The sequence below is a fragment of the Candoia aspera genome, chromosome 1, assembly GCF_035149785.1.
Source record: "Candoia aspera isolate rCanAsp1 chromosome 1, rCanAsp1.hap2, whole genome shotgun sequence".
NCBI lineage: Eukaryota > Metazoa > Chordata > Lepidosauria > Squamata > Boidae > Candoia > Candoia aspera.
Window position 1 is genome coordinate 141,532,914 of NC_086153.1, and position 144,179 is coordinate 141,677,092.

A 144,179-nucleotide genomic window follows, 5' to 3' on the forward strand; every position below is an offset into this window, starting at 1 on the left:
GGGCCCCTGAAGGCCACTAGAAACTCTCTGATGATAACTGCCACCCCTCCTCCACTGCCTTGGCATCTCAGCTGTTGCCACAACCGAAACCTGACTGGGCACATCTCCGACAAAGCCACTCCTCCTTCCAGGCCCAGCCAGGTTTCTGTAATACACACCAGGTCTGCCCCCTCCTCTGTGATCAAATCACATATGAGGGGGGCCTTGTTGTTAACTGACCTGGCATTAAGCAGCAGCAGCAGCCAGAGGCCAGGGCCCACTTGAGTCTGCTGTCCAGGGCCTGGGTTTAAGCCCGGAGGGTTGGAACACACTACAGGTAATAAACACCTGCAGCGTCTTCCTCTATGTTGACTCACCCTCTGGCTTCCATCATAACATCCCCTGCCCATCACCACTTCGATGCAATGTCCCGCCCTATGTCCCCCAGGCTCCACCAGTCCAGCTGCCTCCAGTTCTGGACCTCCAGAATTCCTGGCTTGAAGTAAGGATCCCTCCATCCTCTCATACAATCATACACACTTCCCACAACCACGAGGGGATGGTGGGCCCCCCAGTGCACCAGCTCTTGCTCTTGGCGCTGATAGGCCCAACCATCACCCGGGCACTCACTATACTCACTATGCCCCCCCCAGCCTCTCTCACTAGGCAACAGGGGGCATCACATCCACTCCCCGCCACCCCCTGTCTCTCACTCACCCCCCTCACTCAGGGGGTGAGAGCTCTACATACCACATTCACACTCCAGCTCCCCCCTTGTCTCTCACCCGCAGGGAAGGCGCTCCCCATTTACATTGGATTATCAATCCCCTACTGCACCTAATTATTGGGAGGATAAGGGAATTGGGAAGGGATAGCCAAACTCTAATTCAGGCCTCACATCATACAATGTCCAACCACTCTGGAGATTTACAATCCAGAGATCAAAGGGGATTTTATAGTCCAGAAGTCAGTGGCTCCAGGTAGTCCCCCCAACGTTGTCACTGATGTAACCACCAGAGGCCTCCAAAGGTCTCAGCAAAATCCCAGCTAATGCCAGGATCAAAGCCGGACCTCTTGCTTCCAAGGCCCCAATATGCCGCCTTGTCCTCCACCACACCCAGGAAAATTGCCTTCCCAGAGCTCGCCTGGCCGCCGGGGCCGGTCTGCCGCTTCATCTCCACCAGGGCCAGCCTGCTGCTCCACCACTCGTGCGGCTTGTTGCCCCGCCAGGGCCAGCTCCTCCACATACTTCACCACTGGGATTGATCTTCCATCCCAGAGTTCCCGGGGGCGGGGAGACAACTCACTCCTGAGCCACACAGCTACTCGGGAGTAGTTCCAGCAGAACCGGCCTGCTGCTCCACCATTCATCATGCTGCCAGGACCAGGCTCCAGCTTGGAAGGGAGGAGAGAGCTCCAGCAAAGGTCTAACATTCAGATGCCATTAAATCTATGAAAACAGGAGAAGATCCCAATCTGGATGGTAATCCTATTAGTATAAGCCATATATTCAGTTCTTTACCCCCATACTATTGGAGGTCTGTAATTACGCATTTTTATAAAGATATTCCTATCTACTTCCTCAGTGAGATTTATTTACCTGTGAACTTGAAGATTGGTAAAGATTGTGCTGACTATTCAAGCTCTCATCCAATTTGTTTGTTAAACACTGATGCAGAAATATTGACAGTAATCTCAGCACACAGTTTACAAATGATATTACCTTTAATTATCCATCTTGTACAACCCGGTTTTATAAAACTTTGCCAGAAGTCTGCTAAATAGATTACTAATTGAAATTCTGCATATTCAATAGGAAATATGGAGGTCAGTGGCAGTGGTTTCATCAGATGCCAAAACAGCCTTTGAAAAATTTGAAACAAGTTTTGTTTTGATACGTATGTCTTCCTTTTTTAAAAATTGGATCCATATGTAGTACTCTACTCCCCTTGCTACAGGTACAGTATCTCTTCATCTATCAAGCTGTCTCAGGGAACTAATAAAGGATGTCTTTTATCTGTGCTTATTTTTAATTTAATATTGGAACAACTGGCTTGCTTTATTAAAGGGTGGGTATTTCAAGTGTAAAAAATAGCTGGAATTGAACACATGTTATTATATGCTGATGATACATTGTATCTTCTTGATTATTATCAAATATATTGACATTGTACAAAATTATGGTAATTTATAAAATTATTTCAATTCATTGAAGTAACTCCTATACTTCCTATAGGCTGTAATGTTTTTATGAAAAATTATGAGTTTTTCTGTTGTTATTTGCATTATTTAAATATTTGGGAGTAATTACTCTAAGGATACTTTCTTCATCCATAGATAGATAGATCCTATTTATGTATATTTTTATCATATATATATATATATAGTGGATTCAGAAAGTATTCAGACCCCCTTCACTTTTTTCAATTTTGTTATCTTGCAGCCTGATACTACAGTCGTTCAAATTCATTTTTTTCTCATTAATCTACACTCAGTACCCCATAATGACAAAGTGAAAACAGAATTTTAGAAATGTCTGTAAATTTATTAAAAAGGAAAAACTGAAATATCACATGTACATAAGTATTCAGACCCTTTACTCAGTACTTTGTTGAAGCACCTTTAGCAGCAATTACAGCCTCAAGTCTTTTTCAGTATGACGTGACAGGCTTTGCACACCTGGATTGGGGGATTTTCTGCCATTCTTCTTTGCAAATCCTCTCAAGCTCAATCAGGTTGGATGGGGACCATCGGTGGACAGCCATTTTCAGGTGTCTCCAGAGATGTTCAATAGGGTTCAAGTCAGGGCTCTGGCTGGGCCACTCTAGGACATTCACAGAGTTGTCCCTAAGCCATTCCTGTGTTGTCTTGGCTGTGTGCTTAGGATCGTTGTCATGTTGGAAGGTGAACCTTTGGCCCAGTCTGAGGTCCTGAGCGCTGTGGAACAGGTTTTCATTGAGGATAGCTCTGTACTTTGCTCCATTCAGCTTTCCCTCAACCCTGACCAGTCTCCCAGTCCCTCCTGCTGAAAAACACCCCCACAGCATGATGCTGCCACCACTATGCTTCACTGTTGGGATGGTATTGGGCAGGCAATGAGCGATGCCTGGTGTCCTCCAGACATAATGTTTAGAATTGAGGCCAAACAGTTCAATCTTGGTTTCATCAGACCAGAGAACCTTGTTCCTCACAGTCTGAGAGTCCCTCAGGTGCTTTTTTGCAAACTCTAAGTGGGGCTTTCATGTGTTTTGCACTGAGGAGAGGCTTCCATCTAGCCACTCTGCCATAAAGCCCAGATCAGTGGAGAGCTGCAGTGATGGTTGTCCTTCTGGAACTTTGTCCCATCTCCACACAGGATCTCTGGAGCTCAGTCAGAGTGACCATCGGGTTCTTGGTCACCTCTCTAATAAGGCTCTTCTTCCCCGATTGCTCAGTTTGGCCGGGCGACCAGCTCTTGGAAGAGTCCTGGTTGTGCCAAACTTCTTCCATTTGAGAATTATGGAGGCCACTGTGCTCTTGGGAACCTTCAGTGCAGTAGAAAAATTTTTGTAGCCTCCCCAGAACTGTGCCTTGCAATAATCCTGTCTCTCAGCTCTGCAGGCAGTTCCTCTGACCTCACAGCTTTTGCTCTGATACAGTATGCATTGTCAGCTGTGAGGCCTTCTATAGAGGGATGTGTGCCTTTCCAAATCATGTCCAATCAATTTAATTTACCACAGGTGGACTCCAATCAAGGTGTAGAAACAGCTCAGCAGCGATCAAGAGAAATGGGAGGCACCAGAGCTAAATTTCAAGTGTTGTTGCAAAGGGTCTGAATACTTAAGTAGATGTGATATTTCAGTTTTTCCTTTCTAATAAATTTACAGACATTTCTATAATTCTGTTTTCACTTTGTCATTATGGGGTACTGAGTGTAGATTAATGAGAAGAAAAATTAATTTCAACTATTGTAGTATCAGGCTGCAACATAACAAAATTGAAAAAAGTGAAGGGGGTCTGAATACTTTCTGAATGCACTGTATATCAGGTAAAAAATATACATAAATAGGTTCCCCACATTGAGTTTGTGGGGAAAGATAATGGAGTAAAAATTAATGTCACTTCACTATTGAGGTCTTTACTTATAATTAATGCTATGCTAATGTAAATTTATTTTAAGCAGGTTGATAAGATACTAAGATGTTAAGATAAGGACAAACTCCTAATTTTTTTTAAATTTAAATCACAGTTATATGTCAATGGGGAGTTAACTTTCCTTACTTTCAGCTTTTTCATTTGGCATACATTTTGATTTCAATGCCTATATGGAATGCAAGATTTTTAAAAAATCCAGTATGGACATAATTACCTATTATGTGATCCCTTGACATAGCACAGTCTTGGATCAATCTTCATCCATAGTTCTATTGTATTTCCTTCAATGAAGGTTACAAGTCATGTTTGAAACATGCTGGGAGGGAAGTATAATTTTTACCCTTATTCCCATGATAAATTTATGCTGCAGGATAATCTCAGTTTGAAAATTGCAGGTAATTCTTTGTTTCTTTTCTTTTTTAAAATCATGGGTGAGTAGGAATATTTGTACTTTATAGGGTGCGCTGCAAGTATGGATGAGAATTTCCTACTGATATTTGGAAACTGTCAGGTAATGATTAAGCCATTAACTCAACTGATAGTTAGGTTGAGTTCAACTATTCAACAGATCATGCAGTGCTGCACCATCAACATTACTAGAAGTGGGACTCCAAGGCCTTAAGGAAGGCTGGCTTTGGCAGCACCCCTTGATGAACAGGGCAAAATCAGACAGAGGTGATCTGTTAGCACTCCATTGCAACCGATGAGCATGACGTGATTCTAATAACACATTCATGCTTAAAGAGATGAGAAGTATCCTACCCAATATATTCAACTGGTCCAGCACTTTCTTTAGAGGAATGATAGCCAGTAGCATATAGTAGGGAATGAACTGGTCCAGGATAAGTGGAACACTGGCATTTGGCTCTTTCCATCATTTCCACCTGTTTGCATCACATTCCTCACAGGAATACGACTATCACATGTACACCATTTTCCCTTTCTAAGAAAATGAATTCAGCCCACTGAGTCTCATTAAGATTTAATGCGTATAGTAATTTCTCAGGCTGAATAAAGAAGAGATTTATGACTGGCATTTTATTGCCCATCTCTGAACTTTCATGTTCCTCCTTTTATGATCCCTTTGTCTTCCCAAATATTTGTTGCATTTATGCAGTGCTTTTTAGATTTGCATTTTGCAAATTTTCATGTCAGACATGAAGCTCCTGTGTCTATGCCTCTTATGCAGTAGAATGATTTTCCCTTGGGGTTGGGAGGTCATAAAGCTTCTATATGTAACGTAGCCATCAAGTGAGAGAAAGAGAGACTATATTCTTTTTGTTTTGTTTTGTTACTATATCAAAATGTATAAAATCATCAACCTCCCTGGGTTTTAAAAAAAATGAAGTTATTTGCATGTGGATGAGTTTTTGTGCACCGAAAGAGAATGTTCATGCATCAGTGATTGTTATTATGCTGAAAATATTCCTTGTCTTTGCTGCAGATAATCTTTTGTCGAGTTGAGGTGGGAAGAACCTTAGTGTAAGTATGCTGAAGAATTTATGAATCTAATTTTTCTCTTCTAAACAGTAGGAAAAGTGTATCACCAGTATTTTTTAAAGCTCGCAGTTTATTTCTGTTAGCTTTCTTCCTACTTTCTTTAAACTACACAATAATTAGGTTTGACAGGTTGCTTTATGGGTTTATTTGTGTAATAACAAGAATAGCAATAATCCTAATTATTATTAATAGTAATAATAATAATGGCAGTAATAGCAGCTGTCACATTTCTAGGACATTTTCAGAAACTAGTTGCTGTTCATGAAAAAAGCCTTACCTGAGGTTTATAAGCAACAGCAGGAGAGAATAGAGAACATTACTGCAATGTTTTTCAGGGATTAGCTAGAAATGGAATCTCAATAGGGATATAGCCCAGTACATACTGCCTGACTCAAACTCTTCTCAGCCCTAACCTGCAAGGCCAGGGACTTGTACTCAAACAATACATGATGAGTAACAGGATCCAGAGGAAGCAAATAAAATCCTAAGGTTTGCACTTAAAATGGCAGGGAGAGAGTTGGGAGCAGACACAAGTCAGTTCTGTTACCTGATATTCCCTTCTGCCACATACTGTACAGTCAGTTTCTTCTGGATGATTCCTAGATTTTCAAGTGAAATAATCTGCGAGCAGAATGAAGAAATAGGCTAAAGAGGCAAAAAGGGGGTGGGTACCCTTTCAGCCTTCTGGAGTGGTAAAAGAAGTAATTTTTAAAATCCTTGCTATAGTAACTGAATATATGCATCAAATTGGTGTCAACTCTTAGCGACCACATAGACAGATTTTATCAGGGTGATGTATCCCCAACCTGCTCTTTCAGCTCCTCCAACGGTGCACCCATTGGCTCTGTAATTCAGTTCATCCACTTTGCTGCTGGGCTCCACTTCTTCTGTTTCCTTCCACCTTTCCAACATTACAAACATCTCAAGGGATGTGGGTCTTCACGTAATGTGTCCAAAATACGATAATTTGAGCCTCATTATTTGTGTTTTGAGTGCGAGCACTGGGTTAATTTGTGGTGACTCTTTAGATATAAAACTATCAGAGATTTAAGTTGTCCTCAAGAATAATTATGGGTGATCTAAAATGGAAGAGAGGAGTGAGAATGACAATCTGACTTTCCTTAAATGGCATACTTGAGTATAATACTAACCAAAATGTGCCAGAAGAAAGATCTGTCTATATGGAATGTTTCTTTCAAAGGTTTGTTTTTTCTTTTGTTCTGACTTTATAAAAGCTGCCCCCCCCAACTTTGGCTTCCCATCCAGATGGAATGAAAATGCTTTCACTTTCATGGTCTTTCTGATATTATTTCCTATGTCTTTCTAATGCTATTTCCGTAACACGCCTACACTTCCAGTTTCCACCCCATTGTTAGAAAATGTCTTGCTTTCTTAAATAGCATGTCATTGATGTATTTGTCATTTACATACAGAACCTATGTGGTATAAGGGCTTTTTCATTTTAAAAGTCTCTCCATAAATCTGGCTTTTGGCATAACATCTCCAAATGAAACTTGACTGTGTATGAAGTTCCAATGCCTTGCATAGCTTTTGTCTTTCCTCTTTCTGCCACTCCTCTGGCTTTCCTACTGTGCTAAAAAGTCAGGCAGACTGTTTGCAAATCAAAAATGATTTATATTATATTTATTTATTTCATTTATTTAAGATTGTTATAGCTGCCCAACTCTGATGGACTCTGGGCAGCATACAAAACCAAAAGAATCCATAAAAACAGATAAAACATAAAACCACACAGACAGCCTGAACTAAAACAATCTTAAAAGTGACTCAGGTCAAACAAAACAGAACAGGAATGGGACTAAAGTCAGGTTTTAAAAGCTTTCCTGAATCCTAGGAGAGAGAGAGAGCGCTGTCCTTATCTCTGGGGCTGCAATACGGAAGCCATGCTTCCTTGGTCCTGCAAGATGACTACTATTTGAAACAGTTCTGTGTATATTCCATTTTGGGGTTAACAATGTCAACTCTTCTAAGTCAAATAATGAATATTAACAAATACTGATATCAGTGGAATTGAACTTGTCTGGAATAAGAGAAAAATGTATTATGAAAAGAAGTTGCCTTCCTCCCTCCCCTCCCCTCCCCTCCCCTTTCCTTTCCTTTCCTTTCCTTTCCTTTCCTTTCCTTTCCTTTCCTTCCTTTCTTCTGAAAATAAAAATTATGGTACAGAAAGCCCTAAAACAAACATGTCACAGAATGACAGTGAGGGTAGGGGAAGGAGTGATAAGGGAAAATGAGAATAGTTTAATAATATTTCATATGATAACAAAGATTAGAGGAATTGATTTAATTCTCACAGAACAGATATACTAGCAAGATGATTGAACAATGATGAGGTTTAGGAAACAGAATTAAAAATTACAGGTTTGTAGTTTGCTTTGAGAATTTTAACTGCACCAATGTTGCATGCAGAACAAGTGGAACACCCAAAGTTTTTTCATTTGGTTCTCTGAATCTTTTCTTAGGTCTGCTAAATCTGGGCTGCAAACATCCAGACAGCCATTACATGGGAATAAGGGTTTCTTTTATTTGTATCTCTTTTCTCACCAATTGTATGAAAGCTGAGAGCAAATGAACTTGATAGTACCAATCAAAGAGAATATTTGTAGCTCAGGATTGAACTATGGAGTCCTTGGTGCTCTTTGAGCCTTGTTTTTTTCTTGCAGATGTTTCATTGCCGGACTAGGCAATGTGCACTTCAGTGCACTGAAGCTGTTGCCTAGTCTGGCAGTGAAACGTCTGCAAGCAAAAAACAACAAGACTCAGAGAGCAACAAGGACTCCACAGAACTTGATAGTGGTAGGATGTATTGCCACTAAAGGTATACACAATGTTTTTTTTTTCAAACATTCATATTGTAAATATGATTTATTTAGTTTTTGGCTTATTGCTGTGTATTGCCAGGTATTCTGATTTCTGAACCATGGCTTACTGTCTTGTGTGAACCTGGCCATTGTGGCTTATGGAACAAATCATGGTTAATGCCAATATAACATGATACATGAGCCCAGCAATTGAGCTGAAGCCAGACATGGTCATACTTAAGTAAATCTACATGAAGCAACGGGACTTGAACTAATTTCAACTGAATCTTCTTCTAAACCTGTACAGTATGTTTCTGTTTTCCAATTTATTTATTTTTTCCTGCATTGTATCATCAATTTCATGGAGAACGCAGGAATATTTTACAGAGCAAACAAAGGCAGAATCACCATTTTTATGTTGCCCGTATTAGTTATTCAATGAAATTAGTAGCAACAAGACACAAACTGCATCTAACCATTTACTGTATGTTGAGGTCAGATAGAAAACAAGTATAGCATCTGCAATGATTCAGTTTAAATATCTAATCCAAAGGAATGGAAGCTAAATGCAAATTGAAAAATAAGTGACTGAAATGCAGCATAGCAGAACAAGATTTGGAGAACATGCACTTCATCCATTTTGTAACTAACCTGAAACTAATTTTTTCTCCACTAGAGCATTTTCTGAGGCATCATTTTGCCTGCCTCCTCTAAATCATCTAAAAAAATCCTTTATTCCATTATTTATTACTATGGCATGGAAATATCTGCAGCATAACTATAAATTTGAAAAGAAGCATAAGGCTGAGTCAAAATTACTCTGTGCTAAGTATAAAAACGAAACAGCCATCAAAATACTTTGAAGAAAAGTCAGAAGAGTTTTCACAACACTATGGATTAAAAAAAAACTCCTTAGTGTTTTTTTTAACTAGCATTTAGATAACCAAGTTACCAAACAAAATACCTTAACATGTATTTTTTATCTTGCAAATAAAAATGGATTCTAGTTTAAGAACTGCATCAACTTTTTCTGCAGTACTTTTTGTATCTGTAAAGTGTGTGTGTGTGTGTATGTGTGACAGAGAGGGGAGGGAGGAAAACAACTTAGCTAGAATAAGTAAAGAGTAAAATGATTTTCAATGAATTTTGGAAACTGTTCACTGTGACAGAAGGGAGATAGGAGTGCGAGTGTGAAAGGTTATAACAAATGTCATATACAATGTATGCAGGAGGATATCTTTTAAAAAACACTAAAAACACTAAATTAGTAATACATTATTAAAGGTCTTGTTCAAATGGCTGTGAAATCATCAGAACAGAAGAGTTTATTGCTTGTCATTGAGAAACTGCAGTACGGTGAGAACCAGTCTTGGCATGCTGTTCTCGGACTGCAAATCCTAAAGTCCTGGCCTATCTACACCTCACAAAGGGGCATTTCATTTTCATCCTCTCCTATGTAAAACACTTCCAGGCTGTAGTAAAGAAACCCATTGTGGAGGGGGCTAGGTTAAATGTTTCTCCCTGATAAATTGGTTTATTCCATGTAGGGAGTGTATTACTTGATGATCACATAATGTGAGCCCTAGAACTGAGTCAATATTTCTAATAAAATTGCTGCTATAATGGCTGAGCTTACCATCCCCTGTTGTTATTACATTATTGCATTATAAGATAGACTCGCACTAGAGGTGGTCTGTCATCAAATGCGTCAGAAAGATTTTCTTAATACTGATAGATATCAGAAAAACTACCTGGATCTAGGAAATAAATTATTGCTATTGCTTATTGTTATGCTTGTGGCTTGTATGTACTGTATGTGTGTATATATATAAGTTTGCCACTTTGAAGTTCCTAGATATGTTGGACAGCACATCCCATAATCCTTGTGCTGTCTGGGAGCTATGGACCTTACAGTCCATCCATTACATCTGGAATGCATGAGGTTGTGGAAAGCAGCACTAGCATTTCTTTTGATATCATGCTTATGAGGACATAGTCCTTTATTTCTTCTGAGCCTCTGCTAGAAGCAATCTATTCAGTATCTCTGGAAATTCTGGGTAGGGATTGAAAGAAGTTTCCATAAAAAGGCAGGTGCAAAGGACTTTGTTGTACTTCTTGCTATCTGATTGCCTGGAGCAATTCTCCCTCCAGATATTTCAGATAAAAGATAGGGAAGAAAATCACATGTGTTCAAACAACTACTCATTGGGGTAAAATAAATCCCCCCTTCCAATTTCAAATCCTATCAGAATATAATGAAGACTGTTACATTTCTAAAGCCCTGCCAGGTTGTGTAGTAGCAGACTACTTGAGAAAGTTTTGAAGAGAAATGGAGGGCTGTTCCTATAAGCTAATTGTCACTGTCAGAGAAAACATTTGAGAGGATTGGCTGAGGAACTGTATTCAGCAAATAAATCTCTCGCCTTCCATTCCTTCAACTTTCTGAGATCTGTTTGTACATCCCATATCCAAGGAGATTTTTTTGTACACTGGTGGTTTTCACTACATTTTGGCTTACATTCAGTACTCTTTATAAGGGTCCCATATTCTGACTCCCTTGGACAGCCAAGTGGAGGGTAGGGGGTTCCACCACCAAATGGCTGTATAGCACTGATCAGATTTTGCCTCATGCTCATTTGTAGGACCTAAAGTGTAGGCATCCCATTGGCCATGAATGTTTGCCAACCATAGGCACGCTGGGAATGGGCTGATGAACAGCAATTACTTTGGCATAACTACTTCTGGGGCAAAGACAATTCCTTTCTCTTTTTCTCAGTGGTAGCTTTCAGACTTCTCTAAGAAAGATCCCAATCTCTTTGGTATAATCTGAAGTAAGAGTGACAATGCTTAGATGGTTCTGGGACAACTTAAGATGGGCTAGGAACATGCACAAGCAATGGCCAAAGGTAGTTTGACACTGAATACCAAATTTGGAGAAAACTTACACCAATTTAGGTGCAGGATTAAAAAAAAATGATGGTTCATTAGAATTAAGGAGACTGGTGAGTTGTGACAATAGGGCAAATGCACAGTTTCATGGGAAAAAGGAATAAGTGGGTGCAAAAAATATTTTTGCCAATTTACTCTTGAGTGCTTTCCTGTTCCTCATTTCAAATGAAAGATTACACCCATTCCATGTGAATGTTTCCTTGGGATTATGTCTGCCAATATTCTTGATGTCTATCTACTGAGTGCTTTCCTGGTTTACTTGATCAACAGTATTTTCTCAGAGTTAATTAATTCCAGAATCTCTTTAAAAATGTCTCCTCTAATTCTCAGAGTATATATCATCTTCTGCAGCTTTATAACAATTCTGAATCAAAATCTATAAAGAAGCCTTAAGGATAGCAAATGCATTATTGCATAATTTTTTGTGAAGTGCCACAAAACTTTGTTTGTTTTTCTACAAAAGACAACACCTCTCAAAACATTTTGAAACAGAAATTCTGTATTAGATGAAGCAAGAGGAATTCTATATCCTGTAGAAATTCCCATTGGCTTCTCTGGACATATATTTAAATGGATTATATTTCTGAACATAGAAATGCACTGCAGCTGAGAAGCCCAAACTCTGATGGAGCTACCTTTCAATCTGTTTATTACAGTAGTTTAGAAGATGGAAATCAAGTTAGTTTGCGTTGGAATTTACAAAGAAATTTGAATCAGTTTTGTTTCAAAAGTTGAATATATATCTCTGTAAATAGATATATCATCTCTGGAACATTGGGCACAATTTGTAAGTTCTTGTCCCATCTCAAGTACTGTCCAAAAGGTGTTCCTTGGTTACAGATATGTAATACGAAGAATGAATAACATATGACTGAATACACAGGCACACGCAGGCACAGACAGAATATCTACTGTTTGACCGTCATAGTGAATAAAATCCATATTTGGAAATCACAAGATCAATGCCATCTTGTGATTATCTTTACTGATATGCAACTTGCATTGTGGGAAGCCTTACAATCCATGCTGATGCATATGTATGTGTGTGCATGCACACACGTACGGCAGCAGTGAGGCCCATCTTCTTTTGTTACTCATATTCAAACTGAACATTGAAAAGAGTCAAGTCACATCCTTGAGGGCTGTGACTGATGCTTAAAGGAATACAGCTTTGAAACATTTAATGAGTTCTGTGCCAAGGATTAAGTCTAGACAATAAAAAATAATTAGGTATTTGAAGCAAATCTTAACTGAATCAAAGCCGGGAGAAACTCTGACATTTTATACTGCAGTTTAGAGGTAAGCAGAACATTCTGATAATCTAGACTGGAAATGGTTATTTACATAACTGTGATATAGTATTAGTCACCTGTGAATTTCATAAATAAATATTTCTACAGCTGTAGTATCTCCTTTTCTAAATAATCCACTTGCCTGCAGTCTTATATGTCTTAAAGACTTTTCACTCTCTTCACTGATTTTAGTATTTACTTGTGTCTATTTCATATGTATATAATATGAAACAGACACAAACATATATAAATTATTTGATGCTGTTTTTATGATTACGTGAAACATTACATTACTGTTTATGTGAATGCATGCAGCATTGTTTTAAAGAGTTTTATTCTCATCTATTCTGTGAAACTTTGTTTAAAAGGTGGGGTATAAATATATTAATTGTTCCAAAAAAGAATGCAGGGAAGATGTTATTTTTAACAATTAAACCTTTAAATCATCCTCTGTCTGGGAATATAACTTTTTTTTTAAAATAATGCATACCTTTGTTTTTTTCCCACTGGAGAGGGCAGCTCATTTCTTTCAAACAAAAGAGGAATCATGACAGTGGATAAGGATATTGTGTGCATGTTTGCTGTAAATTACCTGAATGTGTGTATACACACACACACAAGTGTGTGTATACACAAACATACATATGCGCACACACACATGGACTCATAATCATTCCTAAAAACCAACAGCAAATTTTTAAAGCAACTTCCATTTCTATACACAGGCAATCTACAGATGTAAGAAACTATTTAACATTCCTATATCTATCATCATTCAGTTTTAGAAGCCTGTGTTTCAATAGTACAGTCGCTTTCTTGTCTATGCAGAAGTAAGATCCATCAGTGAACTAAAGCTTACTCCCATTAACATGGGTAAGGGTTTGCAATCTGAAATACCTCTGATTTGTTTTTCCTCCCAATACACGCTACGGATTTATAATGTGATTTATAATTTTCTGGATGTCATTTAAATGCTCTGTTCTTTTCCAGTACTTGCAAAGCTTGACCAGAAGCTAAATCTATGGATCTAAAGACAAGGATAATTTGTGCATCACCCACATCTCAAGACTCACAGCACCACAAGTAAGGAATGTCCCAGCTCATAAGCCAGATCTATGACTAGCCCTGGGACTAGAATAGTCTAGAATTGTATAGATGGTGTCAGAAAACTTGAGAATGAGCTGAGATTACTGAAGCATGTTAAGAACAACAAAATTGATTTCTTCAGATATGTTGAAAAAGAAAAAAAAAAAAGATCAGTATATCAGCTGCTCAATAATAGAGCAAAAAACTAAAAGATAGCAAAGAAAATACAGAGCTACTCAACTCCTCTTTTGTTTCAGTCTTCTCCAGCAAGGCTCATTTTTTCATCAGGCAACTCTAGCAAAACAGGATGAAGAGGCAGCATAGAAGCTTGAGACTGATAGTGTCATGAAAGAAAACTTGCTGATTGCCTGGCTTGATGTATTATGTATTATCATGTATTTCTGTATTTGTGTGTATTTTATATTGTATTTAAGACATCTTGGCAAAATGGTGGAATGTCAAATAACTGGAAGAAGACAAAAGGGGGAAAACATAGATCTAGGAAACCACAGACCTGTCAGTTGCTATTAATACTTGGGAAGGTTCTAAAGCAGATGGTAAAGAGATCATTACGCAAGCACCATGAAAACAATGTGGTAATCATCAGAAGTCAGCATGGATTTCCCTAGTAGGTGGTTTGTCAGCTGAACATTGTCTCATTTGTGTTAGGTATTTTGATTAGTGGATTATGAGAATGCTGTAGGTGTACTATAGCTAGATTTCAGCAAAGCATTTGACAAAGTACCCAGTGACATTCTGGTTAACAAATTAGTTAAGTTAGGCTAGGTGGCAGAATAATTAAAGGGATGCCAAGCTGTCTTGCTCATATTCAGAGAGACTGATACATGGTTCTTTGTGAACTTGAAGTGAGGTATTGAATGGGGTGCTACCAAGTTTAGTCATGGGCCCTATCCTCTTCAATATTTTTATTGTGATTTGAATAAAAACATGGAGGAAATGCTTATCAAATCTGCAAATATCACAAAATTAGGGAGGATAGCTAATACTCTAGAAGACAAGGGGAAAAAGCAATCTGGATAGGTTAGCAAAATAGGCTGAAACCAACATAAAGTAAGTTAAGAGACCAATGCAAACTTCTTCAAAGCTCAGAAGAAAAATCATATGTATAGATAAAGGATGGAGATGCCCTGTACTTGTGAAAAAGATTGTAGAACAGAAGAAATATAAACCAGCAGTGTGATACAGCTGCAAAAAGGCAAATGCAATGTTAGTACTATACCAAAAGAAGTATAGTTCCCAAATGAAGGGAAGTGATAATTCCATTTTATTCTGTATTGGTCAGATGCCTATTATGCTAGTTCAGAACACCACACTTTAAGAAGGAATTCAAAAAAGTCTCAAGGAAGGGCAAGGAGGATGAGCAGGCACTCAGAACTAAGTCCTATGAAGAGAGACTGAAGGAAATGGGGATGCTTCGTCTTGAGAAGAAAAGATTGATATGGCACGTGATAGCACTCTTGGCATGTGATAGCATGTGATATGGCATGTGATAGCACACTCTATCATTCCAGAGTAGAGGATGTAGAATAATGGATTTGTTATAGTTATTAAATGTTAAGGGGGTGGGGGGAACACTTCCTAACAGCCAGAGGAATTCAACAATGGGAGCAATGACCTAGAGATATAGGCTATCCACTTTCATTGGATGTCTTCAAGTGGAGGCTCCACAGCCATAGAAATAATTCTTCTGACTGGCATTGCTTGTTTGAATACTTTTAGCTTTTCTCAAATTCTTTTCACTCCATGTCCCTTGTTTTCAAAGAAACGGCCGCCATGTCTTCTGACAAAGGTGCAGTGAATTGTGAACTATGTTCTAAGATACACAGGCCAACAGACTCAAAGAATAATGCATTCACTACTCCCACACACTTTCACATAGCATGGAAGAAATGGTCAAGAGGTACAATTTGTATTTCAGGGTGGCTTTTCTGGCATTATAAACCTGCCTGTAGCTGAATCCATACTAAGCTTTTAAAGAACTGCCATAGGCTGTCAATAATAAAGAAGCAAGATTTTGACATCATAGAAGTGGAGGCTGAAGTTCTGTAGCAAAGAAATCAATCAGTGGCTGAAAATCCCAAAAGAGTTCCTATCTTCAACTTAACTAAGTCAGCTTTCTAACTGGAGCAAAATGTTATCTAATAGGTATAACTAGATCAGCTTCTCTAGATGTTCTGGTTGAACAGCAGTTGACACAGTGACATACAGCCAAGTTGTGTGAATTGGTTGCATTAAGCTCCCTGGAAATAATTTTTCTTTCTTGCTATATATGGGTTCCTTTATTTCATGAAGCTGTAATAGATACACAATTTCTTTAATCAATGATAATAAAACATTTCAGGTTTTGTCCTGGTTAAAATAATCCTTATAATGAATAATTGCTTACTTTTTGATGGAGTTGCCATACATTCCCTCATCTTTTTAATTTTCCCATGGCAGCTAATACTGGAGTCACTGCCATGAAACGGGTGGCCATATAAACCATGAAATAAATATAAAAATAAATATATTAAAGAAATTGGATTGTAGGGGGGAATAACTACAGAAATTGAACATTCTTAAAGCCCAATTGTTTATAATAAAATATCTCACCTCTTTTTCTCTATAAAGGAACAGTGAATGATTCTGGACTTCTACATGTTTTTGTCTTAAGAACAGTACAAGTCTTAACTGATGTGAAGGAATTATTCCCTAATTTTACATTGCTTTCTTGATCCCCAGTATTTATAGTCTCATTGGTTTTGTTTGTATCTGCAGTGGCTGCCTACACAACTATTGGAAAACCCTGGAGTTTTGTTAATTATAGCATTGATTGTAGTGTAAAGAAATGGATAGAATAATAACTGGGACCAATTTTTCTCAATATGTCCAAGCAAAGCACTTTTTCATGTTCACTGCAGGAATGTTGATGCCTGGAAATTTAGTATTTGAAATATAAACCTTTCTGAACACATGTACACAAGCCTCGCCCTGCAACTCTACTTGGTCCTTTCCAGAAGCAATGTTGCATATTAGACATATCTTCCTCATTGTTTTGCCTCCATGTTTGGTATTCCTTGTTTTCTTACTGTCCCGATAGTATTCTAGATCTTAAAAATACAGTGAAATGGAAAAGAGATGAAAAAGAGTTTTTCCCATCTACCCAGTTAATGAATTTTTTCAGTTTCAAAGTATAGTAACTATTTTCAGTTTATGGGATTCTCTCCTTGGAGTAACATGATTGGCCCCTACACATTGAGTGTCAAGTGACAGTTTATGATGTGACAACTCAGCTAGGCATTTGCTGGATAAATCAGGAGCAGATAGTCACCAAAGAAATTGTGATTTTAAATGGAATACTTTTTAGAGGAAACGTTTTACATTAAAAATTAAAAGAAATCATTTACAGATTTTAATTCTGGTTTTATGCTATGTCTTTTTTCATGCTTAAGTGGCTGCCTACATGGGAAAGAGGGGTTCAAGAAGCAAAATAAGTGCTCTAAGCTTTCCAGATGTTTAAATCATCCATTTCACCCCTTAAGACTATGGTGTAGCCCTAACAATACAGGTCCTGGCCCTTTCCACTGTTGAAGTCTGGAGCTTGATAAACTGCACAAAACCAGGTGTGACCCTTAACCGATGGAAGCTGCGTACTCCTCACATAGGCGAATATGGAGAACTTTCCACTTTTCCTAGTTCATATTCCTCCTAGGGAAAAAGATTATTGCTTCTTTCGTTGGCTATACAGTCGTCATTGTCTATAGTCAGCTATTGTCCACACTGGGAAATGATGCTGCTCCTTTGAAGATATTTCATCCACATCTTCAGTGAATCTCCTACTCGTTCAAACATGCCTGAATCAGAAGACTTTATAGAACTTGGGCAGTTACATTTGTTCTAGTCCAGAGACATTGCTTTGAAGAGTTGCACTGAGTGCCTTCCTCTCCTCTCCCCTTCCCTCCCCCTGCTTCTTTTTGTATATGGGAAATAGAGAGGAAAAAGGGAATACAAGGAGGGAGGGAGGGAGGGAGGCCAAAACTTACTGTAGTACAGATAACTAACATTGGTTTTTAAATATAACTTGGTGGTGGCTATTTCAATTGGCAGAGGAGGAATCTACCCATCTTACCAGCTTCTCCGCTGGTGCTACATCAGCAGAAGTAACCTTTCTTGTCACTCTTTCTAGTCCCTATTGAGCCATGATAGTGACTCCATTCTGCCTATCCCAAACAGAGGTTTGTGATGGGGAAAGGTGTTTCTTTTTTGGAAAGGAGCAGCTTTACGAGTTCTCATCAGAAATAAGCATATAGCTGCCAGGGCTTTCTTACAGATACAGTGATGTAATAAATATGATCCTTATTATTAGAGGGAAATGGGTGACAATTTATTCATAACATCCGTCTTACATATTTATCAGACAGCAAAGTCAGTACACCCTGGCTTAACTTAGCCACTCTGTGTACCAAATATGAAATCCAGAATACATTTTGGCAATAGGAAATTATGCCAAAGTTGCTTCTATAAAATAAAGAAAAGCCATGCACACATATGCATACTTACATACACACATATACTGTATGTACAAACTATGTAAATCAGCTCTTGAAGAAAATTATATGGCTCTATTTATATGGCATTGATAAGTATCCAAAAATGCATTTAACCTGTACAGAAACCAAAACAAAAAAGCCAAAAGAAAACATTTGCAAAGAATAATTTGCAATAAGTAATAGAATGTGTATCTTGGGTACACTTTCCATATCTGTAATTATCATCTGAAATACCCTTGGCAGAGCGGTACACAGGCACCACTAAAGCTAAATAAACCCTACAGCTTGTAAAAGTATTATTGTGTGTGTGTGTGCATGTGTTTGTGCGTGCGCATGTGTGTGTATCCTTGGACACAAGATACAAAGAAACACAAAGTCGCATTATCTTGACTAGAGTTACCCAAGGCGGCACCTAGGGTCTGTGCCACCCTGGGCAAACATGGATTCCACACCCATTTTGGTGCCCCCCCAGTGCTCATTTTGGTGCCACCCCCAGCCCGGTGCCCGGGGCACATGCCCCGCTTGCCCCCCCCCCTCCAGTTGCAGCCCTGGAGTTACCAGCAGGGAGTATCAATGTGTGCCTCTCAGTTTTGAACTAATATCAGCCATCAAGGGTTTCCATGATTTTGGAATGATCTCAAAGGATGCTACCCATGGAAATGGCTGCATTTTCGTATTTGGGAAGGAATTGGGCTATTCCTGCCTAATGGCCTTTGTGAGACAAAGTGTGGGAGACATATCATTGCGTGCTTCCCAATTCTTCAAGGAGTGAGGAGTTCCTGAGACAATGCTACCAGATTTTGTTTGCTGTGGATAGAAAGAGGAGAAGTGCTTAGAGTGACTGAGTAATACTTTATTTAGAAGTACAAAGGAGAATGTAAGTGCAGCAAATAGGGTCACACCTCTCCGTATGAAATCATCGTATTGAGAACCAATGCCACACAATGCCTAGAGTGTAGGATTCAATTCTCCACCCAGTCATTCCTCAGACAGCCTCACTGGAAGACTGTGGAGGAGCAGCCTAACCAGCCTGTCTCTCAAGAGTTGTGATGGTAAAATGGCAGAGGGGAGAATGGTGTATACAGCTGTTAGCTTCTTAGAGGATGGGCAGGAGAATAAGCATATTGTTGCTAGAAACTTTGTACTGCAAGATTGTTCAGTCACTGCAGAGTTCTTTATATTTTAGTTCCTCTTTCCCTCCAGTTCAAACTGCCCATGCCAGTTGTTCCTTCCCAGAAGCCATTTCTCCTCTCACTGTGGCAGGTGAATTACCTATCCAAGGGGATATTCACAAGTTAAAGAAATATTAACCTCTTTTTCAAGTTCCATAGAGCTGGTGACAGTTTCAGACAAAACCTTGGAGACTGAAATGAATTCATAGTCATCCGTCACCATGCTTGTAACATTATGCAGCTTTTTTCAAAGGGGCTGAGGGATTCAGGTGATTTCTCATCAGACCTTGAAAGAACACAGAAGGAGGAAGGAGATGCCATATACTGTGCAAATGCCCTGTGCCTTGAAGAAAGCACATAAAACTCTTTCAAGTGAGAGGGGAATCCTGGTACACTTAACCTGAGGCCCCATCTCAGACCATGTTACTGTTTACTTGGGGGTGGTGAAATGGCACAGGATGGGGACCAGTAGCACTGAGACGTTAGACTAGAACTTCCTGTCATTCGGACAGATGGCAGGTGGAGCCCTGTGATACCTTGAAAGTCACAGGTTCCTCACCACAGTAGTAGTTATCAATGGTTTCCTTTCCATGATGGGCATTTTCTAGCATTGCCACCTGTGAATTGGGATCCTTTGAATCTGTCTTGCTCAAGCATTGCACTGGGTATAAGATTCTGAAAGCTAGCCTTTAAATAAAACAGCATGCAGCTAAACTGGGAAAAAAATGACTGAGGAAGGAAGTGAGAGCCCACACTGAGTACACCTAGACTTCGTTTTGGCTTTAGCAAGGCTGTACCGTGTCCTTTAAAGCTATGCTGGGGATAGTCAGTGTGGTACCCATGCAAGCACCAATAAGCCTTGTCAGCGGGAAAACCTCCCAAAAGAATTCCAATCCACAAGGTTCGATGATACAGAGAAAAGAGTTTATTTGTAACGCATTTGCAAAGGCGGGTTCCCTCCATGCAGGTGCAGGAAAGAACCAAGAACAAGGTTAACACCAACTTTTTATACCCTAATCTGTCCTCCCCCTCTTGTTGAGGGCTCAGCTCACAATCTTCTTGTTTCCCAAGCATTCTTGAGTTAGTTACTAAGTTTATGTGTTTATGTGTCCGGGATGATTCTGCCATCCTTATCTCTTCCTCCTTTCAAAGGCTAATCCCACTCAAACACCTCTTTGTAGACGCCAGCTACTCTACACAATCAGCTATAAATTCCTAACCTAAACGGCTCTATCTAACACGCATATCCTCAGCCCCACAGGTTCAGGGTCCGGTCACCCACCTGTAGCTAACTCCCTTTTTCTTCTCTCATGAGTTTGAGGCACCTTCAGGGGATGCTCTTCACCCCCCCCTCACAACTCCCCCCTTTTTCTCTTACTTCCTTACTGCCTCAAACTCAAGCAACATCTAACGCTCCGTCCTCCACTTCAAGCTGTCACACAATCCCCCCCATCTGAATACATGCAGGGGCACATTGAATACAACAGCATATTAATATGCATAAGCAAACTACAGCTATAATCACAAAGCAAAGCTGTTTTATCCACCCAAACCCTGGTAACCAGTCCCATAGCCAGCTCCAATCATCATCTTCTCCCAGGTTTTCATTTCCCCATTGTTGATAATGCCGTTTAACTGAAGCTTCCATCTCTTGGATGGTGTGAGTTATAGGCACCAGCCCATAAGGCTAACAAATCCATACAAGTGGATTAACCGTAGTTCCATACTACAGGTAGGCTGGATTTCAAAACTGTACCCTAATCCCTTTTCATATGGAAATATAAATTCCCTATTGTGCTAAATTGAGTTTTCAAAGCTTCCCTTGAACCCTGTGACTCTCTTTTCCAGGTTCAGGGACCCGTATGGTCATCAAAACTACAAGGTATTAGACAAAAGTTCAGGCGCATTTTTCTTTTTCCGCACAGTCCAGTGTCCAGCAGTATTTGGCAACACCAGTGTCTTCTTTAGGGTTTCTCCCAACTCAGTTGCTGACTCCCCTCTGTCTGGTTTAACTCGATTTCCAGTCTTAAAAGGATGCGTCTGCTATTCCAACAGGAGGGCTCTGTGTTCCTGTAGATAGGGAGACAAGGACAAGACTTGCGCAGATAACTGTTTCAAATACTTGCAGACAAATTTCCTCCCCATGGCATGCATGTCTCCTACTTCTCCACTAAGAATTCCAAGATAGAGTCACCCATCTCAAATGGACTGACTCCTAGTCTTTTCTTAGGAGCAATCCAGAGACTTAGTATTGTTACCACAAAGGCCTGTGTCCATGTTCTAGACACACAATCCCCCAAAGCGTTTGTCCCATGTGACCAGATTGGTAGGTGTAGTTTTGGATATATCTAAGCACTACTTTGGATAAAACTAACTTTCTTGCCAATAACTTCCTTAAAATCAAAACTTGTAAAACAATCACAACAAAAAGAAAGCATTGACATAAGAGCCCATCTAGTGTTTGGACTGTTTCCATAACCAAAATTGTCAAAACAAAAACAAAAACAAAAATTCAGATAGATCATACCAGTCCATGGAAGCTCTACTTAAAACCATACATTGTCCAAAATTTTCCCTCTCTCTCTCTCCTGTTTTTATCATCATGTGCTATGTTGAGGAGTGATTAAAATTTAAGCCATATAAAATTTATAAAAAACACACACACTTTTCTAAAACTGGAATGCCGGGCAGAGCAGAGTGGAGCTGTGAGAGCAAAGGGGTGCCCCCCCCCCTCACTCTGAGTCATTGCTTCTCTGAAACTGCCCACATTCCCCCCCTTTTCACAAGAGGAGTAATCATTTCCTTCTACAGCAGAACGAGAAATCTCTGAAACTTAAAAGATTGTCTCTGATGTGTGTAAAGGCACTGCAAAAGGAAGGATCCTAAAAAGATGGGGGAGTAAAGGATCTTCTGTAAAAGCATTGCCCCTCCCCTCTGTCACCCTTCTGTCCCCTCATCTAGATCCTCAAGCCTGTAACAAGCAGGCAAGAGGCAGACTGAAGGGGGGAGTTTGGGTGAGACTGGGCAAATAATAAAACACACATACCCCTCAAACAATTAAAGAACAAACAAAACAAATGAGAAAGGATTGACAAAAACCTTTCAACTTTCCCATCATATGCATTCAAATTACATAAATCACAACACACACACACACAAACCCTAAGGAATAGACTCACACAATCTCTCAACTCTCCTTTCACAACTCAAAACAGTTTCTCAACCTTACATGTACGCACACATTCAGACAAACAAATGCTCTCAAAAAGAAAACCGCACACCAATGCCTCAACAGGCTGTTGCCACATGCAATCCATCACAGCCCTGCAAGAACACAGAAACTCTTCCTCCCTGCCTTTCAGCCAGGAGAAAGGAATGCTTTATTAAAAGGGCGATCGCTCCCATCAAGATGAATCTAGCCGCTCCCAGGCCTATTGAAGTCAATCCACACTCAACTGCCCTATTGTGATTCAACTCAACTCCCCTCCCCAGAGAGCCTGCGTCTCTCCAGGTCCTTTCCGCGCCTGTCTGTTTCTCGAGCCCTCTATTCTATGGAATACCTCCTCGACCCAATCTTCCGAGAACTCCCCCTGCCTCCCCCTCTTTGGGGCCGCAAACCTTGAGCTACAAACAAGGCATGTCATCTTTCTTTTTCTTTCTTTCTTTCTTTCTTTCTTCCTGGGGTTGCCCTGTAAACACCCTGTTCATTTATGGGCTCTGCCAGCACCCCCCTTTTTCTGGCAGCTCAGTATAGTCTACCTGTGCCCTTTGAAATGGCCAGGAGGCTAACGGTCGCCCCCCCCCCCCGCTTCTCTTTCTTTCTAGCTGCCTTTTTGTTGACTTTTAAGCAAATTAAGCATTTCCAACACACACTATGGGCTATGGTCCATATAGTTAAGCACCAAAACTTTCCTTTCACTGCATCTACCAAAGCATCGGTTCCCCAATGCCCTCCTTCATGCACTTATTCCAGAATTCCCCTCATAACCTCGGGAGATACCACTTCTACCCCTCCTTCCGTTTGCCATCCTTTTTCTGTTTCTCTGCAACCCTTCTCTCTTAACTTTTTCTTTCTTGCTCAGTGGGTTTCCAGACCGGGCTCTCTGGAGGGTCCGAAATTGGCACCGCCACCATTTGTAATTCCAATTGGCCAGCGGCCTCCTTCGCCCATTTATCTGCCCACCGATTTCCCACCACCTCTGGGCTATGGCCTCTCTGATGAGCTGGTATATCGCTGCGCTGACCAACTCAGAGGCAAAGCTCCCTCTCTATCACTTCCCCATTCCCTTCAACAATCGCAAAACCCGACTTCCTCTTTCCCTCTTCTACTTTGCTTGACCCATCCACAAACCATCTTTCTCCGGTGCTTAACTGTGGTGTTATTACAGGGAAAAACTTCTTTCCCTTTAGTCCCCTCTCTAACCATATTTTTCCAAAATTGTGTACCACCCCATAGGCATTCTTTCTCTCAAGTCATCTCAACATCACAAGTTCATTCTTATTTCTCCTCCACTTTATTTAATTCACTTTTACCCAATTCCCTTCCACACAAATTAAATTGGTCACCTACTCACAGCACTGAACACATGGCACAATCAAATCCCATGTCCCTCCATCCACAGCAAAGCCAAAAATTTGGAAGACCCGCAGCCTGGCCAGGGCTATGGATTTCCAAAAACCTGAAGCATTCCCCTTCTACTGTGGAGGAGTTCAGTTCCTCTAAAGGGACAGGCTCACGTTTAACTCCTTAAGGGACAAGCTCACATAGCTTTTCTCTCCCTTCCTTCCCTCTTCAGACTTTCTCTCCTCAGCTCAGGACAGATGCCCATGCCACACACACACATGAGCACACACACAGACTCTCTGCACCATTTCCCTCAACAAATATACATACCAATACACAGGCAACTACCTACAAATGGAAAACATTTTCACATACTCATACAAATTCTGACAGTCCTGAAGGACTCCCAGGATTGATTTCTACCAGTTCTCTTCTTCCCCGCCATTTCCACACCGATACTTTCCTCATCTCTGAGTGGCGGCGTCCTGCTGTGTTCCCTTTGTTCCATAACCTCCCTTATTGTTGCTACCCTGATCCTGCCCTCCTGCTTACATTTTTCTGTTTCTTTTAAGAAATCCTCTATACTCTCCTCAGCCCATCTTGGTTACTGCCTTCTCTCACCCTGATCCTTGATCAGCACTAGCCCCTCTCGGCCTTCTGATTGTTTTACACCCAAGGTAGAGTACTCCAGCCCACGCTGGATTTGCTTTCCAGCAATTTTAAGCCTCTGACTGTCGGGGGCAAAACCGGGCCGGCCTCCCAGCAAGCGCTGGCTAGTTTTAAAGTCCGACCTCAACCTATGGCATCGAGACGAGTTTAAAAAGGCATTCATCGCTGCTGTCCTCTTTAGTTACAAAAATGCCTGTGGGTGGGTCTGGCCCTTCCCAAGACACATGTTACCAGACTTCTACATGAGGCACCTGGTCCGTGAGACCATGTTCCACAATATAGTTCTTTAATTGAGTGATCCAATACCCATCGGACATCCCATTGGGATCCCAAAAATAGGGACGTTCGGGATCGACCAATGGGTATTTTGGCCACTGTTTTGTGCACAGCTTAATCATCATCACCTTCTCTAATCCTCTGGTATACCTTTTCAGCCATGGCATGCTCCACTGGTTTATAACCAGTCCTAAGGGCACATCCGGATCTGGCCCTCTGCTCGGGGCTCCAACCCCGGCCTCCAGTCTCCTAGGTAGTTTGCTCTGTGCCTTCCCCATGACTGACCGGTCTCTTCCTGATCTCGCCCCAAATAGGAGGACTCCAGCCCACGCTGGATACGAATTTTAAGCCCTCTCTTTCGCAGCGAGATCCTATCAGACTCCCAGCAGACGCTGGCTATTTTTAAAGTCTGACTTCTTCTAAACCCGTCCCCAAGGGAACACTACAGCCGACCTGAGGCACCGGACTCTCACGGCTACCTGCAGGAACTGCGACTGTTTAACCACCCACACATGGGCCCCACGGTCAGTCACGACTCCCCGAGCCTTACAACTCACCTATTCCGACCCTCGTCAGGGTCCACAACTGGTCCCACCAACTGATCTCCAAATCAGCTGGACTTCTCCACCCCCGGCTCCAACCGCTGGGTGCCTCTCCACCCGCTGCTCCAACAGTCGGGCTTCGCTTCTTTTCTCTGGATCGTCGCTCTATATAGGAACCTGGGCAGGCGGTCCCGAGGGGTCTCGAACAGGGACACTTCAACAACGGGAAGTGGTGGCCACTTACCCTCTCATAGCAACCCCTCTGGATCGGTCCTGAACCTCAGGCTCCTGGCTGGCTCGCCAAATTGTCAGCGGGAAAACCTCCCAAAAGAATTCCAATCCACAAGGTTCGATGATACAGAGAAAAGAGTTTATTTGTAACGCATTTGCAAAGGCGGGTTCCCTCCATGCAGGTGCAGGAAAGAACCAAGAACAAGGTTAACACCAACTTTTTATACCCTAATCTGTCCTCCCCCTCTTGTTGAGGGCTCAGCTCACAATCTTCTTGTTTCCCAAGCATTCTTGAGTTAGTTACTAAGTTTATGTGTTTATGTGTCCGGGATGATTCTGCCATCCTTATCTCTTCCTCCTTTCAAAGGCTAATCCCACTCAAACACCTCTTTGTAGACGCCAGCTACTCTACACAATCAGCTATAAATTCCTAACCTAAACGGCTCTATCTAACACGCATATCCTCAGCCCCACAGGTTCAGGGTCCGGTCACCCACCTGTAGCTAACTCCCTTTTTCTTCTCTCATGAGTTTGAGGCACCTTCAGGGGATGCTCTTCACCCCCCCCTCACAGCCTCAACATCTTCTTTGGTGTCCACCATGTGCCCTTTCCCATTTGAATATTTAAAAGATTCTTTTAGTCAAAAAGGGGAAGTGGCATGCTGGCCAAGCCCCACCCTTAGCATCACATGTATCTGCAGTATGACTATTGTGAGGGGGAGGTAGTTTTTCTCCTAGGACTTTGTGATGGCCCTATTTACCATGACAGCCATTTTGGGAGTGCACCCGCCACATTCTCTTCCAATTCCAAATGTGCCTTTGCCCAAAACTTGGTTGCTTAACCCTGCCTAAACATTAACCCCCAAAGTGAGCTAATCATCACTAACCAATCACTCAATTGATCACATAAAGGCATGATTTGGGAAAGCTGCCATATTCAATGCTCCACAGGGAGATTAGTACATGGTGTGATTTACCAACATTAATCTTCAACTGACACAACCTCACTTATTGCTAACTGTTCAGCAAAAGGGAGAGTACTGACAGTCATGGGTTAGAGAACCCATATAATATACTGTAATGCAGCTTCTGAAGAGCTTTGTTCCTATGGAGAGGGAAGCTCTTTGTAGTTGCCCAGTATGAATCTTGAGGAATTGGATCATTATGAATTCCCATATGAAAGAATCTGATCAGCCTTCTTATTCTGCTCTGCTAATCAGGATATAGCTATGCAGTATCTAATAAAGATATACATATATGCATCCACAGCTGTATTTTGACTGGAAATGCACATTTAATATGTACTTATATACGGATTTAAATGCAAAAACCACAAGGAATTTGCAGATGAATATTAAAATGGAATGGAATGTTGACTAAAAATACATGAAAGTGACACACACAGAGATGAAATGGAGAGATTTGTCCAGCATTGTACAGTACATAAAGCTTCACATATCATGCACCTGGCACTTGGTTTGGAATATGCCACAAATGCTTTTCATTTTTCAAAACAAATAAATACCATGCAAAATAACTGATTGAAAAATAAATCTACAGGATTGCTCTGATTATATTTTCAAGAAAAAGCATCAGTTAAGTTTTTGACCATCAGATATGTAAGTTTCATATTAACAAGAATTAAGAGTAGCCATACATATTCTGCTGGATGAGACTCAGCTTCTCTGTTTGAGTACCTGTTATTTTTTCTTCTTGCAATTAGAAAGAAAAAAAAACAGAGAAGTGCATTGGTGGTGTGACAAGGAATTCATCTGGTAGTTTTCAGCTCCATTGGATAAACGTAATGAAAAGTTGTCATAGAATTGGCCACTGATGCATTCCTGTGGGTGGTATGCCCAGCAAATCGATTTTATCTTATCAATCCAATTATTTTCAACTCTATATGGACAGCTAGTGACATCATTCAGTGCCAATATACTGCTACTCTGATTTATGACACTGATGTAAGCTTTGAACTGATTTTAACATATTTTATCTTGCTACATTATGCTGTTTAGCACTATAATATTACTAATTTTAAATTGCTAACTAGCTTGAGCTATTTTTTGAAACAGCAGGGATAGTTCTTGGCACCAAAGTTCTGCTTTATGTATCCAACCTAACATGGTCCTATTGGCTGGGTATGATGGGCATTTCAGTCAGACAGTCTCAATGTTCCAGATTAGTAGGGACAAATCTAGCTCATTTTAACTGATGGGGTTTTCCAAAACCTCTTTTCATGGTTGTCCTCAAATGAATAGTTTATATGAAGTGCACAAGTGGTGATCATGCAACTGTGGGATGCTACAATGGTCATAAATGCAAGGATTGGTCACAAAGCTGTCTTTTACATCATCATAACTTAGAACAGTCATTAACAAGGCAGTTGGTAAGCAAGGACTACCTGTATAGGAAATTTTTAAAAACCTCCTTGGTAACCATCTGAAGAGTTTCATCCATACAATTATAATTAAGCTCTGCATTGTCACTTAGTTTTTCTTACCTGAGGTATTCTGATTTTGGACTCAGCCAAGCAATCACACACACATGCGCGCACAAATGGAGCAATTTGTTGTATGTGATAAAATTTACTTGTGCCATTTTATGTGTTGCCCGATAAATTTATTTTACTCTGAATTGCAAGTTGGAGATACCCAAAATAAATGGAGCTCCTGGTACATTTTGATGAGATTATATTACTGCCACTATCATTTTTAAATGCATGTTTCATATAAATCAGGTCATTAGGAGGAGAAAGTAAGCATTCAGTACAGGATGCTGAAGAAATCCTCTAATGAGGATGACTGGGGATGTATTTTATCTGGAATGATGGACCTTTAAAATTTCTTTGTGAGGATATGCTGCTGATGTAAATGCAATGAAAATAAATAATTGAAGTTCCTTGAGGATCAAAACTGGGATACATGGATCATCAGCAACACCAGCCTGATTCTTCTGCCTTCATCAGGAGAAATGATTAATGCAAGAGGTCAGGAAGGGTTTGGATTCCTATTCTTTTGTTCTTCTTTCCATTCCCACTGTTTGGAAATCAGTGAACTATTAGAATTGGGGAGAATCAGCAGATACTGATTTATTTAATATCTACATTCCCAGTACTTACATCCATGTAAGTACATTCATGAGCAATGAGAAGATAATGTCATGTAAATGAGTCCTGTAGTGTGATTGCAAGGTTAACTGCTTAAGCCATATAAGATATAATAGACTTCTCCATTGATTTTGCTGGCTTGAGATGATAGAGACGCCATCTACAGTCACTTGGAAAAGTGAGATGGGCAGCTAATAAATTGAGTAAATAAATAAATAAAGACTGTATTTCTAACATATTTGGAAGATATCATATTGGGGAAGACTGTTCAAGACTTAACTCTAGATCAGTAAGTGTTGGAAAGGATAATACTTTTTGGTTTACTGTTTACTAACTGCAGAAATTAATAATTGAATAATCTTGGAAGTAGCCTTAAAGAGATCTGTTGGATAACACCTGCAATTTGTGATATAAATTTAAATATGTGTCGTCATACCCTGACCCATCCCTGGCCTAGCATGCTGTGATATAGACATATGTATCTACTCCATTTCTAGCTGAGTTGCATTTATCCAAAAGACTGAGCATCTTCAGAAGAAAAACTAGGGCATTTATACTTAGTAACCAATTACTAATGCAATTAATTAATTCAGCCTAAATGCAATAATTAGGGTCAGCATGCCATCCCTGGCACACATTAAGCCACCTAATCATTAGATAATATAAATCAGCTATATGTTGATTCAAAATTATGCTTCAGGAAAGGAGATCTGGAACAAGCTAAGACAGATATGTGCCTGCTCAGGAATGAACAATAATACTTCAATGTTCAGAAAACTCTTAAATCTGAAATTATCACAGAGTAGTTTAGTGAAACCTATATCATAGTATATTTAGAAGACACTAAAGCAAAACAGACTAGATTTTGTAATGATTTTATCAAGGAACTGTTATTAAGATCATTATCAAAGAACTATAAATATATAGCAAAGTCAATCAAACTTCATGATTAAGTTTCCCTTGAGAATGTAATTGCCAAACTGGAGACATACTGACCTGATTTGAACAATGCAACTGAAGAGAATTTTGTAAGCAAGATAAAAGGGAGACATGTAGTTTATAATATAAACATTAAAAGAGAATGCAGACTTTACAAAGCTAAGTTCCATAAAACAGAGAGAGATAATGAGATCAAATATCCTAAAAGAAAAGTCAGGGATTGCATGAACAATGAGGTACAGATAAAGAAGCCATGCTTATGTTAGGAAATAAATGCTTATGTGATATAGGGCATGATTTTAAATGGAAAAACAGATTTTTGCTAGATAGTGGTGCATCAAATCAATGTATGTATGTATGTAGGTATAACAAAGGTGTGTTTATAAACCTTGATGAATCTTACCAAGGAAAAGTTAACTCAGCAAATGGAATATAAATAGATACATGTGAAATGCCCAATAAACCTGTATTAGTAAGCCAAGTCTGAGTGTTCTCATTTAATTGTAATGAGAATTTAGTTCCTTCTAGTTCCCTCTAGTATCCAATTTATAAAGTGTTATTTTACTATGTTTTTTTTAAAGAATTCAAAACAAAAGCATTTTCCCATGGGAAGGGTTCTTTATAATTAATTCCAAATTATTATTTGAAATTTATCTGGATCCTTAGTCCATTTGTAACTTTCCAAAATCAAAATTACCCTTTTGCTGTTTATTTCAAGAAAAAAAATTAAGTCCTTGAACTTGCACTTTAAAATTCTTTCTCTAAGGATTGAAGGAAACTCAGTGCTGTAAAATTTGTCAATCCAAAGATTCCTCATAGCTGAAAAGCAGTTAACAAGCAATTTCTGAAAGTGATTAGAAAAGGAAGTATGCAAACCCAGTGTCCTTTAAAGGTGCTGACTGCGGTTTGAGCAAGATGGCTATTCCTTCATCTCCCAGAGCTCTAAACTTTCTGGAGACTGCTGCCTTGCAGTCTTTTTGTGAGGAGCAACTGTCTGGAGCACTTATGGGTGATCTCAAGTCCTCTCCTTGTCCGGAAAGGAATTGTACAAAGAGCCGGTCTACTCGCCGGTTCTTCATTCCACAGCAGTTGTCGCCATCTTCAGTTCACCATTTCTCCCCTGGAAGTCCAAATTCCTGACAATGAGAGCAAGGATATAATATTTCAAGACCAGTATTATATACCTGAATTGGTCTGGACTAGCAACCAAGAGACCATGAGTTCCAATTTTGCCTTAGGCACAAAGCTAACTGGGTAATTTGGGGCCAGTCACTCTTTCTCAGCCCTAGGAAGAAGGCAAGGGCAAACCACTTTCAAAAAGTGTTGCCAAGAAAACTGCATGGACTTGTCCTCATAATTCCCAGTAGTCAACACTGACATGAAGGTAGACACACACAAAAAGTTATCTTATGCAACATGGCTAAGAATGGACTATGCACTGATACAAAGGACCATAAAGTAATGTTTAAAAAAAAGCACAATGAAGCTAATTTGCTGGAATGTATGCAACCCAAAGCAAACAGAATAGCAAGATGTATGCGTAATAATAATGCTAGAAAATTGTTAGCTGTGGTTTCCGGTATGGGAGCAATGGCGTCGGGTTGAACTCTACTGAAGCTCCGCAGATAGAGTTCTCACTGCTGCTTGATACGACGAGCTGGAAGGTTTTTTCCAGATCGAAAGCAACTCCTGGCGAAAGGAGCTTAAGTGTGAAAGTGAAAGCGTTCTCCGGACAGCTGACAAGCAAGAAAAACAGCAGACGTCGCTTCTTTGTGAAGCAGAGATTCAGCTGGGAAGCACCTTCTTTTCGGTAAGCAGAAGCCGCAATTGAATGTCTTGTTAAAAGACAATACCCTTGACCACCCCACTTCCTTGGCTATTTTACAACTTAATAGAAGAAAGAAGAAGAGACTAAATGTAGCTGTAGAGACTCAGGAAAGCCTGGTGAGTCGCTTTATTTTGAAACGGGTGGATGAACTGTAGAGGGATTAAAAGGAAAAAATAAGGACCACAGGAACAGAGTGCAAATTAATTATTAATATATAGTAGTCATTTTCTTGCTACTATATTATCTGTCGCCATATAGTGGACTTGGTGGATAAAAGTTGTATAGCAAGTTTCTTCTCATAACATGGTGGATATAACCTTTAAAATACTGTGTATATTATATGAACACTATAACAATGAATACCAGGAGGCAAAACAGAAGAGAATAGGGAATAGGAGAAAATGATGGACTTCAAGCAATGTTTGAAGAGTTTTTTGGAAAGACTTCACAAACAATCTTGCAAAATGTAAATATAATGTTGGAAAAACGTTTTGAAGATTTTGAGAAACCATTGAAACAAAATTTAGATAAAATAAATGAGAAAATAGATGGGGAAATAAAAAAGGTGATTGAAAGAGTAGAAGGACTGGAAGTAGAGAAAGAAAATGAATTAGACAGAATAGCTCTTTTAGAACTAAGAGATAAGGAATTCAGTCTGAGGTTTAGGGGTATACCAGAAGGAAAGGAAGATGAGATAGAGGAAACAATAGTCCAAACATTAGCAAATTTACTAAACTGGGAAGAAGATAAGACGGAAGAGGAGATTGAGAAGATGTTTTGTATAAATTCAAAATATGCACAGACACATAAACCTAGAGACATATTGATTGAATTTTCAAGGAGAAAAACTAAAGAGATGACACTACATGCACACTTTGACAATAGAACTAGAATTAAAGGAAAGAATATTATTGTGCTCAAAGAAATACCAATAAGAATTTTGAGAAAAAGAAAGGAATATGTAGATTTAACGGAGATGTTCAAAAGAAACAACATACCATTTCGCTGGGAGAAATTAGAGGGGGTAAGGTTTACCTTTCAGGAAAGAAGGTTTAAGTTGAACTCAATGCATAAGGTTAAAGAACTTCTAGAAAGATATAAAAAGGATTTAGATCATATTAAGACAAATATCAGAGAAACAAGTAGAGAAGAGCTAGCCACAACTTCTAAAGAATACAAAGATTACTGGCGTGATGGGTATTAGTTATATAACTTGGAATATTAATGGGGCAAATAGTCCCCCAAAAAGGAAAAAAAATCTTTCACTATCTTAAAAATTTAAACAATGATGTTATTTGCCTCCAAGAAACACATATTAAAAAAAAAGGATGTAAAGTATCTAGTTAACAGAAAATTGGGAAATGAATTTGTAAAAGCAAATGATAAGAAAATAAATGGTATAGTATTATATGTTAAATCTTACTTAAAACCACGTTTACTATTTTCTGATGATCAAGGGAGATTTTTAGGAATCGAAATTGAATTTCAAGATATGAAAATAATTGTAGTGGGAGTATATGCACCCCATAAAGATACAAAGGTTTTTTATGAGAATATAATGGAAGAATTATTAAAATACCCTTATACCAGTTGGATATTAATGGGTGACTGGAATGGGGTTACGATACTGGCATTAGACAGAAAATCAGATGAACAAATTAAAGATAAGCAGGGAAAATTACCAAAAAATTCTTTTGAATTAATGGAAAATTTAGCTTTGATAGACGTATGGAGACACAGAAAAGGTTTAATGAAAGATTATACTTTTTTTTCTGATAGATTCAAATCCTTTTCAAGAATCAATATGGTTTGGGTATCTAAAAATTTAGCAAATAAAATAATAAAAGCTGAAATTTTACCAAAAACATTTTCAGACCATAACCCAGTGAGTTATACTCAAGAGGATCTCTACATGTACAAAATGGAGATTGAATGAGAGTATCTTAAAAAAAAAGGGGAGTAATAGAGGAGTGTAAAAAGAGATTAAAAGAATTTTTTGATATAAATTTGAACAATGAAGTGGACATTAGAACAATTTGGGATGCTAGTAAGGCAGTAATGAGGGGACATTTTATATCTTTGCACTATAAAATAAAGAAACAATATCAACAAAATGTTCAGTTAATAATGAATCAAATCAAAATAAAGGAAAGGAAAGAGAATTACAAGAAAATTCATCAAACGAAAATTTAATATATCAAATTAAATTGTTACAACAACAACTTGAGCTTACGACAAAGATATGGAAACAAAATTACGTTATGTAAAACAAAGAAATTTTGAATTTGCTAATAGACCAAGTAGATGGTTAGCTTACAAATTAAGAAAAGAGAGAGGAAAAAAAATGATTACTAGAATAAGAGACAGTGGGGAAGATGTGGTAGATAACAAAGGAATTAAAAAAGCATTCTTCACCTTCTTCTCAAAGTGATATCAAAAGCAGGAAATTTCAGAAGAAAAAATCGATAAGTATCTTAACAACCAAAATCTTCCCAAATTAACACAAAGCCAACAATTTAGTATTAACGGTCCAAACGAGACAGGGATGTCCATTGTCACCTTTATTATTCATTCTTGTTTTGGAAGTTCTCATTAGAGAGATAAGATTTGATAAACGAATAGAAGGGATAAAAATTAAAAAACAAGTATTTAAATTGAAAGCATTTGCAGATGACTTGGTGTTTACTTTACAAAACCCATTAGATTTGACAGACTATCTATTGAAAAAAATAACAGAATTTGGAGAGGTAAAAGGATTTAAAATCAATAACCAAAAAACTAAAATATTGAGTAAAATATGACTCAAAAACAAGAAATTTTAAAAGAAAAAAATGTTTTTACAATAGAAAAGAAAATTAGATACTTGGGTATAATATTTTCAGCTAATAACAATGCCTTATTCCACAATAACTATGAGAAAATGTGGTTTGAGATTAAATTAGATTTAGAGAAGTGGAGTATGTTACAATTATCTCTTCTAGGAACAATATCTGCAATTAAAATGAATGTATTACCAAAGATGTTATTTCTGTTTCAAACAATTCCAGTTTTGATAAATGAAAAAACCTTTAAGTTAAAAAGACATCTTGAAATGTATATGGCAGGGGAAAAAACCAAGAATTAAATTTAAACTATTACAAGATGCCAAAGAGAAAGGAGGCCTGGGTTTACCTGATCTTAAGTTATACCTTGAAGCTTGTTGTTTTCTATGGATTAAAGCTTGGTTAACATTGGAAGATCCAAAACTTTTACAGTTAGAAGGACACAAAATTAAATTTGGCTGGCATGCTTATATCTGGTACGAAAAAGTAAAATTGAATAAAGAATTTAACAATCACATTATTAGAAAAATGTTACTTAAGACCTGGGACAAATACAAAAGAAGATTACTTCCAAATACACCAAATTGGATATCGCCATTAGAAGCCTTATCAAGAAGAGAAATCTTAGGGGACTAAATTAAATGGTTAAGATACAAAGATTTATTAAAATTCGATCAAGGTGGTCTGCCTACTCTAAAATCTCAGGAAGAATTACAAAATGAAGGCCACACGTGTAATTGGTTTACTTATTTTCAACTAAACGAACAATTTAAGTTAGATAAAAAGAACTATAAATTTAAAAAAGAAGAATCAGAATTTGAAAGACAATTATATTTAAATAATGATCATATTATCACAAAAATGTATAAAATCTTATTACAAACAAATCAAGAAAATGAACAAGTTAAAACATGCATGATTAATTGGGCAAGAAATATTGGTTATGGCATTCCATTAGAAAAATGGGAAAAATGAGGACTACAGATTTAAAGTTTTCATTATGTCATAATTTAAAGGAAAATTTTTATAAGATGGTGTTTAGATGGTACTTGACACCACAAAAGTTAGCAAAAATGTACAATAATACCTCAAATACATGTCGGAAATGTCAGCAAATGGAAGGAACGTTCTATCATATGTGCTGGACCTGCAGCAAAGCTAAAAAAATTTGGGCACAGATCCATGAAATGTTTCAGAAAATTTTTAAGAAAAAGATTGGAAAAAAACCAGATTTTTTTTTTATTAGGTCTCTTTGATGGTGATCAACAAGAAAAATATAGTAATTTGATGCTTTACATGATCACAGCGGCCAGATTAGTATATGGACAGTATTGGAAAAGGGAAACTATTCCAACAATGGAAGAATGGATAATAAAACTCATTGAATTAGCACAAATGTCAAAATTAACATTTCTAATGAAAGATAATAATATTTTGAAATTTAAGGAAACGTGGCAACCAATTCTATATTACCTGTATTCAATTGTTGAAAATGAAGTAATGATATTGGGTTTCTTACTGTAAAGAATTGAATATTTAGAAATAAATAGTAAAATAAGAGTTCAAAATTATCAGGAGTTACATTAGAGGTTTTAATATATATCTTTAGATAGTTTAGTTGGAAACCTTTTACTTATAGGATTTTGTATATATTGATACACCTTTTTTCTTTTTGAGAAAGAAAGGTCAAAATCATAAGATGTATCACTAACATAGTACATTACAGCAAGATGCGTAGAAATGTATGTAGATTTTTTCGTTATTTTGTTTTGTTGAAAAATCTTTTTGTATATATGTCTCCTAGAACTTTTTTGTAGAAATTTTTAATGAATAGAATTATGTTTAAGAAGAAAAAAAAAGAAAATTGTTAGCAGTATGACATTTGTTGAGAAAATTGCTAGCAACAATTTTGAAGATTTGATCACAGAGATAAATCTGTCATTAAGAAAATAAAGGATGGGAACTTAGCAATTGGATTAAATGTTTGTCTTTGCAAAAATAAAGGGAATAAAAGTGTAAGTATTCTTTAAAAGAAAAAAGAAAAAGAACAGTTTTCCCATGCTCAGAATGAAACAAGTTGCCCAACTATTGGTATTTATTTTTTCAGATGTTTCTTTTCCCATGAACAGTGGGAAAAATACATTGTAACACTTAGACTGACACTCAAAATGTATCTGCCCAGTCTCTTAGTCAATAATAGGGAAGTGTTTGAGAAATTCAAACTGTATTGTACTTATATAGAAAAAATGTTTCACAGAAAAATAAAGATATTAAATCTGATAATGGGAGAGGATATTGCAACTGGGAATTTGGAAAAAAAATAAAGAACAATAAAGGCATAAAACCTGAAAAATAAATTAAATTATAGCCCTGAACAAAACTCGATTGCAGAAAGAATGAACGAAAGTCTGCTAAACGTGATGAGATTCCTATTTCTTGTTGCAAGGTTAGTAGACTATTTCTGGGGAGAAACACTTAACACAACTGCTTATCTGCGAAGTTGTTTACCAACAAAAGATGCAGGTAAAGCCCCATATGAGTTATGAAATGGGAGCAAATCCAATGCCTCACACCTAAAGGTATTTGGATGTAGAGTTTATGCATATATGCTTAAAGAAAAAAGAATAAATTAAACTGCAGAACACAATTAGAAATGATGTTGAGCTATCAGATAGAAATAAAGGGCTATAGGGTTTTGGACTTAAAAACAGGAAAAGTGAACATATACACTGTTGCTCATTTTAATGAAGAAGGAAGGATAACCCTAGATGAGCTGCAATAGTTACATGCCAGTGCAAACTAGCCCAGTTTTATCAATAGCACCTAAATCTACCCAGGAATCTCACAAAGGAAGCAGCAAATCATCATCGTAACTGTGAATGGTAAAAACCAGGAAGCAAATCTCCATATCTACTTGGTCATCACTAAGCTCTGATGCTATGTGCCTGGACATCCGATGACAATTTGGCTACAAGGTTCGTTTCCCTACCTAGGAAACAGGGCAAGAAACTGCAGAACTACTGGAAGGAAATTGCTGAAAACTGTGGACACTCAAGGAAAATCCAGAAATTATGAAATACTCTTATGATACAAATCAATCAACTTGTGGTCACTAGAATGAATGTATGAAAACTGGAAAATAAAATTTCCAGAATTTAGTATCACCAACCAACAACTTATGGATTACAGATCTTTCACACTCCGAAAAAAGTTCTTTACAAATGCTGAACTTAACAAATTGGACCAACAATAAAAAATATTGAAAACGAAATATTTGAAACTGAAAAAGAAATTTGTGCTACAAAAGCAGTAGAAGAACAAGTCAATGTAAACATTCACCTGGATGCAGCCAACAGAAATTCTGAACAGCCAATTCAAAATAATGGAACAGAACCACAATTGTCTGAATATCAACAAAAAGAAAACGTCGTGGAATGCATGAAAGAAACTGTAAAACCAAAATTATTTCAAACAGTGAAACCTCTAAAACTAGGGAATTTCAAAAGAGAATAATCAGTATTTGGAAGCACAACTACCCAGACTCATAAATACTCAAGGATCAATAAAAAATTATCCTTAGAACAAAAGCTTTTACAGCTACCAAACTGCAGGAATTGGAAAAACTAGCCAAGAATATGCAAATAATACTGATAACAACACAAATGAAATTGGAGATGATCAAATGAATGAAATTTTTGAAGAGCAACATCTAAGTTTAATAATGTCTGATGCTGATAACAATGATTAAAGACGTGAAAACATTGAGGAAAGGAATGTTGAACATCAGCTGTCTGGCATACAGATGGTATTGTGAGGAAAACTTATTGAAGATATTAAAAACTCAAACTATAAGGAAAGGCTTCCACCATTGAAAGAGACAAGTACAAAAGAACAATTACAAGTTCTGAAAGTTGCTAGTTTGGTAATAGAAAATATTGAAACAAATATTGATTGGCTGAAACTAATCTACTAATTAATAGCACAGCAGCAATGATAACATCAGAGTTGGGATACAAAGCTATAAAACAAAAGTAACAAAATCTATCACCAATATGGAAAATTTGATTGGAAGGATCAGTAAATTATGAGATGAATTGAATAATAACAGGATCTAGAAAAGTTTATTAAAAAGTTTTAATCTTGGCACTAAGACAATTGAAGAAGCCTCAGAAGAATTAAAACAATTCAACAGTATTTCAAAGAAAATTTAATGATATGGAGGTAGAATAAAACACTTTTTACAAAATCAGCAGTTTTGAGCAAAGCAGCATTTGTTTTATTAAGAACTACTAAGAAATTCTAAGAAATAAATGCTTGCCCTGGTAAAGATGAACAATAAAATTATAGAGTGTCATATGGGGTAACCCAAAAAAATATAATAAAGATTCGACAGATAAAAGAAATTGAGAAGAACATTGGCTCAGTCAAAATGGATGATATGGTCATGACATCAGAATGGATTAGGATCGTACAATTTGAAAATGGAAATATCATAAAATGTTTGCCCATAGAAGAAAGCTATAAATATCCAGGAATACAAGAAACTTCGTGAAATTAAAAAGAAAACCAGTTTAGAATATTGAAAACAATTGCAAAAAAATTCAAATTCAAAGATAAATGGTGGAGATATGAACAATGCCATAAATACATGGGTGGTACCAATGATCAATATACCACTGATAAAGTAAACTGGACATGGCTTGAATTAGACAGCTGGATCAAAAAACCTGAAAACTGATGACTGTGCATCATGCATTGCATCCACAAAGTGATATTGATCAGCTAAGCATATAAAATTGGAGGCTGTGGTTTCCTGCAGGTTGAAGAAGAAAAACACAGATTAAATATTTCATCGAGGCAAGCAAACAGAAAATGCTGATTGCAGTTTGCAAAGAAAACATCCTGAAAGTTGCAGAAGCAAGAATATACTGTAAAAATGAATTGTTGGAAAACTGTTTAGAAAATTGGAAAAGTTGGAAAATTGGAAAAGTAAGCCATTACATGGCTAATACATAAGAAACTGAACATAAGGTAGACAAGGCCAGGAATTGGCAATGCTTATAAATTGTCACCATCAAAGAAAATAAAACAGAATAATTATTTTTTACAGCTTAAGAACAAGCATTACAAACAAATGAGTTGAAATCAAGGATTATATAATCAGTGGATGCAACAAAATTGCTCAAACTGACAGTGGTGTTAATATGTTTCCTAGTACAGATTAAGGTTACTATGGTAACTAATCATTTTGGCCGGGTGAAGAGGTTGAATTTAATCGTCCCCTTTTCACGTGTTAATGGTTGCATTGCCTAAGGGAAGAACTTGCCTGGACTTGTTTTAGTTTCAGTTTCCCTTCTGTGTAGGCTTGCAGAGAATATGCAGCTGAGAGAAATCTCTCCTCTCAGCAAACAGCCTTTAAATATGTTTACTTTCTGTAAATAAAATTATTTTTATAGAAATACCTGGTGTGTGACTTTTCTGATCTCTCCTGGGCCAAATGCTTTCTAGCAATCTGCCAACAAGTGGTTCAAACAGTGGCTCAAACAGTGCCATGTCAGAGTAACCAGTATGATCCACTGGCATCTATGCAAAAAATTACAATTTCTGACTTTCCAAATTGTGGTATAATCATAAAATTGAAAATAAATGTTGAAAAAATTGTTTAAAATTATACTAAAATGTTATGGGGGTTTTGCAGGGCCTCACTTGCATTTGCCATCCAATGCATGGAGTGTGGCAAGGAGGTAACAGGACTTCACAAGATGGTGAAGCAAGCACTGAAGATTTTGCTTCTGTTATGAACACTGTGGGGAAACATATAAACAGCCTACTAAAATAAATTCTTTTTATAAGACAGGGGTGGGAAAGATGTGACCCTGTGGATGCATTGATTTGTAACTCTCACAATCCCTTATCAGCTATGCGGAATATGTCTGATGGGAGTTGGAGCTAAAGAACATCTGGTAGGACACATGTTTCCTGAGTTAAAAGAGAACATATTCTACTTTTTTAAGACAAACCTGTCCTGTTTTAAAGGAATGTAGAGTTGACCTTTGAAGGCAGGAACTGTTAAGGGAGGTGAAATGGAAACTCAAGATTGTTGTCAGATTTTTGATGTAGATCAAGTCAGGAAACAGACACTGCAAGGATTACTTACTGTAATTTTTGTAGGGTATTATAGCAGAACCTTGAAAGCCTTTCAGAATTTCTTGTGCATCATCTTATTTCGAACAGAATCAAGGTGGTGTTATTTCCAGTTTATTACTCATGCCTTTCCCTTTCCTAGGACTGAGTTGCCATTTCAGCTCCCTTAATGGTTCCTCCCTGGTCATCTCTGCATTCCTTTACACCAGTTTAGATTAAATTATACAATCCTACTGAAATACCTAGAAGTGAATAATGTGATATTGTGCTTCCTGGGAACAGTGAGCAGCAAACAATTTTTGCAAGGTGGCTGATGAAATTCCTGGGAGGCCTCTGTGAAAAGGTAGGCAGAAGGGCAAGGACAGAAAGTCACTCTGAGATTGCAAGCAACTCAACTCCAGTTGACCCAAACTCTTTTTCTCTACTTCTGATAAAATCAGCTTGAGTTTTGGTGGCAAATGAAGACTAACTGGGGAAAGGGTATTTCCATGTATCAAAAACTGGGATAACTCTCAGAAGATGGAATGATTAACTGCACATAGGTATGGAATGAATGCATGTGAATACTAGTGGATTTTCAACCATTTGTTTCCTCTAGAAAGAAGAGATATACCTCTCACATAGCGAGTGGGAAGGGAAATGACACTATATTTATTTATAACCAGCCTTCTTCCTCAAATAACACAGATAACCTTGTGAACTGTATATAATATGGTATTTCTGCAAATGTTCAAGGGCCTTTGAGCTTTGCCCTCTATACTTCTATTAGTTGGTAGGAACTATTTATATATGAATGTGGACTGAGCAAACCTTGGCTTTATATACTATGATTTGCTTTAGCTGCTGTTACAAAGGTTCTGTAACCCATGAGTTTGCAAAATCCATGTGGTCCCAGAAAACGCTGGCTGTGTGGCCACTAAGTTCCCAAAGTTGACACTCTATTGTGATTTTGAAAGTGGCAAAAGGGAAAAATTATTAACTACATGAGGAATAATCATAATATTAATGGTATTTAACCAATTTAATAACATTTCAACTAACATTAAATTAATTGAATATAGTTTGGTTCTAGTTCCATCTGTCTTTCTTCTGACTTTGTTTAGCAAGGTGTATCCCTCTGACACAGTAGCATTTTAGGCCTGAAAAATGTTGTGCAACTCTGGCTTTTGGCCTAGTGCCATGTGTGAACTCAACCATTTGTACCTTGATCAACAAACTATGGTTAAAACATGGCTTAGCAAAATTGGTAAACACAGCAAATAAATCCCAGAAACTTCCCTGGAGAGCTAACTTGGCTTCAGCCCCAAACTGTTTCTATCAGCAGTAATCTTCCTGCATTCTTTCTTGCAGAGATCCTGGAGAAGTCCAAGGGATCCCGGAATGGGAAAGCTCCTAATCAAAGGCCTGTCTCTCTTTGTCCTGCTTTGCTTCTATCCCATTATTTTAAGTGAGGACTTCTAAGAAAGACAGATGTTAAAGCAGCATCTAGAATGCAAAGCAGTATAGTTTGTCACAGAGCTACTCCTCATTCTACAAGTAAATGCTTTCCTATTAAAGCAACAACAGTGTTAATAAAATGCAAGGGGTTGCAGGGCACTCACTCATGTCAATTCTCAAGCTATCCAGAGAGTTGGTGGTGTTTATAGCACCATCATCTACTATAGTAAACCTCTGTCCTCCCCCTTCACAACCCTCTCTTGGCTTCCTGCCTTTAATCACCATAAACCACAGGAAGCATCCTAGGAAATGTATTAGCTATCATTGAGCATGACATTTGTAAATAAAATATATATTTAATGCAATGTGCCTAAGGGAACACATGTCAACTGTCTGTTGGTTGTGGGTTTTTTTTTTCTTCCTGCTTGCAGGAGACAGGTATTTTGTTTGTAACTGCAACACACTGGAGAGTCAGGGAAACCGAAAGGTTTGTTTGAAAGCAATCAAAGACCCTTGAACATTTCCAAAATGTCACAGGACAGTAGACTGGGTTTAACAAGTGGCAGTAGCCAACAAACCATAGCTGATCTCCCAAAACGGAAGTAGGTTTGGACATGTCTAGTCCTTGAACAGACCATGTCAAGACTAAAGCGTGCACAGGAAAGTCAAAGGCATTGAGGAAGAAGGCAGTAGCCACTCGTATCTGTACTGGTGCTAAACAAAACACCATGGACAGTCCACGTAATTATAGAAGCTGAGCTCAACTTGAAGGAGTCTTCATCTATCTATCTATCTATCTATCTATCTATCTATCTATCTATCTATCTATCATCTATCTATCATCTATCTATCTTTGATGTTTCTTTATTTAGATTTACTGCCTACCATACCCAAAGACTCTAGGCAGCATACAGAGTCAAAACAGAATATTAAAATACAATCTAAAATGACTTACACAAATAAAAGGTATGGTGGTGGTGCTGGGGGGTAGAAATATACTTAAATACCATCCATACAACCTCCACTGGTGGGGATCACAAATCACCCTGGCCTCCAGCTATCTGAAAATCCAGGTTTTGAGAGCTTTTCTGAAGGGAAGCAAAGCTCCAAGGGGTGGTATTCCAGAGGCTGGCTGGGGTGGCAACAGAAAGTGGGCCAGAATCATTTTATCTTCTCTATATTACTCTATACCTTATTAACTACAGTCAGATTTGCCCCAAGAAGAGGCAGCAAGGCAATATGCATTTACCTAGAAAGAGGGAGGGGGAAGTACTTAGATTGCTTTTTGGATAAAATTATTTAATAATGTTTAGTTTAATCATAAATGGGAAGCAAATTTTCCTACTAAAGCAAGTTGGAGAAAGCAAACTGGATAGATTCATCCATCCAGCTAGAGGACTTTGAATGCTTACTTTAGATCCCTGTGTATTAATTGCAGTCATGTCTGTGAAGTTGAATTATCACCTTCCCCCCCACCACCTGTTTTTTCCCCACTAATAGTCTTCTCACATTTAAGAATTCCATGGTGAGCAGGCAGATATAGCAGGGCTGTGTAGATCTTCAGTTGTGTGATTCAGTGTGGCAAAGCTTCAAGCAAACCATGGACCCACTTCAGTGGCTTCCTGCATAGGCAGGTGCATGTATAGAATATCTTTCTATGACAGTGATGGGAGCCAACTCAATTTTCTGTGTTGATATGCAGTCTTATTATCTGGTTGATGTGCCATCTTATGGTCTGTGATGATGGTCCAGTGATCTGGTTTGGATAACACTGATTGGAACTGGCACTGCTTGGCACAGGTTTAGGATCTCTGCAGGCTGAGAATGCTTGAGACTACTGAATTTTCACAAGGCAGATGGGTGAAGATTTCGTAAGTATGTTACATTTAAAAAACAGTGGGAAGAGATTGGGGCAAGATTCACACAATGTACTGAGCCAAAATGTATTTGGGTTTGTATTATAGAAGCAATTAACCAGGGTTAAAGCAACAGCAATTAAGCATAATATATGAACTCAACCTTTTTTTAAAAAATGCCAATGCCTGGCGGAGAATTCTCACAACTATTCAGCTGCATTAGAATTCCAGATTGGTGAAGGATGCATTGAATTACCAGGATAATACATGCTGCTGAAAAATCTGTTACATTAAAGTTTGCAGGCGGAATTGGATTCAAGTAATTATGATTTATTCAAATAAATAAATAACACTTTAAACAATATAATTGTTTGAACCACATTCTGCTAAGGAATCAGATTTCTCACTAGGCACAGCGATAAATCTCAGCTCCCCAGTCACTTCATCCCATATTCAGGACCTTGCTTACAGCAAAAGTTCACAGGAAATGCTTTACTGCAGAGGAGAATGAAGCCATGGACACAGAAAGATTTGCTTACTGTAGTGCACAAAACTCAAGAGGTGATGTGTATGTGTGCTCCTGGTTTTAAATCCCAGGCCTTTTCAAGCCAATGGACATGTGACCCTAGCCTTGATATTGGGATACATCTGTTCTTTGTTTATATAACAGTTCTTGCTGGCCTGGGAACCTCTGGTTTCTGCTTTGCCAACTTCATTTCTTACTCAAGGACTCTTTGTATGATGAGTTAGGGAAGGTTTAAAATTGCAATTAAAGGAAAAGGAAAATCTTATCTTAGTGCTACTTGGAATCTATGCCATTCAAGCCATCATGTTAAACAGGTCAACAATGTGCTTCTTCCCAGAACCCACCTAGAGTGATTTCTCAAGATCGGGGCATTCTGTGGACAAGTTAAGATAAATTTACTTCATGTTAGAATCTTTACTATGGACTTGAAAAGGCAGTTTTTATTTGCTCCAGGTTATGCAGTAGTTAGGAAAACTCATTGAGGTAAGGCTCACTTGAGAGCAGAAAGAACATTTTAATTTTTCTTTAATGGAAGACTTAATAAGAAAGTAAAACAAACAATACATAATACAGCAATTAGTAAATTTTGATACCACATTCCCATTTCTAATTTCTTCAAGAAAAGCTTATTTTCTTAAAATTTTCCATCCCCAAAACAAGTTGGCATGGGATGAGTTATTCTATGCCATAAAAGGCATGGTAAAGAAATTATTGGAGAATCTTGTGATCACCTCTTGAACTGGTCTCGGCACCACTTTTTATCTTCATTTCTTTCCTCTTTTTGTCCTCCCCTTCTTGGGCCAATTGCCCCTCTTGAAGAATTATACCATATTCATATAAAGAAGCATGTTCAAACCATACCAGCGTTCATGAAGAAATAAGAGAAAAAAACATGATTCTGTGTGATCATATAATAAGGGAAAAGGAAGGAACAGTAACAGGGGCAACAAAAACAGCTAAGGTTAAAGGAATCTTCCACAATCTCTCAACCACCAAGGGCCACCTAAATTATACTCATTAGCAAGGTACTACTAACTGTAGTACCTGCTACAATTAACCCTTCCCCTGGATATGTAGGGTTGCCTAGCCCCCCAAAATATGCAGTCTTACCTACCATGAGCAAACCTGAAAATAGAGAGAGGCTGGAGGAAGATATCACATTCTGTCTCCCCTTTTTTCCCCATCTTCTTGTCTCCCTCTTCCATTTTATGTCTCCTCCCTAAATGTGTGTGTGGCCATGCATGCACATGTTTTTACTAGGTGCTGGCTGCAAAGAACTCCTTAACAAGGTCTGCAGGCAGAAGCAGATATGAAAAACAATGTTAGGGGTTTTACCACAAACGTACTTCAGAGTGTGTTTCAAAGGTTTTTCCCATGGAACTCCTGGCTGGAAGACAGCAACCTCAGCAGGAGCCATTAGGGAGCTGACTTCCTTAACAGAACTCAGCTCCTTAGTGGCTCCTGCTGAGGTTGCTATCTTAAGAAAGATACCCTGCTTAGCTTCATGTTTGTGTTCTCCTATTGTTTGTTATTGCGGAGCTCCCCACCGCTAACAACACACAAGGACATGCCTGCTTTCTAGCATTCTCCCAGGAAAGCTAGCTTTCCAGAGGAGTCAAGTCAAGACTACTGATAGTCCTCGTTTAGTGACTGCCTCATTCCCTATGCTCACAGGATCAGTGGTGAAGGGTGATGGAAGTTTTCTCCCACAAGCCTCAGAGGGAGCTATGGCACATAGGTTCCCCATTCCTGTCATATGCATCCTAACTATAAAGCAAATGAACATATCTTTGAACACAACATACATTGTACTCAAATCCTTGGATCACCTCCACTGGTTTCTGTTTTACTGTTAGAAGCTAGCAGTTAAAAGAAGAAGAGGAAGTCAGTATGGAATTTAAAAGAAGGACAAGAGGCTGAGGTGAGCCTTTAAATAAAGTTTGACAGATGTTTAGCATTCAGCTGTGATACTGAGGGATAACACAGTTATCCTGCCACTAAAGTTAATAAAGGCAGCTAGACGGTGTCTATTAGTAGTGGAAGAGGTAATCATCCTCTTAAAGCAGGACTGTTTGTTTGTAGTGCCACTGAATCTGTCTGCCTTTTGCTTTCTGCTTTGAACTGTGAACAATGTCTCTTTTGGAACATGGCCAGCATTTCAGCTGCATGATCCTAGATGCTTTACAAGACAAAGTAACACTGGTTTGCAGCAATATTGTGGAAGAATATTAAGAGTTACAGCTGCCTTTTTCTGCTTAAAAACTCTGGGCACTGCAGAATTGATTACTCAGAAGGTGTAATAACTTAGAGCAAGTTTGCCCAATCAATATATACTGTTGTCTTTTCTGGCTGGTTTCCTGGATAAGACTGCAACATTCTGCTTCTACATGTACTTGGCCATCAAGCTTGATGGACAGGGAGGAGGGGTGAATTGGAGTTATCCTTCTGCCAGCCTCATCTATTCTGCTACCTCCAAAGTAGAGGAGATAATCTGCCCTTATTCCCTGTTGCATCTGTTATAACCACAGTGGTATCACATATAAATGGGATTAAAAGATGGAGGATTTTACTGTTAGGCGATCGTAATGGGTGGAGTGCAGCAAGGGTAAATAGTTGGTCTGGTGGGCATATTTAAATTCATGCCTGTGCCATACATGGCTGCCATGCTGCCCCAGCTAGCAGAAGGCAAACTAACAGGAATGTCTCCTCCACCCTGACTTGCCCTCCCAGGAGATATCCAGCTTGCTTTGGTACTTTGTTTGTTTTACTTTGGTACTTTTGGGGGGGGGGGGGTTGTGAGCACAGGTCTGCAACCACCCATAATGTCTGCTTTCCAATAAGGCCTATGACCAGGGTTTCTTGAAAATTAATATACTAGACCCTGGAGCTTTCTTTCTTTCTTCCTTCCTTCCTTCCTTCCATTCTAAAAGAAAAAAAATTAAAGGCATCTGAGGCAGGAAGCTTGGTAGTCACCAAGTGAGGAATTCTCAGGCCATATGCAGTATGTGACCTATCTCTGGAGTAGAGAGTGGAGCCTGGCCTTCCTTTCTAGAACCCCAAACTTATTCATGATCACCTGGTCCTGGCCAAGCTGTCGGCCAAGAAGGCCCATGACTCAGCGGGAGTTGTCACCCAATAAACCACACCAAGGTGGTAAGGTCCTTTGTTCTTTTATTTCTGTGCATGGCAACAAAAAGGTCTCCTGCCCAAGTGCAGAGAGCCCTGAACACCACATCTGACTTCCCTTTTATACATTTTCTGGCAAGGAAATAAAGGCAACAAAATTTCTTTATTGGCTGATTCTTTTAGCACTTGCACAGTAACTCTATGTGCCACATGCTATCCCATAATATTCCTTAGCATATCCTATGTTTTCTAAGACCCCTGCCTTGGGGGGGGGGTGTTTTACTATGGTAATGAGCCTTTAGGTTACAGCTAGGTCAGTTGGTGGTCTAATAACTAGGGTTTCTGAATACCTTGATACCCATGTTCCTGTTTTCTGAGTACAGCAGGCCTTCTACCCAAACACCTTGCCAAGTCTTCCTGCCGTCAGTCACCTGTTCAACCCACATCCCTTTGAAACTTAATCACATGCATCTATTATTGCCTTCTTTAGCAAGCAAGCATTCACAACAAGCATTAATTCTGCATTAAACAATTATTTTTCCTATGTGTCCACTAATGAATAATTTTCCTAAGTGTCCATTGGGCCCCCAAAGCAACCAGCATAAAACACCTCTACAATGCTTATGACACTCCCAGAAGCTCAGAGCACTCTTGGAGTGGATAGGCCAAAACTGTCATTCAGTTGTTAGTTAGCTGTTTGCCTCTTAGAAGTACCCCAACACCATGAAAATCAGGCCATTTTTTTCCTGTTTAGTCATCCCTTTTTCTTGATCAACTGCTTCTCCAAAATTAAGGCTACCTGATCTGGGCTGAAAATATTTGGACAACCACTAGATGGCAGCAAAGGAATAAACTCCCTCTGCTGCCATCTCATACTCATCTTGATTTTTGCAGCCCAGATAGAGCAGCTCTGCTGAAGGGGACCCAAACTTTAGACTGTGTCCAATCTCTCAGAGGTCAGGGCTAGCAGATCTTTCCTCTGGATTTTTCCAACCCCAAATGTAGCCCTGTGAGGGGCCAAACCATTACCCAAAAAGAGAAGAGAAGAGAAGAAGCATATCCCCTAGTTGTAAGAAAGTTTCTCATCCCCATAATAAAAAAATACATGTTTTATTTTTAAAAGAGGGCGGGGAGGCTTTGGAAAAAGTTAAACTGATGGGAAAAAAAACTGAGTAGCTTGATACCTCCCAGTACTATTCCCACTGATGGTGGCTAGACCTGGGCCTTAGGTTAAGATCAAGGACGGAGCAATGCAGAACCTTCAGGTATCAGGAACCTCAATGGTAGTCATTCCTTTACTTTACTAGGAGAGGGAATGTAAAGATCCAGAGTGAAATGTCAAGTGTGCCATCACATACCTCTAATATAAGAGGATGGATGTGGGCCAATGTAAATAAGGCTGAGGTAGAGATGCTGCACAGACATTACTTGCGTTACAGGATACTTGTAGGCTTAGTCTTGCCATTAGCATTCTATGTGGTTTCTCTGACTCCACAACATTTCTTATTAGGCATTTGGATTTTTGTATTCCAAAGAAGTGAATGGATACTTGTACATAACATGTTCTATTCTGGCCTTTGTGTTCACTGTGGGATTTCAGAGCTGGTGTAGGGAGAAGCGTCTGGCCTCAGTAACGTCAGGGCTGGAAAGAGGCTCCATTTTGCAAATTATGCATGCCTTCCATGTTCAGAATTTCTGTGTAGAGATACCTTTGGTTGGACATAGAGCTGATAAGAGAAGAAAAGGATAATCTATTAGGTCACATTGCACTCCCTATGAAGATGTGCAGAAGTAGAAGCCTTATGGAGGGATGCTTAGGTACCTTCCATGGCTTACAGTACATTTCAGATGATCCATCAGCTGATAATGTTTCTGGAATGCGTTGTGATAACATGGCTTAATGTTGGGAGGCTGGGACAGCAGGTTTAAAAAAGACATTTCTGTTGGTATTGCAGGTAGCATTGTCCACCAAGCCAGGAGCTTCTACAGGGGTTCAGAAAAGTCAAGGCAGTAGTTACACAATCATAACCCAGCTTCTTTCTGAAGTGCTCTTGATTTTTTTGGCCACCATTTTACCATCAACCCAGATGTCTTCTTAGGCAACCTCCTGGCAACTGCAGTGCCTTTCAGCTCTTCAGCTCTTGATTTCAAAGAACATCTGGAAGTAAATGGTGCAGAGAGACGTTATTCCACTATGAAGAAGCCCAATCCATTCCCTCCCTTCAGTGGGTGTAGGTAGCCTGATAGCCTGAGCAGAGTTTCTGAAGATCTTAAAGATCAGCAGGGTCATATGAAATTGCTTGGATCTAGCGATTTAAGGATTTGCAGGGTTTTTGTTTCAGGGCTTTTTTTTTTTTGGGTACCACTCATCCAGTTTCTTGTACAACTGACTTTTCAAAAACATATGCAAATTTTGTTGTTTCTTGCTTTTTAGCATAATTTGACACTGTTGTAATAATGAGTATTTGCTAATTTTTTTAGAATTGTGTGGCTACTTAACATTTCACTGTAATGTCCTTTTCAATAGCTGTCTGATTAGCTTCTGGCAGGATATAAAAATGCCAAATGCACAAATCAAACAATCAGTTAGCAGGATGATTTCCCAATTGGCAAGGGGAAAAAGCCACCACCTTTCCTTGTGAACTGCCTGGGCGTTTGGGTGGAACATGTGGCTGTGAAAACAGCACTAATCCCCTGAAGGAAGAATGGGTACAGTTGTAATAATGTTTTAAACAAAGCATTGTTGACTGTTTCTAACCCATGAATAGGCCTAAACGGTTTGGAAATTCTTCCACAAATATAATGAGTTTGGGGATCGATGATGTTGTTGTGGCGTATTAGAGAATAGGAAAAATATTAACTGCTTTGAAAATTGTTCTGTGGGCACAGAAAGCAATAGATAGCACTCCCTAAACTATTTTTCTAGAAATAAAAGGGTATTCTAAAATTAAAACTCTTTCATCCCCTTTGGTGCAATATTGATTGAATATTTAAGTAAGGAAATGGAATGAATGCACTTTAAAAGCTCCTGCGTGTATGTGCATGAACTCTTTTCCTCAAGAGCACAGTGTATAAATACAACCAGCGTTACATTTTTATACATGTATTATTGCATAAAATAGTAACTAGTAACACAGAAAGAAGTTCTAAAATCCGGAATCTGTTGGCTGAAGGGCGTTTGAATGTCTTGTGTACCTCTATCAGCAAAGAAAAGAACCAGTGGTGGAGGAAGGGGTGGGTGGGTGCGTGTCAAACAGTAGTGGAGGATCCTACTCTGCCCAAATGAACAGATACTGTAGCTCCCACTGGTGGTTCTACTGATGGCAGTCAGCAAAGTAGTCCTGAAAAGACTGTTCCATAAACAGGGAGGAGCCAGTGGGTATCAATATTCTTTTAATAAGCAAATGGCATGCATTTTGATCTAGAATGGGGATAATCAGGAATTGTAAGAATAGTGATATTCTGTAGAGATACTTCTTCATTTCTTTAACTCCTAGTGTCCAGAGTGAATGGCTGAAATATTTTTTTCTCTTGTATTCAAAATGATTTATTTATAATATTTATACTTTTTTGTTCAAAATACACCAGACACCTTCAGACTGAAAACAGCATTATCAGGGAACATTTTAAAAAAAACAACAACAATATGCCTGCCTCAATCATGAGGCCTTTGTGAGGAGGTTGAAGGTTGTCAAAAAAAGGAGAGGCCAAAGCATGACCAGGGAAAAAGGTTAGTAATTAAGAATATTTTTGATTACTTAAAAATATTTTTAACATGGTTCTTAGGATGTGCAAAATATGTTGCACTTTGATTGTTGTGAATGTTCCAAGATTGGAACAAAACACCACATACTTGCCTAACAGATTAGTCATAGGGGTATGCAAATGAGCCAAGATTCAATTGATTTTGTGATTGATTTAAAGTCAGTTCAGTTGTATGCAAATGTGCAGTTTAATTGAAGAGCTGAATAAATCTGATTTGAATTCGAGAATTGAATCAAATCTAATTGAGTTCAAGATTCAATTTGATAAAACCATGTGTGCATATGCACTAAAATCCTTTGCTTTTTTAATCCAATTAGAAGGGTTATGATTCAATTGAAATTGGCAGTTTGATTCAACGAGTCAGTTGGAAGAAGTGATTCAATCAAATTGCCTTTGAATGAAAATTTCAGATTGAAGTTTCACACAGCTATAGTAAGTTACTACTATTTTCGACTTCTTTGTTATGAATAATTTAGAGTTCATAGGCTGTAATATAACACTGTTGCTCCTATGTATTCTCACATGTTATTCCTTTTTGAGGCAAGTTGCCAAATGAAAATGTGTGCAGTGTAATGATGAATTAGAGAGAGGGTGATTATAGTGTTAAACCAAATGCAAAGCTGTGCTTCATTAATATGGTAATCTTTGCAGGCAGATTGGCAAATGTATAAATGTACAGTATGCAAGCCTGTACATGTGAAAGAAGCCTCAGGTTAATAGCCAGATAAGTTTACTGTTGTTCTTACATTTTTCATGCTTCTTTGCTGTGCCAATTTCTGGGGTTCAAACCCTGATACAAAAGTTTACTGTCTATAGGCAGACATTGTAAAAAATGTGTTGAATACTTACTGTGGGCACATGTAATAGCTTAAGACTTTACCAAGATAATTCCTAGGTTTCTGGTTAGAACTCAGATTTCCAAAGAAGATTGGTCAAAAATGTGATTCTTTTTGTTTGTTGTGTCACAGAACGCTGTAGTATTCTTTGATGAATACAAATTAAATTGCACAGTCAGAAGGGGTTACTGGAAATGAGTCCAAGGAACCTGAAATAATATCAGATTCAGTATTCAGTATCAGATTCTGATTCAGTATCAAAAATGGGAATACTTACTAGTATGGGAACTATATCCCCTCCACACACATATCATTGGTCATTTTTCTGCAGGTATAGAGGAAGAAGAGCCAGTTTGGTGTAGTGGTGAAGGCACCATGCCAGAAACCGGGAGGCCATGAGTTCTAGTCCTGCTTTAGACACAAGTCAGCTGGGTGATCCTGGACCAGTCACCTTCTCTTAGCCCTAGGAAGGAGGCAAGGGCAAACCACTTCTGAAAAACCTTGGCAAGAAAACTGCAGGGACTTGTCCAGGCTATCTCCAAGAATCGGACACAATTGAACAGATTAAAAAAAAATAGTGGAAGACAATAGGTCTGTGTGGATTGCAGTTTTTTGCCTGCATGGAGAGTTTTGCTTTGCAGAGATATCTTACTCTGCTTCAACATGGTGAGGCACCCAGAGAAATGAATTGTCCTACCTCCATGATATGTTGAGGTAGGCCTACCAGCTTCAATCATCTGCTTTGCTTAAATAGAAGTGGTTCCTGTACAAGTGCTGTACATGCATAGAAGACACTTTAATGGGGCACCATAGCATTCCAGTGAGATACTTCAAAGGAGAATTTCATTCAAGTCTTCACTGAAGTAAAGCATCTCTTCAAGTGATTACTATCTTACTCTTCCCCCTCCCTCTTTGACACTTTTAATCCCCAAATCCATATGTCATCAGTTCAGTCTTTTCTTCTTTCAGCAAAAAGTCCATATTAGGCTTCCAGTTTTTTTTAAAAAATGTCTTTATCATTTTTTCCCTGACCAAACTGGTCAGCTTTGTCATTTCCTGAAGCTCTATCAATTTTATAATCCAGTTTTATAATCTTCTACTGTGGGTCTGAATCAACTGATTCAACAATCTAATAAAATGTTCCAATCAGATCTAGTTCTAAATGCTCATGGTCATGTTTAAAAATAGACCAAACTAATCTGAAGTTATGTGATTCAATGGTTTGAATCAATCTGGAAATTTGATTTGTGAACTTAGTTCAGTTCAGAGATTTGTCTGAATCACCAAATCAGAGCTCCAGATTGAAGCTTCACACATATCAGGGAAAAGAAAGGGACCAAGGGGGTTGTTTCAAATTCCCATTGTTGGCTATGGCAAAATACTTGAAACATTTTGAGTTTTGTTCCACTGGAATATGGGACATCAGAAATATTCCACTGGATTATTCTGAGATCAGAAGTCAGCTCTACAAGGTTGACTAAGAAACCAATGTTATGTAGGCCATACTACTTTTATTCTAACAGCTATAATTACAGAATCTTGCAAGCCTGATTGTGCTTCATGTGAACTAGGACGCGGCTTGACTGAGACGTTTTCTCAAGTTACTTTCTTGGCCCCTTTTACTGTATCTGACTGTTGCCTTGGTAACAACTCTTTCTCCTGTCCTTCAAGGCCATGTCCTCTGCCCTCTACATCAGAACAAACTATCCATTAATTTTTCATTACATGTATGTATACTTCTAACACTGACTCTCCAATGAAGAGAATGACTCCTTTATATCTGAAAACTCCTAATAAGCAAGTAAGTGAGAAAATAAGAATAACACTTTTCTTAACTTTTTTAGAAATAAGAGCATGTGAGTGGGTTTATCCCCTTCAGTGAAGAAAAGTCTCTAAGTTCACAGTGAAGCGAAACCATTGTTCCTTTATCAAACATGTGCTGGAAATCATTCCAACAGAAATATATGAGTGTGTGCTTGTATCCTTGCATAATCTTTTTAAAATTATAGAGTTCTGAGCACAACAATTAACACTTTGAAACGATAGGCAAAATTTGTGTCAGATGGCCAATGTAATTGGCCAGAGAATTTTTCATTTGAGTGAGGGTTTTGCTCATATGCAGCGCATGCCTTAATTTCTTTGTTTAAAGTTTTTCTAGTAGTCTTTAAAAGACATTTTTGACAATAGTAATAATTTCTAAGTGTATTTAATTAGTAACCTAGTGACATGGTGTCATTACCGTAGTTATATAATTCAAGAATTATATTGAAAGTTCCACCAAACATTAGGTATTAATTTCTTGCAATTTGTAATTCTCTAGAATTAATGTCATGATAGCATTTTTAAAGGCTAAGCTGCTTGAAACCTTGTTTAGCTGGGCAAGTGGGAAGATCAATACAATCTAAGAACTTTAAAAACATCTTACTAAATTGTGATGGTTGCCTTATTCAAAAAAACACAGACTCACCAGCCAGGGCTAAGGATATCTGGTTTATTGAGAATAGAATGCAGACACGGAGAAAGACGGGAATGAGCACATGGCGTGCGAGGTAGCTGGTAAATACCCACGGTGCGGACCTGATCCTTCCCCACCCTCATTTGTCCCAAAGTCTTGACCGGCGGTGAACCCGGAGTCTCAATGGGCGATCAGGGGGCGATTCCGGAGTCTCGATGGGCGATCAAGGGGATTAGCGCTGATTACCTCTGTCCTCTTCCTGTGTCTGGAGCAGGTGTGTCCCCCGTGGTAATGCAGAGATGTCAGGGAGATAGGATGATGGCTTCCCGGGTCAGGGCAAAGGTATGGCTCCTTTGTCCTTTATCTGTTTTGTCTTTCAGCGCTTATGGGATTAGCACTGATTCTTTCCTCCCCGCTCCCCTTCACCGGAAAGGCATGTTCCCCATTGTGATGTATGTATACATCGCAACAGGGGACATGACATAAATGGAAGCATAAGAAGCATGCAGAGTTTCACAATACTGTACAGTTCAGGTAGTTTTATATAAGATTTCATAAAGCTTAAATTACTCAAACATTCCAGCTATGAATCTTAGGGCGATTTCCTCATTGCAGAAGTAGTATCTACAGTACTGTTTGCCTATCAGGAAAATTTAACGAATTTGGCACATCAGCCTGTTTAAATAAATGTGCTGTTCAGAGATGTATTAAATATATAGAACCCAGAAAATACGTCCATGCCAAAATTTATGAAATGTAGTTCACATCTCAAAAAATATAGCCCTAAATGTACATGGTAATTCACAAATAGCCATTTCCCCATTGAATGTTATTTCCAATAAATATGTACAGGTACATAAAAAATGCATACAAAATGCTTACAAAAATATTCAAAAATTCATGTAAAGTTTTCTTGGTGAATGTGTAACCACAGATGAATTGAAACAGTAGTTGTAGAAAGAAAGGTTTGACAAAAATGAACTTGACATAATCAGTCTTCCCATGTCAAGTGTGGGAGCACCATCAGGTAAGAATTGGTATGGATCACAGGTTTTTAGTGGCTACAATGTTATCCATCTGATAGTTTTAACAGTTCTGTTCACCTCTCTCTCTCTATATATATATATACATACACGTACATACACACACACAGACACTTAAGGATGGTACAAATACCATAAATTTCTATACATGGTGCAATCCCAGAGAGTACGCCATATGTATGTAGTCTAATCTGACCTGATGAATCCATGGTTTCATGTGCCATTTCTATCGCAATGGTATACCTGGAAGTGTGGATGAAAAATAAAACCACATCCTTAAAAAATCATAGAGGCAGACATACTAATGTATGTCATACATCATTGCTTCTATAGCCACGTGACTGCTTCAAACGGAGGATTGAATTGTTGACATAAGTTAAGGCAAATGTGGAATCTTCATATTAAACTTTGATAGATAGCCATAGCAGAGTCCTTAATGGCAGAAGGACATTTATTTGACCTCCAGGGGAATGGGAATAGTTTAGCTAGTTGCCATCAGTTAAAACAGCAGATAGATCTACCCTCTGGATGTGCTGTGAAGTCATTTTTGAGCAGCTATGATTATGTAGCCATGTGTCTGATCACACCTATACGTATCTTTTCATCATGAAATCCTCTCAGCATCTCAAGAAATCCAAACTTGGACAATGGCCCCATATTCTCCAGGACTCTGTTGGAGGGGAACATGGATCTAATAGGACTGTTGTATTCACAAATGAGATAAAAAGGGTATTTGTACCCTGCCAAGTGCTTACAGAATGCTTGAAAATTCCTCCTATTGTTTTTTTAAAGTATTTTTTTTTCCATTGTCAATACTGTAGCAATCTGATTTGAACACAGGATCAGATTAGTGACTAACCAAGACAGTTTTATGAAACTTATTATTAAGCATGCCATTCATTGTGGATCATTGTGCTACCAATACTAAAATCAGGTATTTTAATCCTATAAAAAGCAGTGCATAGCATTAAACAAACTGAACATAGAACAATTATGTGTACACTGTTAAAAATAAATTATCTGATTCAAATATAAGATTTTTGCTAAATAATGCAATTAAATACAGACATGAATACTGGCTGTCAATGCAAGATATAATAAGCTTTGTTTTCCTGGATTATAGAAATTAAAAGAAGAATTTGAACCATAATGGGTTTTTTTTTCCTTAGGCTCATTACTGAAAAAGCAAAAAAGAATGTAAGTATAAGAAAGATAGTGCTACTATTGACTTATTATCTCCTTAAGGGTATTAAAGTGTTGAAAGACATTACAGTTTTTAAATAAGAGGCAGCTGCTTGGAAAAGTAGCAGCAGCAGCAACAAAAAGTTATTTCATATTTTGTTCTGGCTAGCTACAAAGCAGTGAACAACTCTGGAAATAATTACAGGAAAATGAAAAGCAGCGCAAACCCTGAAGAGAGAATGGGTTTAAGAACACAAAGTCAGATGAATGAATCTTCCTGGTTCTAACAAGACATGACTTAAAGACATGAAAAGACAGATAAATTTTCAGCCTCTGATTCTGGAGGTAAAAATATAGCCAACCAGCCTGATGAGCAGCCATAGATATTCTTTCCTCCATGACTGTATCACAGCTGTTTGATATTAGCTGCATATAGTATTCCCTGATTTGCCTTGAATGTCCCACCATTCCATCCCTGGAATTTTGGGTTCTGGTGTTATGGGGAAGGGGTTGGGAGCCCTCATCAGTTTCTCCACAGTATAATCGTTTTACGTTCAGGTATGACATCCCTTGCTCAACTCTAATTTTGTCTGAGATTTGTGCAATAGGAACTCTCCATCCCCCTCTCCCTCTTCGTATTATTGGCAGGCCAGTAATACAACACATATCTACAAGCCCCAATGCTGTCCCTCTAGATTAGTGGCCTGCGCTCCATTCTTAAAAATTAAATACTTAAAAGTAAGATGCCTTTGGACATCCGAAATCAGCACAGTGTATATTATGATTTGCCCATTCTGGTAATGCATTTTTTAAAATAAAAAACAGAGGATCAATGCTGTTTGCGAGGCAAAGCATTCTGTATTTTCTAATTTTAATTTTTAATTTCTGATTAATGATTAATAATTAATAATCTCAGTTGGGAAGAAAATAAAAATGAAGGCAGAAAGTGTTCCAGATAGGGAAAAGCTGGTTGCGGGTACTGGTGCTAACCCAGAATGAAAGCAGATAGAATATGGAGTACTTTTTTTAAAAACAAAATGTAATGGAATCCTCTTACACACCCTCAGGGGGAAAATGTGCAGGGCTGGCACAGTGAGGGAGTTGTCTCAGGCTGGAGATTCTGAGAGGCAACCACACTGTGCTGGAGATGCAGCCTGCCTGCCTTTAAGTGCAGTAGAAGATTCTGTCCCACTGTAAGTGATGAAGAAGCATTGCATGACTAATGTAGTCAGAATATGTAATTGTATATGTATTTGAAGGGAATGCCATCCTGTTCTTCCCCCCAGGCAGAAGAAAGTTTTGGGTCTGTCCTGATGGTGTGCTTAGCCATTTCCATCGTGAGAAGCAGCTGGGTTGACATCTTGAAGGTTGGAATAACATTCCCTCTAAAGCAGGGCTTCCCAAACTGTGAGGTGTCCCTCCCTTGGGGAGGTGCAGACAGAGTCCAGGGGAGGTCTGGAAAACTTTTTAGTTTCATTGTTACAATAAGTCCATCTTTCCCAAAGTTTCATTGTATTATTTTCATTGTTCATTTTGGTGTTTGGACTTTAGGGGAGGTGCATACATTAAAATTACACTACAGGGAGACGTGATGGCAAAAAGTTCAGGGACGCCTGCTCCAAAAAGTGATTAAGTTACAGTCTGCCGATACAAAAAGAGACGTTATTTTCATCACAGGAGACTGGAATGCTAAGGTGGGCAGTCAAATGACACCTGGAATTACAGGTAAGCATGGCCTGGGAGAACAAAACGAAGCAGGACATAGGCTGATAGAATTTTGCCAAGACAACTCACTCTGCATAACAAACACTCTCTTCCAACAACCTAAGAGACGGCTTTATACGTGGACTTCACCAGATGGACAACACCGAAATCAGATTGACTACATGCTTTGCAGCCAAAGGTGGTGGACATCTATACAGTCGGTAAAAACAAGACCTGGAGCTGACTGTAGTTCAGATCACGAACTTCTTCTTGCACAATTTAGGATCAGACTCAAGAGATTAGGGAAGACCCACAGATCAGCTAGATATGAGCTCACTAATATTCCTAAGGAATATGCAGTGGAGGTGAAGAATCGATTTAAGGGACTGGACTTAGTAGATAGGGTCCCGGAAGAACTATGGACAGAAGTTCGCAACATTGTTCAGGAGGCGGCAACAAAATACATCCCAAAGAAAGAGAAAACCAAGAAGGCAAAATGGCTGTCTGCTGAGACACTAGAAGTAGCCTAAGAAAGAAGGAAAGCAAAAGGCAACAGTGATAGGGGGAGATATGCCCAGTTAAATGCAAAATTCCAGAGATTAGCCAGAAGAGATAAGAAATTACTTTTAAACAAGCAATGCACGGAAGTGGAAGAAGAAAACAGAACAGGACGGACAAGAGACCTCTTCCAGAAAATTAGAAACATCGGAGGTAAGTTCCAGGCAAAAATGGGTATGATCAAAAACAAAGATGGCAAGGACCTAACAGAAGAAGAAGAGATCAAGAAAAGGTGGCAAGAATATATGGAAGACCTGTATAGGAAGGATAATAATATTGGGGATAGCTTTGATGGTGTGGTCAGTGAGCTAGAGCCAGACATCCTGAAGAGTGACGTTAATTGGGCCTTAAGGAGCATTGCTAATAACAAGGCAGCAGGAGATGACAGTATCCCAGCTGAACTATTTAAAATCTTGCAAGATGATGCTGTCAAGGTAATGCATGCCATATGCCAGCAAATTTGGAAAACACAAGAATGGCCATCAGATTGGAAAAAATCAACTTATATCCCCATACCAAAAAAGGGAAACACTAAAGAATGTTCAAACTATCGAACAGTGGCACTCATTTCACATGCCAGTAAGGTAATGCTCAAGATCCTGCAAGGTAGACTTCAGCAGTTCATGGAGCGAGAATTGCCAGATGTACAAGCTGGGTTTAGAAAAGGCAGAGGAACTAGGGACCAAACTGCCAATATCCGCTGGATAATGGAAAAAGCCAGGGAGTTTCAGAAAAACATCTATTTCTCTTTTATTGACTATTCTAATGCCTCTGACTGTGTGGACCATAACAAATTGTGGCAAGTTCTTAGTGGTATGGGGATACCAAGTCATCTTGTCTGCCTCCTGAAGAATCTGTATAACGACCAAGTAGCAACAGTAAGAACAGACCACAGAACAACGGACTGGTTTAAGATTGGGAAAGGAGTACGGCAGGGCTGTATACTCTCACCCTACCTATTCAACTTGTATGCAGAACACATCATGCAATGTGCTGGGCTGGATGAATCCAAGGCTGGGGTTAAGATTGCTGGAAGAAACATTAACAATCCCAGATATGCAGATGACACCACTTCGATGGCTGAAAGCGAGGAGGAACTGAGGAGTCTCATGATGAAGTTGAAAGAAGAAAGTGCAAAAGCTGGCTTGCAGCTAAACCTCAAAAAAACCAAGATTATGGCAACCAGCTTGATTGATAACTGGCAAATAGAGGGAGAAAATGTAGAAGCAGTGAAAGACTTTGTATTTCTGGGTGCGAAGATTACTGCAGATGCTGACTGCAGTCAGGAAATCAGAAGACATTTAATTCTTGGGAGGAGAGCAATGACAAATCTTGATAAAATAGTTAAGAGCAGAGACATCACACTGACAACAAAGGTCCACATAGTTAAAGCAATGGTATTCCCAGTAGTAACATATGGCTGCGAGAGCTGGACCATAAGGAAGGCTGAGAGAAGGAAGATCGATGCTTTGGAACTGTGATGTTGGAGGAAAATTCTGAGAATGCCTTGGACTGCAAGAAGATCAAACCAGTCCATCCTCCAGGAAATAAAGCCAGACTGCTCACTTGAGGGAATGATATTAAAGGCAAAACTGAAATCCTTTGGCCACATAATGAGAAGACAGGATACCCTGGAGTAGATACTGATGCTAGGGAAAGTGGAAGGCAAACGGAAGAGGGGCTGACCAAGGGCAGGATGGATGGATGATATTCTAGAGGTGACGGAGTCGACCTTTGGGGAGCTGGGGGTGGTGACAACCGAAAGAAAGCTCTGGCGTGGGCTGGTCCATGAAGTTACAAAGAGTCGGAAGTGACTGAACGAATAAACAACAACAACTGCCGGTACTTGCAGAAAGATGGTATTGTGAAGACCTCATAATATGCTTAAGAGAATAATAACTTCATTAATGGAACTTAGCATTACCATAAATGAAAAACTAATGATGCAACATTATGGCATTTCAGCTGCTATCGTAATAGTTCTCCAGGGTTTGGAGTATTTGAAAGGTGGGCACAGCAGGCCTCCTTTTGAAAAGGAAACAAAAAACAAACCCCCATACTCTTAATATTTTTCAAACAAAATGGAACAAACGCATCTAGCTAAACTGTTTTTCAGCTGATTATTTTACTAAGTGACCCTTTCAAACAGCAGGTGTCATAATTTGATCAGTTAATTCTAGTCATGGATTTCTAGCTCCGTGAAAGAAGTCCACTACCCACAGCCTTGAGTAAATACTGCCCAGCAACCACTGTGTCACAAACAGCCTCACACATGGGCTCAGCAAGGTGCATTTCATTCATATGCAGACTCATCTGTCAGGCTGACTAAATTAACATCCATTTTCCAGCAGGCTTAGGAGGACTAAATGGCTTCCTGGATCCTGTGTTTGTGTATAGATTTGGCTGCTGAAAAACCTTTGAATTTTGATAAAAGTGCTTTGTTGTTTCCAGAAGCATCATCAGAAGCAGAGGCTAAAGAGGCCAAAGGAGAGATCCCAGGGAGTTTCATGGTTTTCTACATGTTTTTGAAACATTTGGAATGACTTTTATCAATTAGGTTTTTTTTTTGTCCATGAGAGTCCCCTATTTATTTAATTGTACTGTCCATGAGTAGAGCTTTGAACTACAACAATCAGCAACATGCTGATATTTGTAAGGTTGTGTGTATATGTGTGTGTCTGTGTGTGTGTGTGTGTGTGTGTGTGTGAGAGAGAGAGAGAGAGAGAGAGAGAGAGAGACAATGTTAGATAACCATTTGCAGTGTAAGAATAAATCTATATCTGGTCTGTAACAAGTCTGCAAATTCAATATATGTATTTCATGAAAGGAAACCTCCATATTGTTATGCTATTTAAAAATGTGTGTCTATTCCATAACAGACATTTTGTATGTATCTTTTCCAAATAATTTACATAAAATATGCATTTTAGCATGATGTTGTAATGCCATTTTGAACTGAGAATTCTCTAAAGGATAACGTTCCAAAGGACATAGCCTATTCTAGCATATGTTAATTATGTCAGTCTGTCAAAAATATGCAGATCAGTCTATATTCTCTAGCATCTCTCAAATCGTTGTCTAGCATAGTTATCTCATAAAAACTATGATAAGCAACTAACTTGCCAGTCATTCCTCAGTTTTGTGAGAAACCTTTGAAAGGCTGAGTTTCTTTAAACAACTTGTCTTGCTGGGAAGACCTGGAAAATATTAACCACAAAAGAGCCAGGCTTTCCCAGGGCAAGCCACAGCTGAGGGTGTGCATTAGAACTGGAAAGGCCTTTTAACAGTTAGTTGTAGTTAGTGGAACGAGAGTCATCCCAAGAGGGCACTTGAAGTGTAGTGATGTGGATTGCAATCAACTACTTTGAAGCTCTTGACTAATGATATGAAATAATCTTCTGGGACACACATTTATATTTGTATCTGTGCTGAAGAGATATAATGAAAGATCCATGTATTAGGTTTGGTCTAGTCATTAAGGCACTGGATTAGTAGTGGGTAACTGTGAGCCAGGCCCTCTCTCTCTGCTCTAGGAAGAAGGCAATGGCAAGGCACTTCTGAAAATGTTGCCAAGAAAACTTGTTCTGATACAGGTAGACCTCACTTAGCAGCTGCCTCATTCAGTGACCATTCGTAGTTATGAGGTGATGAAAAAGTAACTTTACAACCAGTCCTCGCATTTACAACCTTCGCAGGTCTATAAAGCAAAGGAAAGCTCAAATAAGATCATAAGCACCATTGCAGTTTCACTTAGCGACTGCTTTGCTTAAAGACCAAGTTGCCAGTCCCAATTATGGTCACTAAACGAGGACTACCTGTAGTAACCAGGTTTCAAGGTTGACTCAATTGATCATAACAACCCTAAGTAGACAATATGGGTTTTTACTTCACTCAAATTTTACATATATAAAATAGATGCAATAGTAGGCACTCATTTACTGGAAGATAAGGCAGTGAGGTTCCTTCTCTTCAAATGCTGGCACACTTTCAGCAAATACTTCTTTATTTTTTTAAAAAATGCCTATTTAGTAGGGGCCATAAACATTCTCCAGAATAAAGAAGGTGGTAGAGACTTGTGCTTTGGTCTGCAAGACGTCAGCTTTGGATTTTAAAGATACACGCGCACACACACTTTTAGAAAATCTGGAGCTTGATAAATGCCGAAAGAGTTGGCCTAGAGAAACTGATGACTCACTATGTCATCATGTGAACAAGGTCTGGATGACACTACATTTCCTGTCTCTGGCTTAATGAAAAGACTAAGAGGGGAAGCAATGGGAGCATATGGGGACCATTCCAGAACACCTTGGCAGGGGTTTGCACATACAAATCATTACCAAGACTGCAATCTCACCGTATTAGTAAGGCTTGGGTGGCATTTCTCCCTGATTTTTAGAGGAATCTATCTCAAAGTAACAGATTTGGGTTGTGACCTGGACTGAAGTTAATTTTGTTTCATCAGCCTTGGAAGAAAAAATAATTGGGGTGGGGATTCACATGAGTTAGTGTCATCTTCTAATCTGGCACTCCGTAGTCTTTGATGGATGTCCTCTGCACTGCACATTCTTTATATTGCAGAGCGGTGCCATTGATTGGGAACATCATCAGATGAGCAAGAGATGTAACCTGGTGTTCTGAATAGCCAAAGACCAAGATGACACTTAGCTAGCAGGTATCCAGTGATCAGTAATGCAAATCCCAAAGCAAGGAAGAACTGGGAGAACACATGAAGTCACAGTGCTACTTCTAAATTCCAATTTGTATTTCTCATAAAGTATGAGAAAGAGAGTGGACTCTGAAGACCTCAAACAAAGGCTCTCCCACAAAATATTAAATATACATTCAATAAACAGCCCTCTGTTCAGGAAGTATGCTAGTGACTCTTGGTATGGGCTTAGGCAGAGCAAAAGGACACAACTAGGGATGAGTTTGTAGTGAGCCACTCATTTTGCACTTTCCCGTTTACTGAGCTGAGATAATAAGCAAGAGGATTCAAAGCTGTTTGATATTTAATTTTGTTTTCTTCTCAATAGGTTGCAGTCAAGGCCAAGGGTCACTTGAAAACAGCAGAAACTGAGTTGTCTGATTTATTTTCTGCTGATTGAAGGTGGAACATTTGCCCAGAGCTTTGAGAGATAAACAAAAAAAAGGATTAGGTCTCTTTTCTTGTACCTCATTGGCATCATGGGGCAAACTGGGCTTCCTATTCTCACAGAGGCTGTAGCAACTTAGTTCATCTGATGCAATTTCACACTTGGTGTGCTGTTACATTATTTTAGACCCAGCTGCGCTATTCTCTCTCTCTCTCCCTCTCCCTCCCTCTCTCTCTCTCCCTCACACACACACACCTTTATGTAGGATTTTCTATTTACCACATGAAGAAAAAAGTGAACCTTTAGGTATTGTTCTATAAAAAGCAGGCTAGCTGCTGACTTGGAAACAAAACTGTGTAATCATCACATTTGTTCCCTTATATAATTATACAAGAGTTTGTGGAGATTAGCCATGTAGCATGTGAACCGCGAAAGCCTCCATTTTATCTTAATAAGTGTACTTAGGTCAACTGCAATTCTCTCAACTGTCTGCCTGAACATGGGAATAGTGATAGTGTCCTACTTAAGAGAATCACTGAGCTTCATTACTGGAGATTATTGGCAAGGCACCAAAAAGGTTTGGCATGATATCTGAGTTCACCTTGCTGTCCCAAACATGCTGAGTAAGGGGTCAAAAACTATCTGGCCCAATTAAAGACTTTTCAGAGGGATTTCAGAGGTGGCATCTGCCCTCTGGAATAGTATCTTCCCAGAGAGCCATATGAGTTCCCCCCTTCTGAACTTTGAAAACCTGGCTGTTCTCCCAGGCCCTGGGTTAGGGTGGCTGGTGAGCCCCTGTAGGTTGTTTTTTGCTGGTTTGGTTGGTTTCTGTTCTGTTCTGGATGCCCACAATCTCTTCCTTAGTTGTTACTGTCCCTGCTTTTAAAGTGTAAGCCATCCAGGATGAGAATTCTTATTATCTATTTTTATATACATCATCAGTTTTGGCATAATGGCCAAATTGATCAAATATTGGTGGATCTATTTAAACAATATGTTATGCAACTATTAGGGATTATTATTGCCTGGCGCTAAGATTATATTAATGGGTAGCATAAACCTTAATCGGTAGCATATTTTGAGGCACCTTTGCCCTCAAAATATGTTAAAAGTTTGCAGTGCACATGTAGATAATGCACATATCTGTTGGAAAAGTGTGTTCTTTTCCAAATATATCACCAATTCCATATTCTATATTCCATCTGGGGACAAAAGAAAAGAGCAAACCAAGGGGACTTAAACCCGAAAGAGAAAGTGTGTACAGTACAGTATGTAACTGAAGTTCTGTGATCCTGGGATATAATTTATGTCAGGTTTCCATGCCTATGTATGCATGTCAGAGATTTGTGCCTGGGCTGGATAACAAAGGTATGCCAGTGTTTCATACATTCATGCCCTATGGCTAAGGATCAGTCTTAACTGGCTCAGGGAAGATAATATGGTGAAGTTCTCCTTGTATTCCTCTAGCATGTGGAAATAATTACTTAGTTTGTTACAGGGAAGAACTCAAAAGGAAAAGCTTAATTGTCAGACAGAGAGAGAGAGAAGGCTGTCTACTATAGACCATTATATTTATTACATGAAGGGCCACAAGAAGGTTGATAAAAGCAGAGCTAGCATCCTTGTCCCTATTCTTCCTTTTCAAGAGTGGCATTCACCCACATCAAAAACACTCTAGCAGGACCAAACTGAAGGTAAATTAGGTCATTAGGTTAAAATTAAGTTATTCTTTCCCCTTGGCTAAGGCTGCAGCTGCTCTGAGTAGCTTCAAGATATGTTACTTGAGATGTATCCATGTATATCAAATTCAGGTTTCATCGTGGGGCTTGAATGCATGGTAAACCACACCATTTAAATTCAAACTTATGCAGCTAATTTCTGAATATATGATCAAACCCAGAGTTATTTTATTTAATAAAATAATGTATTTAATAATGTATTTTATTTTTAGTTATTTTATTTTTATTTAAATGCAAAGCGAACTCTATAAAGGTAGGTCTAACATATCTCTACTGTAAAACCCCAGATGATCACTACATGATAACCAACAAATACAAAAACCTCTAACTTATTGTTCTAATGGTGTGGTTATCTGGATTTTTGCCATTCAGATCTCGTAACCCTAGTACTGGATTATGATCTTAGAATCATATTACATACATCAGTGCAGTAGAATGTGATTCAACAAAGTTTATGCAATAATACAGTTGGATAGTCTTCAAGGTGCCAAGACTGTTAATTTTATATAAGGAAGGAAGTGGAAGATAATTTATAATACCAAAAGCAAATTTCAGTAAACCATTATCTTTTTAAAACCATAAATTCTGTTTCTATTCAAATGAATAGGAATAGACCCATGGAAATCTGAAAATATTCTTAGCTGTGTTTGTAAATTATACTAATTAAAATGAGCATCACTGATAAAGCTAAAATTGTGTTGATAAATCTGGCAGGATTGCATGCATGGGTATCTGTTTCTTTAAATCACTTTGTTGTTTATTCATTCAGTCGCTTCCGACTCTTCGTGACTTCATGGACCAGCCCACGCCAGAGCTTCCTGTCGGTCATCAACATCCCCAACTCCCCCAGGGACGGGTCCGTCACCTCTAGAATATCATCCATCCACCTTGCCCTTGGTTGGCCCCTCTTCCTTTTGCCCTCCACTCTCCCTAGCATCAGCATCTTCTCCAGGGTGTCCTGTCTTCTCATTATGTGGCCAAAGTATTTTAGTTTTGCCTTTAATATCATTCCCTCAAGTGAGCAGTCTGGCTTTATTTCCTGGAGGATGGACTGGTTTGATCTTCTTGCAGTCCAAGGCACTCTCAGAATTTTCCTCCAACACCACAGTTCCAAAGCATCGATCTTCCTTCTCTCAGCCTTCCTTATGGTCCAGCTCTCGCAGCCATACGTTACTACGGGGAACACCATTGCTTTAACTATGTGGACCTTTGTTGTCAGTGTGATGTCTCTGCTCTTAACTATTTGATCGAGATTGGTCATTGCTCTTCTCCAAAGGATTAAGTGTCTTCTGATTTCCTGGCTGCAGTCAGCATCTGCAGTAATCTTCGCACCTAGAAATACAAAGTCTTTCACTGCTTCTACACTTTCTCCCTCTATTTGCCAGTTATCAATCAAGCTGGTTGCCATAATCTTGGCTTTTTTGAGGTTTAGCTGCAAGCCAGCTTTTGCACTTTCTTCTTTCACCTTCATCATAAGGCTCCTCAGTTCCTCTTCGCTTTCAGCCATCAAAGTGGTATCATCTGCATATCTGAGATTGTTAATGTTTCCTCCAGTGATTTTAACTACAGCCTTGGATTCCTCAAGCCCAGCATGTCGCATGATGTGTTCTGCGTACAAGTTGAATAGGTAGGGTGAGAGTATACAGCCCTGCCGTACTCCTTTCCCAATCTTAAACCAGTCTGTTGTTCCGTGGTCTGTTCTTACTGTTGCTACTTGGTCATTATACAGATTCTTCAGGAGGCAGACACGATGACTTGGTATCCCCATACCACTAAGAACTTGCCACAATTTGTTATGGTCCACACAGCCAAAGGCTTTAGAATAATCAATACAACAGAAATAGATGTTTTTCTGAAACTCCCTGGCTTTTTCCATTATCCAGCAGATATTGGCAATTTGGGCCCTAGTTCCTCTGCCTTTTCTAAACCCAGCTTGTGCATCTGGCAATTCTCGCTCCATGAATTGCTGAAATCTACCTTGAAGGATCTTGAGCATTACCTTACTGGCATGTGAAATGAGTGCCACTGTTCGATAGTTTGAACATTCTTTAGTGTTTCCCTTTTTTGGTATGGGGATATAAGTTGATTTTTTCCAAAATGATGGCCATTCTTGTCTTTTCCAAATTTGCTGGCATATAGCATGCATTACCTTGACAGCATCATCTTGCAAGATTTTGAACAGTTCAGCTGGGATGCCGTCATCTCCTGCTGCCTTGTTATTAGCAATGCTTCTTAAGGCCCATTCAACCTCACTCTTTAAGATGTCCGGCTCTAGCTCACTGACTGCACCATCAAAGCTATCCCCGATATTGTTATCCTTCCTATACAGGTCTTCTGTATATTCTTGCCACCTTCTCTTGATCTCTTGTTCTTCTGTTAGGTCCTTGCCATCTTTGTGTTTGATCATACCCATTTTTGCCTGGAATTTACCTCCGATGTTTCTAATTTTCTGGAAGAGGTCTCTTGTCCTTTCTATTCTATTGTCTTCTTCCACTTCTGCGCATTGCTTGTTTAAAAATAATTCCTTATCTCTTCTGGCTAACCTCTGGAATTTTGCATTTAATTGGGCATATCTCCCCCTATTGCTGTTACCTTTTGCTTTCCTTCTTTCTTGGGCTACTTCTAGTGTCTCAGCAGACAGCCATTTTGCCTTCTTGGTTTTCTCTTTCTTTGGGATGTATTTTGTTGCCACCTCCTGAATAATGTTGCAAACGTCTGTCCAGAGTTCTTCCGGGACCCTATCTACTAAGTCCAGTCCCTTAAATCTATTCTTCACCTCCACTGCATATTCCTTAGGAATATTAGTGAGCTCATATCTAGCGGATCTGTGGGTCTTCCCTAATCTCTTTAGTCTGATCCTAAATTGTGCAAGAAGAAGTTCGTGATCTGAACTACAGTCAGCTCCAGGTCTTGTTTTTACTGACTGTATAGATGTCCACCACCTTTGGCTGCAAAGGATGTGGTCAATCTGATTTCGGTGTTGTCCATCTGGGGAAATCCATGTATAAAGCCATCTCTTAGGTTGGTGGAAGAGTGTTTGTTATGCAGAGTGAGTTGTCTTGATAAAATTCTATCAGCCTATGTCCTGCTTCGTTTTGTTCTCCCAGGCCATGCTTACCTGTAATTCCAGGTGTCATTTGACTGCCCACCTTAGCATTCCAGTCTCCTGTGATGAAAATAACATCTCTTTTAGGCGTATTGTCCAGTAGGTGCTGCAGATCCCCATAGAACTGCTCTACTTCAGCTTCTTCAGCATCTGTGGTTGGGGCGTATATTTGGATCACTGTGATGTTAGATGGCTTGCCCTGAATTCGAACTGAGATCATTCTATCATTTTTTGGATTGTATCCAAGCACTGCTTTAGCCATTTTACTATTAATTATGAAGGCTACTCCATTTCTTCTGTGGTCCTCTTGTCCACAGTAGTAGATCTGTTGGTCATTTGATTTAAATCACTAATTAGACTAATAACTTTTGCAAAAGGTAGGAGGTTTACTCAAGAAAATAATGTGGGACAGGTTAACATTTTACACTGTGCCTATTGAAATGACCTTTGAAAGGCCTTGAGAGATCTAACTATGGATCTTTGATTACATGTAGATTGTTTTTTATTAGGTTAAATCTCCATTAAAAATTATATGTGCCATCTGTGAAGTATAAATTGATTTCACTTGTTTTAAAAAGTTATTTCCAAAATTCGTATCTTCTAAAACTTTAAACAAGAAAGACCAATTCAGGCTGTCAAAAGCCTTCTCTGTATCTAGAAATATCAATGTGGCTTTTTTTGCCCCGTTATGTTGTTCCAATTATTCCAAAATATCCAACACAGTTCTAACATTATCCTTTTTAGGCAAAAACCCACATTGAGCCTCATGAAAAAATTCTTGCAAAATTATTTTCACATTACATATAGAGTAGTTTTTATTAGGCAGTATAATGCATTAAAATCCATGGGAGTTATTTCCAGGTCAGCATGAACAGCAGGTATGGCAACAGGTCTTGCAGCTTTCCTTCTGTGTTGTATATAGACACATTTGAGACAGGATTGATTAGTCTGAAGATCTGACATTGGCATGAGTTGTGAGCCAATGAGTTTCGTCTCTCAGCAATCCTGCTGAGAACATGTGGGCACTGTTGCTGTTCTGTGTGGGCATCATTGTTTGGCCAGAATTTGTTTAGATGGCTTCACTTGGAGCAAAAAACTCAGATTTTTCTGCTATTCTTTTTAAAATCTATTTTGCACTTTGTTATACAGTCTGTTCCTTGTACCTTTTCACAGTATCTTTTATTCTTCCTTATTTGGTTGTTAGATTGGTACATGTAATATGTTATGATATAATGAATCTCCTGTATTAAATCTCTGTGGCTGTTTGGATACGATCTACAAAAAATATTTTGGAGTGTGTAGGAGTACAAGCATAGCACTTGTCTTGCACACCTTAAAGCAGTCCTGCATGAACCTGGGAACAGATGCAGATGCTTTGAGGTGTATCAGATAGGTGTCAATGTATTCCTATGAACTCTGAAGCACCTTTTGCAGAATGAATCTGAAACTATGGGTAAACCTAATCTCTATTAATATCTACACAACAGCAATAACATATTTCTCAGATTTTTTAAAAAACTGCACATAATGCAACATTCCCATAAGGCCGAAGGAGTGGCATTTAGGTTTTAATAAGTATGCACTTTTTAAAATGTATTTTAGGTTGCAATAGGATACTTGCTACATCGATTCAACACAGCTCTTCCATAGGATTGGATAATCATTCCAATCATTCCTGCTATCTATGCTTTAAAAGACATACAGAGGAAATATTTTTAAAAATGTATTGCAGCTAGATTGTTAAAAGGATTGGCTGAAACCTTGCAGGGTGAGTGTCTTTGTGTAGGTTCTACCATACCTGCTATTTTCATTCCATTCTGTAAAAAAATTAAAACAAAACCCTATGTGTCCTGATGCTTTCCATCATAATCTTTTTTGGTTCAATTTTTTTATATCAAACAGAATAAAATTAAATTTTGTTGTCTTCAAATCTGGAATCAAACTTTAATTCAAATCATGAAACCTTGCAATCGCAAATTCAAATTCTATCTTAGCTGATTCACACAGCATGAATCACTGCTGAGTATATGTATGAAGGCACTCAAGTGAGTGCATGTGAAGGGGAGGTTATATGTATATATTTTAATCTGTTCATATTCTATTCTATGCTATTCAGAAATCATCACATTGATAGATGCATAAGAAATGAAACCATCCATCAGTAACACTGCAACTAACCAACAATAGTCAATGAAATCCTAAAAGGGCAGCTGCAAATGGACACATTTGCAGAACAGAATAAGTTTGCTACCCATGCAAGCTACTGTGGAAGACATGACACCACAGATGGAATTTTCTATGCAGAGCATCAAAGAAATCTTGGACAAGACAAATTCTTCCTGATCTAGCCCATTATAGACTGAACTGAAATCAAGCTAAAATCAGATCAATGGACGGAGAACTTTGATCAGGCATTGTATCAAAAGTCTGTGGTGCTGTAGCATCCACAGTAGTGTATTGGTTGTGAAATTCATCCAGTTGTGCACTAGGAAGATCAAGTTCAAGAAATCTACTTGTGTGTGTATGGGATGGTCTATATAAGAATAAATTAATGCTACAGTTCTTGCCAATAGACTGTAGGTGAACAGAGGCTCCACTCCTTATACAGTGTGATACGTCCAGAACATTCTGTTGGCATAAGCTCTTGTAGGAAGGATCAGGGGTTATTTTTAGAGAGCAGAGGAAGTTCATGGAAATTGGGGTTCCTCACACAGGTAGGTGCAACATGCCAGAAATTTCTGTAGCAACTGAATTTGCTTCATAAAGACAGCTCAGAATATATTTCAGTTCATATTTTGATAAGGAGTTTCTGAAAGTTCACCAAGTTCTTTATAATCAGGATGCAAAGAACTTGAGTTTTGTTTTTTAGAAAATAATGTGGGGAATAAGAAGTTTGGCAGATTCAGCTACTGTACTACACCTTCACCCCAGTCTCACATTGTCTTGAATTCTCTGGAGCATTTACTCTCACCCCTTAAATCTCTGAAGAATCAAACCAAAGGATATTGCAAGTTACTGTTGACACTGTTATCAGGCAGTGTAAAGCTAGATCATGTATGTCCAAGTCAACAGTGTTTAGTAATTTACTACCAAGAAAGCACTACTGATCAGACAAGACAAAGGAGAAAAAATGTCTGTAGGGAGGAAAGTATCAGCTAAGAATAAAACAAAATTTGCTTTGTTTCTTGAAGATAAGGAATTAAGCAAATAACAGTGAGGCTTGCAAATGAAACAAGGTCTCATAGGATGTTTATTTGGAAGATGCCAGAGGGACAGTACAAAGTATGAAAAAGTTAAGACTCTCAGGAGCTGTTTAGTAGAACAGTACTTGAGGACACCATCCCAATCCCAAGAAAAAAGAAGAATGCAGGAGAAGACCAAAACTATGTTCAACGATTTTGACTCTTCACTGAAACTACACTGCAGTTGCTAGACAATTCTAGTAACCAAGAAAGTGAAGTACTGAAGAACAGTGAAAATATTTTTATTTAACTCATCTCACTCCTGCTGGTTTCTTACTCAAATTCCATCAAATATTTATTTGTGGTTTTGAGAGGGCTAGAATACTTTACAATACTTTCTCCTAATGTTGCACTACTTTTATTGTTTCAATATGTTGTTCCTGCAAATCTTCCCAAGGATTCCATTACTAAGCAGCATATAAATAAAAATAACAAACACTGTAATTCAAAGATGGAGGAGACACAAACAGGTTATCTGAAATTCAGATAATTCGAAATGAACAGAAAGCTTTGCTTGATCTCTTTATAGTTTCAGTGAATCAATGTAATAAAGAAAAAAGACCAATACCACCACAGATCAAACTTGATGTTACAAGGGTATTATTAATGTCCCACATCTCTTTACTGATACCAGTGTTACTGTGATGCTTCTAAGGGCTTTGGAAAGAATTCAAAAGGAGCATGTAATGGAGGAGGACCAATGTAGGTTAAGAAATTCTTGGAATTAAGGAAATTAAGGAAAGAGCAAAGAAGTCAAAGAAAAAGTAGGATAGCTGAAGATACAGATTAGGAAAAGTTGCTGAGCAGCAGAACAGGAAAGCTGTTAATCTGTTTTCTGGTTCATTTCATACACCAAGCAATTGGCTTGCCAGAGTTGAATTCTAAAACCTTCAAATGTTGCTCTCTCTCATAAACTGATTATTTACTTTATTTTACCTTTCAGAACTCTAACATATATATAATAATAAAAGCACATTATAGAACTGGAAAATGCGCTATGTATTGAAAAGGTAACAATAAATATGTTCTTTCATAAAAGTAAAAACCTATATAAATTGTTTTGAAGCTAGATATAAATTTAATACAACAATCGTGTCTATGCATCAAAGGACTGAAAAAATAAAATTTTATGGCTGATATCTGTTCAGAGCAGCTTCCTGCACCACATCATCTTTTTTTTTTTAATTCCTTGGCATTAAACCTGTTTTTAAAGCTGTGAGATAAACATACATACTTTGTCCACATCAGAAGATCTGTGAAAAAGTTATGTTAAACCAGAAAGTCAGCAGATATGTAGAGAATTAATATATATCTCTCCTCTCTTCCCTCCCTCCCTCTCTGTATGTGTGTCTGTCTTGAAAATAAGGCCAAGATAAACTTACTTCCAAAACCACAGGCCAGTTTATGCTCTCAGAAGATTCACATCTTAGCCTCAGGAACACCTGAGATCAGATGGACCATGACCCTGCTGGCCTTTTAGAAACTGCTAAAGACCTGTTTGCCCAGGTAGGGGGGTCAGGAAGTTAGTGAAGTTCATAGGGTTTTATGCTGTTTTTTTTTAATTCTCAGTTGCTGATTCTTTTTTGCATTGTATGTTATATGTTTTAATGGTTACTTATATTGTGAGCTTTTGTTTGTAAACTTTGTTCACTACCCAGAATCCCCATGGCAAGAGGGGAAGCCATATACGGAAGGAAGGAAGGAAGGAAGGAAGGAAGGAAGGAAGGAAGGAAGGAAGGAAGGAAGTTTATAGTGAAACTGTAATTATATTAACTGAATACAGTTACGGTCTCCTGCCATTGGCTTCATGAATGAAGATGATTATAATGAGCCCTCTGCATCATCCCCATTAACTCAGAAATTACATCTAGATTCACGAGTACTGTCACCCAGTTTATGTGAACAAAACTACTGGCAAGTTGAATATTAGAAGGAAGACAGAAAGCAAATAATGCTTGTTTACAAAGAGAAGGAATTTAAAAACCCCACACAATCTGGAAGTATACCTAAGAACTAGGGTTACTAGATCCAGGCTGCAAAACCCCAGATGACCACTAGATGGAAGCAAAGAGAAGACTGTATGTATCGCTTTCCTTCCCTATTATACTCATTTGCATCTGTGCAGCCAGATTTGGTAATCCTAATAAAAGCAATTGTAAACGATGGGGAAATACAGTGATTTAACCATCCATATTTAGTATTTCCATCTACAAAACATTAGTATAGCTGAAAGTAACCTATCAAGAATTATTTGCTAAAATGACTAAATCATGGGGAGCATATTTGAATAAAACAGTCCTTAATTAAGAGTCTCTTCTTGTTATTGTATTAATTTTGTCCACTCTTTTAAATGCCATTGATTCAAGAAAGATATATTTTGGTTCTCTAATATTTTGCAATAGTATCTATGGCAAGAGGGACGCGGTGGCGCTGCGGGTTAAACCGCTGAGCTGTCGATCGGAAGGTCGGCGGTTCGAAACCGCGCGGCGGGGTGAGCTCCCGTTGTTAATCCCAGCTCCTGCACACCAAGCAGTTCGAAAACATGCAAATGTGAGTAGATTAATTGGTACCGCTTCGGCGGGAAGGTAACAGCGTTCCGTGAGTCATGCTGGCCACATGACCCGGAGTGTCCTATGGACGCCGGCTCCAAGGCTTAGAAACGGAGATGAGCACCGCCCCCTAGAGTCAGACACGACTGGACTTTACGTCAAGGGAAACCTTTACCTTTACCTTATCTATGGCAAATAAGAAAACGTATTCCTTGTGCTGCTATAATTTATAAGTGTTAGAAAATACAGAAAATAACATCTACTGTTGAAATTAATTGCTACATTTCCTTAAAAACCTTTGTCCAGAATGAATAACTAAATGATCATTAACACCAGAGACCATAATAGGGAAAAGTCTCATCCTGAGGTATATTTTCTGTGGTTCCTGTGGTCTCAGACAATCAAATAAATTGAATGATAAGGTGATATCTTCTGTTTTACCACCTCTGCATTGAAAGTTAGGGCAGATGCCAGTGACAGAGAAGGATGAAAATTCAATTTAGCTTCTTTTTTAGAACTTCAGGAAATTCAGATTTGTTTTCCCCAAGCCAGGGGGAAAGAACTTGAAATAACAATTAAAACAACAGTAAAAGGTTAAATGTGAAAGCATCACTCAGCTGGCTCTGTAGTTTGAACATATCTTGGAGGAAGAATAGAATTTCACTAAATCTATCATTAGAACTATGCTTTAAGAAACAATCCAAAACATGTTATGCATGTTTCTTATTATCATGCTTATTTAGGTATATTCAAAATAATGCACAATGCTAAACTTTTGAATGTGGCTTCCAACAATACAAAAGGCAATGGGATAATTCTTTGCGTCAGTACGTAGCATCCTCTTAGCCTCACTCTATTTTTAATTGCTGTTACTTGACAATCAAACATCAAGGAAGAAACCAATTAACTCTTCTTCCATCCGTCTGTGTTTTTTGTGTCCCTGCTCGAAGCATATATTTTTCTTTGTACCAACACAAGTGAACAAATACTTCATCATATATCATTCCTTCTGATTTTTCCATCTGAAAGCTGCAATGATTGAAAGAAACTGCAGTTGGTACAACTTTCCCTTGAACACAGAGAACGCACCTGGCAGCCCAAGAGTAAATTATGCCTTGTCCAATCCTTATTTTTGGTTTAAATGGCTTGGCAATAGTAATATAGAAACTAGGAAAAAAAAACCCTGAAATGTGACTGTGATGTTTTGTATGCTAGGAGTGGTTTTGTTCTGACTCATGCCATTCTGAAATGCATTTTTAGATCATGGAAAAATGCAGTCTTGGTTATCATGGTGGCTTTGAGTGACGTCAAACAAAAAACTGAGCTTCTACCTCTTAATTTCTGCTTTTTCTTGATTATCCCTACTCTTTGTCCCACTTCTGCTTTCAGTATCTTGCAGTGCTAAGGATGGAGGATGTTTCTCCTTGTCATTGCTTAAATTGTATTTTTTTTTTCATCCTAGCATTTTTCCACAGGTGCAGGGTCTGCTTTTTTGGATCAACCAAATGGTGATCCATTGGTTGCGACAGGAACTGACCAATCGGCTTGTCACCCGAGCCTAATATAGTGCCTGAGAGAGAGTGACTAGCCCAAGGTCACCCAGAGGCTTTCATGCCTAAGGCAGGACTAGAACTCAGACTTCTGGTTTCTAGCCTTAACCAGTATACCAAATTGGCTCCAAATTGCATGATTCCTAAATTTCAGTTTCCTTTTGCAAGACCAATTATAGCAGCAATTATAGTAGAATACTTCCTCAGCATCAGCTGCCCCCTTGGCTGCTGTCATCCGCCACGAGGGGGGCAGCGATTTGGCCAGCAGCTTGCCCGCTCGATCTCCAGCCTTGGCTTTTGGGCAATCAACTGCTTGATGCCCTTCCTTTCCGCATCGGAGACACTGACCCCTCGCATAGCGCTGATCTCTCTCCTCTTCCCAGGCTCTATAGCCTGGCCGGATAGCAGTTGCAGCACTTCGGGGTCCCCTCATGGTGGCTGGTTGTTTTTCAGGTCATTTGGTTTGCATGAAGGTATGCTGGGTGTGCTCAGCCTTGCCGGCCAGACAGATCCATTCATACAATGTCTCTGGGTCATCTCTACACAATGCCCACCGCAGGACATCCCTGTTGAGTCCCTCTTTAAACCGTTCTATTAAGGTTGACTGAGACCAGTCGGGGATTTTCCCAGCTAAAGCCTTAAACTCCAGGGCGTAATCAGCTACAGACAGTTGGCCCTGGGTAAGATCCTTCAGTGCCTTTTTAGCCCTTGCCTTGGCTAGAGGATCCTGAAAATACAGCTTTAACGCCCACGTGAAGTCCTCAAAATACTCAAGCTCAGGGGAGTCAGCCTCACTTAATTGAACATACCAGTCAGCTGCTTGTCCCTTCAACTTGGTGGCAATGGCAGTTATCTTAGCCTCTTCGGAAGGGAAGTATGCTCCAAACTGCCTCATGTAACTTTTAGCATTGGTTAGAAAGAAAGACAACTTAGTTGGATCCCCATCAAACTTGACAGAAAAGTCTTTCACCCCCACTCCTGTTGGAGCTGAATCAGCGGCTGCTTGAGTGGTTGGGCCCCAGGTTACAGTAGTTCTCCCTCCTCAGGGTGGGGACACTGATGGTCAAACTCTGCGGAGTGGAGATTCATCCTGGCGCCGTCTCCGGCCCCGTCCGCCAGCGGTCCGGGTGAGGGGATGGAGGATGATTGAGTGGAGCTGGAATCTCCTTCGTGCCTCGGCTGCCCCCCCCCCCCCATGACAGAGAAAAGTTTTTTAGCATGAACTCCATCAATTCTATTTTGGCCTCTACCACTCTTAGACTTTCAGGGGTTTGAGATTCCTCCCTCCCTCACGTGTTAGGCTGTCTCCCTGTTGATACCGTGGTAGATTTTACGTTTGGGGTCAGCGGGAACCGATACTTCTAGGACGCCTGGGACGTCCCTGGCTGGGGTTCTCCCATTTCATCCCAGGTGATCAACTCTGCGGGTGATTCGCTGGGTGCCGGTTGCTCTGGTGCTCTCCCATTGTCGGATTCCTCCACCGCAGGACTGGAACTCGAATCCTGCCGGAAACCTGAAGGTTCTGGGGTGAGGCTCAGTTCTCCTCTCTTGACCGTTGACTCGGGCATCAAGCCAGTCGGCTCCTCAAGTCTCCCGGTCGTGAGTTTGGATTCGGCCATCGTTAACTATTTTCCCTCACAAGAAACTAATCTTGGTAGGAGTAACGGTACAACTTTGGTGATTCTCAGCTTTACGTAAGGATTGCCTATTCTAAAACACCATCAGACTCATGAGCAGGATCACAAAGATATCTGATTTATTAAAGAATAGTATGCAGGATCACAAAGAAAGCTGAGAATGGAAAAAGTGCGCCAAATGCAAACTAAAAACCCTCGGTACAAATGAGATCCCTCCCCCCGTAGAATCTTCCCAGGCTCACAATCCCAGGTGCTCCTAACGGCTTCTGATGGTCCGCAGGAAAAGTCCTTGAGCAGAGCACATAACCCAAACACATTCCATTGAAATGAACATAGATACAGAGCTTGGCACAAGGTGTCACAGCAGCTCCCTCCCAAACAGAAACACGCGTCAGTGCCATGGCATGTGAAACGTTACAATGTACAGTGAACATTGAAACAGTGAACATGACAATTTCATGTATTAAACTAATTTCCTGTTAGTTTAGGACAGGGGTTTCAAACTCAAACCCTGAGAGACACATGGGGACTACTCAGCTTGAGGGTCACATACATCAATATATTTCCCTGTAATGAAGGAAATGAAGAGTTCCATGGAATGCTACTGAAACATAAATTTATTAAATAAATTTTAAAAACTGACTGTCGAACGGAACTACTTTTTCCACTATTTCACTTTGGTTCCTAATCTGGTATCATTTTTCATTAATATTCAACCAGTATTTGAGTAACAACATAAAACCTTTGAATCTAATCATCTGAAACTTGGCAGGACTTATTCCCTCAGAAGAGTCAATTATGCCTGAAAATTATTTCAAATTCTGCCAAAACAATTAGAATGATGTTGACAGTAATCAAAGGGGGGGGGAGAGAAATGCTTTGTCCTTAGTTTGACATGTATCACCCTCTCATAAGAGGCTATAATTCCTGAAAACTTTAGCTCAGTTTTAAATTACTTTGAATGGCAGCAGGATAAAAATTGATGAAATAAACACATTCTGTCATATAGTGACAAAAAAAAAAGGAATTGCCATTTAGTATTTTCCCATTTCCCTAATTAATGGAGAAGTATGGAGGCTTGGGGTTTTGAATCAAATTTAGGGTTTGAGTGAGTCCCTGGCCTACCTCAGAGGAAAATGGAAAGCAGCCAGACTGGGGCAGAAACCAGGAGCAGTCTCTGTGGGATGCCAGGCATTGGGGAAGGCTGGGCAAAGCCTGAGGAAGAGTTTGGCGGAAAGTTCTCAGCAGCTGCTTCAGCTCAGGCATGAGTGCCAGAGCATGGCTGGTGGAGGCCAAACCAGGAGAAGACCTTTGCTTCCTCTGCTCAGGATGGGATGCTTTCCACCCTCCTTTGCACCGGGCTGCATGTTCCCTCTTTTCCTTCCTCGCTGTTTCCTCACACCCTAATGGCTGCAGAGCAAAAAGAGGCCCTGAACAACAATATCCTTGTCTCACCTACCCTGATGTCCTCCCTTCCTCCCTCTGCTGGAGCAGCTGAGAGCTGTAAAGTGATAGGTGGCAGGCAAGTGGCTATTATTTATTTGTTTGTTTGTTTGTTTATATTTATTTATTTATTTACCAGATTTCTATAGCTATCCATCTCACAAACAGAACTCTGGGTGGCGTACAATAAACAACCAATTAAGCTGATCAAAACAACAGTTAAAGACACAAATACAAATAAAACTGCAGGAGAACAGACCAGCATCCTACAAACAGTGTTATCATCTTGTGGGCTCCCTATTTCTCTGGGATCCCCAAATTATTAATGTAGCCACCCATCTCACCCAAGTAACTCTGGGCAGCTTACAAGATTCAAACAGACAAACCCACCAAGCATAACCTCCCGGTGCCCAAGGATAAACAGTTGACCCCTCTCACCATCAATCGTGGCAGAGCTCTTCTACCCACCGGATCCAAATGCCTGGGGAAACAGGCAGGTCTTCAATGCTTGGTGAAGGGCTAACAGGGTTGGGGCCATCCAAATCTCCAGGGGAATCCTGTTTAGCCCTTTGAGGTAGTCCAGACAGGAAGCACAACAACAGAACTCCATCTGGCAAGTCCCAGCCCAATATGTGATGGTGACTCAATGGGGTGCACAGACTGCACTAAATAACCTGGTGGGCCACATGCAAAGTTGAGCTCCCTGCCTTAAGGAATTGAAGTTGCTGTTTTATAAGGGTGAACCAATCTGATCTGTCTCCTCCTCTCAGTGATACAAATAGAAATTCAAGTGTTAGTCAGCACAAAAGAATTTAGTTGTTCTTTGGGAATAATCGTTAACAAAATTATATTAACGTGTGGAAGGCATGTCATGTGAATTAGAACAGACAAATCTGGCAATTTTGGATGAATCTTAGTTTCTCATTTTCCAATTTTAAAATTCTTCCACGTTCATATCAATCTGAAGGTTGTTTTAAAATCTGCACATAGTTCTGCACATTATATACCTGCTTTGGTACAAAATTTTCTAATATATGTAGTGATTTTTGCAGCAATTTTCCCTGATTTAACACGCATTTGAATGTTAGTTTCATTCACATAAATATTGTGTGCATGTGTCTTTAATCTTCACATTCTTATACCAAATTTTAGTTGGAGTACTGAATTACAATTGTTGTCACGTCTGAATTTCCAAGTATAACTGAATGCAGTGCCTACTTATATGTGTATATATTTAATTCTGTAGTAGCTGGTCTCTCCTGAACCATCACAAAACTTGAAAAATGCATCTCTGATCACATGGATGATCCCTGTAGCCTTCAGCTGACCTCAGATGTGAATGCTTCGTGGTTCTATTTTGTGAAACATTTTAAATCAAATTATCGAAGTGTAAGGGGCTGTTGCTGCATGACTTAGTATTTTAGAAGAGTTGGCTGGGTTTAAGGAATTTTACTATCCTTTGGAGGCCCTGTGATGAAAAAATGTTAAAAGGGTACAATCCCTTATTTATTTAGTTGGAAATAAGTCCCATTGAACTCACTGGGACCTTACTTCAGTAGATATACTCTACATGGAGTGACATTGTAGGGCTATAGTCTTATAGTCTCTGTGGGGAGAGGTCTGCTGGGTGAGCATGCATAGGCTTATGCTGTCTTAATAGGCTATGAATGAGGCTCTAGTGGATTAAGCATGTGCACCATGGACAGCAATGACTCTTATATTTCCTTTAACATTTATAACAAAAAATATTGCTTGCCCCAGTCCCACATTTCAGTTATGTTAATAACTGTGGTGTGTTCTCTGTGTTACCAAAACAAAATTTTCTCTCCTTCTGGGAAAATAATTATTTCTAAATGCAGTGGCAATCCTTTTAATATAGCATCAGTGCAGGATACCATGCTGAAGGTGAAAAGAAGAATTTGATTGGTGTTAAAGCTATAAGGCTACATCAAAATCCCATTCATATACCAGGACTCTCCCTTGCCCCCACCAACACATCCAAATCTCCCTCCCCACCCCACCAGTCCTTTGCAGCAGTTTTAGGTCATATACAGAGGTACAGAGAGGGAAGAATTCATTTTATCAGTGGGGTTGATAAAACACTCGTTCCAACTGTAAAGTCTGCATTGGGAACTGTACAGTATTAAGGAATGTATTAAGGAACTGATCAGGGACTTAACTGGATTAAATTAAGCTAAACATGCAAAAATGGCCAGCTAAACATGCAAACTGAGTAGACTATAGAGAGGTGCATGAGTATATGCTCATGACTATTTCCAGCCTCCGTATGTTCAGCTGGGAAATCTGAAAGACTCTTAGGTTAGGCTGAATGTGAGTACAGTTCTCTGTATCATCCAGGACCCAAATCACAAAAGGTTTTGACATTCCAGCCAATGCAAATGAAGTTCTCTTTCAGGCTCCCAGATGAAGGCATGAAGGTCAACATCAGTAAGGGCCCTGTCTGTGTGCAAGATTCTTTGCAAGAAAGAAAAAAAACTGAATGGAAGCATAGCATTTTTTACATACATAAAGAGGACAACTAATTTTAGATATTTAAAGACAGTCTGGAATAGCCAAACTGGGTAACCTTACCTCAGGGTTGCATAAGTTCTCTTGGCTGGGAGGCTGCACCAGAATTAGATGGCCTGCTGAGGTCTAGACTCCAAAATGTGGGTGGGATCAAGCTCAAAGTGAGCAGGCCAAAGAATTTCCTTTATTTTCGGAAGCTCTTAGTAAATGAAAGACACTTAATGTAAAGTCATATTGAACATTACAGTAAAGATAGCTCTTCTCCTACCATGACTCAAAATGACCCCTCTCCATAATATCCTCTCCCCTAATTCTAGGCTACTAGGAGATAAAAGCCAAGGAGGTACTTTCATCTGCTTATAGTGTGCTGTTTGTTGGAATTTGAAGTACCAGAAGGTAGCAATCAATACAAAGGCCCCATGACTAGTATGGCAAGGCAACACTACAAGGTGCTTTTATAAGAACAAAAAGAAACAGAAAGCGTCAATGGAAGCAGGGAGGGTTTGGGCAATTCTTTAACAGGAATTACTGGGAAAATAGAGGAGAAAGGCAGGCAGGGTTAGAAAAGTCAGCAGTAGAGAAGGAGAAATAATATAACCTTGCCTGAAGAACATGGATAGAAAATGAAGGCACAGCAGAGGGAAGATAGGGAGGAAAGAACAGGCAGATAAGGAGAGAGGAGGTAGGGGAGGAAGAAAATCACAGCTTCCCTGCAGGGAGAGATTGATCAAGAAGTTGGAAAGCAAGGCCAATAAAGGAACAGGGTAGGAATGGCAGTGGGCCAGCAGGCATGGGAGTGGGAGATCTGTGGGTGAGGATGAGGGATCTGGTGAGCTGCACCTGACCCTGGGCTATCTGTATGTGGTCTAGGGATCATGTTTTGCACTCCCACCTTACTCAGCAGCTGGAGAGTAATAGTATGCCAATGCTAGGTAAATCATCTTCCTCCAATTTTAGGCTACTACACTTGCACAAGTAAGTTCCATCAAGTTGAATGACAAGCAAATAAAGCAAATTAGACATTCATGTTGGCCTATTAGAACATTCTAATATTGGTATAATGAGAATAGTTGCTCTATTTGGTTCTGGCTTCTGGAAAGTCTTTTCTTTGATGACTAACTTCATATGAAACCCTTATGTGAATTGGTTGATATAAGTGTGAAATCAAGTTCAGTTTTAAAGCAGCTTTTAGCTACAGCTGATGCTATGGAAGAATTACTATAGTTCTCTAAGAGCAGCAGAATAATGGAAACAGATGTAAATATGTGAGCTTGCATACACTAATAATTAAGGAAGAGCAAATATGTTGCCAATTTTATGTCAAAGGCTTTTCTAGGTCCATCACTAACTCCAATCACATAGCTGACTGTGGGTTAGGGTTCTATTTTGTTGCAACCTTTTTATATCTAACACTTCTTCTATTATTCTATCTTATAATTTCACTATTTTATTGTTTTATTGTTATTATATTTTATTGCATTCCTATGTTATGATCTGTGGTTACAACAATAAACTTTACTTACTTACTTAGTTGACTGCGGGATTTGGGATAGTACTCTCAAAACTCTTTGTTCATTCTTATCTATAAAAGCAGAATCTCTTTAAAAAACTGCTTCTTTGCTTTTTATTAATCTTTCTAATAAGCACTGAGTTTCTGATTATATCACCAATATATCCTGGTAGTGCATTTAATTAGGGTCACACTTCTTTTAATGTAATGGGAACTCAGTTGATAACTGACTCTTTTTGATGAATACAAACTTAATTTGGGGAAAGTGCCTACTGTGCCTTGGATACTTTAATATATTTTTCTATATAATATTTTTTTTTAAAGGCAATGATCTTGAAACTTAATTATGTGTCTGAAATCAAACAGCTGAAAGGGGTGTGCAAAGGGAGTATGCAAAGTCTTTAAATATAAAATAGTTGTTTTGAGTTTGAAACAGGTTATTCTGACCTTAACTTAAGTATTTCAACCATTCCAGAAGTGTTTTGAACTTGGAACAGCTGTTTCAAACTTCACATGGGACCATTTCAAAGTCTGAACATTTCTGGAATGGTCAGAACACCATCAGATTCCCTAAAGTTGTTTCAGGCTTAACAACAGTCTTTGGAGCTCAAATCTTCTGCAATCCAAAACGTTTAGCACATTCTTGGGAAGGATAAATACACAAAATAAAAATGAATTAAGTTGCATAATTAAAAAGATTGCTTTTTAAAAAAAAATAATAATTGGTTCTGGTCTCAGTAAAGTTTATCACTGATTTTTGAAACTGTCACTTGAGCTTAAAATGGATTATGTGTAATATAAAGAACAAGGAATTTTTGGAAAGTCTATAAACTTTCTGGAAGCAGACCAAGTCCTCATATAAGCAATAATAATGCATTGGAATAAGCAATAATAATGTATTGGAATCTAGGAGAAGTAGTTCTTACAATGCTGGTTCTGTAAAATGAAAAGGTCCTAATGTCAATCTCATCATGTTAGCTTACAAACTTTCTTTTAGTGCAGGGATGAACAAGTTTCATGGTACTAGAGTTTGCACCAGTTTTTGGACAACATGCAAATAGAAGGAGAGGGAAAACACTAAAAAAGATTAAAAGTGGCTGTGGCCAAGATTAAATAGTAATATTATTTTAATTAATTCTACCATTTGATTGTGAAATTTTAACATAGTCCACGCTCACAAAGATTCTTGTGCTATTGGATCTGAGTTGATTCCCAGATTTAAGATCAGTTAAGAAGTATGTGAGGAAAAAAACCCCATATACGTACTTTCCCATATAGGTATATGGACATGCACATACACACATATGAGTCTATTACACAGATGAACAGGAAACGGTGCAGGGGTTTGTGGCTAGTAGGCAACAGAATATACAGAGCTATATCAGTTCCCCTGGTCCACAGGTTGGGAAATTATGTTTGAGTTCAGAGAACCCTTTGACACTCACCTATAGCAGTATCATAAGTATCAGTTTTTTTTTAATGGCCATATCAGCATCCTGATTCACAAATCAACAGAAGACCATCTGATGAAATCAATACCGCTCAACTTCTCAGGTTGATGGCCACACTTGGACTTTGAATGAGTTAGTAGGAACCATCATTCTAAAAAAGTGGGTAGGGCCAACAGAGTGGAAGAATCCAGGACAAACAAGTTTCTCACCATATACTTCATAATTTCCTGTTTGGATTGAAAACTTCTAATTTAGTGCCAACCTTGAGGATAATTCCAGGAGCCTCAGCATGTGTTTGAAAATGTTGATACCAAAACTATCACCTCATACTTGAGGTTAAGCTAGCCTTATTTGCTTACTAACTCTTTGAATGGAAGAGTGATACATAGTGGAGGAGTAGAAATGGATTAACTCTTGCCAAAGTTATGTCTATCCAGTGGAATCAGTCTGAATATCAAGGTCTGAAGGATGTACTACAACTGTCATTCATTATTAGTTGGGTAGAAAATCATTTTATTAATTATGCCAGTGATACATAGCACGATTAGGTAGCTGGCAAGAAGATTTGTCCTGTTGAATGCAAACCACGTAAGTGTAAAAGACTTGGTATGATTACAAATAAGAAAGCAAAGGGTTTAATGAATCTGCATTGATTAATTTTGTAAATCATTTCTCTTTCCTTTTCTTGTATTTTATTTTTATTTGGGCAATTCCACTTTCAGGGCTGTCTGTTGTCTTAAAACACACAAGATAAAGCAGGGGTTTTAGAGATTGCAAATGTAATTTTTCTGTCCCTGGGAGCAATAAAGATGAGTTTGGCAGCTCTACTGCCACTTACAATCAATGGACAGAAGCAAAAGGCAGAAGAAAAGCCCAAGTGATAAAAAGGTTGGGCATTATTTTAATTTTGCAAAGCTACTTTGAAATTCTCCTTAGCGGTTGGTGAACCTTAACTTGCAGCTATGACTTTTGAGAACCAAAGTCCTGCAGAGCTTTACACTTGGATAAATACATTCTTCATGCCAAAGAAACATCTGTTGAGGTTTCTACCATTATGATTTTTGCTGGATTCTCTGTTCCTGTAGTACTGAAATTGCTTAAACAGAAACATACTTTCTTATGGAAGGAAGAAAAGGAAAATCATGGATTATATGATACTGAAGACTGAAGCCATTTAGTGGCCTGCTAGAACCACTGAAATGGAGCAGAGCTTAACACAGCTGAGAAGCTGTACACAGAAAAAGAATATTATCTTAAAATAGCTTTAATGAGCACATCAGAGAAACACAGGTTATTGATCTTACATACTTAGCCCTCCCAAGCATAAAGAATCACATGCTTAAACATAGTAGGTTTAAAAGTAAAAAGAATCTTAAAAGGTAAAGGTAAAGGTTTCCCTTGACGTAAAGTCCAGTCGTGTCCGACTCTAGGGGGCGGTGCTCATCTCCATTTCAAAGCCGAAGAGCCGGCGTTGTCCATAGGACACTTCCGGGTCATGTGGCCAGCATGACTCACGGAACGCCGTTACCTTCCCGCCGAAGCGGTACCAATTAATCTACTCACATTTGCATGTTTTCGAACTGCTTGGTGTGCAGGAGCTGGGATGAGCAACGGGAGCTCACCCCGCCGCACGGTTTCGAACCGCCGACCTTCCGATCGACAGCTCAGCGGTTTAACCCGCAGCGCCACCGCGTCCCATAAAAAAGAATCTTACTGACTTTTTATTCTTGGTTCAGTTACATCCATCTTCTCTTGGAAAATGAAGTTCCTTGTATCTTCTGTTCTTTCTAAATTTAACTTACCCTAAACTCTGAGCCCTACAGCTGCCAAGAACTGCGTGGAAGGAAGGGGCAGAATCCTTCTTTTCTTAGGCCACACCACATGGCCCAAGATGGAGGGAGGAGCAGCATGCTTGCTGCCTCTCTGGTGGAAGAAGGAAGAAGAGAGAGAGAGAGGAAGTGGGAGTGGCAACAAACAGCTTCCTCTAGAAGCCTAGAGAAACCATGCCAATGAGGCATGCTGGACTTGCCAGGATCTCCAACAAAGATCTTGGTGGCCTTTTACCACCAGGAATATATGCATGCTAATTTTCTTTCCTAGAAGTAGCAGACATAGGCTTGTATGTAGAATTGCTCCCAGATCTTTCATTCTATTCACAACTCTACAGACCCATTAATGCTATCCCAGGGCAGACAGTATATTTGACAAGTGTGCATATTCTGGTCATGCTGCTACCCAAGTAGAATCCTTCTAAATCTATTTTATTCCAGTGACAGCTGCCTTGTTGATGCAAAGGTGAGATGACTGAAAATGACCAATTTTGCAAGCTGGTGCAAAGCATCCTGATTTTTGCTAGTGCTGAACTAAAAAAATCATTTAAATTTGCAGTTTGATTTGCTGATCATGAATTTACCCCTTCATTCCAGGTCAGCTTTGGGGCAAAGCAGAATTTTTACATTTATACTGTATAAGCGTTCCCTTTATCTTGAGATCCATTGCTTTTGTAGCTTATTTACAGCTATGCTAACCAAATCTACATGTTACTTATGGTTTCAGAATACAGTAAAGAGCCACCTTGTGACTTACACAGAATAAGATCCCTGTCTGTTTTTTTTTTCCATGCAGTACTACAGCATAAGATTTTTTTTTTAAAGTCTTCTTATCAAATGGTGGTGCCTCATGTATTATTTCTCAATCAATAACTGAGAGTGGGGACACACTAGCCCAATCTTTGTGGTTCACCACTGATGAAAAAAAGGGTATCCTTAAAGGCAATGTATTGTCTTTCACCTTGTAAGCCTCTCCCCACATTGTACACAACACTGAATTGCAACCCATATGCTGAAATCTTCCCATGAAAGAACATGGCCCCAAGTCAACAATAAGTCACAGCTGTGCTAGATTTGAAAGGAGTATGTAATTGTCTTAGTATTTTGAAGCAAAAACATTTGTTAGTATACTCTGTGCTAATACCACATACAGTAGTTGATCATAGGATTTTCACGTGAGCTTAATGAGAGATTTCCTCATATTCCAAATGCTGGTATAAATGAAATACTGGCAGAAAGCAATTTTTAAAATTGCTTTAGGCTTCGTATAGTTTCTATAAATGTGTAGGTGCATAAGCAAAAATTTAATTGTTAAAATTTTTCATGGCTTGAATCCTGTTTTGCAATAATTATATTGTTGGAGTATTAACATTACCAGCAGAGAAAGAAATGTTTCTTTATTCTCTCCTAATCACAATAATATTTTTTAAACTAGTTAATGGAACAATATTTTTAACTAATTAAGTAGTTGGGCAATTCTTATTTTTCATCGTTCTACTGATACAAGTCCAAATTAGTGTGTCCGTTGTCTGTCTCTTCTCCAGCCATTCATCCAATGAAGCGCCTTTCTGCATTGTATTTCATGCTTAACCATACACTTTGATTCAGCCATACATGCTTTTGAAACAAAGACTTTGTAAATATTTGTAAATATTCTGAATATTTTTTTAAAAAATGTGAACATTTTACAGGACATTTAGAAAGTGCAAAATAATTTTTGATGGAAAGGCACTCAAGGCAGTGTAGATAGTGCTCCTTCCTCCTGTATTTCTCCACCATAGTCCTGAGAAGTGAGTTGGGTTGACCCTTTGAGCTTCTGTGGCTAAGGCTGACCTAATATCTGTCTTTCCCCACTTCTAGTCCAACTCCTGAGCCATGATCTCAGCTGGCTGCCTTCCCCAACATTGTGCCCTTCAGTTGGAATTGCTTGTTAGGAATTATGGGAACTGAAATTCAACGTAACAGTCTGGAAAATCTGCTGTATTCAATACCACTGGAATAATATATGACAGGAATAACATTCCAATATATTTGCAGATGTCAGCAAATAGAAGACTTGTGCACTAGTATATATCTTCCAAATGTTTTGCTAAACACACCACTGTGCTCTCCTTTGCACGTCTCTGGGATGTGCGAAGAACAATAACTGATGTACAACAGAGGGCAGGGGATAAGACAATACTATGTTGATAGCAGGCATGGTAATGTGAAAAAGACCACTTATCCTATATTGCATTCCATTTCTGTGCTATTTCCTATTCTGTTCTTTGCTGCGTTTTTTCCCCCGCGTTGGAAAGAATTTAATGACAACGGGCCCAGGACTCCAATTGTCCGCCTGCCTACCTACCTGCCCGCCTGTCAGGCAAGATAACTCTCTGAAAACAAAACCGAGTGGGATCAAATGTTGCTGTTGTGGGAAAAGTCAGCAAAAGACTGACTGACTTCGAAAACAGATCAGATAAGGTTTGGGGCTGCAAAGAAAAACAGTTCAGAAAGACACCCCAGTATAACCCAATGCTGCTCATTCCCACCCCGCTCCCTCCTGAGATCACATGACCAGAGAGGAGCAAAGGCAGCCAACCCCCTCTTCCCAGTTCACACATACATATGCAAATGAATCAGGAGGGGAGAGCAGAAACACGCACACACAAAAAGGCAACAAGTTACTTCTTTGGCAGTAGAAATTAGAGCTGTCTCCAAAGGCTCCTGCTGGTAAGAATTCCAGAAGCCATGTTCTGCTTGTTTTCCTTGCCTTGTTTAGTTACAGGTTACCAACACGCATGAACACAAGTGTGGCTGATTAAAATCCCATGCAAAAAGCTTTGCCAAGCCTGCCTGATTGAGGGCAGGTTAAAGAGAGTGACCAGCTATGGGAAATATGCTTCATTTGTATTTAACTGTGTGATTGATTGTGTTTGCTTTGTCTAGGTGTTAGTTTTAAATGCACCCATTAGATGGTTGCCCCATGTTGTTAGTTTCTGAGAGTTCATTTCACAGCTGGTATAAAATCAGTTTAGTACTGAACCCAGTTCCTAGAGGACCAATACTGTATTTTCAATTCCAGCAAAGTAGTAAAAGTTTAAACAAAAATTTATGAGCTTATGTGGAGAAAGCTGAACAGTCATCTATCTAGTACCTTTCCTGGGCACAGTGCTTTTAAAAAGTTGTGGGGGGAGAGAAAGAGATGGATGTCAAAGAGAATGATTTTTTTCTACTTTGCTCACAGTAGGAAATGCAACTTAGCTGCATCACACCCACAGTATGCCTGAATTCAGTAGGACCTGCTTGAAGAAATTGTAGGGAACTATATCTCTACCAAGTCTCTCTGTTGTTGTTTATTCTTAACCTTTCAAATAACACCCTTGAGGATTTCTTCTGAAGAAATCAAGTGTCTTCTCACCATTTATATCCTACGTATATTGTGATATAGGAGAGACTGAGAAATTGATATATCAGAAACTCTGGATTTACACAAATATATTGACATATATTTATATGAGGCTGCTATTAAAAAGTCTTCAGGAACTCAGTTGCTCAGAAAGCAGCAACTAGGGTTTCACTAAAGTCCAGTTTGTTTATTTTAATAAATACATTTGCTATTTAGATTAGTTTTAATAAATTTGGCCATAGTCCTCCAATGAGGCATAAAATAGAATTAAATTATATCATCTTAAAATATTAAATTATAGTGTGTTATGACTAGGACAAGAACAACACCTAATAGAAGCAGAACAACATAGACTGAGAATCTCTCTAATGATAGGCTATATATTTCTGGGCACAATTCAAAGTTCTAGTTATTACCCATGAAGCTATAAATGGCTTGGCTCCAGGGCATCCCCTCCAGTGTCACCTTGCTTGTTTCCTAGGTTCTGATGGAGAGATTGGACATGAATTTATGTTAGTCTGTATGAAATATGTGAGAGCACATTTTCTGTAACATCTTACCATAAGCTCTACTATTGAATTCTCCCATTGAAAGTTTATTTAGTCTGCAGGCTAAAGAGACCATATAATCTAATTTTTACTTAGCATTTCTTCAGGCTTCAAATTTTGCAACATGAAATGTTGGGAATGAAACTAAACATATTCATAGTCATCATTCTATGGTGAGCTCATAAGATAATTGTTGAACAGGCCCAACCAACAAAAAACTTAACAGTATTAGCAGCATCCACATAATGTGTAATAATTTAACTATAAATTATCAATCTTTCCAACAGTTTGTGCTGTAATAATTTAACTATAAAGTATCAATCTTTCCAACAGTTTGTGCTGTAAAAATCAATTTTTGAGACTCTTGGGAAGAAGCTTCTATCCACACTAAAATTTGGATTTTTACTTTATGTAGATTCATGTGTAAAAGCTAAGCATGAAAAGTAACCTGACATTTAAATACACGGAGTATTGATCACAATCTACCTCATCCCTGACTTCTAGATGAGCTCTTATGTATACCTGCTTTGAAGCCACATCAAAGAGGCCCATGATAATATATGCTAATTTTTAAGCTACCTCAGCTTCAAATCTCTGAAATATGATGGAGCTATTTTTATTGTGCTAAGTTAATACTGTATGTAAAAGCTTAAAGTCAGTGAAAATATGCCAGATGTGTACATAAAAGTAAATTTAACACTTATTTGTTTTATTTCAGTTACTCCTATTTTTAGCATCACTACTACTGTATTACTGCTTGTAGTGGGGAGCAGCTGGCCCTTTAAATCACAAGCCAGCCTGATGTGTCCAGAGGGAATCAACTGACCCCTGAGAGCCAAGAAGGGAGAAGAAGGAGGTTCTGTCAGGTTTGGGGCAGGAAGAGGTTTTCTCTCTTTTCTGCCTCCAAGGCCCTCTAAATGGCATACATACTGCTTTTTTAAAAAAATACAATAAAATAATTGCCAAATAACAGCAAAGAAGAAAAACCCCTTTGAAACAAGGAGAAACAATATTAGAACTAAAGCCTGTAGTGTCGTAATAAACTACATATTGTTTTAGTTGCCCACCTAAAATGCAAAGCACAGAAGATCTTTCCGGAGTTAATTATGTGTACCGGCAATCACATTTCAACACATTGCAATATATTGTAAATTTGCCTTTCTCTGAAAGCTTTTAAGTGAGAATCAGGGATTCAGTCATATTCCAAGACTGGCAAGGTTTGTGTCACCCTTAAATCAGTTCCTGAGAAGAGAAGCAGGTGTGGCAAGATCATTCATTTCTTCCAGCCCAACTCCCTATAAAAGATATATTATAAAGTGCCTGAGACATCCTTAGTTCTAATTATATGGCTTGAAAATAAATGATGTATCTCCTAAAGTTAATAATATAGTTCAGATCAGTGCCAGTAGGAGTTCTGGTATTCTGTGGTGAAAGGAAAAATATAAGGAATGCTATTTTTAAAAAAATGGAAATCGCCAGTCAGGTTACTGGTTGTTTAAAATGAGGATATGCATATAGAAAGAAAAGATTTGCTCAGGTTACCATTTTCCTGATGATAAGTTTGTTAAGCTGCCTGCAAAGTGGCTTTGCTTTTGAAATAAAAAAGGGGAAATAGTGCAAATAGTGAAAACTGTAAATAGCTTAATTCATATTCTTTTTTATCTGCATATTTTTAAAAAAGACACAGCCAATGTACTATAGCAGTGCACTTTTTCTCTCATAACCTGCATGTTTGGTCACAGAAGTCCATAGCATTGACTAGCAAATTAATTAACAATGTTCCTTAAGAACTGGTCCCTTGTGTCTGTTAACCTACAGGCTGACAGAACAAATCTGCTTACAGGGATGTAAACTGAATTAATATTCCTATAGAGGCCTGCAGTTCTTTGAACACAGATATTAATAACCTCCAAGTAACATTCCCACTGAATTTTGTGATTGAAATTAAATAATATAACATGTTCTGACTTTTCTGAGGAGCACAAAGCTCAACACATATATTAGTAGGAAGCTACAAAACCTCTATCACAAAAACTCTGTTTGGAAATGGCTTATATTTTCAGCCTATTAAAATTTTGTATTTCTATAAAGCACAGTGTTTAGGATAAAATGTAATGTCCAAAAAGTTTTTACCCACCAAAGAGAGACTGCCAGAGTAAGTGGACATAATTGATTGGTGCAACATTCTTGTGTGATTATGGTGTCAGTACATATATTTGCAGAGGAATTGTCAACCATGGATCGATCACCCTAACCCATTTACTGGAGGAAAAAAATGCAAGACAGCCAAAATAAGTGGATGTAATCAATCGGTGCATGGACTCACTGGCAGGCAAAAATGTTCTGGTGGGCAAAAATGGAACAAGAGCAATCCACACTTGCTGGCTTTCCATTTCAAGGCAGACTACCTGGATAGAGATTTCACAGCAATAAAACGTATCTGATCCATGTCAGCTCCAAGGCAGGGATAATTTGCACCTGGTGTGCCTAGAGAAATTGTCCCTCACCCAGTTCTCTGTAGAGTTTTGATCAAGCCTGGTATCCAGCAGGCCTGCAATAGTCTAAACGTGAGTTGCCAGAATATATAGTTAACTCTGGAGAGACTACCTTCTTCTGTCCTCATTTTAAATGTCTGTCTGTCTGTCTGTCACATTAAAGGCTTCAGTTCTACAGTATTTTTGTTTCTCTTTGTTAGACCTTCCTTTTCTTCCCCAATTCTTTTTATGCATGGAAGATTATCTTAAAAGAAACTAAATGCTATTTACATTTATTTAGCAGTACTTCTATCCAGTATTGTCATGGAAGATCAGAACTAAAGCCATGGCTTCTTGTTGGGGTCCAATCTTATTGCCAAGTTCATCAAGATGCTTTTATCTTGTTTGCAGAATAGCAGTAACAATGGTGACTCTCATTTCCAGCTGATGCATTTACTGTAAGTTACAAGGTGATTGCTTTCATGTGGCGGTTTTCATAATTTGCAGATTGCTTTTAGATCATGGTATTTATTCTGGTTCAGCAAATTATCCTGTAGCAGAGATGGCCAAGGAGCAGCTTTACAAGATACTCTTAAACTTTGACTCCCATCAGCCATATTCATAATGCAAAATGGGAAGTGGGGGAGGGAGGTGTAATTCAACAGTGTTTGCAAGCACACATTGTCCATTGCTGTTCTATAGATACTTTCTTCCATGAAATCCATTCAGTAAAATGTTCTTATTTTACTGCTTGCTGATTTTGCAGATGGCCAATAAAGTTCAGAAGAATGTTTTAGAAAATAATTTGTATGCTGTAGACAGTTTATTTCAACACAATTTTGTAGCAAAATATTGAATAGTATTTTATTAAAATATTTCTTTGTGTAATTTTCTTTTATTGCATGAAATACTATACTTTGATCTGTCGTTTCCTTCATTAACATATGACTATTTTCTGTTTTTTCAAGGATTTGCTGGCTGTCATATTCTTGAATGAAGGTGTTTGGCTATGGTTTGTATAAAAAAGCAGACCCTTATTGTAATAAAGATGTAACATGGATTCTATTGGACAGTTTCATCCCCAAAGTGATGGCTGACTTGCATCTATTTAGGAAGAAGTAAAAGGGTATTCCTCCTTAAAAGACTGTTTCTGACTCAGCATAGCACTGATCCCTAATTTTTCACTAATTGCCAAGGAGACACTTGATACCTCTTTCCTTGTAAGGGTTGAAGTAGGAACCAGCAGTGTCCAGGCCAGAGATGGCAATTACGCAAACATGCAAATAACACTCACTTCCAAGGCCTCCAAGTGTCACATCAAATATTTGTTAATTTAGAAGGACTGGAAAAAAGCTGTAAGTTTAAATCCTGAGACTATAAAAATCATTTATATTTTCTCACGGGCAGTGGGTAACAGGATGGCTTCATTCTTGTCTGCAACAAAAATTCTAAATTGTCTGAGCCATGTCTGCAAAGCTGAGCTAAAACCCAAAACTAAGCCATGAAATATCAGGAGATTTGTGTTTTACTGCGGAATCCTAGTTAAGGAGCTTGATATTCCCAACTGTAGCAAGATGCCCTAGGTTAAACTAAATTGACAAAATCCAGGATCATCGGACCATTGACAAGTTTGTATGGCCCACAATTTGTTGAGCTGAAACCCCACTCAGCATGACCAGTAGTAAGGGATGTTGAGAGTAGCAGTCCAACTGCATCTGAGCAGTTGCAGAGTCCACATCTCTGCTTTATGGGAATCCCTGATTGGTTGAGCAGCAACATCATGGAGCATCTACTTGGCTTGTGCATCTCTTAGCAAAGAATGAGGCAAACTTGATCATGCCTCCTAGTAACAACAGCCACCTTCAAAGCACTTTACCTTTGAGACATTTGGATTTCTATACAGATGCCTTCAGGACAGAGTGAATAGAAAAAGGCCCACCCATTTATTTCTTTTAAAAGAAATTATCTTATGGAAGATAAAGACAAATCACTGCTATCAGACACAATGACAAACACTTCTTTCTGATTCATTCGGTGGGAACTAATAGTGCCCTTTTCTTAGTAGTTGATATCATTGTTCCAAAGAGTAATGTTGCAGTGTTCAGAGGAAAAGGCAGTGAAATGACTTTTCTTGAAGCCAGGGAAAGATACCAAAGATATTATCTAGTATTGCTTCACTTTTACTGCCAGCTTCATTTTTCTCTGCAGCAAAGGACTGGGAGTCCTTTCTGAAGAAGAGCTATAATTGCCAATAATGGATTGCAATTCTGCAGGCTAAAATGTCCAATCTAGTGGACAGAAAGGTTTAAGTGGATGAAGATGGGGGAGAAATCTTTCTCTAAAAAAAGAATGCTTGGCTCAAGTAGTTCTACTAAATTTACTGCCTTGGTCCTATGATGCTGACGCTCCCTTTTGTAAAGCTGAGAAATGTTCTACCTATCCATTCAGAGATACAAGTTCAGAATGATGGATCTATAGCCTTTGGACCTGCTTCATGTTATCACATGAAGTAGCAAGATACAGATGTTTGTATGACCAAGAAATTGCAGGCTAATCTGGGAATCTGTCAAAAAACATCCCAGAAGAAGGCAGTGACAAACCACTGCCATACTATTGCAAAGAAAACTATGTGGTGTGACCAGATAATCCCTAGAAGTCAAATTTGATGCAAGGGAGTTTTTATTTTTACTATTTCTAACTCTGCTATTTGAGTCCCTCTTGAGTGCTGCAGAAAAACAAAGCAAAACTTACTTTTAAATATAGACCATCTATATGGGAAAATTCTTTTTATCATTCTTTGTGGGGTTGACATATAGTCCACCATTAAGGATGGATCAGGACTATCATGAATGTTAGACTCTTCTCCTTTGGTAAGTCCCTTTAAACCAAACAGTTTGGCCAATTTGCGAAAGTATTATCCAAATATGAACTAGAATGTGAGACCATCTCTGTAATATTGTGGGCAAAACTGGTCCTTGGGAGTGATTTTTATTTTTTCATTCCATTTTCACATGTGCAAGAGAAATTCTTTCAGTTTCACTTGGTGCTATTGTAGTTGACAGAGATGGAATACTTTCATTTCTTTGAAGAATTGTAGCAAATATTGTGCATGATAGACAGTGTAGAACTAATCAAGTTCAGGCAAGAGTGGGGTTTTCTGGAGCATTCATTTTTTTAAACAATGGAATCTACCTATTCTAGGGCTTATTCATAGTTACCCACCTCAAAATGACAGGAAACTGCCATTACTTTTCATCAGTTATGGCCAGAGGAAGCTCAGAAGGCTGAAGAAAAAAAAAACTGGGTGCTGCAGATACTTCCTGATGTGCAAGAAGACATTTTGGAATCCAAACTCAGAGACCCAGTGGCAGAGAGTGTAGATCATAATAAGCAACAAGGAAGGTGATTCAGAGGAAGAATTAAACCAGAGAAGATGAATCAGATCACTTCAGGGGTCATGGGTGGGGCAAGACAGCAGGGTACACAAATATGCCTTGAGGTATTCAGCTTTACTCATAATTCAAGTGTTGGTTTGGCTAGAAGAAAAAGTCTTTTCAAGTTTTACACAGTGCTTTAAACCTTCTTTCTAAAATCCGCTGCTCATTACTTTACCTGGTGAATTAGGCATAACTATATATAAAATAAATCAGTAGGATCATATTGCAGCTTTTCCTCTCTCTGCTGCTGAAGCAACAATAACAAAAATAAAATGGAAACAAAGACACCAGACTCTTAGGTTGCCCTTGATTTGAAATGGTATAAGAAAAGCTGATTGACATCCTCCCATGTTGAAAAGGATTTACAGTTTGCAATGCTTTATTTGAAAAAGTCCCACTCTTGCCAATTTTGCATAGAAGAAACAGTCCTGCCAACTGGGACTGAGACAAACCAGATTATTTTTGCCTCTCTTTCCTTTATGTGGATGAATTTTTGACTGTGTTACTCTTTTGATCTTTCCTCTCTCCTGAGGAGGGTAGAATTATTACACAATTTTTAATTTTTGGTTAGTTTTTATCCAAGCCTTCCTCCAGAAAAACAAAACATAAGCCACAAAGCATATGTTTATTTATTTATTTATTTGTTTTATTTGTTTTTCAAATTTCTGTCACCGCCCATCTCTCTCGAAAAGGGGACTTATATTTTTCTTCTCTCATCTTAATGAGGTAACTTAGATCAAAGATGGGAATGTCCAAGGTTATTTGGTAAGTTTCCTGTTGGATAGGGGATTTGAATGTTAATCTGGATAGTTGTCTTCCACATTCTCTCTAATCACATCCATTTAACTGTCATTAATCTTCCAGGCTGTCACAGGGTTGCATCTAGCCTTCCCTTTTCCCAAAGTCATCAGTTCAGACTCCAGAGCTTTTCTGAAAGTTGCAGCTGCACCGTAATTTTACATTTATGAAAGTGGGAGCCTATCAAATAAATGGGGAAATAATGATATTAAAGGTATACAAGTTTACTGTAAATAAGTTTAAAATATTAATTGAATTAAGTTTTATCCTGTCTCTGGCCACCTGTTTTGCATGCCCTCACCCATTTGGGGGAATACAGCTTTTGATACATCATTCAAAAGCCAAGGCCTTCCACAGGGGGGGGAAATGTATAACCCTGGTCTACCATATGCGTTTTCCCATTCTGGATATTTAAAATATGTAATCCATCTGACAATTTATGTTGACACATGCAGCTGAATTAGTATTGATCCTTGGCCAAGTTATCCATGATTCTCTAGCTATACACATTAAAGAGACTTGTGATTTCAATAAAACTGAATGTGTTAATGATTAGGATATAGTTAGGAATGGATAGATAGCTTGTTTCTAGTTCCTTATCATTTTCACATGTACTGATTTATGAACTTATTTCATTTGGTGTCCACTTTAATGTACAATTTAAAAAATGAACATGACTTTTTCAGAAAGTATAGATTTTTATGCACATTTTATTCCAAAACACACAGCTTTATATTATTTTATCCTATTCTGAGCACTGAATTAAAACTAATAGAAAAACTGTAGACTGATTTCATTTTAATCTATGCCTTATTTCAGAAAATGAAAATCAGATCGCTTGGTTTAATAATGGAAACTGGACAAAATCCTTGTGCCTGGGCCCCGAGTGTGTGAAGGGCCTCAGTTCCTGGATATATTGACAACGACAGATTATAATATCTCTTGGCTGTTATTCATATTTAATTTCTTTTTTGTATTGTGTTTTAACTGTTTTAATTGTTTTTATGATTTTCCACTGCCCAGAGTCACTGGTTTGAGATGGGCAGCTATACAATTGAATGAATGAATAAATCCTTAGCTTCTGTCTTCAGTAGAATATTTGCTTAAATCACAATTGTTGCTAGGAAAAACTCATTGTGGGGGGGGGAGCCAATATTTGATGCATGGATCAATTTTAATGCAATCTGTGTCTGTACTAGAGGTTTTTATATACTCTATTATGTTAATTTTCTAGTTTTTTGGGGGGGAAATGGAAGATTAGCATTCATTGTTCTTTACAACTTTGTCTAATATATGAACATTTTAATGCACTTTCTCCTAATGTAGATTCTTTATAACAATTTGCTAAATGAACATTTTTAAAGACACAGCTATTTCAATATACACTTTTTTTGTATATAACTTTCCTGAAACTATGCTTCTTCTTGAGAATTTGCTTGCTGAGAATGATTGATGCTACTGGGTTCCATTTACTGCTGCCACTCTGTGCCACAAAAACTGAAATTTATTTTGAAAGCCAATTTGCTGCCGTTGAAATCCATGGCTGTGGTTTGTGTTGATTGGCCACTGACATTAGGCATGATTTGGAGAGACATGAGATCTTTGGTAAAGGATAGTGATGTTCAGTGAAGGCAAGTGGATGTTTCAAGTAACTTAAAATGAGTACTTCATCATCCCTTGGAGAGGCTGTTTATAGCACTCTTTCTGGGGCTTCTAGATAGACATTTGCTGAACTCATTTGGGCTTCCTCAGAATTGAATGGGCCAGCTCCAATAGCACAACAGTTATCCTTCCATGAAGCCAAGAAGCCTGAATAACCAGCAGCGTTAACTATTAGCTCGCTGGTGTCTGACCTTGAGCCAGAGGAGGTAGAGACAGATGAAAGGCCGGCTGCTCCAGGATGTTGAACCAAATGACAATGGTTAGCATGTCCTACACCTACATTATGTTCCCTTCAAATTTGCACCTTTCTCTTAAATTATCTGTCATGGCATGAACTATTAAAAGCCATCAAATGTCAGGTTTGTCACTGAAAGTAGTCAGATGTACCTGCCTCTCTAACTGCAGGAATTTGGTTTGTTCAATTTCATCTGTCTCTTAGCAGAGGCTAGTTAAATAGCAGCTCTTTACAACTGAAATGCTTCACAAACTAGAGCAAATTGAATGTTTGCCTCTGGCAGATCACCTCTTATTGCTTGGTGCTCTGAGACTTTATGTGCCGAGGAAAGGGAAGGAGAAAAACATGATGGTCTTAAATGTAGTCTTCGGTACATTTTCTAAATACTATACTTCTAGTTGTAGCTACCGGAATTAATATATATATATATATATATTTTTTAATTCAAATCGCCACTCATCTTTGGGCATACCAGGGCAGTAGATCCCTAATCTTGTGCTCTTACAAATGGTTATCTGCATATTACGGTAATATTGCATTGGAATAGGTATCTGAATATTTCCCCAATATTTATAATATAGATTTAAAGGCAGCATTTTTGTACAGGCATTTTGGCTGGTAGAATGTTATATTTCTTCAGTCTTTTGTAATTAATTACAAAATACACTGCTGAGTTTTTTTAATGGACTGGGGTAGTGTGGGGTGGGGTGGGAGGCTTCACAAATGTTTATTGAGTTGAAAAGAACAGCCTTATGTCATCCCCTAATGATACCCATGTAATACCCTGGTGGGAGGAGATAGGCAGTGACAAATTCGATAAATAAATAAATGAAATAAGCACTTAGCACTATTCAGCCATTAGGCTATATAAATTAAATTAATAAATAAATAAATTAGGAATTTCCTTGCTCCTGTTCAGCATAACTGACTGCTGCTGGTGGGCCTGGAGGTTGCTGAACTGCCAGCATTCCTCACAGCAAGGCTGGGCTGTCCTGTCCTGCATTACTGCAAGCAATAGCTCAGATCTGCAGGAGCACAGATTCTCTGCTCCTGCCCTCTGCTATGAGGGAGTTGAAAGCTCAACCCAGGACTGTGTTTGGGGCATGGAACACACGTGAAGTAGCATTCTAGCCCGACCTGGGGTTAAGCAACCTTCTCCCTGTCCCATATTTTGGATGGTCCCCTCTTAATTTCATTCAGCTTGAAAGTGCAACTTTGAGAGTCCTTCCTTGCTGCCCATGATTTCCAGACCCTCAGCCTTCCTTCAGCATTTAATCTATGCTGTGCTGTATTTAATTAAAGTCTCAGCAACCCTCTGCCCCCTTCTCACACTGCAGCACTCGGCTTCTCTGATTCGGATCGCTCCACTCATGCATGTTATTTACTCTCACTGATTATGCAGTCACAGAGTCACAATTGATTAGGAGTCAATCAATATCACAGCAATTGGCAGAGACTGACTGAGTGCTAAACCATTGATTCACCTGCTGCTGGAATTCACACAGCTGGCTTCCTTTTAGTCTGTTATTTCCAAGAAACAGTAAAAATGGAAACTTGGGGGGGGGGTTGTGTGTTGAGCTTTTTGATTTTGTTTTTTAAATCTAAGACCCAGCTTCCTTACAAGACCATAACATTCTTGTTAACAATTTGATAGTCAAGAGGACATGACCTTATGACGGTGATATAGCCCCCAATCAATTTTATGTATGTATGTATGTATGTATGTATGTATTTGAAGACTGGTTCTGTGCAATCCATTTCTTTTCCATCACTCCCTTATAACTATTTTGATCACTCTACAGCTGGAATACTCTGGACATTTAGTGTGTGTTTTTATACTAATAGGCATCTTTCTACATACTCCACATGCAAGCAATTTTACAAAGTAAAAACATCAGAGGTTAGAAAAGGGCACTTTAATGCTGGGCTGTTTTTATATATGCTTGTGTGTGTTCTGCATTAAGACTACTCCCTGCCAAACTCTGAACAACCTAAATTAATTGGATATCTGTAGGCTAATTATCATTAATAAATCTATACTGAAAGCGTCAATATATTTAATATACATACATACATACATATATACATTCAATTTGTATGGGCATCCATCTTGCCATAGCAGCAACAGACATACGATTTCTGCTTACCACCACCACCATTTCATATAACCAGCATAGGTACTAGGGCACTATACAAGAGTCATAGTGGGGCAGAGGTTGGCGTACCAAATGCCATGCACTTTCTCCATTTTACAGAAGCTCCAGATGAAGTGGCAATAGTTGCAGAACCTTTTCCAACCTTAGGCACAGGCTACAACTGAAGCTAACTCAGCATCAGGTTACTTGTGTTAAATGTGTGCAACTAATTTGTGGTGCAGGGTAAATGAATGCTAGCTTCCTTGGGCTGTTTTGCCCCCCCCCCCCCCCCCAAATAGATCTCCCCATCCTAGACCACATGGGTCTGTACTTCTTGGCCAGGCAAAGTTTCACCATGCAGTCCTAGAGTGAAGAGTTTCTGAGTTCGAAAGATGTGAGTTGCAATTAAACCATTATAAGACAGTTACACTTGTACTGTAAAATAAATCTAGAAGAGTGTTCCGTGGTCTACGATAAACATTTGTTTGGTATATGTCCATGACAGAAATCCTTGAATATGCTAAATATGGAAGATGAGCAAAATGCCACTAAAAGGAAGAGTCAAAGGATTAGGAAGTATCGATAATGCCAAAATTAAGCCCCAAATAAACAAAGACTGCATATTTACAGTATGAGAAATGAGCCACCTTTTAAGATACATGAATCACACATGTGGAAGGGTTTATAAACGTATTAACATTGATTTTATGTGACTGGTGATACTAAGATTTATTTGACTGCTATAGTTCTTAATGTGTGTATATAAATAGGAAACTGTATGTATAATGGTAATTGAATGTGTTGGCTCATGTTTTTAAAGTTAGCTGTGCCCTCCTGAGGCTATGTAATTGCAATAATTATACCTAATTTGGCAGGTTCAGACATCTGGGGTATGTGGCTGAGAAGTCAAGAGGGCAAAGTTATAACCTGCAAGTTTATGCTAGCAAATAACATAGATCAATAATATATGTTAATGACTGATTGGATGAACTCTAAGATATCAGTATGTCTGACATTAAAACCATATACAGTACACTTAAATGCAAAAGTTATTTTAATAATTACACCTACAATCTATTTGTTATGCCCTGGTCACCTCTTGAATGGACTACTGTAATGCACTCTACATGGGGCTGCCCCTGAAGAGTATTTGGAAGCTCAACTGGTGCAAAATGTGGCAGTGCAGGCAGTTATGTTTGTTTGTTTGTTTGTTTATATTTCAAATTTCTATCACCGCCCATCTCTCCCGAAAAGGGGACTCGCCTAGAATTGCACACATTAAACCACTGTTCCACAAGCTGCATTAGATACCAGTTTGCTTCCGGGTCCAATTCAAGGTGCTGGTGTTGACCTTTAAAGCCCTTCATGGCTTGGGGCTGGGATATCTGAGGGACTGCCTCTCCTCAATTACGTCCACCCATCCCATCAGGTCCGGCAGGAGGAGCATGTTACGGGTCCCATCTGCTAAGGAGTTCCATCTGATGGGACCTTTCCCGCCTTATGGAACAGGAGGTGAGAATGGCCCTGACCCTAGAAGTCTCGCCAGATACGTTTTTTCCAGCTGGCCTGGGAATCCCTTGGAAACAGAGAGCCCCAAGATGGCTTTATTGAGTATGAGTTTTTAAAGACTCTCCCATGTTGTATTATGTGTAAGTTTTATTTTTTTAAAGGCTATTTAAGCTATGTTTTATTGTTCTTTTTATTGCATGTTGCCCAGAATCACATTTGTGAGATGGGTGGCTGTATAAATTTGATAAATATATAAATAAAATACAGAGCTACATGTCTATTCATTCAGCATGTAACAGTACTTGTTAAGTTTGTAGACAATATGCAAAATATGGACTAGTGGTTAATGTGCCAACCTAGAAAGCTGGAGGCTGAGAGTTTTAAGCTTGCCATAGGCATGAGAGCTGGCTGGGTGACTGTGGGCCAATCACCATCTCCACCCAACCCACCTCACGGGGGTGGTTGTGGGGAAAAGAGGAGGAGGAAGGAGTATTAGGTATGTTCGCAGCCTTGAGATAGATAGGTGAATGGATAGATGGATAGATAGAACGTACATACATAACATACATATATAAATAAATAAATAAATAAATAAATATAATTTTCTACACTGATGTCTATTGACGCATTGTATATTTAATTTTAATCCTGGGTTTTCTTTAATTCAGTGAAGATTGTAATATGTGTTTGGTAGAGCTGTAGTGGATTTTACTGGGCCCACTAGAATGTAAGTGCATTTCTCAAGTCATAGTATTTGTTTGTTTGTTTGCTTGTTTTTCAAGTTTAGTCACCACCCATCTCACTCAAAGATCATTTCAAATTGGAATTAAGGTTAATTTCAGAAACAACAAAAATCTTAACGGTTTTCCAACATTATGTCTTTTAAAAGATTGCATCTGATCCACCTTAAAGAACCACTTTACCTTGCAGTGTAAGATACTCCATCTCTGACAAATGTTAAAGCAGAGCCACTCTGACTCACTGGCTGTTTTGATTTGATGGTACAACAACAACCACCACCTTTATTGCAGCCTTTAGGCCAGAAAACACTACAGAGGAAAAACATACACCTAAAATTATTGATAAAATAAGATTTGATGATAAAAATGGCTCCTGAAGGGGTACCTCATTGGACATTTGATCAAAGCAACACCTCTTTAAAGATCTGTCTGGCCATCATAATCACCACCATCCAGTTTTCCTAATAATTCAACTCTCCATCTTCCTTATTCTAAGCTTTAAATGCAGCATCATTTTATTTACGTTGTGGTACATTTAAGTCTCTACAATTATCTTTCACTTTTAACTGCTGTGTCCAAAAGTTAATGTAGGCTTCTCAACAAGGTCAAACTATTGTCAGGATTAATAGAACAATCACCTCATTTGCTTTACACTTGAGGCAGCTTCTAGGATTGCTCAATAAAACATTAGTCAGTTTTGCAACAGCTTCACAATGTCAATTCATATTTACTTGATCATTCATTACAACTCCCAGACCTTCCCTCAGGTACATTGCCCTGTGATTACTTCTCTATTCTCCCTCTGATTGTTTGATTATCCTTTACAATTTAGGTCTGCCTTTAGTGAACTTTTTATTGATTCTTTTTCTAAACTTTTCTAAAGGCATCTGCTTTCTTTTTTTCAAGGCTTCACTTTATCCTGTAATTCATCAGCCTTGTTTTCATTGAGTTTATTTAGTTATTAGTACTTGTCTTTCTTCCTATCGTCTCAGATTACCAATAAAAATAAAATAAAATAAAATAATGCACAAGAACAAAAACAAGCCAAGAAAATACATACAATAGAAGTAAAACAATTTTTACATCATATTAATTTACCAATTAACAGTTAACTTATCTCAAAATGAAACACTAATATATTAAGATTAAGCAACCCACAGATATTTAACATGAAAGTCTAGCAGCAGAAGTATAAAAATACAATTTAAATAACAAGAAAATCACTACATCATATGTAAATGTTGCCCATGTTGCATTCCTGACGGTAAGGCCCAGGCACCTTCAGTAGCAGTAACTACTTTTCTAACTAGAGCCAGATCTCTGCTTTTCCAGGCCAGGTGAAAATGAATCAGTCCATAGGTCTCTGAATTTTTTTTACAAAACACTTGTTCTGGCTTTGAAATTTGATTGATTGATTGATTGATTGATTGAAGTCTGGGACAACTCTTAGCATCCAAATATATAGGTTTTCTCCAGGAGGACCTGTCCCCAACCTGGTCCTTCAAGTCTTCCAATGGTGCACTCATCATCACTGCAACTGAGTCCATCTACCTTGCTGCTGGTCATCCTCTTTTCCTCTTTCCTTCCACCTTTCCCAAGTCTTTCCCAAGACTTCTCAAGAAAGTCAGGTCTGCACATAATATGTCCAAAATACAGTATGTTAATTTTAACCTGGTCATTTGTGCCTAAATGATTTTTTTTAAAAATTGTTCAATGACCCATTTCTTTGCTTTCTTGGCTGTCCACAGTATTCTCAGGAGTCTTCTCCAACACCAAAGTTCAAAACCATTAATACTCTTTCTATCCTGCTTCTTGGAAATCCAACTTAGAAATGTAGACAATAGTTATTTTTTAATATACAGTATAGTGTTATTGTATTATTATAAAACACAAGTAATACATTATATTATTTGGGTGCAGTGGTATTTATACAGTATTGACTAGAGATTATTAACACTGATGATTTAGATAACTTAAACCTTTAAAAATAAAGAAAAAAAGTTTATGTCAATATTAAATATGTTTTCTAAAATGTGAATATTGATAAGTTTAAGGTTGCTTAAATTTTACATCTAGAGCTGAGTGTAGCATTGATAACTGCAAAATGCATTACATTATTTGTTATATAATAAAGGTTTCTATCGTAAGCTTAATACTTAATACTAAGGTCTCCATTGTATTGTTACTTCAGTATATCCTTCCAACACTTTTGAGGGTTTTTTTTTTACATGTCCATATGTGATAAAATGTTCCTTCTGTCTAGATAAGAATTTTTCAAACTGAGTTTGCAAGAACTTTAATGGGGTCCAAAGGGACTAAGGGAAACCTCCATCAAAAACAACAAAACCACCACAACAAAAACAGCCCTTGTACACACTGGTCTCAAATGCCCTCAACCATCCCATTCATTCCCTGCCTTGATGCTAGTGTTTCCCCTTTCACTGTTTTTACATCACCAATGTTTGTCATCGCTAGTGTTTTCAAGTGGTTGAAGCAGGAGGCAATTGGTTGCCTTTCCCTTGTCACCACTCAAGTCTTCTGTCTTCCCACGTGCACACACACAAAACTCAACTTCCTCCCAACCCCCAAACTCTGACAAACATCTCCTCAGGCATCAAGCAGGTTAAGCATGCTTTCTTAAAAAGCAGTTGAGGGAGTTAAAAGCAGGGAGAGCTAGAAAGCCAGCATGAGTTTCTGACTTATTTATCGGTAGAAGAATAATTGTGGTGAATCCCTCCCTCTTTACTTTCCATGTGGCAGAGCATATTTATGTGCATGCATGTATGTATATCCAAGAAGTCTGCTTGATCATCAAAGTGACATCCTGTGTACACCTACTTAGGACTAAGTCCCAATGAGCTGTGTGGGGATTCATAAAGGAATTTAGCATTAGACGGCTGGGCTGTTGTTCATCTGTGCCTCAGATTGCTTTGGAGAGGGACTTCCTTCACAGTAAACATGCCTGAGAATTGCATTTACAACGGCAAGCAGGCAGGAGGAAGATGGGTGCTTCAGTGGCTTCAGCAAGGCATTCACTATGGACAAAATCCATGGCATCAGCTTTCATAAGTAAGGAATTCATTCAGAGTGATTTTCCTGCATAAGTTTTCAGCCTCACAATGCTAAACCATCATGCCTCTCAGTATATGCATATCATTTTTATTTTTTATTTTTAGGCCTAATAAATATTTAGGCAATATGAATATTTTTCCAGATATGGATCACTGGCTGTGAACTGGTGCAATTGTAGATGTTACCAAAAAAAAAAAATGAAAACAATTCCAGTGCTGCTGGAACTGGCACCAAGTTTTGAGAAATTAAAATTAAATTCAACTTATTTCACATTACAAACAACATTTCCTCATGTGGAACTTAGGAATTTCTGGACAGAACTTTTAAAAGAATGTCCTCAAGTTACCAGTTGAGCATGGAAATATGTCATTTGCAAGAAAATATATTTTAGAGAGAACCTTAGAGAAGAAAAATGCAGCAACACAAAGCAAATATAAAAGTTGGTTAAATATAGAAGATTACCGGTGCTTACCAGTAGACTGGTAATGTTTATTCAGTAAATTACCAGCAAAATTTACAAAATATACAACATGAAAGTCAAACCAAATGGGTGAGATAAAATACCAACATAACAAGGAAACTATAACAAAAAATTGTAACATAAGCTACTATAATGATAAATTGTACAAGTGTAACTCTAAAATATTACAATCTGTGGAGTAAAAATGCAAGTCACCTAGAAGAAAATAACACAGCTGCAGAATCTGTATATTAAATCTGAAACGGTGAATAAAACAGAAATGGTTATTCCTGCAACCAGTTTTGTCTTATTTTAATTGTGAACTGCTGTATGAAAAGCATTACTGCGATCATTAACCAGCACAAAAAAAATTGATATGCAATTGTCTAAAACCAGATTGACAATATCAGGGTAGTTAGGAGAGATACATAAAAAGAATTTTGGCTAGAAACAATATTAAAAACAGAGAACACTACGATGTGACAACACAGAATTTGGCTACTGAACAAGTAATGGAGGGTTTTGAATCTTCTAGTGGATGAGTCACATAGAAATTGTCTGGCCTTCCTGGGAATTTACATATTGGGGCAGAATGTAAGTAGACCTAATATCCCTGCTGAGTTTACAGTGTAATAATACTTGAGAAATGGATTCAATCTCCTTGTCACCTCATCAGCGTGTGTTTGGTTCATGGGTGTCTCCACCTGCAAATAGCATCAGTTGCTCCAAATGTTGAATATTTCTCCAAGGAAAAGCAATCATACCCCAGTTATTGAATATTGATCTGTTTGGTTAAAACATTAACTTCCCCCAAAACTGAAATTCAAGTTTTATTCTTTGTACATTGGAAATGTTAATTTTGCATTTACAATAAGCAGTTTGCTTTTGGTTTAATTGCCAATTTTCTATCCCTAGAGCTTCACCTCTTGATCAGGAGTTGTGAGATTTTCTTTTTTAAAACTAACAGGTTCCACAACAGGAAAAGGTTTGAAAACCCCTATGCTAGGTCATTAATATTCCACTTGACAGTTTAACCCACTATCATATTTAGCAGAGGAGGCAATAAACTTACCAGTTGCAAACATCTTTGAGAAAGTTACAACTCTCAAAGAATTATTTCGAAGGTAGAAAGTTAAATTTCAAAGAAAATTTACTGTCAGGACCAGGCCAAGAACCATGCTGAGTCAGTGTATTCCAAACTCCAGTTCTTTATTGTTTTCACCATAGAGACAGAATCTTGCCAGACTAAAGCTACTCTAACTGACATAAGGGTAAATAACCTGGGAGACTCTAGGGTGGGGCTATTCTGAACCTCTTAACTTTCCCAGCAACAGTCTCCAGACTGTGTATCCTCTTATCTGCCTGGAATGCGCTCCCTCCTTCCTGGGAATCAGCGGCAGCACCAAAATCCACCACATTTACAGAGGAACAGAGGATACAATTCATATTCATGTATGTATATTGGGTAGTTACATTTCCCAGGCACACTCCACATTTTTATACTGATAGGTTTATTCCCACGATAGATATAGACTTTAGAACAGAGAGATGTACAGTAAAACTAAGAGAAATCTGAACTTCTGGGGAAGAAATGGCAAACTAAAGATGGCTCTGCCAAGAACAAACCCACTGACTGCACCAGAATGGAGAGCTGGTGAGTGGACTGGCTCTTCAGGATACTTCTCTGGACAAGGAGAGGATTTAGGGTCACCCACAAGTGCTCCAGGCAGTTGCTCCTCGCGAGGACCACCACAAGACAGCAGTCTCCGGTGGGTTTATTGCTCAGGGAGATGAGGGAATAGCCATCTTGCCCAAGCCACAGTCAGCACCTTTAAAAGGACACTGGGCTCATAATTTCTTGTCTAAATCACTTTTGGAAATTGCTTGTTAACTGTTTTTCAGCTATTAAGAACCTTTGAAATGACAAGTTTTACAGCACCAAGTAAGTCTCCTTCAATGCTTCACAAAAGAAATTTTAAATACAAGTTTAAGGACTTAAAAAAATCTTTTTTTGGAATAAACAGCAAAAGGGTGATTAGAACATGGATTTTGGAAAGTTACAAATGGACTAAGGGTCTAAATGGATTTGAAATAAGATTTTGAAATTAATTATAAGAATCCTTCCCATGGGAAAATGCTGTTGTTTCAAATTCTTAAAAAAAATGATAGGATGGGACTTTGAAGGTAGGACACTAGAGGGAACCAGAGGGAACTAAAGATTACAGTTAAAGAAGAACATTTAAATTTGACTTACTAATACACAATTGAGCAAGGTATTTTAACACTGGACTTATTGAGAGATATTTGTGAACAATGGACTCAGAAGTTAATTTTAAGAGTGGCATTATAGACAGTGTTTAAAAGATGATATGGAAGAGGAACAAGCTTTACCAGACAAGACTGAGACTGATCTGAAAGTGCATTTAAAAATGACAGGCTACAAGAAGGATATGGGAAAAGATGCTACACTGGACATACAAATGAAACTGGCTGATGTCTTAATAAGTATAAGGGATATACAAATAACTAACCAAAAGAGTGACCTGGATAACTTTCCTATACTGGATTTACAAAAGAGACTTATTAAAGTTTTGAAGGATTTTGTGAGAAAGGACAAAGAAAAGATGAAAAGAAATTAAGTTCTAGAACATTATTTGGATTTAAGATCAAGATTGTTAAAAGTGAAAGGAAGGAATATAAAGTTGGTTTATTTGATCAAGGTTAAAATAGATAGGTTGTTATCTCTGGTAACCCTTAATGGACTTTTGCTGACTAGGATTAAATGATGAGTTTTTAAGGATTTGATTATAGATAAAAAATGGGTTATGGGAAGAAGTGATAATTTGTTGTATTTTAAGAGAAGGTGATAAGTTACTAAAATTGTTTATTCTTGTGATGAAGGGGGAAGTCATTTCTTTATATATTTCTTTTCTTTTTCTTTACTATATTTCTTTTCTTTTTCTTTACTACATTCTTTTTTCTTTTTCTTTTTTCTTTTTTGCACTTCCTTTTTTTCTTTTTCTTTAGTTTATATTAGTTTTTGTCTTTTTAATTGTAATGTTTAATAAAATTACTATAAAAAGTTATCAAAACAGTCTGATCCATTTGTCTGCTGTAATGAAAGAATAAGTAGAAAGGTTAAAGTAAAATAAATAAATATCGTTTATTTTGATAGAAAATTGTACAACTTGGATCCTTGTTCCAACTAAACATGAGCTTGGCACCAACAAGAGGAGCTTTGTAGGTTATCATAACATTTGGACAGACTTACATTAGATGTTCCATCAGATATTCTCATATACAGTATCTATATGGAATGGAGTTAAAACACCAGTGGCCCACCAAATGCTGCTATAGCACAATGTCGAGCAATCCCAACCAGCATTCCCAGATTTAAGGAATGCATGGGAGTTAAAGTTCAGATCTGGAAATCTTTAGGTTCCCACATCTAATACAGTTAGATTAGAACAAGTATTCTGAATTGAACCTAGATTTGTTCAACTGTGTCTGTTTTGTATAATTTCAAAACTGGGAATGAAATAAACATTCATTCTGTTTTGCTTCTCTGTGTTGGGCAACTGTTCTCTCTATTGCTTTTTTTCTACTATTTTTTTCTCTTTTTCAGCACTTCTTGAGATAACTGATGTGTGTGCGATTATATCAGAAGTCCTGCACAATCTCTATGTGAAGAACCTGACATTGTGAATACACAGGGAATTTTAATATTTCGAAAATATTATGAAAATGTTTTTCTCAGTGCAGTAAGTTTTAAGTTGGCAGTCTTGCCAGTCCAAAAACAGGCATAGGAACTCAGCTGTAATAATGCTAGATCATCCCAATTTCACAGCTTTTTCTTTAACTGGCTAGATAGAAGATGCTGATTTGTGTGTTGCACTTTCTTTACAGCTTTTGTACAATATAACATTGATTCCTACAAGTTTCTATTAGATATATAACCATCATGTTATTTATATATACATAACTGCCATTATTTATAATTATCCTGCAATTCTGAACACACTTTTGTAATCCTTTTTGTTTACTACTGAAGTCTTATTTTGGTAACTCAAAGGGCCAGTTTTCTGCATAAGCATCCTCAATACTGCAGGAGATGGGTATCGTTTGATCTCCTCCCAATTGCATACTCCTTTTATATTCTATTTTACAATCTATAACCTCATCCATCCTGACTGGTTGAGCAGCATCACCTTCAATCTTACTCTGAACATCTTTAGTTAGGATTCTGCTTTGGTGGATTTTTTTGGCCCTCATTCTCCAGATTCCTTAATCCAGCCCCAATCCCATGAAACTCAAATGACAAGTAGAAAGAGCTCTATGTCATCATCTTGTTCATAACGCTTGGCTGCAGATCCATGGATGGGTGAAAAGCATACTCTAACCCCCCTTAAGGTGTTCCTTAAAACAGACATACTTGAGTATTTATTTCCTGTGCTTTAGAGACTTTATCTTTCTCGTAGATATTAGTAAACAAATAACAATGCTTTTTATTTTAATGCTGCTTTAACAAATTTCTTTTATTAAATGCTGTAAGGCACATCAAGTCATTTCAGAATTTGCTATGGCTTCTGTCACTGACCTCTCATTTTTTCCTGGCCCTGAAGCACTGCACATCCATTTACTTTTTTTTCATTTTTGGCAAAGTACTTCATTTAATACTGATCTGACTGACACTTTCTTTAGTATTTTCTTCCTTTTCTCTATTTCCAAAAGTGCATTTGCTTTTCTTTTTTTTTTCATCCACTGATAATGGCTTCTCATTTTGTGGTCTTCCTTCCTTCACATCAATATTCTTCAGATCCTTAGCTTCCTTTTATCCTCATCATCTATAATTTTCATTGAAATATTTCTACAGTTACAAATGGCTTTGAATAACATCCTTTTTATTATGCAGCAACATTTTTTTCATTTCTCATTTCAAACCTTATTTGTATTTAAAGCAATATGAAACTTTCACAAGTTGGGCTCAATCCAACAGTTCATGTGCTTTTATTTATTTATATTACATTTCTGTTCTGCCCTTCTTCAAGTAGCTCAAGGTATTTAGTCTCTTCTCATTTATCCTTACAGTTCCCCTGCAAGCTGACGTAGGAGGAGAGTGACTGGACCAGGTAAGCTTCAAATATGATTGAGAATTTTTATCTCAGTCTTCAGAATCCTAATCCAACAGTTTAGCCACTATTTCATACATCTAACTGTGTGTGCAGGTTAGTTTGCCATACAGAACATTATAGTTTGACCCTTCCTTTCCAGACTGAATTTATTATTACCTACCATGGACCAAGCAGGACTGACAGGAGTTCCCATTCAGCCCATGCAGTGGTACCAAGCACTGCTGCAGTTAAACCAAGGTAGCAAGCTTGTCCCTGTTGCCCAGGACAGTAAGCAGGCAGTCTTTTCCCAACCCCAGTTGTAGTTGACCTGCCCTGGACCCCAGGGCCTCCTGCGCATGAAGGAGCACCTGCCACCAAAAAAGGTTTAATTCATTTTCCTCCCCCCTCCTAATTATCAGTTATCTGTGACTAGTGAGTTTTATTATAATCTGTAAGCATGTATATGATGAGCCAGTTTGGTGTAGTGGTTAAGGCACCAGGTTAGAAACCACAAGGCTGGGTTTTAGTTCTGCCTTAGGTATGAATCCAGCCAGCTACTTCTGAAAAATGCAGCCAAAAAGATTGCAGGCATCAATATGACTTAAAGGCACAACTTTTAAGCATATATGCAACATACTAACTTTAACTAAGAAGTGTGTAAACACTTCAACCTGTTGCTGTTAATGTATTTGTAATTTACTCATATGCTCAAATTGTGGTGCAGAAATTTGTACTTGGTTTGGGAAAAGCTCCACAAAACTTTTTTTCCGCACATGGCATGTCAGAAATTCAAGGGAACATTGCCAACTACCTCCCATGGTTTCTGCCCAACAAGACAGAGTTGGGGCACTCTGGGTCTCTTTGATTAAACAGTGCCATCTATCAAGGCTAGGAAACATGCTTTGTTTGTTGTAGCATCTGCCCTCTGGAATGAGATCCCTCCTGAGATCCATGTGGCTCCCACCTGATGGCATTCAAGAAGGCCTTGAAGACCTGGCTTTTCTCCCAGGCCTTTGGGTAGAGTGGATGGAGCCTCTTGTCAGAAGTATACTGTACATGTTTGTACTGAGTACCTGGATAGTGTCAGCTGCATAGAGTTGTTTCAGAATCAGGCAGCGCCTAAATCAATAAGTCAATCAAATAAATAAGGAATGGAATTGAAGACACCACTTACTTGTGTTAAACTTCCTTTAATGTTCTTCAAGTATTGAGAATTGAACCTGCACATGTCTTCTCATCTTTTTCCCTTCAAACATGCCAGTCTGATTCTTGATTTTACTAGATTCTTCATCATGTGATTCTTGGGATGTTCAAGGACTAAAGTGTGCAAGGAGATATACATGGAGCTAGTTGGCTAGCTAGCTGGGATGCGGTGGCGCTGCGGGTTAAACCGCTGAGCTGCTGAGCTTGCTGATCGGAAAGTCGGCAGTTCAAATCCGCGTGACAGGGTGAGCTCCCATTGCTAGTCCCAGCTCCTGCCAACCTAGCAGTTCGAAAACATGCAAATGTGAGTAGATTAATAGGTACCGCTTCGGCGGGCAGGTAGCGGCGTTCCGTGTAGTCATGCTGGCCACATGACCACGGAAGTGTCTACGGACAAACGCTGGCTCTTCGTCCTTGAAACGGAGATGAGCACCACCCCCTAGAGTCAGACATGACTGGACTTAATGTCAAGGGAAACCTTTACCTTTACCTTTTAGCTGGCTATAGTCCTAGTTCCTCTGTGCACATCTGCCTCCCAAATTTTAGATTTTCTGGCATAAAGTAGCTTTTTATTATCAGTCTTTTACAGATGTAACTCTGATATCATTAACCTTATAAATAAAAATAATTTCAAGTGTCCTTTTGGGATACATATGTGATATATGGAATATGAGAAACAATATATGTCTATAGGAAACATGGACCATAGCTTCTATTTTTATATTTATCAGTAAGCATCTGAAAAAGTTAACACTGAAATGTAATCTATAAATTGCTCCATCAAATTTTAGGAAGTAGTGTGCTGGCTGTGATCCTCCTCCTTTTTTCTTTAGTCTGTGCTACCTGATAAATCTTCACAGATGCTTTGATGTCTATTAGTAGTATAGTAACATAGCGTAGCTTCGGCCTAGCTCAGATTTTTCTGGGCTTCATGGGAATCTGTTGAGCTCTTGTGGATTTATATCCTGGACAAAAAGTATGTGGTGGCAGGAATACAGCTGCTAATATGTAAATGTTGGAAAAAGCTTCCTGCAAGTTCCACTATTGCAGCATCTGCATTTTCATACCCAGCTTGAAAGTTTCATTTCACAGTGCAGCTGTCACTCCATTTGATCTCAGCTAACATGCTGGTCCCACAAATCATGTGAGGACCATGGACGTCTAAATAGGATTCACAAGAAACCAAAGAAGTTTAATGTTTTGTACTTTCTTATCCTGTGTAAAGCAACATATCAAAGCAATCTGACTTTCTCTTACAAACTTGATTTGAATCTTGGTCCTTGCATTTGATAGTTCCAAATTTATAATTTTCTACATCCCAGAGAATAACATCATATTTTGCCAGCAAAGGACATGGAATATCATAATGCCGAAAGTTGCCTATGGAAGCCCAGCTTATTTCTCAAGGGTCCCTTTTTGAGGGCAATGGAGACAGGGTGATAAACAATCTCTTCTGGAAGCATCCATACATTCTAAAGCTGTTGGTGTGTGGCATGGATTTCCTTTTCTGCAATGAACAGAACACAACAGAATGTTGAGAACAAGTCCTGGGTGCTCTCGCAAAATGGCCACAGTGATGGGCATGACAGAGAGAGTGCTCTCATTTACCAAAAGGCAAACTGACGAGGTTGTTCTCCATCAGTCTTTTATCTCCCAGGATGTTCCCTACCACCTCTGCTTGGGTTGTTTTTGGGGGGGAATGGGGAGGAAGAGGTGGGCACACTTCCAAATAGCACTAGACAGCCACCTCCTATCATTTTTATTTCTCCACATTATGTGGGGGGATATATATGTATATGTATATGTATACACACATACACATACACATACAGATACATATACATATGTATACATATACATATACATATACAAGTCTCAGAGGCATTATGATATTCCATGTCCTTTGCTGGCAAAATATGATGTTATTCTCTGGGATGTAGAAAATTATAAATTTGGAACTATCAAATGCAAGGACCAAGATTCAAATCAAGTTTGTAAGAGAAAGTCAGATTGCTTTGATATGTTGCTTTACACAGGATAAGAAAGTACAAAACATTAAACTTCTTTGGTTTCTTGTGAATCCTATTTAGACGTCCATGGTCCTCACATGATGTGTGGGACCAGCATGTTTTATTTTATTGGAAATAAAAATGGTGCCTTATGGCTGGGATTTTGATTTGTGGTATTCCAGCTTCATTTTTTTTCCCTAATCCCAGGAAAGGCAGAAATCCTGGCAGGTCTTGAGAAAGGTGTTATGTACCACAGTGGCACTATGTTGAAGACCCAGGTTTTACTCAATCAAAAACACTTCTAATACCATGCTGGACCTGCCGCTCCTCTCCTGCACCAGCAATTTTCTTTTCACTCAGGATCTCATTTATTTCAAGTGCCCTGTGACTTTGCCTCTTAATTGATTGTCATTTACAGTTGTATCTGAGCTTTGATTCTACATAATAGTATTCCTATATTCCCTCTTCACCCTTGATTCTCCATCTGCTCTGATATTATATATTATCCATCTTAGATTAGAAGTGCCACAAAGCCTGAGACTACTCTGTCTTCTCTATTCAACCATGGGCCGTGCTTCCAAATATAGTCCCATATAAATAAATAAAGTTAAAGACAGCAAATAAGTAAATAACAACAATCCTACTATAACCTGAAGTAATTCCAGCATTTGGTTCCCACGTGCAGATGCATTAAGGATTTCACAAGTAAGGCTAATCCCAAAGATGGGTATAAGAACTTGTCAGTGACTTTAATTCATATCAATTAAATTTGTCTCAAGAATGGAGACAAATGATTGATCAAAATGTCCCTTGGCAGCTCTTAGGGTGCCCAAAGTCTTTTTAACAAACAACAATAAACCTCTTTTCCCACAGAAGTTGACTTTTAATTTCAGGCTTGATAAATTTTCTGACTGATGAAAGAGGTATTATTGGTTTGTTGTTAGTCACTTGATACTCAGAGACTGAAGGAAGAATGAGCTTTACATAAAATTATTTTAAGTGTCTGTGTCTGGGTGGTGGGGTGAGATCCCTTAAGGGGAATGATACTTATTTGCCTTTGTGTGGGAGAAATCTTGGCCACCCTCTGCTTTTCAAACATCTATTTTTGAGCACTGTCTCTGAGAGTCTCATTTTGTACAACAATGTCATCTTTCTTCCTCTTCGTAAGCAAGTGCCATCCCATTTGCAACATACCTGCTTCAGAAACTGCCTATCACCAGTCAACCCAGTTTTTGACAAGGAATCTCTAGCATCTTCTTTACCTCAAAGGAAATATATGTTTGAGCAAGCTCGAAATTCCTCAGCCAAACCCTGTACACTACAAAAAATTAGTAAAATCTTAACCTATGTAAACTAGAGATAGAAGATTTAAAATTAGTAGTTGCATCAATTAATATTTCCAATATTTATTTATTTGTTAAGATAAAATAAGGTGAGGTTGGCAAACGAATGCATTTCAGATGTTCTGGACCTATATATATGTGTGTGGATGGATGGATGGATGGATGGATGGATGGATGGATGGATGGATGGACACCCACGAACACACACACATACACACTTCTTAGCTGATCCTTTTTCTCAAACTGTTCCCTCTCCATAAAAGGTCTCTTTGCTTATTTCTCTCTGAATATTGCCCATCTCTGTTTTCCTATATCATAAGATTGGAAGGGATTTTACAGGCTACTTGAACAAAGCTCAATTCAGCATCTGCAACTATAATATTCTAGGCACTTGCCTGTCCAGTTCTGGTTTAGATACTTTCAGTGAAGAGGAATCTAGCATATCCTGAGTCAGTCTGTCCCACAGATTATGTTATTAGCAGGTTTCTCCAACATTAAAAGTTGCTTTTCTGCAGTGACTACCCATTGGTTCTAATATTGCTCTTTCCAGAAATTGTTCCATCCTTTGCATGATAGTCCTTCAGATATTTGGAGACCACTCTCAAGCCTCTCTTTAATTCTTTTGTCTCCTTTAGGTTAGACATACTGTACCTAGTTTTTTTTCTCTGAAAGTAGCAAAATTCTGTAAGTTTCACCCTCAAATGGTTGCCAACAGTTATTGAAATTGGGGTAATTTTGCTTTGTTTGTTTTATAGAATGTGTTTTTATTGGTCAATGACGGAAATAAAGTTTCTGTCTGTCTAGTTATTTCAGTTATGCTTCATAGGACATGTTTTCCAGGTCATTCACAATTCTCGTCATCTTTCTTTTCTTTTTTTCACACTGAGATGCACAGAATTATGTATAGTAACCCAGAACATGCTGAGAGCACCTGGGAAATATCCACAGTATGGAAGAACTTCCCTATAGATTTCAGTCTTCTTAGAGGGAGTCAAACCAGTTATCCCAAAGCCAACTACCTGTCCAAAGAATGTTATCATATGATGGTCTTTAAATCTTATTCATTCCTGAATTCAGTGCAAGTTCCCTGCTTTTATCTTCAAAGTCCTTGTTAAATCTTTCCAATCTTTTTAGCTTCGTACAACTTGATACATCCCTGCCTGCAAACATTATTCTTTTAGTTTCACTATCCTGTGATTCTCTGTTCCTTCAAACCATTCTGCTATTTCTGCCTTGGTTCTTTATATGCTTGGAACTGCTGGTTGGTATCTCTTTTTTCCTTCAAAACTCTCCTCAAAACCAAGCATTTTCTTTTGGCACAGTCCTGCAAAGATCTTGTTGGAGTTAAATTTCACTTGTAACCCAGCTTCTGCAACTAAAGCAATTCCATATCATTTCCTATAGCTAGCATTGTGTGTGTTTTGTTTTCTCTTATACTCTATAAAGCAGTGTTTCTCAACCTTGGCAACTTTAAGATTGGGGGGCCTTCAACTCCTGGAATTCCCCAGCCAGCCTAGCTGGCTGAGGAATTCCAGGAGTTGAAGGCCCCCCATCTTAAAGTTGCCAAGGTTGAGAAACATTGCCATAAAGTGTCAGATACAGTGATGGTACTGAATGAATGGATGGATGTGGAGAAGAAAACTATTATCACCACCCCTTGGGACAGAAGTAGAGATGTGCTACTACTACTGTCAACAGCTTTTTGCTTTTAATACAAAGGGCAAGGTGACCAATGTCTGAAAAGTCTTTAAAAAAAGTTTCCTTTCTCTACCTCATTATGTCATGCAAGGTAGGACAAAGAATCCCATTTTATATTCAGTTCTTAACAAAACAAACTGATTTTCCTTTCACCTTCAACAATATGTATATTTATCTAAATGCTCTGCATCTTTCTAAACAGAAAGCTCAGTCAAATCAATTCAGCTTCACCCTCCCTACTCTTTTCTTCTTTTCTTTGTATGATTGCTTTGTATAGTGTACTTTCTAAGGAGGCCGAAGTGACCTTTTCCAATCACATCAGCGATGATTATTTCCCTTCACTGAACAGTATAAACTGTTTTATAATTTCCTTTACCAAAGTTGTTCACTTAATACTGTAGTTGTGAATTAGAAAACTCATATTGCTGTCCCTTAGGCAAAGGAGTAAGCTAAGGAAGGACGATGTATTCCCAAGGAAATGTTGGAAGATCTGTACAAATATTTTTATGGGAGGAGGTATATTTTTGGAAGGCATCTTTGTGTGCTTTAGAAGAGCCAATGAAGTTTCCATCTTTTCCTGATTCCTGCTGTGAGTGACATCAGCTTCCCAAGATTTCAGGTCAAGGTATCTTCCAACCTTGTGATCTGAATTTTTTTCAACTGTTCAGGCTTCAACATGGCAGAACAATCATGTAAACTTTGATAGTTCAGACTCCACTTTCAACCTTTTCCTCTCTGCTGGAGCTTCTGTTCCATTTTCTTGTATTTTAAAGGATCTTCAATCACAGCAGACACCTTTGCATTCCTCGCAATGCTTTATGATTTAGTTATTTTTCAAGATTTTTTATAGCCCTCTGAAGCTCTTTAATTTGCTCCCTTCAATTCTTCATTTTTCCTTTGATGCTGTGATTGACCTTGAGTCTGACACTGACAGAAATCTCTTGCCTGGTTGTGATTTTTGCCACCTCAGTTGCTTCATGTCCTGAACAGAAATGCTGTTCATTTCTGATAATACAGTTCCGTTTCTTTTCCTGGAGTACTATATATGTAATCAAAATACAACATGTGGACTAAAATAAATGCAAGTGATGATCATCAGTAGGGCTGTGAACACTTTGAAAATGATTTGGAAGAAGTGCTTTGGACCTCCAGCAACCACAGTACCACTAAGCTATTCATTAAAGCAATCTGTCTTTTTTCAGGCTTCTGCATAAGCCTGATTTTTAAAAAGTGCCACTGCTTTAAGGATTCTACTCATTAAAATGAATATAAGTCTTACAGAAGTGGGTCACATGGAAGCTTGAAGAAAACTCAGTCTGTTTTAATGAATAGCAGAGAACTGCTGCTGTGCTTGCTGGAGGTCCAAAGTGCTTCTTCTTAAGCATTTGTCAGCCCTATGAGGTAGACTAGACTAAGAAACCAAAGACATATAGGTCAGAACTCATTTTATTGTAACAGCTACAGTAACAGAAGCTTGCACATCTGAATGTGCTTCCCTCCTCCCTCATTCATCTCTGAGTGGATTAGGGTGGGGCCTGAGATGTTTTCTCAAATTAGTTTCTTGGAACAGGCTCAAGACCCATTTATCTGACTATTGCCTTAGTAGTGGCTCTTCCTCCTGTCCTTCAAGGCCATTCCCTATTTCCTCTACAGCATTTTCAAAGTGTGCACAGCCCTTCCAATCAAGTTAATGTCTTCTCCAAAAGAGTATGGAGGTTTCCTGCAAGGCAGGAATTCTTGTTCCTATTCTTACCCTACATGTTGGGTGAGAGAGACTTGGATTAAATTTAAATGAAAGATAGAAGGATCATTAGATCCAGTTAATGTAGGAGCCTGTGAATAAGGTACTACAGGTAGAGAAGTCTTGAAATGCTTATAAGAGCTTTGTATTGTAACAGCTGATGCTCATCCCCATGGCCACACATCCCAAATAATTCTTCTCATTACTCTTCCCTCAGACTCCGTCCAATCAAAAATGTCGGTTTATCCATTCTCCTTTTGGCTGTCTCTTGCTTTTTCTGGCGCACAAGAACAAGGTGCAGCCTTGTTTGTCTCCTTTTATTATTCATCCTCTCTATTCTCAGCCTGCAGTTGGAAAAACAATGCATTCATACTGTGGACGGGCATCCTTTTTAGCCCTAAAGATTGCATTGCCTGACAAAGGGGTGACAAAGGGGAGGGTCACACACTTGCACACCCAGTCACAGGGTGCATGCCCCCACCCTTGGCACTCTACGTAATCATCCAATATATGTACATACACTTTGTGACTAGCCATTCAATGATACAGAGTCTGGGAGCAACAGGATTTTTTCTTTGCATTTCCACCTAGTAAACAATGCTAGCTTCCCAATGCTTAAAGTCAGAAGCAGGACACTGAGATGCAGCCCCATGGCTTCTGTTTCTGCTCAGTGATTGCAGGGTTCTCAAATAATCTGAAGCAGGATTCCTAGAACCATGGCGGAGGGGGGAGCCAGTCATCTGCTTTAAGGTCACTGTATTTTCTCTACAAAATGATAGCACAAATCCAGTAATCTTCTCCTTCCATGTCTGACCTTAACTAATATTCTAGTGCTCCCCACCATCCTGCTCATTGGCAGATGGGCAAGGTGCCCAGACCATCTGATCATGAGAGGGAGTTTTCTAATACTATAGTACTCTCTGACCTCCCACTGACCAGGTAAGTAGAAAACTGCTGGGGAGCATGGAGTTGGGTGGCAGCTCCTGTGATAGATCATATGGCCAGGCTCTGAGGCTCACATGGCCACCCAATTTTAAGAAAGCAATTGCATACCTCAGCATACAGCTAGAGTCCAGGAAATAAGATACAGAAAGTCAGATACCAAAAAAGGGAAAAATAATTTCAATTTATAATTCCTTGAAAAGACCAAAATGTAGAATTAAGCACCATGTTTTGCAAATCTGGTTAATACAGATTAAGCGTAAAGGATCATTAATGGCATGGCTTTGGCAAGTCCTTATTGAAAAAATGAGCTTCATACTGTTATCCTCAGTGCCACTGTGTTATAGAACATAGAGCACACAGGGGACATGAGAAAAGAAATAAATTAGCATCCGTTCTAGGATGAGAAATAGCCATGGTGCTGTGAGAGAGAAGTAATTTAAAACATTGAAAGAGAGGAAACAGCATTTGTAATACAGATGGAAGAGAAATGAATTCCTTTGCATTTTAATGCAATCTTAACGTTAAGTCATACTTTCAAACCAAGATATGATCCCAAACAAACTTTAATATTTGCACTTCTTCAAATGTTGTAATACCATCTTCCAATTAAAAATAAATAAAGTTAAGATTGGAAATTTCAGTCTTGCCAAGCTCCCCAAGAGGTAACAGCCAGGTTAACTGTGCATTGATTCATAAATGCCTCACTTTTTTCAAGACCTGGCTGTTGAAAGAGAAGGGTAATAATAGGATTTTGTACCAAATTGCTCTTTACTATTTAATTACTGATGGAATTTACATCCTGCCTTTCTGCCAAAAATGGCATATAATGCAAGATTCAATGGAAAGTATAGAGGGTAAAATATGTACAGTATGTGTGTGTGAGTTTTCTGAATGAGGGCAATAGAGAAGAGATGCTGAGTGACCATTTCTGTCATTAAATCTAAAAACTGCTGAGAAGGATTTCTGCCAGGGCTAGTGAACTTCATGGAAACCCTCACTCAGGAAATTTCATTTTTCCCTGTCACTGCTGGTACATTTTCCAGGTATTCCTAATCCTAATGAATGAGGATAGGATTCTCTGATGGGTCGGTAGATTTGAATAACAAAGCTCTAAAAAGTACCAGGAATCTTAACTGTGTTCCTTGCCAACAAGTTAGTTATACTAAAATAGAGGTTTGCTGCTGCTTTCTAGAATTGCTGTATGAAGTATTACCTATTTTTCCTTTACACCAGACTTTCTCAACCTTTTGACCCTGGAGGTAAAGGTAAAGGTTTCCTTTGACGTAAAGTCCAGTCGTGTCCGACTCTAGGGGGCGGTGCTCATCTCCGTTTCTAAGCCGTTAGAGCCGGCGTTGTCCGTAGACCCGTCCGTGGTCATGTGGCCGGCATGACGACACGGAACGCTGTTACCTTCCCGCCGAAGCGGTACCTATTGATCTACTCACATTTGCATGTTTTCGAACTGCTAGGTGAGCAGGAGCTGGGACTAGCAACGGGAGCTCACCCCATTGCGCGGATTCGAACCGCCGACCTTTCTATTGGCAAGCTCAGCAGCGCAGCGGTTTAACCTGCAGCGCCACCGCGTCCCATGTTTTGACCCTGGAAGAACCTTTGAAATACTTTTCAGGCCTCAGGGAACCCCTGCACATTCAGGTTCAAATACAGGCCAGAAGTTACAAAATTATTATATTTGTTTCATGGGTAGGCCTGTATATATGCATTAACAGTGCTCTTAAACTGAAAATAGAGAATGAAACTTACCTCTTTAATGTGAAGTTGCCTGAATTTGAAATGATTTTTTAAATAAATCGTGATCTCCCAGGGAACCCCTAGTGACCTCTCAAGGAACCCTAGGCTCCACGGCACCCTGGCTGAGAAACCCTGCTTTATACGCATTTGTTCACTCCATCCAGGTTCTCTGCTAAGTTAAATTCTAAGAGTTGCTTAGACATGCCTGGACAAGTATCTGACAATTAAGGGACAAATAGAAACTCGGTAAGAGTTTTCCTCACCATTTGGAGATGAGAGCAGTACTGGCTGTTATGCAGCTGAAATAGAGTTGAATATCTGTAGAGGCTGCTTCACCTCATATTCTACATCACCTTTCCCCTTCCTGCAGCCCTTAAGGTCCCTATCACTCCCCTGCTGGCTGAGAATTCTGGGAGTTTCCAGCACACCTGAGGAAGCTGATGCCAGATAAAGGTGAACCTAAATCAAAGCCTCTTATGCCCCTAGTAGGAGTGCCAGGTGCTCTGCTCTGACAAGGAACTCGGCAACCCTTTCTGCATATGGTGGCTAAGATGGCAAAAACCAAGCATCAGAACTGAGAGCTGCCACTTTCATGCTTAAAAAAAAAAAGAAAAGAAAGGAGGAGGCCACCATGTGAAAGAAGCAGTCACATTGCTACTGCCAAGGAGTCTAAATCTATGCAGAAAGCAGGGCCAATTTACCTTAGAGGTGGGTGTTAAACCACAAGTGGGCCATCTATGGCTCTCCATGTTTTGCTTGGTTGGCTTTCTGAGGAGAGGATGATTTGACAGGATTCAGAAGGCATAGCAAACAAGCAGAAAGACAGGGCCATTTCCAAATAATTACTCAAGAAAGTGAGCCGGGGGCCTTCTATTCACATGAAGTGCAAAGGATTGCTGGCATCACTGTTGCAAGGCTTGGATGTCTTTGAAGATTAGCTCTTGCTTGGAAGGAGGTGACTGTCTGGTTGGTGAACAGAATTTTGTGTAATGCTTAAATTGAGTTTCTTCTTTCCTTTCCTTTCCTTTCCTTTCCTTTCCTTTCCTTTCCTGTCCATTACTTTTCTCTCACACACCATTTCCTCTTACCTTTCTCTCCTAGTGCAGTGACCTTTCCCCCTTACCTCATATCTATCCTGTTTTTTTCTTTTTTTGTTTTTATTGAAAGAGAAGGGTGGGTGGGTGTGCCTGCGCATGCACATGAGCATGTGCGCAGTTGTACCTTTCTGTGTCATGTTCATCGTTCCAACGTGCCAGGCTGTAATCTCCTTACTGTAACTGTGGAATGTATGTTTGGGTTATGGAATGTGTTCAAGGTTACTTTCTCAGGCCGATGTGGGCAACGGTTGCTAACACCTGGGAGGGGGTGGTTGCTAAGCGGGAGCGAGGGCGGAACCGGGTTGGAAGCGAGGGTTTTTAGTTTGTATTTGGCACGCTTTTGCTCATTCTCAGCTTTCTTTGTGTTTGCACACTATTCTTTCAATAAATCAGTTTTCATTAAGAACCCACTTGTGAGGCTGAGTATGTCAGAATAGGCAACCATTACATTCTGTTTCTGAATGTCTTTGGACTATATATGTGAGAGAATGGTTGTATATACGGATGGGGACCAATTAAGTTTATAAATGGAATACCATATTTTGTAAGGAATTAGTTTGAATTAGTAGGTATTAATTCCATTGAAACTATTTTAATCTCCCCCCTCCCCTGCTCTTTTTTCTGGAATGTGGCTTCTAGTAGATATATATTCACCTACACATATATTGATACCCATACACAAGGGTGTCACATACAGGAATTCATTGGATAAGAGAAATGGCGTCTCCATGATTAGTTTTGGTTGGAGTTGACAATCCTAGGTTGGCAAAGTAGGGAAGATAGAATTGCAGACGGGCTTTGTGTTCATTCATTTATCTATCTATTCCTCTTGGGTGGACAAGTTTTCTTTTGGATACATACAGTAATTAGAATCAGAAACAATGTATAAGGTAAACATATTGTGCTTATGTTTTTATATAATTATTTAAACTAGCACTTACATGGGAAGCAACTATAAGATGAATTGATAACTAGGTAAACTTGTAGCACCTTCAAATCACTGACACACAGACAAGGAAAGGAAACTTGTACCTCCAGAAATTTTAGACTAGAACTCCCACAGCTGCTTGCCCTGAGCCATGTTGGCTGGGGCTGATAGGACTAAAGTCCAAAACCTCTGGTGGACACCCAGTTGTCTGCTTCTGCACTTAGATAAGGGGTAAGAGAAACATTAGCTAACCCAAAATCATTTCGATGGAGAATAATGGTGCATCATAATAAGCTAGATAGCATTCTGAATGGTGAACCATGTAGTTTTTGAAGATATATAGCATTCTATTCCAAAAATCTCATCCCTGCAAAAAACGTATCTCTATATCTGCAGGAATAAAGATTACAGACATGTGATGTCACTGTTGGGCAACATGGAACTCTCCATAGAACCTTTAAGGAAGTTTACGCACATGGATAAATTTAAGGTTGGAGAATTACTCCAGCTTGATATACAGTGAAAACCTTGCAGAATTAATGACTTCATATCAATGGTGTTGTAATGAAATGTAAACAAGATGGCAGGATTACCTTGCATCTTGGGAAATGAAGTTGCTATTTATTCTGGGGAATTTGCTTAGCAGCACTGTCCTATGCTTCACTACCAGTATGCCATAAGGTAACTTGAGATAGCGTTAGACTTTAATGTACTCTTTATACAAGTATGGAATGCCATGTTTCCATAGACTATTTTTCATAGAAAATGGGACTTGAGAAGTCTTCTTACAAGGAATTTACCAGGTGGCTAACTTTTTCATTCTGCTCACCCAATATAATTCCATCTTTTTTCCAGAGATCGATTTACTTCCTGCCTGCCAGCCTTCCTTCCATAGCTTTACCTTTCCATTGGTTTTGCCATGCCTTCTGAATCCAATCAAATCCATTATCTTGTTTGAAAGCTACATCAAACAAAAACAGAGGTTACCATTCTGGTGCCCAGTACCAATGAAGTGCCAGATGCGTCCTAGAAACTGTAGTTTTTAATCAAGTAAGACCTTCCTTCCTCCCTTCCTCCCTTCCCCTTTTTCCACATTGCCAACATCTTTTCAATCAGCACTTACTGCAAAAGCTGGAGGCAATTAAGACTGGAGAGAATATTTTGCAAATGCTGCTCTGTGCTGTGTGTTTTCAAAGTTAGATATGGCAGACTCAATTAGCACCACATTAGTAATAAATAAGCACACTCGGCAAAGAAAGAAAAATATCAATAATCCACTGGCAGCCACTCCATAACTCAGCACCACGTTTTCACCTCACATAGGCACCTTAATTAGGAGTTTGCCCATGTGCCTGCTTCACTCATTAACTGCCTCTTTACTGAAAAGGAATAATGAGCTGAGCTCCTTAATCTGACATTAATAAATTGCTGCCATTTGGGGAGGCATTTCATTGTAAAATGGTGATGTTCATTATCAAAATTATGTTTGAAGAGCAGGTTTCATTTGGGCTCATCCTGGGGAGGGCTCCAGACCAAGGATGGAGGAACAGGTGGGAAAAACCAAGAGAAACTGTTTGGTGCTCAGAATTCCTGAAAATTTATCTCCCTCACCTTAGGAGGAAAGACTGTCTTAGGTCTCCACTGAAGAAATACAAAAACTGTGTATCAAACAATATAGAATAATGGTTACAGCATTAATATAGGACAGGTTGAAATTACATTCACCTGAGTAGCTTGCTGGGTGGCTTTAATTATCCCAAAGTATTGTACCCTGAGGACACATTTCTCTCAAGGTAATTCAGATTTTATCATATAATACCATTTACAGCCTCACTGTAGTGGTCTGTGGAAATGACCTTGAGAGACAGGAGGGAGAGCCGCAGACTGGACAACTGGCATCTAAAATATATCTCAGTCCACAGAAGGAGGGGGGACAGGAAGTGTTTCAGAAGGGACCCGCCTCAGTTTTTCAGAGAGTAAAAGGAGAGGAGGGGGCTTCCAGTGGGAATGATGGACTGAATGGCTGTGCCCACTGGCTTGGTGGGCGGAGTGGACAACGCGGAAACTATTTTCAGGCTCATAAAGGTTTTCCTGAAGTCCAGAAATGTTCTCTGGATTAAGGAGAATATTTGGAATTATCCCATCTGTCATCCGGACGGCTGCTTGCAGCCAGAAGATCATGTTTTGCTTTTAACTGGTAAGAGTACCCGGGAGGCAGGGACATCAACATTTCCAAGCCACGCTGTAGCCTTAAAGAGACACTAAGGCTGGCCACCCCATTTCTAAATCACCCAATTTGTTTTTTTTAAGTATCTGTATCCCAAGAGAGACTTTTTACAGCGAGGAAAAGCTGGTCCTCTTGGTGCTTAATGTTATTGTTGGGATTACTTTTTAATTTTTTTTTTAAGTTTTGGATTTCGTTTTCCCTCCAAAAGAAATTCCAAAGATTAAGAATAAACAATTGTCTTGTTATTATTTTTGTATTAAATTTGAAGATATTAGCATTTTTCTATATGTTGAATCAGCTGATCTGAACCTTCAGCTTTCTGTCTTTGCTTTCCCTTGAGAACAGTCTTATTCACTTTCACTTTATGTAAACAGCTTTCAAACTCTCCCATATCTTTGACTTTCGCTGATTAAGTTCCTAGGGGGCGCTGTAATCTATTCTGTGAGACATGGAGGATTTCAAGCAGATTCTTTCTGACCTTCACCAGGACTTTAAACAGATATCTTCAGACTTTTATCAAACTTTTATGCAAGATATCCAGGACATTGTGGAAATATGAGAACTAAAATGTGCCATCAGGTTGGTGATGCAGCGGATGAAATTGAGGAATCTAAGAGCGATAGGGTTTTTTTTTTAGACTGAGACTGGGATTTCTATCGAGATGCTGGATGAAGATTGGATAATGGAGTTGGAAAAATCTAAAGGAGAGAGTGATCTGCAAGCCATAAGTAAAACTGATCCCCTGGTGGAATGCCATGAAAAGAACCTGGAATTTTTGAGGGGGGCAGTTAGGCTGTTTGACTATTTTAAGAGGCTAGCTCTGTGCACACTGTGGGGATATGTAACTGCTTTGGTTTATTCTGAAGTGGGATAAGGGTTCAAGAATGTTCATCTGGTTTGCTTTAAGGATTTGATTGGTGCTATTTGCCTTTAAAGATTTGGATTTCCTGTTTTGAAACTGTTTTTTGAGTTTATTAAGGTTTTGAGTTTATTAAGATTGGGATTATTAAAATTGTTGTACCATAATAGCAGACAACTTAAGTGCTTTTCAATTTGATTCTTATTATAGTAGACAGAAAAGTATAGAATAGTGGTAGGAAGGGAATAATTAGATGTGTTTTATCTTTTGGAGGGGAGAAAGATGTTTAGGAGGTTTATATGAATTTTTTCCTTCATTTTAATATAAGGGGGAGGAGTAACTGTACTTAGTGATTTTTATTATGTGTTAAAGGGGAATGACTTATAGAAATAATGTGGTGTTTTGGTTTAATATAGAGTAAGTGACTGATTATGGGAATTTTGTATATCCTTGCTGTTAAAAGTTTTGTAAATGTAAAAAAAAAATTCTCTCTTATGTTTCTGCACTTTTTTAAGTTTTTTTCTTTTTTTGTAGTTTTTATTCCTTTCTTGAAACTTAATAAAATTTACTATTAAAAAAAAAAGGAGAGGAGAAATACTTTCAGTCTTGCAAGATTCCATTAATGTAACCTTACAATAAAGATAGGGTTATGTTGCTGTGCTTCGTGTCTGGACTACCTCTACAACAGATCTCAGCAGAATAAAGCATTCTTTAGTGTAACCTAGCTTACAAGTTTATTTTGAAGGTAAAATGGAGGGTTACTGCCCTTGGACACCCAGATACAGCTCCTGGAGCCTTACACTAGGCTTGTGGTATAATAGAATAGTTATTCTATTAGTAAAGTAGCACCTTCTCCACTCCATTGTAGGATTTGGTAGAATGTGGGTGGGAGCTATGGCAGCTTTTCCTCATTGTCTGTAAAACATCAACAGCCCTTCCCTAAATAGTTTGTACCACCCTGAGCTCCTTGAAAGGCAGGATGCAAATAAAATAATGAACACTGGCCTGACTTACATAGCAGACATCTTGAGTTAAAATATGTGAACAGCAGACAATATGCCGTGCTTATAATGCTGGGCATCATGTAATGACACCCACGATTCAGACCAAATCAAAGAAATTTCTCTGCAGTTGATCAAACCCTTTATCCAGATTGTTTTTGATGCTGATGTAGCAACCAATGCAAGAGAACCCTGCTTTATAAACCATATGAAATCAGAGTGTCTACTGCATTTTAAAATTACAATAATATTCATTTACTAATCTGACATTGTGCATACTTGCTCAGAAGTCATTCTACTATTTTAAATGAGACCTAATGAGGTAGAAGATGCAGAGGTGCTTGGGGTAAGGGGAGAGTATCTAGTTTCATATCCTGTATTACTTTTTGAAAATGACAATTTGCTTTGCTTTGCATCTCTTGCAGTCTCTTCTCCCCAGTGCATACATCCTAGGCAGATTATTGCAAAATTGGATTAATGAAAATTTATGCCACGGTTCAACAACTGAAACAAACTTATATAGATAACATGTACAAAATAATGTTCAGGTAAGCAGGTATTTTCTTCATTAAAAATGAATCACAAATTTCCAGTCTGTGGTGTGGTTTTTTTTATTAACAAAACTTAGATGTCACCGATGCTTTTTTATTAACTAAAATGGTTTATGAATAAATTTAACCACACCAGCACTGTGCTTCTATGCAAGTCTTTGTTCATCTGTATGGCCCATTAATCCTGAAGATGTTCTCTCCTCTCATAGTTTCAAATGTCTCCTGGTATTTAAATAGATGTTAAGATAAATGGGTGCCATGTGGATACACTGAGAAAAGGTTTGACAAAACAAACAAATCAGAGCATTGGTTTAAACTTAAATATCTCACTGATAGGAAGTCAACCATGGGAAAGAAGAAAAGAAATGCTGAACTATTATTCAACCAGTACATCTTTAGTAATGAAACACTGTATGTGTGTATGAGTACGTATGTGGTATATATGGTATTTGATCTTTGAAGTCAACAAAAGCCATGGCCCATCCTTCCAGTTTGGATGCAAAATGATTGCTGTCTTAATTATGATAATTGAGCTGACTGCTGTATATTAGCCATATCGGTCGTATCATTCCATCATTTGAAAAAAATGCTGATTGAATTGCCCCAAACAATGAATTTGCTATGCAACAGTGTTATCAGTTTAACATGCACTCTCCCATCATGATTGCAATATATGCACAGTAGATTTAATTCATGTTAACGGTGGTATTACCACTAACCTGGCAATAGGGGTGGGTTCAGAATCCTTCCTCCCCCTGAAGCCGTTGTGTGATGTTGGGGGCCAGGCTGGCTGACAATTCTGAGAGTTACAGTTGCAGCACTTTGTGGTTGATTAGTTGGGGACAGATTGGTTTAAGACACCGCAAACTTTCTCAAAACAGCTGCTGTGGTTGATTAGCTATTCTGTTTGTTGTTGGTTTTGGACTCGCATCTTGTTGATCTCTTATAAGTAAACCTAATAAGATGACCTGTTACCACTCTTAGCTGACATTAAGACATAGTGTTTATATTTTGATTTGGTAAAAGCCAATTCTGTATGAAGCTGATTTAGTGAAATAAGTGCATATTCCCCAGTCTGGTATGCTCTTGCATTGCAAACAACTTAACTATATCTCAGTTGTTAGGCTTTTTTTTTTTTAATAGGTTCATTTTTCTGGTTACCTACTCTTAAAATCTTCTTCCTTCTTATCAAGGTATTTCAGTAACACAGAGAAAGAAGGGAGGAGGAGTTCCTGTGAGGTGTTTCTGCAGAGATTAATTAATTAAGACAAAACAGCCACTCCAAAAAAAGATGAAGCTGTGCTGTGCTGTGCTGTGATAGAGCAGTCCCCAGGGGACTTACTGTAAAAAGGTCCCCAGTGTACTTTCAAAGCATATTTTCAGAGCAGACTGAAACACGAGAGAATGATGGAGAGAGGGTGTTAAATTGAAGAAAAAAATAAAAGGAAATGTTCACCCATGAAGCGTTACTACTTGGCCTTTTCTAAGTAATCCCACTTGGGTTTCCTCAGTGATGCCTGTTGAGGTTTTTCCTACTAACAGATTAAGCTGCTGTTGTACCTAGTCATTTTGGCCAGGTGAAAAGGTTGCAATTGATTGTCTCCTCTCAAGTGCTTCATGCAAAATAGCCTGGGGGGAGGAAACCTGCCCAGACTTGTTCTTACTTCCTCTTTTTCTTTTTCTCTGCCGGCAATGTAGCCAAGCAAGGCTTGCTCCAGGGGAGCTAAGTCCTTTAAATGTTTTGTTTTTGTTTTGCTTTCTGTAAATAAATTATTTTTATAGAAATGCTTGGTGTGTGACTTTTTTGACCTCTCCTGGGCTAAAGGCTTTCCCAGCATCTGCCAACAGGTTATGTGCCCAGTGAGCAACGCAGTAAAACCCAGAGAGATCAGCTCCACACCTCATGCACAATTTAAAGGCAGGTAGCAAAGACCTGTGAAGATTGTCTTTGGAGCCACCTGGAGATTTTCCAGCAACTGCCGGTCTACAGGACAAAGAAGCTAGCTGAGGTGACTTGCAAAAGAAGGAAGAAGCCATGGCTACCTCCCAGCCCTCAGCGATGCCTCTGGAGCGCCTATCAGAGACCAACTATTTGAATTGGGCCCTGAAGATGGAAATGTATCTTCGCAGAGAGAATCTTTGGCTGCAAATTGGTGAGCAAACTCCCCAAAATCCCAGTGCTGAATGGCTGAGAAAGGATGAGCGGGCTAGAGCCACCATTATCTTGGGAGTTGAGGACAATCAGCTAGTCCACGTGCGAGGCATGCAGTCTGCAAAGCAACTTTGGGACGCTTTGAGAGACTTGTATGTAAAGGCAACAGCAGGGAGTAAAGTTACCCTGACGAAAAAGCTGTACAGAGCCTACCTTGCAGAAGGAGATAGCCTTCCTGAGCACCTGCATTATATTCAGCAGCTGTTTGTTGAGTTGCAGGAGAGAGGAATGGAATTTACACCTCTCACAAAATCCTATATCCTCCTGTCCTCACTAAATGCAACGTGGGACACGCTGGTTTGTACCCTGGAGGCTATGCCTGAAGCAGACCTCACCCCATCGTATGCTACACAGTGCTTACTCGCTGAATGGGAGAAGAGAGAGGAGAGATCCCCCCCCCCATCTCTTCTGGAAAGCTGCAATACCAGAAAATGAGGGAAAAGAAGGGAAAGGAACCTGAGGCCACAGCGCTAGCAAGCCAGCGATGCTTCACTTGTGGTTCAGCTGGACATTTGCAAAGAGACTGTGCCATGAGACCCAAGAGTAGAAAGACAGAGAAGAAGAACACAAGGGCAACACAGAAGAAGGCTCTTCAGACAACCCAAATTGCACAGGTTGCTGAGAAGGGTAATTCTGATGTATGGGTGTTAGATTCTGGGGCCAGTTGTCATTTATGTAATTGTAAAAGCTCTTTTGTGTCACTGTCTAAAACTGAAAGACAAAGTGTATCTTTGGCTGATGGGTCTGTGACCAAAATTATGGGACAAGGTGACTTGTATTTATCCTGCTTAGGAGAAACTGTAAAAGGTGTGTTGTATGTGCCAAATTTACAATCAAACCTTTTATCTGTGGCACAATTGGCTGCAACAGGGTATATCATAACATTTAAGAAAAATGGTTGTGAGATACGAAAAAATGGGAAATTGTGTGCTACTGGTATGTTAAAAGACTCCTTGTACATTGTGCAAAATGCAAGGAAGCCAAGCTGCAAGGCTGCAGTTGGCAACACACCATATCATGACCAATGTGTACACCTGATGCACAGGAGATTTGGTCATGCTAATTTCAAGTATATAGCACAAATGCCACAGCTGTGTGCTGCCCTAAAGATAAAACCCTGTGATAAATACTTAGACTGTGTAGTTTGCAAAGAATGCAAAACACTGAAAGCTCCTGTGAGTAAGCACAGTGACAGAGTTACAACTAGACCTTTGGAAATTGTACACTCTGACATTATTGGTCCTTTTGCTCCAAGTCTTGGACAAGCAAGGTATGCAATGACCATCATTGATGATTTCTCAAGATACACATTTATCTACATCTTAAAACATAAAGATGAGGCATTTGAGACATTTAAAAGTTTTGTGACATGGGCAAATGGAAAATTCCCTAGGCCTGTATCTGCACTCCAATGTGATAGAGGAGGAGAATACCTTTCTCACAAATTCAGAAGGTTCCTAGTGGAAAAGGGGATAGAACAAATTCTTTCTAACCCTTACACCCCTCAGCAAAATGGTGTTGCTGAAAGAAAGGGCAGAACCTTGCAAAATGCGATGGAATGCATGTTAAAAGATTCACGATTATGTTTTAAGTTCTGGGGAGAGGCCATATCTACTGCCACTTATGTACAGAACAGGTTGTATAACTCTGTGATTCAGGACACTCCATTCCATTTGTTTTATGGTGTGAAACCAAAGGTAAACCATCTTAGAGTGTTTGGTAGCGCTGCATGGGTTCATATCCCAAAACAGCAGAGAAGGAAAGGAGGCCCCACAACAAAGAAAGCCATCTTTGTTGGCTATGAACAAAGCCAGAGGAGCTACAGGTTCATAATGGGAGAGAAATTAATAATTAGCAAACGCGCTTCTTTTGCTGAACAAAACTGGGGGAGATTAAATTCTAGCTCTCCAGTTGAACTGACCACCACAAGAGAACAGCAAGGACTTGCTGATGGTGATCTTTTGCCTGATGAGGACATTAAACCAGAAAAGCAAACTGAAGATCTGTCTGATGAGATAGATGCTTCTCAGGAAAGTGATAGGAGTCAAAATTTAAGCCCTGTATTACCTCGCAGATCTCAGAGGAGTAATAAAGGCGTTCCTCCATCACGTTTTCAGGCTGAAACAGTAAAGGCTTTTCACATATTCACAGAACCTGAGTCTTTAGAACAAGTGAATGCTTTACCACCAGAGATTGCACAAAATTGGCATTCTGCCATGCAACAGGAATTAGCGTCCTTGAAAGAAAATAAAACATGGAAACTGGTAAATCTACCTCCCAATGAACGCTGTCTGGGTTGTAGGTGGGTTTTCAAACTGAAAAGGGATGCTGATGGCAAAATCCAAAAATATAAAGCAAGGTTGGTTGCAAAAGGGTTCACTCAAAGGAAAGATCTAGACTTTGACAAGACTTTTGCACCAGTTACTAAAGGTGAATCAATTAGATTACTGTTAAAAGTTGCTGCACTCAAGGGAATGTCAGTTAACCACTATGACATTCAAACTGCATTTCTCTATAGTGATTTAGATCACAAATTATACATGCAGCAACCCCCTGGCTATGAAAAAGGGGAGAATCTAGTCTGTGAACTGCAGAAGTCAATCTATGGGTTAAAACAAGCTGCTAGATCCTGGAACCAAAAAGTAGATGAAAAACTGCAGAATTTTGGTTTTGAAAAAGGAAAAGCAGATCCCTGTGTATATATGAAGAAGGACAAACAAGGCTGTATGTATCTGTGCATTTATGTTGATGATTTGCTGCTGTTCACATCAACAGAAAAACACAGGCTTGATTTTGAAGCTTGCATGAAAAGCCATTTCATATTAAAAAGCCTTGGAGTTGTGACCAATTACCTAGGTTTGGAAAAACACAGGAAGAGGAATGGTAGCTTTCTGTTAAACCAAAGGGGAGATAATGGTAAAGTAATGTGAATGGAAAGACACATAAAGTTGTCAGAGAAGATTGGTTTGCAACTTAATCTATAGTGTAAAAAGGGGAGTGTTGAGGTTTTTCCTACTAACAGATTAAGCTGCTGTTGTACCTAGTCATTTTGGCCAGGTGAAAAGGTTGCAATTGATTTTCTCCTCTCACGTGCTTCATGCAAAATAGCCTGGGGGGAGGAAACCTGCCCGGACTTGTTCTTACTTCCTCTTTTTTTTTTTCTCTGCCGGCAATGTAGCCAAGCAAGGCTTGCTCCAGGGGAGCTAAGTCCTTTAAATGTTTTGTTTTTGTTTTGCTTTCTGTAAATAAATTATTTTTATAGAAATGCTTGGTGTGTGACTTTTTTGACCTCTCCTGGGCTAAAGGCTTTCCCAGCATCTGCCAACAATGCCAGCATATAACCAAGATTGGCTGTCAAGGGTCATAATGGCATTATATTTATTGTACCATCCCAGTTGCCTGAGATCATCCATGTGAGAGCTGGTAAGAAGAATGGTGCTAAGCATCCACAAGTCAGTTCAGGGAAACTTTATTCTCCATGATGATAGCTTTCAGGAATAAGCAAATTTTCTTGCCTCTATGTTGAACTCTCCAATTATTACGTTTATTATTATTATTGCCTTGAAAATCTATGCTAAATATATATAATCTTCCTTCATTTCCCTAAATATTTCTAGGTTACCTTTAAGGCCCAAAACCCATCAAGCAGATTTGCTTGCTCTGGCTAGTTCTCCCTGCCCACTTACTTGACTTAGATTTTTTTGTATATAGACTTTTATTTACAAAGTCTTTATAAACAGGACTTTTCTTTCTTGGAGAAGGATTATTATAATGAGTTGCTTTTTTTGAGTTCATTGGGTATAAAAATTCAGCAAAAAAACACTGTACATGCATGTAAACTTATACCACAATGCTGTACCTGTGTTTAGTCTTGCCAGAAAGTTTAGTTGGCTTATAATTCCTAATGAGACTTAAGTGCTGCTAACTTGTATAAGGACTATATAGAGTTTTGAAAAACCTTATGAAAGCACCCAGTATATACATTTGGAATTTGAAAAAAGCGTGACCAGGCCCCAGTATCCCTGTTTCCTCTACAGATCTTTCCTGCTTGAACACAAACACAGGCAGAAGGTTTTCTAGCATTTTCAGCATAATATACTTGCAGATTTCCCCATGACTGAGTCTTCTTTCAAGGATCATAACAACACAACTTACCTGCAGACCAGAGTTGTAGACTTATGAGTGGTACCCTTAATAAGCACCTCGTTGTGAAAAAGGACGGTAAACCTTTGCAGGGCTTTAGGTATCGGCATGCTGGTGCTCAAAGGTGCCCACTGGCTCCTGTCCCCCACCTGATTTTAGTGTTTTTAAAAAAATAAAGTTAATTAAAAAAATAAATGGGACTTGGATATCCAAGAAATAGGCATTTTTAGCAAAATAAAAATGGTAGGTGCTTGTAGCTTTGCAATTTGAAAACATGCTTGTCTTTCCAGGAAAAAGACAAGAAGAAGGTGGGGTGGGGCTAAAGGAAATTGCTTTCTGATTTATGACCCATCATGGCAGTCATTTTATGAGCCAGCAGCCACAAGATATTTTTAAAAATCTAAATGTGCACCCAAAGATTGCCTGTCCTTATATAAAGCATCCTTTGCTTCTAAGTGCTTTAGACACATTGCAGGGCTATGTGAGTATTCAGTCTCTGGAGTTCCATTGCTGGCAACGTAATGGATGGGCCCAGAGATGTCCACATTTTGGCACTGGCACAAGAAACCACATGCAGTAGCCTTGCAGTCTGCCAGTGCTCCCCTGACTACAGGTGGGGAATCATTCTGAGGAATATCAAGGATTCTTCAAAACTAAATATCCATCGCCCAATGTAAATCTTTTCTGCACTGTAATTTTTATCTTGGATGTAATACTAGGAGATGCCAGCTTCAATTCCAATAGATGAAGGAAAAATGTCCAGTATAAGGAAGCAGGTAACACAACCTCACTTCAGAACTGTAACTGTGGGAGTTGGAGCAGTAGATTGATATCCTAATGCAGCAAAGGATGAACATGAGTCATCAGTGCAAAAAGTGGCTTTCTGTGTGGAAGCTAGTAGGACAACACCCACGTACTACACCACTTTATTGAAAGAAGGCCCAAGACGAATCAGTCATTTTTTGCATATCTCGATCCCTAAGATTCATAGAATGTGAGTGCTGGGAGGAACCATGGAGATCATCTAGTCCAGTGTCTCTCTTTTTTTTTTCATAAGGATTTTACTAAGTTTGAAACAAAGATAAAATATATATAGGGTGATTTAGAAATGGGGTGGCTCAACTTGGTGTCCCTTTAAGGCTTCAGCATGGCTTCGAAATGGCGGCATCCCAGCCTCCCAGCATCTCTTACCAGATCGTCGCGAACGCTGTTTGCGATGCTGTGGCTGCAAGGTGCCGTTCTGGAGGACAGATGGGATGATTCTAAACATTTTCTTTATTCATGAAATTGCTCTGGGCTGCAGGAAAAAGCCTGCCCGCACCCAAAAATCCGCCATGTTGTCAGTTCTGTCCGCAGAGCCCATGGACACAGCTGTTCAGTCAGCCATGTCCCCCACCAGAAGCACTAGTCCAGTATTTCTCAACCTTGGCAACTTTAAGATATGTGGACTTCAACTCCCAGAATCCCCCAACCAGCCAGTGCAGGAATCTATTCTGTTTCCAAAAAATACTGAAAATTTCAATAATTGAATTCCTTCAGCATGTCTAAATTACATATCAATAGATCATCCATTTTGGAGGTACCAGCTGTATTTGGTGAAAAGGAAGAAACGGAGTACATCCTCATGCCATATGCATGAATACATAGGTATGTTTTAGATTTCTGTCCCACCTTTTGTTCAAGAGCTTAAGGTGACATATATAGCCCTACCAACTCCCAGTTTTCCCCACCAAAACAACCCTGTGAAATGTGTTAGACTAAGGGAGAGTAACTGGTCCACTCATCCAGTGAGCTTCCATGGCTGAGGGTGGACTTTACCATAAATGTGCCTCCGAACTTCAGTGATCTTTATAGCACCAGCCATCCCTTGGAAAGCAAATTGTACTCAAGTAAATTTTTGGCATCTGTGGTTCTAAGCATGCCTCCCCAGAGCTGGGGTAGAGCCTAGAGGTCAGTCATTCCAATGACCAGTGATGACATCAGTTATGATGACAAATATTGTGCTAGGCTGTCCTATGATATTCTAAAGGTGACGGACTCGCCCCTGGGGGAGCTGGGGGTGTTGACGACCGACAGGAAGCTCTGGCGTGGGCTGGTCCATGAAGTCACGAAGAGGCGGAAGCGACTAAACGAATAAACAACAACAAGGCTGTCCTAGGCTGTCATGGCATCAGTGGGTTGTGGTAGCTCACAAACCTCTTCCCTAACCCCAGTCACTCTCCTCAGCTCTCCACTATCTTCTTTACCCTGAAGGACAGAACATTCTCATGTTGATTTGAGATAGCTGTGAAACCAACATTTTTTTAAAGTAATCTAGGTTTTGGGGGGGATTAAAAAATAATCTAACAATCCCAGTCAGACAATGTCTCTATTAGAGCAATCTTAATATAAAATTGGACCCACCTGCACTGGGTATTCTGGGAGTTGTACTCCCAACACATCTAGAAGGCCTCACATTGGTCTAGCTGGCTTAGATAGTTCTACATTTTTGAGATTCTTGTTCAAAATGTAGAAGTTATATCAAATACCAGTAAAACATTGTTCTGAGCAGGGCTTAATAAAATGGCTAGTTTCCCTTTCAGTCTCATATGTTCTTTTCATGGAAGAAAAAATGTTTTAAAAAAACTTTAAAGCAGCTTTTTCTCAGAATAGATGTGTTTTACTGAACTCTTGGTTTATGCAGCTTGAGCTGAATCTTCAAAAGACGGAGCATCACAGTTACCGCTCATCCTGGGACATTATTGAAAATGATTAAGCTTCCACTAAGAGGTACTATTGAGGCTTCTCGGCACTTTATTGGTGTGCTGGAGTTCAAGAGGCATTTAGGCTTTTTCCAGAATGGAATTCAGGACTGATTAGTTTTTATTCTGAAATCTGGCTGCTTTGCACCAGAGAGTAGCATTGCTCTTGAAAAGATGCACTGACAAATGGGATGGAATTGCCAAGTACTTAGTGTATCTGTGGTGTTCCTCTACATATTTGTCTTCTTGACTATAATAGGCTAAAAAAGGCTCTCACAAAAACACAAGCCTGGAGTTGTTCCTAAACCAGCAGTATCATAATTTCTAACCTGTTCAAAGCAGGTACTGAGATTCTGCAAACCCGGTTGTTGCATTTATTGCTACTTTCTATGAAATGTTTATAGCAGCTATAATCAGGGCCAAAGTGACTAACGTTTTCTTCCTCATCAATATAAAAATAAAATAAAATTCCCTTTCAAATTGTCCAGTCATATGATATCCTCCAAAATTCTGAAATAAAGTGTGTGTATAAGACCCCTAAAGCAGGGACAAGAATCAGTGGACACCTCTGTCAGTGGCTGCTTTGTTCTATATGCAGTCAAACAATACCTGTGAGTCTATACTGACCAAAGTATGCCCTTTCTTGCTAAGCCCGGATGTTTCTCTAGGAAGAGCTAAGCAACTTCCCAAGTATCTATTCTATACCTACCCACAATTCTATCGTATATTTGTGGATGTAAATAGATAGATGATACAGTATGAAATAATTAAATAAAATAAGAAAACAAAACAAACCTATTATCTATTTTGTGCAAGATAAAACTGAGGATAGGACAAAATACTAGGCCGAGAGGTTTTAGACAGTATTCCCAAGGTCCCAACAGTGGGAAGAGGCAACAGATATTTTGTCCTGGCCCAGAGATCTGGGGCAGGACAGTGGCCATCGTCTCAGTGTTCTGATGTGTTGCAGATAACTCTGTGATATTCTTCAAGTTATTTCATGGAATCAGAGTTTAAGAATGGGGATGGCTTTGGAGATCATCTAGTCCAACCCCCTGCTTGGTGCAGAAATCCACTGCCACAGCTTTCCTGACAGATGGCCATCCAGCCTCTCTTCAAATTGTTGCAGCAAAGGAGAATTGCTGAACAGCTTGTACTGTTTTCTAATGCCCAACTGAAACCTACTTTCTTGTCATTTAAACCTATTGTTTCTTCCCTTGCCTTCTGGAACAATTCCACCTACATGACAGCCCTTCAGATACTTGAAGACAGCTATCAAGTCTCCCAAGATAATAGCAGCAGTGTCTGGGGAGGAGGATGGTTCAAAAAAGGGGAGATGGCAATTGTGCCCCTTTTATCATCTGGGTGGGGCTTCAATCACCACACTGAGCCTACCATCTTGCAGATTTGATCCCTCCCTGCATAAGCTCCTGCCCCACAGCTTTCTTATTCCAGGCTAAACATACCTAGTACCTCTTGTCACCCCTCATGAGTTTTTTCTTCAAGGTCATTCATCCTCTTGGTTGGTCTCCTCAGGACACACCTTAGTTGGTCAATGCCCTTCCCAAAAGGTGTTGTCCAGAACTAGACAGAATATTCTAGGTACAGTCAGACCAAGGCAGAACAGAAAAGAACAATAACTTCTCTTGATCTTGACACTATATGAAAACCTACTTCTCTTTTTCTATGTAATTATTGTCCAGACGTTACGAAATTTTCCAGAGCCAACCAGAGACGGCAGTAGAGCAGAACAAGCCATGACTTGCTAGCCAGCTGCCTTCTCTAAAGCAGGTGTGAACTTTTAGTCTGAGGGCTAAACTAACATATTTACAGTAGGAAAGTGAGATTCCCCCCATCACCATCTGTATCACTGCTGAAAAGCATGGATACCTGGTGAATATTAACTCTTTTTGCAAGGCCCAAGCTCTCAATTGACTTTTCTTATTGTCCAGTTCTTCTTCCCCTCACATCATCTCCCTCCAGTTTTGTTTCCTTCTTTCCCAGTGCAGATTCCCTTCTCCATTATTACCAAGTTTGATTTTAATTCTCGTGTTGGCCGGAAGTGTATAAAATGCAGGGAAAAGGATCATCAGGGCTGGTTTCAGCTCAAGTTGGCAACCTGGGTTGGCAAGATACAAAGCTGGCCATTGTTTGTTATTTTTGTTACATTTATAATTCATCTGCCTCTTCTTCCTTTTGAGAGAGGTTCTCTTAAATTCAGGGTCATCTTCCTTTTAGGCAAATATGGTAAATGATACACATACTGTATATCCTTCACAACTGGATCAATTGTGCAAGGATGGTAATTCTCTTAAGCAGAGAAGCTGGTGCGAAAGCATTAACTTTCCTGCAATGATGATTCTAATTCACTGTATAAATTGAGAAACTGGACCGTTTGACATTCACTTTGTACACTGACTTCTTTCACCTTTTGTGATATCTTTTGCCCTCTCAAGAACTATTCTTTTGTTACCTAAGAATATTTAATTACAAGTCATGCCTACTTTTTGGATGGATGGACGGACGGATGGATAAACAGGGTAGAGATTCAGTCACAAATCTCCAACAATATCTCATCTAGTAGAGCCCTATGTCTCTGACTTGGGTAATATGCAAATACTCTAAAATAATTAAATAAAGCTCACTGGCATCACCAGAATATTAATCATGATTAAATCCCAGGCTTTCAACCAAAAGTAACTTTTGCTGGAGCAAGGCCAGAGCCCTCGATCATTTGAGGGGCCATTTCTACCCAGGATTAGCTTTGTCCCTCACAGCAGTTCTGCTTGGTTATGGGAGTGTCCTTCCTGTTGCTCCCTGAGGCTGGAGAGAATGAGGAAGGCAGAGGATAGAAAGGCCATTCATTGGGCCAGTAGGGGAGAAGGAAAACTGGCATTTCTGCCAGCGCCGTGCTCTCCCCATTATCATTCCCTTGCTGTGTTTGCTTTGGCTGCAAAGGAAAAAAAAAGCCCGACTGTGCAGGGAGAATGGCAAAGCTGCTCCTTAGATTACGCCCAATGAGCAAAGGAGTGACGGAAAGACTCTACGGCAAAACTGTCTTTGTGTTGTTTCCTCTGAAGCAGCTGCTGGGCCTGGAAATTAATTGGCTTGGCATATGAAGACCTCCAGATCAGGACACAGAGATGTGGCACTGATTCCGGATCAGCACAGCCCTTGTATGTGGAAGAGTCCTAAGAAGCCTTACTGCTTCTTGTTAATTACTCCACTTATTGCTTCTAACACTAGACTGGTGCTTAATAAGGGCAATATGTTTCTGAAGATGAAATGTCTTGCACGCATCTTTTGTTCCCGGCTGTATAATAATTAGAGACTAGTTTGTTGCAGGAATGGGGAACCTCTGGTCGTATTGCCACTTCCAGCCACATCCCCATTGGCTGTGTTAGCCAGGGGAGCTGGGGGTGATAATTCAGCAATTTCTGGAGGACCACAGGTTCCCTGCTCTTAGAAGCACCACTAGGAACTATAAAGCTGAACTAGTAACATAGTTGTTATATGGTTGCATCCTTATCTGGGAAAGGCCGTTGCTGTAGTTGGAGGCAAAGTTAAAACAATGTTCTTTAATCCAGTGCCCTCCAGGTATGGTGCACCAACTTCCATAATCCCTAACCAGCATGGTTATTTTTCTTAGGGAAGCAAATGTTGCAAGCTGTGATCTGTGTCAGGAAGGCTGTTAATATAACACAAACTATTTGGGAGTGGGGTGGGGTGCATAAACAGCAGGAATTTAAGATTTAATTCCTACATGTAACATCATTCAGTACTAATCTTGAGATGATTAAACCGTGTGATGTGCATCTCTAAGCAAAATGTTCTTCAGGTTCTTTTTCTTCACTTCAGAGCTTATTACAAATGTTGCTGATCCATATGAGCTAGGTGCAGCTTTAAACTGAAATGCTCTGAGCCAGGTTTTTCGTTTCTAAAAAAGAGTGCTTCAGTGCCAAAGAACATAGATATTGGCATCACTGCTCTGTGAGAATGTCAGAGATATGCAAGTGGCCCCACAAGGCTGTCCAGACAAGAATCATGTTTATTCTTTTTTCCTAGTAGTATCAGCAGCCACTTGGATATAACAGAAACATTAGTATGTGTGTGAAATAATACAAATTGATTACAATATTGGGATGAATCCAATGTAAACTCTGTATCTATCTATGCTATACATTCTGTACTGGTTCTTGTTTTAAATATCCCAAAGCTCTTTCCATTCATAGGAGACTTCCAATCTACAGGAGCATTCAGCCTTTTTTTTTTTTTAAAGGAAAGTAGATTTCCTTATTCTACTAATCTTCTAAACTAAATCTCATCTTCAGACTTGATTTCAGAGTTTCATGGATAAACAACTGAACTATGCCCACAGGTTACTGAATCTTGGCCTAATCCAGAACAAAACGAACAAGACAGGATTGGAGCAGGCTGCAAAATAAAACACAGAATCTGTGTATCTTTGCAGCATTTTATTAGGGAAGAAAAAGGAAGCTTCTTATGGGCCAAATTGTACCAGCTGTTATATGTATCTGCATCTGGGGGGGTGTTGTGAGTCCCAGTCAGCACTCCAGACAGATTGCTTGCCAGGTGTAGAATCAACATCTTCATGAGGGAGAGATGTCCTCTTTGTCACATAGTCCTCAGTACTTCCTTTGATTTCCAGGGCCACTACAGCACTATAAGTAGACATAATTTAATTTTTCACAATTAAGTGTGCAACAGAGAGTCTCAGCTGGTGTCTAAAAGAGTCACATGGCACACAAGGTTAATATACTAGACAACAGATGGCAGTAATGCCCTGAGATATATCTTCTTGGCTCAAGTATTTAAATACAAAATAGTAAAATAAATACCATGAATTTTGGAAAAAAATATACAAAAAGCATAAATGATAAGGAATGACACATATAAAAAGCATACACTGGAGCAGTACCAATAAAAACAATATGTAAGCGGAAAAGCTGCATTAAACACAGGATATGTTGAAGTAAAATGCATACAAAACTGTAAAGAGAAAATTTCCATAGGTTTCATTTGCAGGTGGACTTAATGGACAGAAGACTTAGCTGAATGACGTATCTGACTACACCAAGACAAAACCATAATAACAACTTCTTTCTTTTCCATTACACCCTTGATGGACCATGGTGTTATATTTCAAAGAAGAGGGGACATGGTGAAACATAGTTTGTTATTATGGTAGAATGCAAGTAATGGTTAACATCTGGCCAATGTGTTATAAAAAAGGCAACCAGAAAACTAAGACAACTTGGAGAGAGGAAATAAGGCAGGGAAAGATGGCAATGGATGTCACAGAAAGAGGAAAAGGAAACAGAGATAACCAGAATACTTAAAACAGAAGGAAAAGAGAGACTGGTAGCCCT